Source organism: Salarias fasciatus, unplaced genomic scaffold, assembly GCF_902148845.1.
Source record: "Salarias fasciatus unplaced genomic scaffold, fSalaFa1.1, whole genome shotgun sequence".
NCBI classification, from domain to species: Eukaryota; Metazoa; Chordata; class Actinopteri; order Blenniiformes; family Blenniidae; genus Salarias; species Salarias fasciatus.
The window spans coordinates 1-120923 of NW_021941403.1; the positions used below are offsets into that span (position 1 = coordinate 1).

Below are 120923 nucleotides of genomic sequence, written 5' to 3' on the forward strand. Positions count from 1 at the left end.
CTCAAAAATGTTTTGAATGTTGTTAAAAACAATGTAATAAAAAAAACTATTTTGTTTATGAATTTGTGTTTTTTGAGAATAAAACATTCCTCTGACTGCACCATACTGAATTACTTCTTTTTAAGTTGGATTTATCTGTTTGCTTTATAGGTTAAAAAAAAAACAAACTCGGTATCAAATCCATCCTTCACAAGGAAAGAAGGCCAAAATAATTGATGTTTGGAAACAAGAAGCAAATAAAAAATGCTGTGAGCCTTTGGGCTTCCGGAGCCTTGATCTGAATTTAAAAGACAAAGTGTGAAAAAGCCACATGTCACTGAACAATGAAGAATAAATATTTGCAAAATATCTGCATCAATATTAATCTGAGCTGGTTTATGGGACTTCTGCTCCTGAACCTCTACAGATCGGGATTCGGGGCTGTAGGAAGTGACTTCCATCTTTAGGCCGGACAGGAAGCTGCTGTCTGTGAGGCCTGAGCACTGTTTGTTTTGAACAGAGTTCATAGTGGAGAACAGCTGCTCACACACGGATGAGGATCTGAAGGTGGACGGACTCCAGATGCAGATTTCTTCATCTTTCTGTGGTGTCGGGGACGGCAGTCCATGTTTCAGACTCTGGTTTGTCCGGTCTGGGAAGGTTCTCAGTATCACTCCATCTGTGGCTCTGAACCAGAGTGGCCTTCTGATGACAACATCTTCTACATCCTCTGTCAAGCTCTGAATCTGGACTCCCTCATGTCTTTGTCAGCGATGTCAGCAGCTCCAGCTCCAGATCAGGACGACTCACACCTGCAGATGCAGCCAGGTTTAACAGGGATGGATGGATGGTCAGGGGGCTGATGGGAAGGACCAGGGGTTTTTTGGAGTCGCTTCCCAAATGATGAAACACTCTGAATTCATCAGCTTGTGAGCTTGTTTGAACTCCCTGAAAGTAGGGAAGTGAGACAGTGAGCCTCTCTGAACATCTCTGGATAAAACTGCAGCAGAGCGTTTCAGCACCTCTCCTCTGGACAGCGACCTCTGCAGGAGCTCACAGGAAGTGCTCTCCACCTCTTCTTCCGGGTCAAAGGGCTCCTGAGTGTGTTTCTAATGAGTTTCCAGTGAGAAGCTCTCCTCCCAGGCTGCTGGTGTGATGGACAGTGGTAACAGGAAGCTGGAGGCCGGTCCAGTCACATGGTGGACGTCAGAGAGCAGATTCTACTGAGAGAGGAGATTACTTTCATTCAGGATCAGTCCCCTCATCACCACTGGCTCCTGCTCTGCTTCTGACTCTAAACCACATTTTAAAAAGGATCTAAATTCTCAGCACAAATCCCTCTTTTCACAAAGCCTTCTGATCAGTCTGGCTCCGTTTCATTCATGTGGAGCTGAACCATCAAGGACTTCCAGGGAGTTTTTCACGTGGAGCAGGTCGACACCCGACTCTTCATCAGTGATGATCAGTCATTTATGACCTGCAAGTCGATGGTTGAACAACACCGGCCTGTGAAAGTAATATATTACTTTCCCAACACTGATCTTCATGATATTCAATAATCTGATGGATCCAGTGATCAGTCCTACCTGCCCACTCTGGACTGCTGCTTGCTGCTGGATCTTGTTCCTGAGGGGCTAAAAAAACAAGGTTTTCCACTTCTGTAGCGTCACATCAAACTGTTACTGAACTGATTTATCAAGTCAGACGACACAACGCCTCACAGTTCACTGACTGCTGGATTAAACTGAACTGTGGTTAAACTTCTGACCCGTTTCATCGTCCTCATCTGTTGTTCTGACCGTAGTTTCAGTGAAAAACTTGTCTCTGTCAGCATCTGTTTCCAGAGACACTCCGAGCTTCTTCTGGGCCGCCGTTGCTTTTTCTGACCTGTTTCACACACGGCAGACCGAGCGGAGGTCCTGTCAGTGGAGGGAGGAGGCCCGGGACAACCCGGTCCAAGTATCAGACCGGCCCACCGGGAAGAGTCCCAGTCCTCCTGAGGAGCACTCTGGACCTGGCTGAGGGTGTGTGTGTGTGTGTGTGTGTGTGTACTGGTACATGCACACAGGCACAGAGCGTGACAAAGAAAATGCGAATGTTAAAAAAAAAAGAGTAAAGACTGAGGGATTGTGGAGAACTTTATTCAGAGGCTGAAAAATCAGAATAAATATGACTGAAAGAGCAAAAGCTGAGATGAAAGCAGCTCTAAAAGTCCTCTGAGGAACTGACACCATAAAGGAAAAAGCTCCTGGTTTCTGCTGTCAATATGAAGCAAAGTCCAAAACATTTCACCATCTGAGATCAAATGAAACCAAGAAAAGATCAGAAGGAAGTGATGAGAAGCAACAAGTGAATGAAGCAGATCAATAGTTTAGTCAGGAGGAAATCAGTGGAGGAGAGAAACTCGCTCAACACATCAGTTCTAATCCAGACTGTCTTCATGTCCATTGAAGCCCAAAGAGGATTTTCACTGAGTTGTCAGTGTGAGAACTGCTGCAGGAGCCTCCTCCTCCAAAACATCTGATCCAAACACTCAAAGAGCCACAAGCTGCAGCAAGATTCCACCAAAGCAAAGTCAATCCACAGGGAGGAAGGAGCCCCGTCATGTTAACATGCTCTGCATGGCTTCTTCTCCTGATGAAGAGGAAGTGTCAGATTCTAGAAAACAAAGAGCAAAACTTGTTGGAAACACATGAAACATGTTCCAAAGCAAGAAGTCAGCTTGAAGGCAGAAACAACAGAAAGGAACATCAAACAACACTGAAACATCCTGATGAAAGGAAATAGGAAAGTACTCACTGCTGGTACTACTGGACCCTGAAAAACAGCAGGAGAAAGAGGGAGGAGGTTACCATGACGACCACTCTTTTCCACTCCAAACCCTCCTTCAGGTTCAACACACACATCAATGATCCTGATGAGGAAAGGAGAGTTTCTACTTTACCTTGAGGTCGGTTCTTCTTGTAGACAATGAGTCCAATGATGCAGCCTGTCAGGAGGAGCAGAGCAGCAACAACTCCTCCAGCAGCAGCTCCAGTGGGAAACCCTGCAGAGAAACAGCTGGTCAGTGAGGAGTGTCTCTGTTTCCATCATCGAGATTCCAGATGGATTGTCAGAGGTCGTCTCCCCTGATCAATAATCCTCTCCTGCCTCATAGAAACAGCAGAAGCAGTGGATTGTGTTATCAGAGCAGATTCTTCCTTCTTCAGATGAGCTCCTCAGACACAGAGTCACGGAATGATGTGAGCAGAAAACAGGAATTCAGAGAATCAAAACCAAAACAAGCAGAAAAACTGGACGGTGGTGAGAAAAACTTTTCAAGAGAAACTCAGAAAAAGCAGGAAGTTATTGAGCTTCTTGAACTGTTGAGCAGATAAAAACACACTGATAGGAGTGAAGCTGCTGTCAACAAAGAGAAACATCAGAACGGAACAAAAGACACAGGAGAGAATGAAGTGAAATGAAGAGTCTCTGACCTCCATCATTTGTCTTCCAGTTGGTCCTGATGTCCCGTTTGTCCAGTCTCTTGGAGACTTCCTGTCCTCCAGCCAGATGAAACACACAGCTGTACCTCCCCAGTCTTCATCTTTGAGCCCTGAAAGATCCAGATCAACGCTCATCTGGAAGCTCCCGTCATGGTTGGGGAGGATCTCTCCTTTGACCACGTCCTCATGGAGCTCCTCCTCGTCTTTCTTCCAGAACAAGTCTGTCTGTCGGGGTAGAAACCTGTAGCGTGGCAGGTGAGCGGAGAGGAGGGAGTCTTCTGGAGGAGAGACACTGAGGGAAGATCTGGAGAACAAGCAGGAAGACACCTCACACTTTACTGGATCTTCTCTACACTCTTTCTCTCATGTCAGCCACTGCAGCCAGGAAGAGACGGGCCATGGAAAGAGGGATGAAGGAAGGCCAGATGGAGAGAGGAGAGGAGATGCTGAGAGCAGCATGAAAGAAGAGAAGCTGAGAGACAAACTCCAAACATTTTACCTTTTCTCATCAGTGAGCTCCGACCAAACTCCACATACTTCTTCAGCCAATCAACACATTCTTTGTTGTAGTAGTGTTTGTACCGAGCCAACATAGCTTTGTCATTTTCCCACTGCTGTTTGGTGGGAACAGCCTGTTGAACTGGAGCGATCCATGTTTCTGTCTTCAGGTCCAGAACGAGGAAATCTTCTCCATCAAAGCCGTCTTGCCAATATCCGTTCACCACTTCATCAGTTTCATCCTCCCATTCACAACCGTACATCCACTGATAAACGTGAACACCTGAGAGAGACGAACACACAACACACCACACACACACACACACACACACACACACACACACACACACACACACACACAAACACGCACAGTCTTGTATTTCTATCCTTGTGGGGACCGTCCATTGACTCCCATTCATGTCTAGCCCCTAACCCTGACCCTTACCCTAACCCTAACCAACACCACAACAAAGCCTAACCCTAAAGAAATGTTTTTGCACTTTTACTTTTTTCAGTAACAACAACATGGTCAAGAAAACACTGTTTCTCCTCATTAGGACCGGAAAAAAGGTCCCCACAAGACACGTCGTGCCAGGTTTTCCTTGTGGGGACATTGGTCCCCACAAGGATAGGAAAATGCACGCACGCACACACACACACACACACACACACACACACACACACACACACACACACAACACACACACCACACACACACACACACACACAGTGAGTGAGTGTTGGTGTGTGATCAGGACTCTGACTTGATGGATTTCTTCTGGATTCAGCTCCATGTTGACGCGTCGCAGCTTTTTCATCATCAATCAGTGGTTTGGATTCATTCAGCAACTTTGTTCAGTGGAACTGAAGACAAAGGCAATGAAGTGAGGTTCTGAATGGCTGCAGTCACATGTTTGGACACTTTGTTGAAAAGTCTTGAAGTGAGATTCACATTGATGTGAGGAAGCAACAGAAACTTTGGATTTCCTTCAGTCTGAGCCCGACTTCACAACGCTCTCATGTGACTGGAATGTGTCGTCCTCATTCTTCTCCTCAGTGTCTCATTGGGACTGGAGGAAACTTTTCACTTGGTCAACCTGTTATATAGTTATATACTATGTTTTTGGGCTTCTGTGACCTATATGACGTGACTGAAGAATAGCATAATGTGACTCCTTTCATCACTCTTCACATTCTTCCTGTGTACTTAGTTACCTTGTTTTCCTGTGGTGGGTTAGACTAATGGTGATCTATAGTAGGCCTCTCCTGATGCTCCGGGGTAATTTCATTCTCGATTTCTCAGTTTGCACGCCCACAGTTCACTACTAGTTATATTCTCCGAACAAAAAAAAAAGTCTTTGTGTTACCTATTGATTTTGGTTCTGTCAGTCTCTCTGTTACTTATTGGTGCTGTGGTGTCGGATTGTTCTCTGTTACATGTGATATGTCGTATTGTGAATTTACAGGTCCTTCTCAAAAAAATAGAATATCGTGACAAAGTGCATTAATTAAAACTTAGGTCAGAAATACCACAGGGCAAGCTGGACTTTCAGCTCTGGCTTTATGGAACTGAAACGCACGGATAATCTATATGACAGAGCAGTTGAACTCTTTTTGAGGAAGGAAAGGAGGATGGATTTTGTTTACAAATAATGGGGATTTTGGTGAATAAAATGTTCCTCTTTTCCTAAATAATATTGCTGTTTTATTAAGTTGTTGATGCTTATGTATGTGCACAGATGTAGTAGGAGAATTGTGCACTTCAGCAAAGGCATTTATTCTGGCTGCACAAGTATCTATCTGCTGTGCAAAAACTCTTTATGTGCATATCTGCACAATAAGAGTTTTTTTTTTACAGACATAAAATAGTGTTGAGAGAGAGATGGATTGGTTCAGGCGGATCTGTTCTGAAGGCCTTAGTGTGAAATGCACAGTCCCCACTGATGTGTAATGTACGGAGATTCAGTCTCTCCTGCTGCTAAGATTAAAATCTGTTCATACAGTAAAAGGCTTCAATCATACAACATTGCATGCCCCAGCTGCCCAACAGGACAAGGGAAAAATAAATAAATAAATAATAAGAAGATCTTGGGACGGTAGAAAAAAACCCGTACAAGCACGACGACTGGACAAAAGATGTCAGAGTACTGCTGAAGTTTCAGCACGCACACATCTAAACTCTTAATTAGGGATGTGCGAGTAGAGTAGAGGAGACATGGCATGGCACTAAGCATCATGGGAAAACACCACCAGTGGGGCCGTCCACACCAGGAGAAGGCGAAGGTCATTAATACTGGGGCCCCAGCGCTCGACCCCCGACCCCATCAGACCAAGGGGATCCCGCACACCGAGGTGTGGAGCCCCCCAGGCCAGCCAGGACCAGAGGACCCGAGCACAGTGACCCCAGCAGAGGACCAGGACCAACTCCCGGTGTGAAGAACCCCCCTGAAGGAAACACTGGAGTTAAAACAGCTGAAAACATAAAAAGACATGATACAAAGCTAATAGTAAGAAAGATTATAAGTAAAAATTAAATAAGTTAGAAGTACATAATAGAATAGAACGAATAAATAGGATAAATAGATTAAAATAAAAATACTAGTAGAAATAAAAAACAAAAGAATAAAAAAAAAAAAAAAAAAAAAGATGGAGATAAGAACTATAAATTAATTAAAAGCCAGATTAAAAGGTGTGTTTTTAACCTCCCTTTAAAATGTTGAAATAAGTTAATTTAAAAAAGAATAAAGAATCTTATGAAGTTATTTTGATGAGACAAGCAACAGAAGATACATGAAATGTAACATGAACATGAAAACCCTGAGCAGCTTTAAAGTGTTTAACACATAATTTTAGACATTGTTCAAGTTTTTATTTATGTCTGGGTCATAAGATTCAAAATGAACAGAGTAAGAACGTTAAACTAAGAGTTTTCAGAAAAACAATCAGCTGTTGCACAGGAAACGTCACACCGAAGACAACAAACACTGAAACACGTGGTTTTTGGCGCTATCTCGTGGTGCGTTCAGGAACAACATGTCAAAAAAAGTTTTCTGCGAGAAGCAACAGTTTGTATAAAAGAGAAAATAGAGGCGAGACCACTAAAGTTCTTCATGAATAATGTATGAAAATTATGGAACAAAAGGAAAAAATACATTGAATTCATACTTTAAGTTCATTACACAAACTTAGAATCAGTGGATTCAAACCTGCTGGTTATATGATCACTTCTTTAATAATTTAGAGTTGTTTGTTTACATCTTGTACTTCAGTTCATTTAAAAAAAACCAAAAACTCAGAGAAATTGTTTTATCTTGCATTTAAAAAAGTGTACAACTCAAAGAATTGTTTGTTTATTTGTCAAGACTATTATTTGGACTTAAACATTGTGGCTGTGCTGCGTTATTTTAGAATTAAAAGTCATTTTTCAAAAATGATCTGTCGTTGCATTTGTAACCCAGGTGTCAAATCCTGACAGCCTGTCATTATACTGTTCACTCTCGTCTACATCCAGTCATGTATAGATCTGCTGCACTCACTCTCTCTCAAATCCCGCGGCATTTCACATGTTCCCGTTGGCTTGGCGATTAGCCAATCAGATCGCTTCATTCATGATGACGTCACACAGTCACGTGACTTAGCGCCGGCTATTATTAGCAGGGTCATGCCGGGGAGTAGGGAGACACGGAGAGGCAGTGGGGATGCCAAGAGAAGGCTGTGCTCAGGTCGGTTTCGGTCAAATCTTTGCGGTTAAACTGTCTTTGTGCTGCTCTATACTTAACCATGCACTTATATCATAGGAGTCGTCGGCTACCGCGTCCGAGATCGTGCGATTAGAGCACACACGTGTAATCCAGACCGTGGAATCGGTGAGTGCTCAGTCCGATTGTTAGCCTAGCGTCTCCATTCATTCTAGAGGCAGGTGTTAGCATGCATGGGTTATTCAAAGTTGTGCCTTGTTTTCAAAAATATCAACTTACCCTGAACTGTGATGATAAGCCAAATACTCCATCGTTGGTGTCAGAAAAGTGTGATGATGTATTTTAAGTGCCTTTATTTTTGAATGTGATCTTGTAAGTTTGTGGCTTATAAACTTCACTGATGCACTGAATGAGCACTTTATCTGTCAACAGTGGACTAATTAATTAATTTCCACAGTTTGCATGAAGCACTTTACTTAATGATATGACTATTTATTGAACTTTGACACTGAAAGATTGTATTTTATTACTATTTAAGACTCTTTGAATCTCTTTTGGGATTACTTTCACTGCAGTGTAACTTACTGTGCAGGTAGTGCTATAAATTGGTCAGTGCGCACAATTACTTCAATCCAATTATTAGTACAAGGATTTATATTTATTGATATGTACATGTATTTGATATTCGTTATTTGGTGCTTTGTACAGGCCAGGTTTTTTTTTCCTGCGGTCCTGCAAAGAATGATGGCGAGCTAGAGACCAGGCCGAGAGCCTAACCGGAGCTCCGGTTTTCCAGCCGGAGACCAAGTGCTACCTCTGCCGGGCCGGTAGGGGCTCCTGAAGCCAGCAACCTCTCACCCCCACAACTTGACCTACACCCACACAACCCACACATGCTCGGACTCTTCCGCAGAGTCACCAGCTGTTAAGACCCAGACGTGGGTCATGTGAACTTTGGGTGGGATGAATGGACAATTGGGTTGATTTCTTCTGTCCAAGGGGTGTGAAGCTGGACTCCACCTCTTACCACTGTGAAAAATCAATTGCTGTTATCATCATCGTTCCTTTGTGTTGCACTTCTAATACCTGTCACCTTCGAATATTCAACACAATTGTAACTTGTTGAGAGTATCTCGAATGGCCATTCGCGCAGGTTAAAGTTTTGCAAATCTGTTATGTTTGTTAGTCCTGTTTGTTTTCCTTTTGTTTCGAAGAGCTAAATATATGGTACCTTTTTACTTGCAAACTCAACTCCAAGTCTCTGCCTCTTCTCTCTCCGTGAGCGAACCCAGAATCTTCTGATCAGCTAGCCTGTTGCTATCATTGGAATTATCATCATCTAGTCCTGGGCTTGACTAGCCCTTAGCGTGTAACATAAGTGCTACACATTATTTTAAATTTTATGTATCAAATGTATCGGTATGAGTATCGGTATCGGTGAGTACTGAAGATGAAGTACTTGTACTTGGTATCAGTCTGAAAACATGTGGTATCCAACATCCCTACTCTTAAAGGTGAAATACAGGATGTTCCATTTGCTTTGAGTTCCGGGTGGATCGTCAAAATAACTGGTGGGTCTCTTTGTCAATCATTCTGACGAGCTGCTTTCGTCAAGCCGTTGTGTGCTCGCTCCCAATCAGGTTACGTATTGCGCATTCAGAGTGTTTATGTAGCCGTTCCAGCTAGTACTTACCGATGGCAAATCTGACATAATGAAACTGTAACTGTTTTGGAAAATAAGCTTTATGAGCGAGGCCGATCGCAGAAACTGTAAACAGAGCCGTGCACGCCCGGAGAAGATGAGCCACTGATAGGCGTTTCCTCTGGAGAAGCCGTCGAGCAGGTAGGATGGTCTGGCGCATGCGCGTTTTTCAAAAAGCGAGTAGTAACAGCGTTTGGCTTCGTCTTTTCGAGGAAGTCCCTGTTAGCACCTTTAAGTCTCAGTGGACTCCTTTGACAAGGACCGTTGAGTTGTTGAGGTTTTCCTTTTGAATAATCTCTGCACTGCAAAATATTGGCTATGAACATTTATTCAAGGCTTCCCAGCCGAGTGGCAGGCCTCCTCATTGTCATGGTAGCAAAGACACAGGCACACCAAAGAGCTTCTCTACTTATGTATCTTTTCAGATTGGTCAGTCTGTAACAACTCACCTGTCTTTTCCAAAGCAATGCTGCCACTACGTTCTATAAGGTCACGGGCGGACAAACACCTAACAGCAGGAGTGACAGACCAAAAACATAAAAGTGAGTCCAAAACCCAGCATTTATTTTACCAAGAAACCCCTTAACAGAAAACCAGACACTGGTCGCTCGAGCAAACCTCCTAATAACTTAAAAAAATGCTGCACAATGCGGAAAGTCATGAAATAAACCTCAAATGTTCCTCAACGTCCAAACTTTCCCAAAGTTCAAAGTGCACGTTCCTGCAGGAGACCTACTGAGTGGGCCGATGGCAGATAATTACTCACGGCCCGTAAACATCCCCAGTCCTCTGATCACCGCTGCGTCTCCTCTCCAGCCCGGCAGCTTTGTGGAAAAGTAATCCAGTCATTCCAAAAGCGCAACAAAGTTATAATCCCTGAGGCACAGATCCCACTGGCAAACATTCCACGGCTGTTACCTGGTAGTAGCCTGCAAACAGCCCGTGCGACTGACTTTGAAACCCAAGATTATTTGCGGCAGTGACGTCACATTTCCCATCTCTGTAAGGATCCATTTTCACATTCAGAGGGTTGAATGGAGCTGCTGGCTGCTCAACAAGGGAGCTAACGGGCTGCTGACGCTGACTCAGGATCAGTGGGACATATTGATCTGCTTCCTGTCAACAATCAGCAGCCTGAATGGAGTGTGTGAGCATCACACTGAGCTGGGAGAAAGTCTGAGGAGAGAAAGGAATCCAACCCAGGTCCTCCTGCTGTGAGGGGACAGTGCTAACCACTTCACCCCTGCTGCTGCTGCTGCTGCTGCTGACTCAAAGCTCAAAGAACAAGAGACAAACTGGGAGTTTTCATTCAAACTCTGTTTGGAAAAAGTTTGCGAACCCCGGTGATCAAGTGAGTTAGACCAGTCGTGGCCGCTCTGAGCTGATATCCGTGAAGAGGAGCGATCCTGTCAAACTCGCTCTGATATGTTGCTTTACTCACACATTTCAACCGAGAATGTAACCACCTAGACTGCCGATATGTATTTCGCTCATACTATTCTATACATCCTATGTGCCTCAAAATGCGGTGCGCCCCACATATGACATTTTTTTTAATAAAAGTCATTCATTGACTGTGGCCTATTAATTTAGTGAGCCTTATAGTGCGGAAATTGCGGTATTTAATCGGTATTATGCAAGCATTTGTTAGCCCCCCCAACAAATTTCACCACCAGCCGTGTGTGTGTGTGTGTGTGTGTGTGTGTGTGTGTGTGTGTGTGTGTGTGTGTGTGTGTGTGTGTGTGTGTGTGTGTGTGTGTGTGTGTGTGTGTGTGTGTGTGTGTGTGTGTGTGTGTGTGTGTGTGTGTGTGTGTGTGTGTGTGTGTGTGTGTTATTTTTAAATAACTTACAACAGATTGTTTTAAGTTTAGATAAAACCAAAGGTAGCAACAGCACCAATCAGGCAAAAGGAAAAACACAGAATATCTCTAAACGGGCTGGTTTTTTACAGCCCAGCAGATACATTCATTTGGTTCCTGTAAGTGATTGACAGGTGTCATGTCCCGCCCCCGTGGTTTACTGAGCATTTTGGGCTAGCTTCAGTCAGCCCACAGCTGCTGCCTTTTGACCAACAGCAGCGAGTTAACTCAGCGGGGCTGCTATTGGTGCCAGAGTTCAGAAGGAGGGAGAAAAAGTTCAGCAATGGCGGCATCAGCATGAACCAGGTGGATTATTTGCTTTGATTAAATGCACTTCATGCTGTCGATTGAGACTGACTTCATCCAAAAGTTACCTGACTTCAACGACATGGTGATTAACCTGTTTGCATCCCAGAAAGGCGTCGATGTGAGCTTCTTTTCAAATAAGGTAGGCCCATGTGGACCTGTTAAAGGACTGTGACGCCTTGTTTTTGCTGAGTGAAGGCGTGTTTGGCTACATGTCACCAAACTGTTGTAATAAGACAGTTGCAGCAGGCATCTGTGGGCTGTCGTTGAAGTTGGATTAGAACACGTTTGTAGTGCGTAAATGTATATGTGTGTGCGTGCGTGCCCGTGTGTGCGTGAGAGAGAGAGAGAGAGACCGCACTAAAAAAATATAGTGTACCTGTAACTGATGTAACTGTGTATCATAGGTGATGTTTCTTTTGCAGCTCTGTTAACTACCGTATTTTCCGCACTACAAGACGCACGTAAAAGCCTGTAATTTTCTCAAAACCCAACAGAGCGCCTTATAATCTGATGCACTTTTTTTTTGCGGAAATTACGGTAATCAACCTGATCACATGAGCAAACAAGCCCTGCTTGCTTTTAGCTAAGCTAGCCAGTTCAAACAGAACGGCAAACATGAAGCTTCAGGCACATTCTCCACCTCCAACCTGTCAGTCACCATAATCACACAGTTTGTCCTCCACTCTCCCAACCGGGGAGCACGGCGCGCGGCTGCACAGCCGGCCGACGTCGGGAGCGGCTGGACGCCGGGCAGCAGCCTGCATGTTTCGACGCTGAGAGCGGCCGGCCCCGCCCGGCAGCCCACCCGCCGGGACGCCGAGAGCAAGCTGGCTGAACCCCGGTGATCAAGTGAGTTAGACCAGTCGTGGCCGCTCTGAGCTGATATCCGTGAAGAGGAGCGATCCTGTCAAACTCGCTTTGATATGTTGCTTTACTCACACATTTCAACCGAGAATGTAACCACCAAGACTGCCAATATGTATTTCGCTCATGCTATTCTATACATCCTATGTGCCTCAAAATGCGGTGCGCCCCACATATATGACATTTTTTTTAATAAAAATCATTCATTGACTGTGCGCCTATTAATCCAGGGAGCCTTATAGTGCGGAAATTGCGGTATTTAATCGGTATTATGCAAGCATTTGTTAGCCCCCCCAACAAATTTCACCACCAGCCGTGTGTGTGTGTGTGTGTGTGTGTGTGTGTGTGTGTGTGTTCTCGTATTTCTATCCTTGTTGGGGCCAAATGTCCCCACAAGGATAGCAAAACGTGGAACGACGTGCCTTGTGGGGACCTTTTTCCGGTCCTAAGTAGGAGAAACAGTGTTTTCTTGACCATGTTGTTGTTACTGAAAAAAGTAAAAGTGCAAAAACATTTCTTTAGGGTTAGGCTTTGTTTTAGTGTGGGTTAGGGTTAGGGTAAGGGTCAGGGTTAGGGGTTAGACATGAATGGGAGTCAATGGACGGTCCCCACGAGGATAGAAATACGAGACTGTGTGTGTGTGTGTGTGTGTGTGTGTGTGTGTGTGTGTGTGTGTGTGTGTGTGTGTGTGTGTGTGTGTGTGTGTGTGTGTGTGTGTGTACTCAGTGAAGACAGGATCAGGAAAAAAGACAAAATTCAATCAAACCTCCAGTTTGGTTCAAACGCTGCTTCAAGATCTCGATGTTTCCTTTGAACCACTGCTGAGTTCCACGAGCGATCTGAGTGTATCTGTCCCAGTATGTTTGATCATCTTCTGTCATTCTGTTCGCCCAGTCCTGTTTGGGGACATATCTCCTGGTGTTGCTGTCGTAGTGCTCAACCTGAAGTTCATCCATTAAACCAACGATCACAAACTCTGGAAAGTTTGGAACTTGAGAGACTCCAGTGTAGAAATGCTTGAGAGAGTGAATTTCTGGAAGAAAGAGAAGAGAGTAAATCAATCAATAACACTGACAGTCCAGCCTGATTGGACATTTGCTGTTTCCCTCTGATCTGGCAGCTTCTTCCTTTTCTTGTGTAAAGTGTTGAGCTGCTTTAAAGCCTGAATCCATGAGATTCAAAGAGCATCTCTTCACTCTTGTCTTCACTTCATCTGATTGGAAACACTTGATGAGACCAATCAAAGCTCACTTTCTTCTCATTGATCAACTAATGATTGAAAAGCTCTTTGGAGGACTTCCGATATGACGGAGAAGCGAGTAACAGCATAATTTGTAAGCTACCAGGCGGTCTTATTCCCCCTGAAAAATTATACATCTTTTTGATAAGCTGGCCGTGAAAGATATCATGAAAGGGGGGAATAAACAGAAAGCAAAAGGAAAATCTCGGCAAAAAGTGGAGACGGGTGATTTTTCACCGAGTGACAGTGTGGAATTTGGTTGCGGCGCTAACGAAGCTAATGTGCACATCGACATGGAGGCTATTCAAGCTAACATCATTGCTGAAATACAGGCGGGCCGAGTGGATGTGAAGAAAGAACTGACAGAAAACATTGGACAACTGAAGAGTGAACTGAGCGATTTCAGAGGAGAGTTTAGTGTGAAGCTAAACACTCTTGCCACCGACCTAAAAAACATAACGGATCGAGTCAAGCAGGCGGAGCAGAGATTAACCAAGGTGGAAGAGTGGCGCACTGAAGCTAAAGAGATGCTGATCCATGCCTTGGAACACCAAGATTCTCTACAAGCAAAACTGATGTACCTGGAGGCACGTTCGCGCAGAAATAATATACGTATCCATGGCATTCCTGAAGACGCCGAGGGTTAAAATATCCAGGATTTTATCACAAACTTCCTGAAAACCGAGCTACGCCTTCCTGACGCCTCTCTCGGCATCCAACACTACCACCGGTCCCTTGGAGCCAAACCCCCCGCGGGCTCTAGTCCAAGGTCAATCCTTATCTATTTTTTGGAGTATAAAACTAAAGAGATGATACTCCACGATGCTTGGAAAAAAAGAGAAATCTTTTAGGACGGCAAACGAGTGTTTTTCGAGCAAGATTACCCAACCGGGGTGACAGTAGCTCCGTTGGTCTTATAACCGTAATGTTGGCGGTTCGATCCCTGCTCCCGCAGGCGTAAAACTGCCGTTGTGTCCTTGGGCAAGACACTTCACCCACCTTGCCTGGTATGAAAGTTGTGAGAGTGAATGGTTGGTGGTGGTCAGAGGGGCCGATGGTGCAGATTGGCAGCCTCACTTCCGTCAGTCTGCCCCAAGGCAGCTGTGGCTACAGTTGTAGCTTACCACCACCCAGTAAGGTGTGAAAGGGTTGATGTGATATTGCAGTGTGAAGCGCTTTGGGCTCTGTCAAGCAGGGTAGAAAGCGCTATACAAGTGTAGTCCATTTACCATAACCGAAATAATAATGAAAAGAAAGGTGTACACTACCATTAGAAAAACATTTACACAAAAGACTCTCCGGTTCCAGACTCTCCACTCAGCCCGACTCAGAGTTCTGTGGAGGTGACTGGAATGTTTGCTTGAACCCGTCTTTGGACTACTCAAACCAGACAAAAAAAATGCAGCTGGAATGCATATGTCAGAAAACTATTAAAAGAAAAAGGAATGATTAATATATGGAGAGAGGCACTTCCACATGAAAAGTGTTTTACTTTTTTCTCCTCAAGGTTTACTCACTAATAGACTATTTTTTTATGTTTGATATAGACAGACAGATCATCCTCAGACCCTTTTCCAATCAAGAATGGTGTGAAGCAGGGCTGTGTCCTTGCTCCAACCCTTTTTGGCATCTTTTTCTCCATGCTCCTACGCTACGCATTCAAGGACTCTGAAGACGGTTTCTTTCTACACACCAGGAGCGACGGAGGCCTCTTTAACCTGGCACGCCTCAAAGCAAAGACTAAGGTACGGAGCGTTCTCATCAGGGAGCTGCTCTTTGCTGATGATGCTGGTCTTGCCGCCCACACTGAGGAAGCGCTCCAGCGTCTCATAAATTGCTTTGCTGATGCCTGCTCTGAGTTTGGCCTCACCATCAGCCTCAAAAAGACCAAGGTCATGGGTCAGGATGTCAGTAGTGCTCCCAGCATTAACATCGGCGACCACACCCTTGAGGTAGTGGACAAGTTCACCTACCTCGGTTCGATCATCTCCAGTAACCTTTCCCATGATGCTGAACTGGACACGCGCATTGGCAAGGCATCGACAGTGATGGCCCGCCTGGCGAAGCGTGTCTGGGACAACTCCATGCTAACCACCAACACCAAGATAAGAGTCTACCAGGCCTGCGTACTGAGCACTCTCTTATACGGCAGCGAAACATGGACCCTCTACTCCTGTCAGGAACGTCGGCTGAATGCTTTCCACCAGCGCTGCCTTCGCAGACTACTGGGCATCAGCTGGCAAGACCGTGTCTCCAATATTGACGTCCTGGCCAGAGCAGAAGTTCCCAGTATGTTTGCCATCCTGACCCAGAGACGCTTACGATGGCTTGGCCACGTCACCCGAATGAACAACGGCCGCATCCCAAAAGACCTACTGTACGGGGAACTGGCTACTGGAAACAGGTCAAAGGGACGACCAGCTCTCAGGTTCAAGGATGTCTGCAAGCGTGACCTTAAAGCTGGAGGCTTCAACCCTTCTGACCTGGAGTCAGCCACGTCCGAACGCTCTGATTGGCGGACCACCAGCAAGGATGTCATCAGGAAAGCAGAGGAGAGAAGAGACACCCGCTGGGGAGAGAAGAGACACCGCAGACAGCGGAAACCATTGACACCTCAACCACACCACGAAGAGTTCATCTGCAGTGGCTGCGGCAGGATCTGCGGATCCCATATTGGCCTCTACAGCCACGCCCGGCGCTGCAGCTCCCTGACTGTAAATCCACGGCACAAACCCCTCCATGATCTCTCGAGATCGATGGAGCCAACAGACAGACAGAGTTATAAAATGTGACATTGGAGTAAAAGATATATCTGACCACGCTGGGGTGTATTTGACACTTAATTTCAGCAACAAACCAAAGAGACCTGATGGAGACTGAACACAGGCTGACTTAATGATACCAACTTTCAGACGTTTATGGCGAACGAATTTAAAGAATATATGACCAATCATGATAATGGAGCTGTCGCTCCGAGCCTTCTGTTGGATGCTGCTAAAGCTGTCCTTATGGGCAAGTTCATTATGTGGTCAACCCGCAAGAAAAAAGAAAAGGAGAAACAAATTAAAGACCTGACCATGAGGCTTAAATCTTTGGAGAGAAAGCACATCGAATGTAATGATACTAATACCTTAAATCGAACAGAAAAAAACAAAACAAACGTTAAACGATATCTATGAAAAACAAATAGAGAATGAAGCAAAGTTTATAAAACAGAGCTACTATGAAAATAGCCCAAAATCTAAAAAACTTCTGGCTTGGAGAATTAGAAGACAACAGGCGGACAGACTGGTAGCTAGGAGTCAAGATGGCGCCGCTGTGTCTGACATGCCGCTTCCTCCTCTGTGTCCTGCTGTCTTATGGATTTGTAGTTGTGTCATCAGCTGTTCCATATGACCGAGCTACGCTTCTAGAACTGCGTTTTCCGTTTAATCATCCTGTTAATGGGAAATTCTACAAACCTCCGCCACCACTGCTGTCATCAATTCCTGCCTTCCTCAGTCGCCCTGCCTGCCGGCTTCCAGGCAGTAAGCGCCGCAGAAGATGTGGTCAGAGAGGAGGGCTACATGTCAAGCTTCGGTCCTGCCTGAACTTGCCTTGGATTAGGAGTAGTGATCTGATTGGACCTGCCTGTGCCGGCCCCAGTAGAGCTCGGGAATGCTACCGCTGGCTTTGTCCTGTTGGCCCGGACACCGACATCTCTTCTCCAAGTTGGTGTTGGTGGGAGAAATCCTCATGCAGCCGTGTCCTGGAAAACCTCCGCCCGATTACTCGTGTGACAGCGTTGCCTGCCGCCTCGTCCTCGCTCCGTATGGGATTTTGCAACGCCAGATCGATCAACAAGAAAACGTTTGTCTTCAATGATATCCTCTCCTCCCGCAATCTGGATTTCCTCTTCCTCGTGGAAACGTGGCTGCCACCAGGTGATGTGAGTCTGTTCTCGGAGCTCCTCCCCTCCGGCTACCGGTTCCTAAACTCCCCGAGACAAACGGGAAGGGCTGGGGGGATAGCCACCGCATACAAGCAGTCTTGAACTGCCGCCAACTGTCCACCAGGGGGTTCTCCAGCTTTGAGCTCCAAGTATTTGTATTAACTCTGCCCTGTCCCATTCTGTGTGCTGTCCTCTATCGGCCACCTAAACTGAAAAAGGATTTCCTGAGTGAGTTTTCCGAGTTTCTAGCGGAGTTTATGCCAAAGTTTGATAATATTCTAATCTGTGGGGACTTTAATATCCATGTTTGCTGCTCCTCACATGAGCTGGCCAATAACTTTAAATCTCTCTTAGACTCTCTGGATCTCACACAGTCTATATCTGGTCCCACTCACAGGTTAGGTCATACATTAGACTTAATCATTTCTCGGGGGATCACAGTGTCCATCTGTGAGTAGTCAGCTCTTCCCATCACTGATCACTCTCTTATACAGTTTGGCATCTGCGCTGTTCCACCTGCGCCCATGCCTACTGCCCCCCAACGTCGCCGCATCTTTACCTCATCTGTAGTAAAGGACTTTTCGGCTGCCTTTTCTGCTCCTGGCCTTTGCTCTGCTCCTGAACTGACATCTCCTTTATGTCCAGACCGCTTCCTTTCCGAATTCCACTCCACCTGCTCCCAGATCCTGGACTCTGTAGCACCTTTTAAGACTGTGACTACTAGAACTCCTTCTGTCCCATGGCTCAATGACACAACTCGAGCCCTGAGGCGTCGGTGTAGACAAACGGAACGCAAATGGAAGAAGGACAGGTTACAGGTGTCACTGGACATTTTTAGGGACAGCCTCACCGCCTTTCAGAGGGCAGTAGGGGATGCTAAAGGGCAGTACCTCTCCAATCTCATCAGGAACAATAGCCACCGCCCTGGAGTACAGTTCAAAACCATTAATTCTGTAATTAACCCTTTGTCTGTTTCTTTGAACGATGTTTCTGAACAAACCTGCAATGCTTTTAAGCAATATTTTTTGGACAAAGTTGTGTCTTTCAAGCAAGCTATTACACCTGTTCCTACAGCTTTTACATCCACTCCTGCTGCACAATGTGTGCTTGAGAATTTTGACCTTGTTACTCTTGTGGACCTCAAAATAGCTGTCCAGGGGTTGAAGTCTACAACCTGTGCGTTAGACACTGTTCCCGCTCGTATTAGGAAGGAGGCCGTTGACATCTTAGGCCCATGCCTTGTTTCCTTCATAAACAGCTGTTTTAGTTTGGGCACTGTGCCAGCTGCTCTCAAGCACGCCATTGTTAAACCATTGCTTAAAAAAAAAAAACCCGGTCTGGATCCCTCCCTTTTATCTAATTTCCGTCCTATCTCTCACCTGCCTTTTTTGTCCAAACTGATGGAGAAGCTTGTTTTTTCACAGCTTCTCTCTCACCTTAATTCTAATGGCATTGTGGACAAATTTCAATCAGGCTTCAGGTCGAGACAGAGCACCGAGTCTGCACTGTTGAGGGTCTATAATGATATCTTGGCAGCTCTAGACAACAGAAGTTCTGTTTTCTTGGTTTTACTAGATCTAACAGCGGCCTTTGATACCGTGGATCATACCATCCTCATTTCCCGACTTCAAGACCCAAGTGACAAATTATAGACGGACGAGCAGCAACACCGTCCGTAACTAATTGTCATTTAATTTATTTTATTTTGAAAATTGACCGGATTCTCTTGCCTTTTCTGTTTCCGACTTCCTGTCTGGTCCGATCTGCTTGATCCAGCTTGACATATGGCGCACTCGCGCTCACGGCTCGCGTGAAAAATAGAACGAAGCGGAGCGGGCGCGCTGCAGAGCGCGAGCCGTGGCGCGCATGGTGCGCAGCTGCGCGTTGTGTGCGGCCGGTCAGATAGGTTAACATGGGATGCGATCAGAAGCGCCGTGCGCTGCGCTACCGCGCGCTGCGCTACCGCGTCCAGTGCGTTCGGGCCATTACTGTACTATTTCCAACAAGGCGAATCTGAAGACTTTTCAACAACTGATACACAATTCTAACTTGGAGAAGCAAGACTTCTACAGATATCTACAGTTAAGATCTTACTTTGACAAACATATTAAAAATATTAGTAATAAAAAAGCAATCACAAAAAAATGGCTGAATAAAGAGTCTCCAACAATCACTGAATGGAAAAAAAAAAATAATTCAGGACGTTCATAGTATGGAACAAATGACATGTTCTTTAAGATACGCCACCAAAAAGGGAGAAAAATAATGGAAAACCTGGATGTCATATTGCAACTGGGAGCAATGTTGATGTTCCTCCTCTGGTTTACATCACCTGTGTTTATAAAGACTCGTTCTCTCTCTTTTTTTCCCCCATGTATTTTGATTACTTTATCTATTACTATTTGTTCTCTGGACTTAAATGGTCATTCAGGACTCAAATAAAATGACCTGAAAGAAATATGGTTTTGTATGCCCTGATCTTGATGTAACCCACTTCATTTTCCATTTATATATTGTTTAGTACCTCTGCAAGCTTAGAGGAATATTCCACCCAAAAAACGATTTGGCCTCATTTTCTACTCACCCTCATGCTAAGAAACACTCTGGAGCACTTTTTTGACGTTTCAAATGCAGTTGGAGATGTTTGGGGACTTTCGTTGTCAACAAACAGGGACTGACAGAGCCCGACAGAAAAAAAGGTCCATAAAATCCACAAAACGTGCCCATTTTCCTTCATACTGCTCGTCCGCTGTAATCCAAGTGTCCTGAGCGGGTAACGTCCATAATTAATTCTTAACGAGGTAATTTAGTATATTTTAAGAGCGTAAACAGTGCGCTTTCATACTGCTCCACTGTATGTATGCGCGCGCACCCTGAACTACGGAAGTCGCGGCAGACCAAGCAACACGCTTGCACGCTTTCAGCGACTACTTTTCTAAATTGCAAGTGTAGAAGAAGAAGTTCCGTTGTTTATATTCTGCTGTGAGTGACAGTATATCTGTCTGGTGTTAAATGTTCAATTTCTGTTGTTTTTGTATTGTAAAAGCAAAAATCTAAAAATAAAGTTTAAAAAAAAGAAAAGCTCTTTGGAATTTCTTCAGCTGCTTTCATTCTGACAGGAGGAAACATTTAGATGACTTTGAAGAGACATAAGAGCACAGGAGGTTTACAAAAAAAAAGCAAAAATGTGTCCAGATGTTTAACAGTCTTGAACAATCTGATTATTAGACGGCAAAACTAGTGAATTCTTTCCAGTGAGATTTCTCTAACTCTGGTGGTTAACAGGTATGGGTTGGTCAGAGCCGGGCCTTTCTCCATTGTGTTCCACAGATTGATTCCAGCAGGGACCACATGTGGAGCTGTGAAGACGTCTGTTTGAAACAGGGATCTGATCACTTTATTGTTCTGACCGCTGCTGACAGAGAAACAGAGCCGAGCAGCTGGAGGATCAGTCACAGAGAACAAGGTTAGTTGTTGAGGATCCACTCTTGGTTGAGCTCTAAATAACATGCAAACAGCAGAAGAGAGACTTTAGCATCACCTCCAGGTGACCCAGGGATCCTGGATTCTTCTAGAAACTCCTTCTAGGAGCAGAGATGAGCAGCTTGGTTCAATCACTGATCAACCAGTAGAATCTTACTGTTAAACCAGGATTCAATCAGTACACATTTGTCTTTAAACGGTCTGTCTTTGTTGTTCCAAATATCATATTTATTGGGTGAAAAATGATGTTCAAAAGGAGAGACCATGAAAGGAAGGCCTGACGAGGAAGAGATGAGCTTTTCACCAGGAGACGGATGAAAGAGTTGAGCTCGGTGTTGTTTATTCGCAGCACACAGGTGACAGCAGTCATTCCAGAAAGCAACCACATGACAGATCATTCCTGCCCTTTTAACCCCACCAACAGTGCACCATACCTCCTCATGTGGCTAAACCCCGCCCCTTCTAATGTGAGGAACCACCCTCTCCCAGCAGAACATTCAGAAGGGACCAAACGCCCCAAGGGAGAATGAACAAACAACTCCAACAAAAACATCAGTCAAAGTCTCTTAAGGGAGGCCTAATCACACGGCCATACCGACTGCGCACCTCCACAACGGCAGGAGCAGGACCCGCCAGCAGGGCAACAGGGGCCGGAGCTCCCATGGCAGCAGTCGACTTGGGGGGACGTCCCCGTCTCGGAGGCTGTGCCACCTCCACCGGCTCCTCCGGCAGAACATGCGCAGGCTTCAGGCGATCCACCGAAACCCGGACCACCCTACCACCCATGTACAACGCAAACGTCTTGGGCTCCGTCTCCAGAACGCGGAACGGGCCATCATAAGGAGGCTGCAATGGGGCACAGTGGGCGTCATGGCAAAGAAACACATACCGAGCCACCATCAAAGTCCTCAGAACATAGGAGCAGGGGAGGCAGTGGTGAGCAGGAACCGGGGCCGAACTCCGACCCGGCTCCACGCAACTGGGCCACTGGGGGGCCACCAACAACCAGGGCGCTGAAGGATCCGGGAGGAATTCACCGGGGACCCACAGTGGCTGACCCAGGACCAGCTCAGCAGACCATGCCTGCAGATCCTCCTTCGGGGCTGAACGCAGGCCCAGCATGACCCACGGCAGGCGGTCCACCCAGTTGCAGTCCGTGAGGGCAGCACGGAGGGCAGCCTTCATAGAGCAGTGGAAGTACTCGCGCAGCCCATTAGCCTGGGGCTTGAATGCCGTGGTGCGGTGCAACTTCACCCCGAGGCTCCTCGCTACCGCAGTCCAGAGCTCGGAGGTGAACTGGGGGCCTCTGTCAGATTCGACATCCAGCGGCGTGCCAAAACGGGCCACCCAGGTGGAAATGAAGGCCTGTGCCACCTCTACTGCCGTCGTGGAAACCAGCGAAACCACCTTTGGCCACCTGGTGGTCCGGTCCACCATAGTCAGGAGGTGAGTAAAGCCGTGGGAGGGTGGCAGCGGACCAACCAAGTCCAGGTGGACATAGTCAACCCTCCTCTCAGGCACAGAGAACAGCTCCAGTGGGGCCCTGGTGTGGCGGTGAACCTTGGACCGCCGACATGCCACGCAGGAAGCTGCCCAGCTTCTGACGTCCTTCCTGAGCATTTCCACGGGAAGTAGGGGTGCTGCAGCACCCCCAGTTGCCGATTACCACGGGAAGTAGGGGTGCTGAGGGTGCTGCAGCACCCGGTCTTTTGTCACGCAGTCACGCCATATATTGTATTTCTCACGATGAAAAAAGAATCCCGGTAAACTTGTCTGGTGCGCCATTGGTGCGCTGCTGGTTAACCCCCCCCCCCCCCCCCCCGGGTTGATGAGGGTGCCCGTGCCACGCTCGTCCGTTCCCTTCCACTCCCGCCGTTGGATGAAAGCGCTCATCTCGGGCGCTGAGCCCTTTTTTCTCTCAGCACCCCCTGTTGAGAATATGTTCCCGCGGCGATGTTCCTGAGGCCCGGCCTGACAAACTTCACCCCCACCAGCTTCACTGATGCCCTCACCCCAGGATGTGACCACCAGGATGTCATCCAGGTACACAGACAGGAACGACAACCCCCGTAACACAGAGTTGATCAGCCGCTGGAAGGTCTGCGCTGCACCTTTAAGTCCAAATGGCATCCGCAGGAACTCGAACAGCCCAAACGGAGTGATCACTGCAGTCTTGGGTACGTCCTGGGGGTGGACCGGGACCTGGTGGTAGCCTTTCACCAAATCCACCTTGGAAAAGATAACTTTCCCCGCCAGGTGAACCGAGAAATCCTGCATGTGTGGAATGGAGTACCGATCATGCTTGGTGATGTTATTCAGTTGCCGAAAATCACCACACGGCCTCCAGCTGCCATTCGATTTTGGGACCATGTGCAGGGGTGAGGCCCACAGGCTGTCAGAGTGCCGCACAATACCCAGACGCTCCATAGTGGCAAACACCTCCCTGGCAATCCCCAGTTTAGCCGCATCCAGCTGGCGAGGGCGCACATAAACCGGCGGCCCAGCCGTGGGGATGTAATGTTCCAGTGAGATCCTGTGAGATCCGGGAACTTGGTCAGGAGCTGCTGGTACACATCCCCGGTGGGCAGACTATTAGTCAGAGACAGCAATCCACCCCTCCCCAAGGTGTACGAATAGGAGGAGGAGAGCGCGTCCACCAAGCAGCGGTTTGTAATATCCACTCATAATCCATGTGCACACAGGAAATCAGCCCCAAGGATCGGCACGGCTACATCAGTCATCACAAAGTCCCAGCCGAACTGCCGACCGTCAAAACACACAGTCACATACCTGGTGCCGAATGTGCGGCTAGCGATCCCGTTTGCGGCATCCAGCTGCGGACCGTGTTTACCGCTGGCTATGTCAGTGCTGTAAGCCGGTAGAATGCTCCGTTGTGCACCCGTGTCCACTAGAAAACGCCTCCCAGACACAGTCTTTAATAAACAGCAGTTTGTTGGTATCCTCAGCGCTGACAGCTGCCACCGAGCACTGAGGCAGCCGTTTCCCTGTACCGGGAATGCGCACGGCAGCGTGCAGCGCTTCGGCAGGGACCCGAAATGCCGGTGGAAAAAACACAGCGCGCCGTCGTCCTTAGGCCGCTGCCTCGCTGCAGTGACTGCAGCATGTATGTCCCCCTCCGGCTGGCGTTGCGGCTCCGGCAGGCAGGTAGCATGGACTCCGAGCGGTCGTGACGCGAGCAAGATTCTGTCGGCCTCCTCCGCCAGACCTCGGTAGTCCGTAGTCTGCACCAGCGATGAGGTAGCCAAGGTCGTGCAGACCGGAAGAGGCAGCTGGCGCTGGAACAGCTGTATGAAGAGGAAGGAGGCATCCCCGGATCCAAGCAGCGCCAGCATCTTCTCCATCAGTTCTGTGTGCGTGCTGTCTCCCAAGCCATGAAGGGACAGCAGCCGCTCTGCACGCTCCGCATCTGACAACTGAAAGAGCCGGAGGAGCTGCGCCGGAGGAGCTGCGCCGGAGGAGCTGCGCCCTCAGGGCGGCGTACCTGTCCTGCGCCGGTGGGTCGCGCAGGAAACCCATGACACGGTGGGTGGTCACTGAATCCAGAGCTGCCACCACATGGTAATACCGTGTCTGGTCCGCCATGATGCCCCTCAGCCAAAACTGCGCCTCCACGTGCTGGAACCACGTCTCCGGATCCTTTTGCCAAAAGTCAGGCAGTTTGATCGCCGCGGCATAAACAGTGGTAGCGCCCTGCACTCCTACGCCGTTGCTTGACTCCGCAGACATGTCCAGCGTCAGGGTCACCAATGTGGTGGTCACACAAGGAGGAGACGGACGAGAGAGTTGAGCTGGGTTTTGTTAGTTCGCAGCACACAGGTGACAGCAGTCATTCCAGGAAGCAACATCATGACAGATCATTCCTGCCCTTTTAACCCCACCAACAGTGCACCACACCTCCTCACTTGACTAAACCCCGCCCCTTCTAATGTGAGGAACCACCCTCTCCCAGCAGACACCACAGGATCAATATTATAGTTACAGGTTCAGAAAACGTTGAATCCACCCAGTTTGGACTAAATATGGAAAAGTCTGACATTCCAGAGTTCAGATTTTTAAAGAAGAGTTTCAAGCAGTTTGTTTTAAAGGAGTTATTTAAAGTAGAGAATTCTCCTAAAGTGAGTCCAGCATCTTCATCAGTGAGAACATTCTTCACAGGATGAGTTCTGTCCTTCCACAACTAGCTGACAGCTGGTTAGTCAGTCTCAGGAACTAGTTAGTTGTCCACAAACAGAGAGAGAGCTGCAGACGTGAAGCGTGACGTCATCTGCCGTTCATCACGTGACCACTGACAGCTTCCTCTGTGAGAGTTCCTTTAGGTGGATACTAGATGGCGCTGATGGCCTCTGTTCATGTTTCTCTTCAGGACTGACAGACAGGACTGACTTCTACTAACAGAACAGGAGGAGACGAGTTCCTTTTCCTCTTTCTGGCTGTTTAAACACACCTCACACATTATTAAAGAGCAACACACAGCTGGAACTAGATCCCAGTGATGGGATCAACGGGATCCATCATGTGAATGGATCAGTGAAGCCTCGGTCTCCTCCACACTCCATATGGGATCAATAGTCTGGAGCTCCACTACTGATCCAGGATCAGACTGAGATCAGGATCAACACAGAACCAACTGTTCCACATTCAACATGAACATGAGGCCCACTGATTTCTCCAGTGAGGCTTCAAATGTTTCCAGACAGAAGAAAAGAAGGAAAAAGAGATTTTCCTCAGAAGAAGAGAAGCTTGTCAGTCAGAGGAGATGTGGAGAAAAAGCTGGAATCCTACCTGGAGCCCCGCTGGGGATTCCCAGCAGGAAGAAGAGAGCCAGGAGGAGCTGCATGTTCACCTGTCCTCTCTTTCTTCTCTCACTTCTCTTCCTTGTCACAAAAATAAAAATGAACTTGTCCATAGCCCATCTCCAGTGGAGCAGAGACAAACTACAAAGTTCTGTGCTGCTTGTTTGACAACCTCGGGAACTGACATCTGATTGGCTCTGGAATCAGGAAGTAGTGACCGTCTCGCCCCGCCCACTGAAGTTGTTTTTCCAAACCTCTCAGTTTGGAAGGAATTCGACTTTGGAATTCTGACTCTTTGAAGGGGGTTTCGTGAGGAGCTGTTTGTTTGAAAGAGCCGCTCAAAAGATTGGCTCCTTTTTTGGGGGTGTGGGGCAGGATTTCAAATTTGATTAAGTTTTCATTTGTGTAATAACAAAAAAAAAAAAAAAAACAGAACTAAAAAACAAGAAGACAGAGGTTTTTGAAGGAAAAACGAGAAAAAAAGAAAATGGGCAGGTCAGCAGATGATTAAACATTTTTCTATATATGCACAGACATACTTCTCTATGAAGGGCAGTCCATGGACTAACCCTAACCTAACCCTAACCCTAACCACAACCTCCAAAAAACATGAGCTAAACATTCTTGATTATGCAAATAAATATGTGGTGTTTTATACCATTTTATGCAATAAAATTGCAGACAGTTGTGAAGTGTGCTGTGAAATATGCGAAAACATGCCAGATATGTAAGTTACCCATATATACACACTCTCTCTTGCGTGCGCGCACATGCACACACACCTCTGTCACATTCATTTTTATATTAGTTTATTTATCTTAAATTGTTACTCACCAATACTCACACACACACTGTGTGTGTGTGTGTGTGTGTGTGTGTGTGTGTGTGTGTGTGTGTGTGTGTGTTCCATTGCTAAAACCTGTGATAAACAACACAGTGTTTGGTTTCCTTGCTTACTGGTGACCGATGTTCTTTAGCACTTCCTGCTGCTGCTGCTCGTAGCAGCGGATGTTGAAATCAGACTCATTAAAGGTCTGAACGGCTTTTTGTCTGGTTTTTAACATCTATCAGCAACAAGGGACGTGAAAGAAAACCAGTCGCCAGTTATTGGGGAAACCAGTTCTTCCAAAACACCGGCTCCTCTCCGGTTTCTGGACACTTCTTCTCCACTAGTTAGCTGCTGCATTCAGGTGACTGGAGCTGCTGGGAAAACTGAAACTCCGTCATTCACATGAAGGCAGTGGAGACAGCTGGACTCAGGAGACACTCAGGAGACACTCAGGAGACACTCAGGAGACACGTGAAGGAAACATGGACAATTTGCTCTAAGGAACGGCTCTCAGACAGCTGTGAACCGGCTCTCATCGTTCACTTAAAAGAGCCGTTCAAATGAGCGACTCGTTCATTAAACGTCACAGCACTTCAAGCAAGACCATTTCTCTTTTTTTTTTCCCGGTAAATGTTAGATTATTGCGGGGATTATGCGCCCTTTTGGAAAATATGTGGCCTCCGTATAATCAGCGGCAAAAGGGCGATGTATGCGTGAATTCATGCGATCGCATAATTGCGTTTTTCTGGAGGGTCAACCTAACCCATGATCCCGGGTACAGCACAGGCATTGATGCAGCACATTTCTATCAAATCAGCATTGTCTTTAGGGTTGCACCGATACCGATACTGGTATCGGCAGTGGCCCCGATACTGCACTAAAATGCTGGTATCGGTAGCGGCGAGCACTAACAAATAACACGCCGATGCCATTTACCGATTTTCATATTGCACTTGAACGCACCGCCGTGTGAATTCATTCTTCGGCATTCACGCTAGAGATGCGCGGATGGCTCATTTTTCCATCCGCAACCGCTCCTTAAAATCTCCATCCGCCCGCTATCCGCCCGCACGAAAGATTTTTTTAATCAATTTTCAAAACCGAACCCGCCCACCATCCGCAGAATAGTGTTTTGACTATTAAAATGTTGCTTTTTTTTATTCAAGTGCTTCAACCACAACCCGCCCGAAGGTAATTAAAATCTTAATTTTTCGACACGTCATCCGCCCGATCCGCGGTTATCCGCGGGCTCCGCAGGTGCAACCACAGTCCGCTCATCTCTAATTCACGCTGTGTGATCTGTGTTTTCAGCGAATGGTAGCAATGATTTTACATCCCAGTGAGGATGCAGGTCTTGTTACAGAGCGTGGATCTGAGTCTGAGGAGCAGAAAAGGAGTTTTATTAGTATCATGAGTCTTTGTGAGATGAAGCTGGTCTCCAGCTGCAGGAGCAGACTGAGCCTGGAGTTTAACAGTTCCCCGGTGAAGTCAGTAAAGTTGCCGGGGCTCCAGGAGGAAGTCGGGCGGAGCGGCGGGCGGCTGAGGCGGGTAACAGGAGCTAACTGGAGGTACAGGTCCAGGCTGACTGCCACATTCCACATAATGTGTGTCGCTCCGCTCTGCTGTCCGCAGTAAATACGTTGCTTTTTTAATCAATCAGTATCGTTACACATCCTCCGCGCTGCTTTCTGTATGAACCGTGCAGCCGCGGCAGTCGGGAGCCTGCAGTGTGGTCGATGGTAACATAAAGAGGATTACAGTCAGGTCGGCACCAGTCCAAGTCGGCCCTGGCCATCTCGGCCCCGCCTCCGGGATACAGTCAAGTCAGCATCAAGCCAAGTCGGCCTCGCTGGGGGGCTCTCGAGTGGCCGAGTTGGTCGGTGCCGACTTGACTGTAAGCTGCTTACCAACTCGGCCAAAAGCCTCTTCTTTTTTTTTAATCACGATGCGGCTGCGGCGCAACCATTTGCACAGTTTTTTGACGATGCACTTGGATGTAGGTTTTTTTGTTATTTGTTTTTTGCCGCGGCGAGAGCGCAGATTTGCATTTGCACCTGTGTGTGTGGAGCAGCCACTGTCACTACCCGATGTAACGGTCTCACTGTGTAAAACACTGCGGTCGCGCTATCCGCACTTCTCTGAGAGCCGGTCGCGCTATCTGTACTTAAAAATCTGCTGCGCTTTTGTACTGAGCACTACGGTAGCTTTTGGATGGAGCGTTCAAGTGAGTTGGGAAATTGCAATTGTGGTCTCTATTGTAAAATAGCAGTGTGATCATTTACAAGTTGTTTAAGTGTATGCAGTCATGCTATTAATAAACAACAGACATAATCGAAATACTACACACTCGTTTGTTCGCTTACACTCAAAAATTCAAACAAAACCCAATAAAAATTGTTGCACATATTACATCATCTCCATTCAATATAATATTAATATGGAAAAATCAATAAAAAAAAAATTTAATTGTTTTCACAAACCACCTGAATAGAAATATTCTTTATAAGGCCCTCGACCATCATCAGCATTCCCAAGAGATTTTACTGTACCAATATTTAATAAAAATTCATGGAAAATATTACATCATCTCTCTTCACTATATTGTTAATATTATAATATATATATATATATATATATAATATAATATTATATTGTTAACAAACCACCTAAACAGAAATATTCCTCACATGCTCCTCTGCCTTCATGAATAATCCCAAGACATTTTACTGTACCAATGTTTAATAAAAAATTACCGTATTTGCCCGAATATAAGACGATGTTTTTTTTCCAGAAATTGCATCCTCAAAAGTGGGGTCGTGTTCTAATCGCGGACTTACGGTAGATGGTCAATACGCATCCGCGCCGCTAGATGGAGCCAAAGTATCACTGAGCAGAGAGCGAGTGGAGCGATGAAATGAGATCAAATGATCTGATGAAAAATGGCGGATCATCTGGAACAAAGGGGCTCGAACGCTGGACAACTGAGCAAACAACAGAGGCGAAGTTATGATACCAACTTTAAACTGATGGTGATCAACGCAGCAGAGTCGTCAAACAACTGCCAAGCCACCAGGAGATATGGTGCAGCAGAGCCTCGTTCTTATTGGAGAGCACAGAAAAAACGCCTACAGATGCTAACGCTATGAGAAAAGCTTTCCGTGGTCCCAAGAGTGACGCTTCAGAGAGACTGATAGAAGGGTGAGTGAATACGTCTCTGAAAAACGGACAGACGGAATGCCCACCACCAGAGCCGTGATTCAGCTGAAGGCACTGGAAAGTTATTTACATCATTTATGCAGTTTGGACCCCTTGAGGCTTCTTATTTGTTGCTTATTGTTTCTTATTTTGAGAAAGAGAATATATTTTTTCATTTTATATCTCGTGAAATGTGATCTCAGTTGTGAGTTTTTGAGTTTACAATAATTGTATTTTTTTTTTTTTTTTTTTGGAGTGACCTTACTGTCTTCAGCATTTTTTTTTTTTCACAAAATGATCTTTGAAAAATAGGGGTCGTGTTATAATCGGAGTCGTCTTATATTCGGGCCAATACGGTAACGAAAAAATTACATAATCTCCATTCACTATAATGTTAATATGGAAAAATCAATTTTTAAAAAAAGCCACATTGTTTTCACAAACCACCTCAACAGAAATATTCTACAAAAGGCCCTCTACCTTCATCAACATTCCCAAGAGATTTTACTGTACCATTTTTAATAAAAATTTAAGGAAAAATGACATAATCTCCATTCACTATAATGTTAATCTTAAAAAAAAAAAATCAATTTTTGAAAAAAGTCAAATTGTTTTCACAAACCACCTAAACAGAAATATTCCTCATATGCTCCTCTGCCTTCATGAATAATCCCAAGAGATTTTACTGGACCAATTTTTAATAAAAATTAAAGGAAAATTACATTCACTTTAATGTTAATATGGAAAAAAAATCAATTTAAAAAAAGGCAATTGTTTTCACAAACCACCTAAATAGAAATATTCTGCATAAGGCCCTCTACCTGAAATAATATTCATGAGAGATTTTACTGTACCAATTTTTAATAAAAATTCAAGGAAAAATTACATCATCTCCATTCACTATAATGTTAATATGAAAAAATCAATTAAAAAAAAATTCTAATTGTTTTCACAAACCACCTCAACAGAAATATTCTGCATAAGGCCCTCTACCTGAAATAATATTTATGAGAGATTTTACTCTACCAATTTTTAATAAAAATTCAAGGAAAAATTACATCATCTCCATTCACGATAATGTTAATATGAAAAAATCAATAAAAAAAAAAATTCTAATTGTTTTCACAAATCATCTCAACAGAAATATTCTGCACAAAGCCCTCTACCTTCATTAATACTTCCAAGATGTCTGAATTTAGATATGATCGTGTTTGTGTCCCACGTGTAGTGCAGCCCAATTAATGTCTCATCTCTGTCACGTGACTGTGTTTATACTTACTTTTGCACGATGTTAACCATGTTTACCTGATATTAATGGCCTAAATCCCCTGTATATGAATGTGCTATGTGTTTTCACCATGTGTCCCCCTGCTTGCTAGTAATTATTTGCATTTGCTGTATGTTTCCTGTTTAATTTTATATTATTGTATACGAGACATATTATACTGATTGTTAATGTTTCTGAATCATCCCAATGACACCTTTTCTGTTTTTCTTTATTCCTGACCACACACACACACACACAAACACAAACACACACACACACACACACACACACACACACACACACACACACACACACACACACACACACACGTTCATTTAAATACACACACCAATGACCTGTTCAGTTCCCTGCTTCATGTCAATAAAGCTGATTGAAGATTCTCTGACCGGAGTCTGTCCGTAGTGCTGCCCCCCAATGAAGATCCACCCCCCTCCTTTACAAAGAGATGTTACTGTACCAATATTTAAAAAAAAATCATGGAAATATTACATCATCTCCATTCACTGTCATCACAGTGCAATAATAATAATCCATCATTTTCCTTCCATATCATGTCTCCCTCCCCCAACCCTGTCCCCTTATGCCTCCCTACCTCTTTATATGTGTCTTGTCACACATGCATACAGTGTAGTTTTGCTTTGGCAGCAAAAACTATCGTCCTTTCTTCCCGTATTTTACTTTATCTTTGTTCCTTTGTTCTCTTTGATGATGTCATGGTCCTGATTCTTAACTCGACCCTTCTAAGCCGACCGTTCATGTGCTGGGGTGTGTTCTTTCTTCTCCGTGTGTCTCCGGTGCACTTCAGTCAGTCAAGACGACAACAAATGCCGACATATTTGGACCTCATCTGGGTAAGTGTTTTAAAATGCAGCAGTGCATACGTGTCCATGTTATTAACAGAGAATTTTCTTATATCACTGGATTTTATGTTTGTTGGTTAAAATCTTTCAAAGAAAATTGTGTTTTCAATGAATGAAAAAAATGGAAATATAATAAAGGATGTGAATGACAGTTTCGATCACGTGGTGCAATAATAATCCCAAGAAGAAAACATCTATTTATTCGGAACATTTTATTTACCCACAGAATTTAAATCCACTACAGTCGATATAAAAACTAGAATGAAATTCACATAAACATGTCAAATGGAGCATGATTTGTAACTGATATCTTTCAAAGAACAAGGATGACAACAGCATCATCTCCGGGGATCCTTCATCACTCCACTACATGTTAGTATTTTCATCAAACCTCTGGGTGACGTTGTTTCAAACACAAAGGTGAGGGTTCGAATCCCACCAAGAACTACATCTGAATGAGTTTTTGGCATCAAAAGAGAGCCAGAGTCAATAAAGCAGCTCTGCCAGTATATATGACACCAACATGCTCAACTTTTCCTCTTCTCTCTTTTTCTTTCTTCCTTTTTTCTTCCTCCTCTCTTCTTCCCCATCTTTGCTGGACGAGTGTCCCCCAGCCTCTGCTTTAGCTGTGGTGTGTGTGTCCTTGAATTTCGTCTTCTGGACATAACTGGCTGCCCAAGTCTTGTCCTTTGCGTTGTCTAACGCGTCACCGTCCACTGACACACAGGATCCATGGAAGCTCCTGTCACAGCGATCACACTGTGTCTGTAAAAAATACATACTACATTATTGTAGAACCTCAACATTCATATGTTTTGATTTTGGTGGCTACAACTCGACATGACTTGACCTGCATTACTTTTTTACTCAACCGCTGTATAATGGCCGCCCCTGGTCAAAGACGACAACACAAAACCAAACTTTAAAAAAGAAAATATCTCTGTATAAATGGAGAGAGGGAGATTTACAATGAATCTTGATTGTGATTTTTATGTTGAGGTTTCCTTTACCAGAGGCCTCCAGGATGTGCTGAGCCACATCTTCTCTCTCCTTCTTGCCATTTTGCTTCTGGAGGTGCTGAAATCCCTTTGAGGGACGGCGGGGAAAGCCTTGAGCAGGGCTTCTGCCGTCTGAACAACATTAAATGTAGGTACTTCAAAAAATAGTGGCAGCATAGGAAATGACACTCGCTTTAGTTTCACACTAAATGTAATTGGAATGTTGTCTGACGGCAGTCGGTCTTTAACAACAACCCGTCAGACCTCACTAACATCAGGTTGTTGTCAGCTTACCTGGAGAACAGTCACACCACAGCTGCTTCCATCTTGTTGGACTGGGGGGGACAGAACACCCCCTCTCCACTGCACATCCACCCAGTCTGTCTTTCCAAGACATGTTGGTCTTACTTTGAGGTGCTCCCTGAAAAGAATGTATTGTAACCACACCCTCAGCTGTAGATCCTGGTTCTCCATGTCCAGCATCATCACAAACATTAGTGACAGGATTAAAAGCTGATTTCAGTCATTACAAAAAATACCCATGATGCAAATGACCTGATTCCTTCAGCAGCATCTTCAGACGCCTTCAGTTCTGTCAGGCTTTGCGCTGGATCCACCAGGTCCACTGTGCTTGTTGGTGCATGTGTGTACTGGGACAGAAGTCAGTCAAAGCACCAAATCAATTCCTCCAGATGGTCTCATGAGGTGACAAGACATTTTGTGATTTCACTATCATGAATTTAGGCAGCACTGTGGCGCCGAGTCAGTCCTGTTGTTCAGTGGTTTCTACATTCCTGCCCCTTTGTTTCTTCACAGTTCTGTGCTCTCATGTCTGTGGTTATTTCACTGACAGTCAGTCTCACTACTTGACTTGTGGGACTATCAAAGTGTTTTAGTCTCATTTCATGGGATATAATATGCATTTAAAGACAAAATAAAGAGAGAAGCATCGGAAATTTACTGACCAGCAAGTTCCAGTGGTTATTGTTTCCCAGCACAAAGGACAGAACTGCTTCGTAGTTCCTGAAGTTCACCTACGATGGGAAACAAATGATGTGGATGAAATAATCAACAGGATAAACATTTATGGACCAATTAATGTGTAGTAAAACTAAAAGGTGATTATGCAATAGTCTTGGGTGTTAATCACTACACACACTCACACACACTCAGTGTGCACACTCACCCCCTCCCACCCTCCCCCTTCTTAAACTTTGCTGATGCAGCTTCTCCCCGTCACCAAACAGGACACAGCCTGCGGTGTGGTGGCTCCTTGCTACACTGTGTCCATCACGCTGAATGAGCACAGAAACATGGAGGAGGCCCTCAGTTACCTGATAGACAAAACACTGAATCATCAGTTAAGAAACATAAACAGTCTCAAACGGGGTGAATTCCATCAGCCTGTGTTATACAGTCTGATCTACAAAACACTTTAAAAGGACCATTTGCAAAGTGAACACATCCCTCCCCTGTCAGCCGCTGCTGTGGCCTCAGAGAGCACAGCTCCGAGTGGTGGATGAGGATGTTGTGTCCTTCAGGCTGTGAGGGAATCACTCCGACCACCACCTCACAGTCCCTGTTCCTCCACAGCAGCCTCCCCTGCTGGACAGGATGACCACAAACCAAAACATATGTTCTGAATGTGTTGTGATGGGGTGTGTGACACAGATGGGACAAATGTTATCCCATTACATTCTGCAAAGCTTGTTAGTTTTCTGCAGGCAGGTCCCACAGTCAGACGCAGGCTGCCTCCATGTCTCTGCTGACCTGGGATGTTCCTCACAGGACTGTTGGCTCTTGTCCTTAAAAAGTAAGAGGAAAAAATGATAATAAATAAATACATAAAGATGTGTGTGTGTGTGTGTGTGTGTGTGTGTGTATATATATATATTTATACATATACACACTCATTATCAAAAGTCTCACTTTTAACCTTTTTTTTCCTCTGGGGAGGCAGAGATGAGTTCATGTCATGGGAGTGGACGGCAAATGTGGAGCCAACACCAAACCTCCGGATGTTCAGAACCTGCGGGGCCCCCACAAGGGGTTTGATACATACACAAGGTTCAGGAAAAGAATGATCCAAAAAGGGAATCAGAATAACCTCCCCTTCAAACTGTGTGTAGTTTGGTGATCTTGATTTTGAGCTGCAGTCACATGAGGTGTTGTCTTCTGGAACGATGCGGAGAAAACATTCAAAACTAACACTGTCCTGATAAACTGGTCATAATGCAGCTGCTTGGTGAGGATCTTTATTGTACCGCTTGTTTGGAGCGGAATGGTTTTTTTATGGAAGTCACGTAGATTCCTCTCTTGTTCATTTTCCGCTGCCTCCATCTCTCCATCGGGACGCGGTACTCCTTATAAAATATTTTAGAATATGTGATATTATGTGAGATATTGTGCATTTAAAGTAACATATTTACCACATTGATTTACAATGATATCACTATATTTGAATGTTTAGATTTCACAGTAGATCTATCCTGCTACATGCTGCTGACTGTCTGACTTTTCTTTTTGTGGGACGCTTCGAGTCTTCATGCTCTCTCAGCAGGGCATTGTGGGTAGCTTTGTACAGCCTGATGAAGTCCTCAAGCCTGGTGAGTCTGCGTCCTTGGAATCGGATTTTTTTTCAAGTCCCACTGACTTTTTCCCATGATCCCTTGGGTTTTGTTATCGTGTGTGACATTCTACAAAGATAATGACATGTTACTGTACAGAATGAATACTGTTCATTAATATTTGAGTAGATTTGCATTGTGAATAAATATTGTCAGTACACCACACCTGGCAGCTTTTCTTTGCAATCTTGGCAAACTTTTTAGAATCCTGCCTGTAAGGTCACTGTCACCATGCCGACCAAGGTCACCTGGAAATGTAACGCATTCATTTTATGGGCACATTTCCTCATTACAAATCGGTTCATTTCTGTAATGATTTTCTCTAACATAACTAGAAAAGAGCGCAGACCTCCGCCAAGCAGTTCAGTTTCCCCCCAAAAATAACGCTCCTTTACTTAGTCACAAGTGTCTATGAATATTTATGAGCTTCTAGTTTGAAAACGTCTTGGAAATCGTGGTGACGGTTTTGCTGACAGACAGGACATTTGTGGACCGTTTGTCTCTGCAGCAGGTGTGTTGTTTCAGCCCACCTGTGCTGGAGTGTCACAGAGCTCTGCTGCACTCTGCTGGTCAATGTCGGTATTACACAGAGACAGAGTCAGTGCACTGGAAACTTCAACGCAGTCCAGAATCCATGATCTTTGCCAGATCTCCCCCAAAATGTCATCACTTCTAGTTGAAGTCGTTGTGGATATTCGGTGGAAACTTGGTCACAATCCGCGGCTTAGTTTGGGAGTTTTTTGTGAACAGACAGACCAACAGACGGACAGACAGACAGACAAAGAAACTATGAGGATTACATCACCTCTGCTGGCGGAAGGAACTAGAATGTTATGACGTATTTTAGATTGCTTGAATGTTCTAAAAACATGTGAGACCCATTGAAGCTCCCCTCATGTGTGTTACTGTTACAAGTTGTTGAATGAAGATACTTATGATTATTTTTGTTTTGGATGCAATTTTTAGTTCATGATTATGATGCATGTTACACTGCTGTGTTGACAGCAGCAACATTCTGACCCTGTCTTTTTATTTACTTTTACAGAGCTCTAATATTTAAAGCCACTCACAAAAAAAAGGTAAATAAACAAATAAATAAATCAATAAAGCCACTCCCCCAGCATCATCCCCGACCAAAGAGCTGCATGTGGAAGGAAGTGAGTTGCCAAGGAGACACAAATGTCTCAGAATAGGAGACATTTGTGTCCCCTTCATTTTCCAGTGGTGCACTGTCCATCACTCTCAAGAAATGCTCCTGGAATGGAGTGCAGCTTGTGGTCTCCTGAAATGTAAAATGGTAAATGTAATTTCCAGTATTTTTTTGTTTTAATGTCCATTCATTCTATATTCAGTGATGCAAACCTCCAGGTCCTCTGTCAAAACCTTTTCCTCCTCAACAGAAGGTTCTCTGCGTCTTGTGAGCAGAGCTGCAGGTTTTTGAAATGCCTCTCAACATTTCCAGAGCTGCATGGCTGCTGAACACCACAGTGCAGCTGAGGAGCGTTTCATCCAGCTCAGCGAGGGACCTGGCTGCTGTCAGGAGCCCAAAGATGTGCACGGCCAGCCTGTAGTGTCGGGGCGCACTGAGGGAGGAATACAGATCATATCATCATCATCATGACCACTTCCTTGATGGCAGTTCAATGTATTTGAGTAACTGGATATTGTGTATTTGCTGTGTTTCACTGACTGTTTTTTGCAAAGTGTTTTTGCATTTTTCATCATGTGGCTCAGACAGCGGTGGAGGACGGGCTGGCTGAAGGCCTCTGCAGTGCCGTTCCCAGTGATGATGTTAAAATAACTGTGCATCAAGTCACCTGGACTCTTCTGGCAGAAGAGCATTGCGATGGCCTGCATGAGGACCATGGAGCATCACTAATGACCATCAGGGGAGAGACGTTTCTGTTCCCAAATGGTTTCCGATGATCAGTTTGGAAGGAGCTCAGAAAATAAGTAACAGATGATGTGGTGTGCTCGCAGGTGACACATGTTGCCACAGGAAAGGGAGAGAAAGCCTTTTTTGGGTTCTGCACCACCAGCTCGTACACATAAAAGGGCCGTGAGGTGTGTTCTGACCTTTTTAGAATGCTTCCTGTTGCATCAAGGTACACAACATCCTCTTTGCAGCGATGGTTAAAAATCTGGACGCCTTTCTTCGACCACAGCATCACAGCCACTGGCTCCAGGAGGACCTTCTGCTAAACTTCAGCCGGGTCGGTGCCTTTCCTTTCCTCCAGCATCATCTGGAGACTCAGTACCTCATTGTGATGTTTTCTTTCTTTCTTTCTCTGTCTGGATGTGATGGACTTAAGGACAGCTGCTGATGGAGCCTCCTCCCTGCAGCCAGACTGAAAGACAGAATCTTCAAGGCCTCCAGACTCTGGAGGTACTCTGCTCTTGGTCTGAAGGTTTTCGTGCAGAACCCTTTGTTTTTCAGCTGAACAGGTCTTGTTTGCTGCTCACTCGTGATGGGTCCGGCAACACCGATGCGTCGACGCGTGCGTCGAGCTCATAGAACGAAACCCCGTGTCGGTGCGCGTATCGCTCTCAGAAAGTCACGTGACCGATAAGGGAACTGTTTTGAACGGACACTGACGCGCCAAGTTGTGTTTATAAGGGAAGCACATCTGTCATGTATCGGGACGTACGGGCCATCTCTGAGAGAAGAATTTCTGATTTACTCGGACATGATCATCCTCAAATTCGTCAAGAGTTATGGAGCCTCAAGCAAAGAGAAAGGTTTTCCGCCGTGTGGGACCATTTTGATGTTGTGTCAGAAAATAAGGTAATTGTTTAAATATCCTTGTTGTTTCATCCAGTTCCTCTCAGAGTTTCCACTTGATCTATCTGAATTCAAATTAATTTCGAAGTGGCTCTTAGTTTACTGTTCATATTGTTTTCTGCAGGTCAAATGTCGCATTTGTTCGACAGAACTCTTGTATTTGAACAAAAGCTGAGGCATTATCGGGCCAAGCATGAAAATGAAGTCCCAGATACACCCAGGATAAACTCAGGTATTATTTCACATTATTTTATGCATTTATTTAATTATTATTTTCCATTCCTCTATCTGTCTCTTCTCTATCTTCCTGATATGATGTTGTCAACCTTCAACAGTCTTAAATTAATCTATGTATCTGTACTATTATTTCTTTGTCACTATGCATTTTAAAACCTGTTTCGATCCATCCACTTTATTCTTTTTTCTCTCATTTGTTGCTTTAGTTAAGTCGACCCTCTGTGCCTTTTCCTTCCTACTCTCCTGGTCTCTGGTGAATTGATTTTTTGTTTTTTGTTTTTTTTTTGTTGCTTTTTCTCTGCCCTTGTCCTGTCTGTTAAGGCACTTTGTAAACTTTTGTTTTTAAAGTTGTTACATAAATGAAGTAATTACTATTATTATTATTGTTATTGTTATACAGCCACTCTACAACTTACTCACAGTTGCTTTATTGATACTTAATTCCTGTTCATTTAGTTTTTGCTTTATTTTGAACCTCCAAGCTTCCAGGAAGCAGATGCTTGATGAGGCTCTGCTCAGTTTCATCCTGAAGGACTGCCAGCCCCTCAGCATTGTGGAGAATGAAGGCTTCAGGTACCTGGCAGAGAGCAATATTGCCAGGTCCCAGGATCCTTTACCATACTGGAACAACCACAAGACCATGTACCCAAACCTCTTCAAGCTGTCATTGCAATTTCTCTGCACTCCAGCCTCATCTGTACCGTGCGAGCGGGTCTTCTCTACTGCTGGAGAAGTTGTGTCCAAAAAGCGTAACAGGCTTAACTTCAAAACTTTGGAGAAACTTATTTTTCTGAATAAAAATTTGTAAAAACAAAAAAAATCCCAGTCCACAAGCATCTTTATTCACAACACATTCACTTAGATTTTCCCGTTATGACACTTGTTTACATTATTTATTGACTGTATATAAAAACATCAAAGATATTTTCAACTTAAATGAAGATATGGAATAATACAATATAAAATACCATGACCTAAATTGTATTATTGTATATACTAGGTCATCAAATCAGCATCAGTTGAGTCTATAAACGAGGTGGCCTGTAGGGATTTTTAAGGTCCAGCAGGTGTCAGTATTCAGTGACACAGTATCAACACAGCATCAATACAGTTTTGCGTTGTGTCGAAACGCTTCATGACGCCTCATCGACCCATCACTACTGCTCACTTTTGCTGTGATAGCAAATGTCTCCTCTGAATATGACCTCTGCTTTCAGGGTCTTCTCATTGTGGACAATAACTTGGGCCTCTGCTGGGCAGTTGAGGAACCGGCAGGATGCCTCACATTGAAAACATGTCCAGTTCTTGAGGATCCCTTCACTTTGACTCTGCGCCCTGAAAAACCAAACCTGCACTCGGGATGAACAGAGCGAATCCCTTGAGAAATTCCATTTGTCCATTGTAACCCCTTGAATTGGTTCCTTTTTTGGTTGTTTCTTAGTTGTGTCCAGTCCTCTGTCGCAGTAAAAAAGAAACATGGTTCAGTAGGAAGTGCTTTTGTGAAAAAGTCTTCAACATCATCAGACTGTTTTTCCTCATTCTCGACATTTCTGTTGAGGTCATCAGCGAGGTCACACATTAGTCCAGGGTCTTTGTCCCATGCAGGAACCTCTTCATGCTTTTCCCCGACATGATCAAATTTTCTGTCCTCAACATGATCTGAGTTTAGGTCATCAGTCTGTAAATACATCAGATAGATACATAAGTACTTTAATAATCTGGAAGGAAATTACAGAAACTAACAAATTACAAACTTGAGTGACCTTCTCTAAAGCATCCTCTCCTTCATCGGTTTCCCAATAAACAGATCCTGCTTCAGCAGTGCCTGCTCCTGATTCCTGATCATTTTAAAAGAAACATTGTGAATTGTGAAAGTTTGTGAAAACAATTTCATTTTTTTTAAATTGATTTTTTCATGTTAACATTGTAGTGAATGGAGATTATGTAATTTTTCCTTGAATATTTATTAAAAATTGGTACAGTACAATCTCTTGGGAATATTCATGAAGGCAGAGGAGCATATGCGGAATATTACTGTTTAGGTAGTTTGTGAAAACAATTTGATTTTTTTTTAAATTGATTTTTCCATATTAACATTATAGTGAATGATGATGTAACTCATATTCATTAAATTAAAACAATGTTTCACCTGCAACAACTTAGTTTTCATTTTCATATTTTTCCACTGTGGACTTTTTGATATGTTTCTTAAATGTCATGATTGTTTTAGACTCTTTGATTTCCTGTTCCAGAGCATCCCATAAGTTCACTCCTTTCACCACAATGTTTCTTTCTTTGGTTTTGGTTCTGGATCTGGGTTTTTTGAACACGTCTGTTCCTTTAAGATTGTATCTCCTGGTTCTTATTTCAATATATTCTGAAGCTTTACAGGCAATAAATTCCACTTTGCCTCATACATTATTTTTAGGATGCTTCAATCAACAATATCAGGAAATTTCAAAGCTTTCAGTTTAATAAATAATGGATTAGACGCTCTCGATAATGACTGTTTGTAATTCTCCTTATAGCCTTTTCTGTAGTGTGAATATTGTCTGTAAGTCAGTTTTCCATGCCGTGCCCCACACTTCAACACAACACATGAGATCAGGTCAAATCAGTGTGTTATACAGTGTTAATAAAGCACAACTGTTCAGAAAAAACTTGACTCTGTGTCACAGAAATGTCTTTCCCAAGATTCCCTTTGGTGTCATTAATGTGAGATTTCTTCTTCAGATCCTCATCAGTCATCACTGCCAAGAAGCTGGTTTCTGTTCCACCATGTATGGATGGATATTTAGAGGTTATGCACACACACACACACACACACACACACACACACACACACACACACACACACACACACACATCATACACACCAAATAGCTTACTCATTAGTTTAGTTTCTTTTTGTTTTTTTGTTTTGTTTTGTTTTATGGGTTTTTTGTTTTGCTTCCTCTGTTTTCTGTCCTGCTGCTTGTCTCTGTCTCTCTATTGTTTGTTCGTTTTTGCAATCAAGAAAAAAAAGCAGAGCTGTGTGTCATCAGCTGCAGAGTGAAAGCTGACAGGCTCATCACGTGACTTCCCAGAAACAAGCAGCAGCTCTTCCCTCCCTGTCCACCGGGGGCGCTCTAACACCGCTGCTGCTCAGACGGTCTCCTAACCTGACTGAGTGTCTTCCACCCAGCAACTCTCACTCTGAATTGTCATTGGCTCCAGCAGCTTCCTCCTCCCTCTTGGTTTCCTTCTTCTTCAGCTCAGACGCTCAAAGTGTTTCAGTGAGAGAAGAAAGAGAGGACAGGTGAACATGCAGCTCTTCCTGGCTCTCTGCTTTCTGCTGGGAATCCCCAGCGGGGCTCCAGGTAGGATTCCAGCTTTCTAGAGTCTCTTCAGAGCTTCAGTCAACAATCTGTCTCCTCTGGATCATCAGCTTTTAGTGTCTCGTTGTTTGATTCCTCATCCTTTCTCTCTGGGATGTTGAACTCCTGTCCGCGCTCATTCAGACTGCTTGGTTTGAAAAGAACTGCCAGCTTTGTTGGACATTTTGAATCTTTGTTCACTTCAAAAAAGAAGAAGTGTGTTCAGGTGTGATGAGTTCCTGCGGTAAAGCCATCCCCCTGTGAAAAAAACGAAGTGCCGCGGTGCGCACTTACACTCGGCATTACGGTAACAGCGCAGGCAGGCACATGTCACTGTATAACTGGATTTATAAATATAAAAAGTAAGGGCCAAAGTAAGAGCCCTCCAAAAACACCACTTCTGGGATTGTATTTCCACTAATTCTACAAAAAAAAAAAAAACTGTGAAAAGCAACATCAGATTGCTCTGAAGTTTGGTGAGTGACATCGTGGGAAGGTCTGCTGTGGTCCTGAGGTGAAATGGTTTGTGGATATCAGAGGGATTTTTTTATGTGATTTTTTTAAATCGGTGAGAAAAAATCGCAAAATTTATGTTTTTGGAGGGCTCTTACTTTGAAATGCAACTTCAGATTGATCTGAAGTTTGGTGAGTGACATTGTGGGAAGGTCTGCTGTCATCCTGAGGTGAAATGGTTTGTGGATATCAGAGGGATTTTTTATATTTATAAATCCAGTTATACAGTGACATGTGCTGTTACCGTAATGCCTAGTGTAAGCGCGCACCGCGGCACTTCGTTTTTTTCACAGGGGGATGGCTTTACCGCAGTGATGAGTTCCTGGATGTGGAGAGAATGTTCTCAGCTGGAGGCAGAATCTCCACTGCAGAGAAGTTCTGAGCCTCTTCTGACTGAAACACTAAATGCTGTCTGAGTTTCCAGCAGCAGAAAGAGTTTCTCTCTCTTCTCACCGTCCATCATTCTGGATCTCTGACGGTTTGTTCCAGAAAGTGTCTCCATGTCTGTTCTCCACGGCTCTCTGCTGGAATTCTGGGAAATTGCGTCTGATTTTCCAAAGTAATCCTGCTCAGTAATCCCTGTTTTGATCAGATATCCCTGTAATGAGATTACATTTATGTACTGTAACAGATTCCAGTTCCATTGTTTGTATCCTGATGACGTCACGCCGTTCAGTTCAGTTCAGTTTGATTCGTCCAACATTTCAAAACGGCTCCAGTTGAACCAAAGAGCTTCACAGAAGGTCAAAAGGAAGAAGAAATGAAAAAGGCTGAGCTGAACATATTTCTAACAGATCAGACCAATCAGACTCCAGATGTTCTCCAGTCCAGCTGCTGCTGACAGCCTGAGAGGAGAGGAGGGTTTCAGTCTGGACCTGAACTGTCCTCCAGACTGAGGCTGGAGCTGAATGGAGTTTAGTTTCATGGAGGAACCTGACTGAGTGTCTTCCACCCAGCAACACTCACTCTGAATTCTCATTGGTTCAAACAGCTTCAGCCTCTTCTGGCTCCTTTCATTTCCTGCTTCTTCTTCTCCACATGAAGAACAGTGACTTGTGTTTCTGCTGCTGGTAGAAGTGAGTTTCTAGTGAGCTGGAATCAGTCAGTGAGTTGAAGAGTTGATCAGTGAGAAGAAAGTGAGCTTTGATTGGTCTCATCAAGTGTTTCCAACCAGAGGAAGTGAAGAAAAGAGTGAAGAGATGCTCTTTGAATCTCATGGATTCAGGCTTTAAAGCAGCTCAACACTTTACACAAGAAAAGGAAGAAGCAGCCAGATCAGAGGGAAACAGCAAATGTCCAATCAGGCTGGACTGTCAGTGTTATTGATTGATTTACTCTCTTCTCTTTCTTCCAGAAATTCACTCTCTCAAGTATTTCCTGACTGCTTCAACTCAAGTTCCGAACTTTCCAGAGTATGTTGAAGTTGGTTTGGTGGATGAACATCAGATCACTCACTTCGACAGCAACACCCAAAGATTTGTGCTCAAACAGGACTGGATGAATCAAGTTACAGAAGAACTTTCAACATACTCGGAGAGAGAGACTCAAAGGAATCTGGCAACTCAGCAGTCCTTCAAAGGAAACATCGAGATTGCGAAGGAACGATTCAACCAAACTGGAGGTTTGATTGAACTTTGTCTTTTTTCCTGATCCTGTCTTCACTGAGTCCACACACACACACACACACACACACACACACACACACACACACACACACACACACACACACACACACACACACACACGCACACAGCTTGCTGGTCAGGTCAGATCCAGTCCTCCTCCAGTAGAATCAAAGCAGATCCATAGAGAAATGTGAGAGCTGCTTTGTGAAATTCAAAGTAACTTTTTCCAAACAGAGTTTGAATGAAAACTCCCAGTTTGTCTCTTGTTCTTTGAGCTTTGAGTCAGCAGCAGCAGCAGCAGCAGCAGCAGCAGCAGCAGCAGCAGGGGTGAAGTGGTTAGCACTGTCCCCTCACAGCAGGAGGACCTGGGTTGGATTCCTTTCTCTCCTCAGACTTTCTCCCAGCTCAGTGTGATGCTCACACACTCCATTCAGGCTGCTGATTGTTGACAGGAAGCAGATCAATATGTCCCACTGATCCTGAGTCAGCGTCAGCAGCCCGTTAGCTCCAGCAGCTGCTCAGCAAGGAGCTAACGGGCTGCTGAGCAACCAGGCTAACCTTCAGCTAGCTGCTGAAAGGAGCTAGCTTCAGCTAGCTGGTTAGCTAAACTAGCTTCAATGTCAGCTAGCTGGTTAGCTAAACTAGCTTCAGTGTCAGCTAGCTTGTTAGCTAAACTAGCTTCAATGTCAGCTAGCTTGTTAGCTAAACTAGCTTCAATGTCAGCTAGCTTGTTAGCTAAACTAGCTTCAATGTCAGCTAGCTGGTTAGCTAAACTAGCTTCAATGTCAGCTAGCTTGTTAGCTAAACTAGCTTCAATGTCAGCTAGCTTGTTAGCTAAACTAGCTTCAATGTCAGCTAGCTTGTTAGCTAAACTAGCTTCAATGTCAGCTAGCTTGTTAGCTAAACTAGCTTCAATGTCAGCTAGCTGGTTAGCTAAACTAGCTTCAATGTCAGCTAGCTGGTTAGCTAAACTAGCTTCAATGTCAGCTAGCTTGTTAGCTAAACTAGCTTCAATGTCAGCTAGCTTGTTAGCTAAACTAGCTTCAATGTCAGCTAGCTGGTTAGCTAAACTAGCTTCAATGTCAGCTAGCTGGTTAGCTAAACTAGCTTCAATGTCAGCTAGCTGGTTAGCTAAACTAGCTTCAATGTCAGCTAGCTGGTTAGCTAAACTAGCTTCAATGTCAGCTAGCTTGTTAGCTAAACTAGCTTCAATGTCAGCTAGCTTGTTAAAGAAGCTCAAAGGTCAGAAACTTGTTAAATAACCGAGCTTTAACATCTGCAGCATGTTACATAACCTAGCTTAAACAGCAGTTAGCTTGGTCAGAAAGCTAGCTTAAACATCTGCTAGCTTGTTAAAAAACTAGCTAAACATCTGCTAGCTTGATAAAAATCTAGCTTAAACATCGTTGACCTTGTTAAAAACAAGCTTGAATGTGTGCTAGCTTCATAAATAACTAGCTAACCATCTGTTAGCTTGTTAAAAACCAGCTAAAAAAATCTGTTACCTTGTTAAAAACTAGCTTAAAAATCTGCTAGCTTATTTAAAACTAGCTAAATATCCGCTACATTGATATAAAAAACTAGCTAAACATCTGTCAGCTTGATTAAAAAAACTAGCTTAAACATCTGCTAGCTTGTTAAAAAACTAGCTTAAACGTCTACTGGCTTGATAAAAAAAACTAGCTTCAACGTCTGCTAGCTTGATAAAAAAACTAGCTTAAACATCTGCTAGGTTGATAAAAATTAGCTTAAAGATCAGCTAGCTTGTTAAAAAAAACTAGCTTAAACATCTGTTAGCTTGTTAAAAAAACTAGCTTAAACATCTGTTAGCTTGTTAAAAAACTAGCTTAAACATCTGCTAGCTTGTTAAAAAAACTAGCTTAAACGTCTGCTAGCTTGTTAAAAACTAGCTTAAACGTCTACTAGCTTGATAAAAAAAACTAGCTTGAACGTCTGCGAGCTTGATAAAAAAAACTAGCTTAAACATCTGCTAGGTTGATAAAAATTAGCTTAAAGATCAGCTAGCTTGTTAAAAACTTGCTTGATAAAAAAAACTAGCTTAAACATCTGCTAGGTTGATAAAAATTAGCTTAAAGATCAGCTAGCTTGTTAAAAACTAGCTTAAACATCTGTTAGCTTGTTAAAAAACTAGCTTAAACATCTGCTAGCTTGTTAAAAAACTAGCTTAAACATCTGCTAGCTTGTTAAAAACTAGCTTAAACGTCTGCTAGCTTGATAAAAATTAGCTTAAAGATCAGCTAGCTTGTTAAAAACTAGCTTAAACATCTGCTAGCTTGTTAAAAAAAACTAGCTTAAACATCTTTGACCTTGTTAAAAACTAGCTTGAATGTCTGCTAGCTTCATAAAAAACTAGCTAACCATCTGTTAGCTTGTTAAAAACTAGCTAAAAAAATCTGTTACCTTGTTAAAAAACTAGCTTAAACATCTGCTAGCTTGTTAAAAACTAGCTTAAAAATCTGCAAGCTTATTTAAAACTAGCTAAATATCCGCTACATTGATATAAAAAACTAGCTAAACATCTGTTAGGTTGATTAAAAAAACTAGCTTAAACATCTGCTAGCTTGTTAAAAAACTAGCTTAAACGTCTGCTAGATTGATAAAAATTAGCTTAAAGATCAGCTACCTTGTTAAAAACTAGCTTAAACATCTGTTAGCTTGTTAAAAAACTAGCTTAAACGTCTGCTAGCTTGTTAAAAAAACTAGCTTAAACGTCTGCTAGCTTGTTAAAAAACTAGCTTAAACATCTGCTAGCTTGTTAAAAACTAGCTTAAACGTCTGCTAGCTTGATAAAAATTAGCTTAAAGATCAGGTATCTTGTTGAAAAACTCGCTAACCATCTGCTAGCTTGTTAAAAACTAGCTTAAACATCTGCTAGCTTGATAAAAATTATCTTAAAGATCAGCTAGCTTGTTAAAAACTAGCTTAAACATCTGCTAGCTTGATAAAAAAAAACTAGCTTAAACATCCGCTAGCATGTTAAAAAACTAGCTTAAACATCGACTAGCTTGATAAAAAAAACTAGCTTGAACATCTGCTAGCTTGTTAAAAAAAACTAGCTTAAACATCTTTGACCTTGTTAAAAACTAGCATGAATGTCTGCCAGCTTGTTAAAAACTAGCTGAAACATCTGCTAGCTTGTTAGAAACTAGCTTCAAAATCTGCTGGCTTATTTAAAACTAGCTAAATGTCCGCTACATTGATATAAAAAACTAGCTAAACATCTGTCAGCTTGATTAAAAAAAAACTAGCTTAAACATCTGCTAGCTTGTTAAAAACTAGCTAAACATCTGCTAGCTTGATAAAAAAAACTAGCTAAAAATCTGTTAGCTTGATAAAAAAAACTAGGTTAAACATCTGCTAGCTTGTTAAAAACCTAGCTAAACATCTGTTAGCTTGATAAAAACTAGCTTAAACATCTGTTAGCTTGATAAAAACTAGCTTAAACATCTGCTAGCTTGATAAAAATACTAGCTTGAACATCTGCTAGCTTGTAAAAAAAACTAGCTTAAACATCTGCTAGCTTGTTAAAAACTAGCTAAACATCTGCTAGCTTGATAAAAAAAACTAGCTAAAACTCTGTTAGCTTGATTAAAAAACTAGCTTAAACATCTGCTAGCTTGTTAAAAATTAGCTTAAAGATCAGCTAGCTTGTTAAATACTAGCTTAAACATCTGCTAGCTTGTTAAAAACTAGCTTAAAAAGTTTGCTAACTTGTTAAAAAACTAGCTTAAACATCTGCTAGCTTCTTAAAAATTAGCTTAAAGATCAGCTAGCTTGTTAAAAAACGAGCTGAAACATCTGCTAGCTTGATAAACAACTAGCTAACCATCTGCTAGCTTGATAAAAAAAACTAACTTAAACATCTTTGACCCTGTTAAAAAAAAGCTTGAATGTCTGCTAGCTTCATAAATAACTAGCTAACCATCTGTTAGCTTGTTAAAAACCAGCTAAAAAAATGTTACCTTGTTAAAAACTAGCTTAAAAATCTGCTAGCTTATTTAAAACTAGCTAAATATCTGCTACATTGATATAAAAAACTAGCTAAACATCTGTCAGCTTGATTAAAAAAACTAGCTTAAACATCTGCTAGCTTGTTAAAAAACTAGCTTAAACGTCTACTAGCTTGATAAAAAAAAACTAGCTTGAACGTCTGCTAGCTTGATAAAAAAACTAGCTTAAACATCTGCTAGGTTGATAAAAAATTAGCTTAAAGATCAGCTAGCTTGTTAAAAAAAACTAGCTTAAACATCTGTTAGCTTGTAAAAAAACTAGCTTAAACATCTGTTAGCTTGTTAAAAAAACTAGCTTAAACATCTGCTAGCTTGTTAAAAAAACTAGCTTAAACATCTGCTAGCTTGTTAAAAAAAACTAGCTTAAACATCTTTGACCTTGTTAGAAACTAGCATGAATGTCTGCTAGCTTCATAAAAAACTAGCTAACCATCTGTTACCTTGTTAAAAAACTAGCTAAACATCTGCTAGCTTGATAAAAAAAAAACTAGCTAAAAATCTGTTAGCTTGATAAAAAAAACCAGGTTAAACATCTGCTAGCTTGTTAAAAACCTAGCTAAACAGCTGTTAGCTTGATAAAAACTAGCTTAAACATCTGCTAGCTTGATAAAAATACTAGCTTGAACATCTGCTAGCTTGTAAAAAAAACTAGCTTAAACATCTGCTAGCTTGTTAAAAACTAGCTAAACATCTGCTAGCTTGATAAAAAAAACTAGCTAAAACTCTGTTAGCTTGATTAAAATTAAAACTAGCTAAATGTCCGCTACATTGATATAAAAAACTAGCTAAACATCTGTCAGCTTGATTAAAAAAAACTAGCTTAAACATCTTTGACCCTGTTAAAAAAAAGCTTGAATGTCTGCTAGCTTCATAAATAACTAGCTAACCATCTGTTAGCTTGTTAAAAACCAGCTAAAAAAATGTTACCTTGTTAAAAACTAGCTTAAAAATCTGCTAGCTTATTTAAAACTAGCTAAATATCTGCTACATTGATATAAAAAACTAGCTAAACATCTGTTAGCTTGATTAAAATTAAAACTAGCTAAATGTCCGCTACATTGATATAAAAAACTAGCTTAAACGTCTTCTAGCTTGATAAAAAAAACTAGCTTAAACATCTTTGACCCTGTTAAAAAAAAGCTTGAATGTCTGCTAGCTTCATAAATAACTAGCTAACCATCTGTTAGCTTGTTAAAAACCAGCTAAAAAAATGTTACCTTGTTAAAAACTAGCTTAAAAATCTGCTAGCTTATTTAAAACTAGCTAAATATCTGCTACATTGATATAAAAAACTAGCTAAACATCTGTCAGCTTGATTAAAAAAACTAGCTTAAACATCTGCTAGCTTGTTAAAAAACTAGCTTAAACGTCTACTAGCTTGATAAAAAAAAACTAGCTTGAACGTCTGCTCGCTTGATAAAAAAAACTAGCTTAAACATCTGCTAGGTTGATAAAAAATTAGCTTAAAGATCAGCTAGCTTGTTAAAAAAAACTAGCTTAAACATCTGTTAGCTTGTAAAAAAACTAGCTTAAACATCTGTTAGCTTGTTAAAAAAACTAGCTTAAACATCTGCTAGCTTGTTAAAAAAACTAGCTTAAACATCTGCTAGCTTGTTAAAAAAAACTAGCTTAAACATCTTTGACCTTGTTAAAAACTAGCATGAATGTCTGCTAGCTTCATAAAAAACTAGCTAACCATCTGTTACCTTGTTAAAAAACTAGCTAAACATCTGCTAGCTTGATAAAAAAAAAAACTAGCTAAAAATCTGTTAGCTTGATAAAAAAAACCAGGTTAAACATCTGCTAGCTTGTTAAAAACCTAGCTAAACAGCTGTTAGCTTGATAAAAACTAGCTTAAACATCTGCTAGCTTGATAAAAATACTAGCTTGAACATCTGCTAGCTTGTAAAAAAAAACTAGCTTAAACATCTGCTAGCTTGTTAAAGAAGCTTGCTAAACATCTGCTAGCATGTTAAAGAAGCTAGCTAAACATCTGCTAGCATGCTAAAGAAGCTAGCTAAACATCTGCTAGCATGTTAAAGAAGCTAGCTAAACATCTGCTAGCATGTTAAAGAAGCTAGCTAAACATCTGCTAGCATGCTAAAGAAGCTAGCTAAACATCTGCTAGCATGTTAAAGAAGCTAGCTAAACATCTGCTAGCATGCTAAAGAAGCTAGCTAAACATCTGCTAGCATGTTAAAGAAGCTAGCTAAACATCTGCTAGCATGCTAAAGAAGCTAGCTAAACATCTGCTAGCATGTTAAAGAAGCTAGCTAAACATCTGCTAGCATGTTAAAGAAGCTAGCTAAACATCTGCTAGCATGTTAAAGAAGCTAGCTAAACATCTGCTAGCATGTTAAAGAAGCTAGCTAAACATCTGCTAGCATGTTAAAGAAGCTAGCTAAACATCTGCTAGCATGCTAAAGAAGCTAGCTAAACATCTGCTAGCATGTTAAAGAAGCTAGCTAAACATCTGCTAGCATGTTAAAGAAGCTAGCTAAACATCTGCTAGCATGTTAAAGAAGCTAGCTAAACATCTGCTAGCATGTTAAAGAAGCTAGCTAAACATCTGCTAGCATGTTAAAGAAGCTAGCTAAACATCTGCTAGCATGTTAAAGAAGCTAGCTAAACACCTGCTAGCATGCTAAAGAAGCTAGCTAAACATCTGCTAGCATGCTAAAGAAGCTAGCTAAACATCTGCTAGCATGTTAAAGGAGCTAGCTAAACATCTGCTAGCATGTTAAAGAAGCTAGCTAAACATCTGCTAGCATGTTAAAGAAGCTAGCTAAACATCTGCTAGCATGTTAAAGAAGCTAGCTAAACATCTGCTAGCATGTTAAAGAAGCTAGCTAAACATCTGCTAGCAGGTTAAAGAAGCTAGCTAAACATCTGCTAGCATGTTAAAGAAGCTAGCTAAACATCTGCTAGCATGTTAAAGAAGCTAGCTAAACATCTGCTAGCATGTTAAAGAAGCTAGCTAAACATCTGCTAGCATGTTAAAGAAGCTAGCTAAACATCTGCTAGCAGGTTAAAGAAGCTAGCTAAACATCTGCTAGCATGTTAAAGAAGCTAGCTAAACATCTGCTAGCAGGTTAAAGAAGCTAGCTAAACATCTGCTAGCATGTTAAAGAAGCTAGCTAAACATCTGCTAGCATGTTAAAGAAGCTAGCTAAACATCTGCTAGCATGTTAAAGAAGCTAGCTAAACATCTGCTAGCATGTTAAAGAAGCTAGCTAAACATCTGCTAGCATGTTAAAGAAGCTAGCTAAACATCTGCTAGCATGTTAAAGAAGCTAGCTAAACATCTGCTAGCATGCTAAAGAAGCTAGCTAAACATCTGCTAGCAGGTTAAAGAAGCTAGCTAAACATCTGCTAGCATGTTAAAGAAGCTAGCTAAACATCTGCTAGCATGTTAAAGAAGCTAGCTAAACATCTGCTAGCATGTTAAAGAAGCTAGCTAAACATCTGCTAGCATGTTAAAGAAGCTAGCTAAACATCTGCTAGCATGTTAAAGAAGCTAGCTAAACATCTGCTAGCATGTTAAAGAAGCTAGCTAAACATCTGCTAGCATGTTAAAGAAGCTAGCTAAACACCTGCTAGCATGCTAAAGAAGCTAGCTAAACATCTGCTAGCATGCTAAAGAAGCTAGCTAAACATCTGCTAGCATGTTAAAGGAGCTAGCTAAACATCTGCTAGCATGTTAAAGAAGCTAGCTAAACATCTGCTAGCATGTTAAAGAAGCTAGCTAAACATCTGCTAGCATGTTAAAGAAGCTAGCTAAACATCTGCTAGCATGTTAAAGAAGCTAGCTAAACATCTGCTAGCATGTTAAAGAAGCTAGCTAAACATCTGCTAGCATGTTAAAGAAGCTAGCTAAACATCTGCTAGCAGGTTAAAGAAGCTAGCTAAACATCTGCTAGCATGTTAAAGAAGCTAGCTAAACATCTGCTAGCATGTTAAAGAAGCTAGCTAAACATCTGCTAGCATGTTAAAGAAGCTAGCTAAACATCTGCTAGCAGGTTAAAGAAGCTAGCTAAACATCTGCTAGCATGTTAAAGAAGCTAGCTAAACATCTGCTAGCAGGTTAAAGAAGCTAGCTAAACATCTGCTAGCATGTTAAAGAAGCTAGCTAAACATCTGCTAGCATGTTAAAGAAGCTAGCTAAACATCTGCTAGCATGTTAAAGAAGCTAGCTAAACATCTGCTAGCATGTTAAAGAAGCTAGCTAAACATCTGCTAGCATGTTAAAGAAGCTAGCTAAACATCTGCTAGCATGTTAAAGAAGCTAGCTAAACATCTGCTAGCATGCTAAAGAAGCTAGCTAAACATCTGCTAGCAGGTTAAAGAAGCTAGCTAAACATCTGCTAGCATGTTAAAGAAGCTAGCTAAACATCTGCTAGCATGTTAAAGAAGCTAGCTAAACATCTGCTAGCATGTTAAAGAAGCTAGCTAAACATCTGCTAGCATGTTAAAGAAGCTAGCTAAACATCTGCTAGCATGTTAAAGAAGCTAGCTAAACATCTGCTAGCATGTTAAAGAAGCTAGCTAAACATCTGCTAGCATGTTAAAGAAGCTAGCTAAACATCTGCTAGCATGTTAAAGAAGCTAGCTAAACATCTGCTAGCATGTTAAAGAAGCTAGCTAAACATCTGCTAGCATGTTAAAGAAGCTAGCTAAACATCTGCTAGCATGTTAAAGAAGCTAGCTAAACATCTGCTAGCATGTTAAAGAAGCTAGCTAAACATCTGCTAGCATGCTAAAGAAGCTAGCTAAACATCTGCTAGCAGGTTAAAGAAGCTAGCTAAACATCTGCTAGCATGTTAAAGAAGCTAGCTAAACATCTGCTAGCATGTTAAAGAAGCTAGCTAAACATCTGCTAGCATGTTAAAGAAGCTAGCTAAACATCTGCTAGCATGTTAAAGAAGCTAGCTAAACATCTGCTAGCATGTTAAAGAAGCTAGCTAAACATCTGCTAGCATGTTAAAGAAGCTAGCTAAACATCTGCTAGCATGTTAAAGAAGCTAGCTAAACACCTGCTAGCATGCTAAAGAAGCTAGCTAAACATCTGCTAGCATGCTAAAGAAGCTAGCTAAACATCTGCTAGCATGTTAAAGGAGCTAGCTAAACATCTGCTAGCATGTTAAAGAAGCTAGCTAAACATCTGCTAGCATGTTAAAGAAGCTAGCTAAACATCTGCTAGCATGTTAAAGAAGCTAGCTAAACATCTGCTAGCATGTTAAAGAAGCTAGCTAAACATCTGCTAGCATGTTAAAGAAGCTAGCTAAACATCTGCTAGCATGTTAAAGAAGCTAGCTAAACATCTGCTAGCAGGTTAAAGAAGCTAGCTAAACATCTGCTAGCATGTTAAAGAAGCTAGCTAAACATCTGCTAGCATGTTAAAGAAGCTAGCTAAACATCTGCTAGCATGTTAAAGAAGCTAGCTAAACATCTGCTAGCAGGTTAAAGAAGCTAGCTAAACATCTGCTAGCATGTTAAAGAAGCTAGCTAAACATCTGCTAGCAGGTTAAAGAAGCTAGCTAAACATCTGCTAGCATGTTAAAGAAGCTAGCTAAACATCTGCTAGCATGTTAAAGAAGCTAGCTAAACATCTGCTAGCATGTTAAAGAAGCTAGCTAAACATCTGCTAGCATGTTAAAGAAGCTAGCTAAACATCTGCTAGCATGTTAAAGAAGCTAGCTAAACATCTGCTAGCATGTTAAAGAAGCTAGCTAAACATCTGCTAGCATGCTAAAGAAGCTAGCTAAACATCTGCTAGCAGGTTAAAGAAGCTAGCTAAACATCTGCTAGCATGTTAAAGAAGCTAGCTAAACATCTGCTAGCATGTTAAAGAAGCTAGCTAAACATCTGCTAGCATGTTAAAGAAGCTAGCTAAACATCTGCTAGCATGTTAAAGAAGCTAGCTAAACATCTGCTAGCATGTTAAATGGTTCTGTAGTGATTGAGAAATGTCTCCTGATCTCTCAGGGCTTCTCAACATGGAGATTTTCAATCTAAACGCTCCGTCTTTTCTCTTTTTTTTCCTCTCTATCTATTTAGCTAATTGGTTTGTTGAGCCGCTGTCAGAATCTCAGGATTAAATTCCCGTGACGTCGCTGCTGCAGCACAGAGCCTGTCAACGTTGTTGTTTTTTGTTGTTGTTTGTTTTCACCTGTTGTTGAGACGAGCCGTGGCTCTGCTGGCAGGAGGCGGCGGCAGCTGCAGCTTCACAGCCGGATGTTCCGGCCCGGTCACACCGCCCCAGCTGTGCTGCAGCGTGCCTGGAGCGGGGAGGAAAGAATTCACCGCCGTTTAACAGAAGCCGTCCTCCGTTAAAGCCACGCCGTAAACGCCGGGCCCCCGCCGGCGTTACCGGGGGGGGCCCTCCTGCCGCTCCCAAAGTTTTGAGCTGCGCAAAATATTCCGAGCGGTGAGGAGCGTTGAATTTTCCGCCCCGGCAACGCTCGCCCCCGCTCCGCCGACGCCCGGTCCCAGTTCGGCGCCGCCAGACGCGAGTCGGTGGACGCTGGGGTCCGCCAGGCCGACGCAGTCTGGAACCAAATCTAAATACATAGAAATGAAAAAGTAGAACAGTATTTTTTCACAGTTGTGAACACGAGAACAGCCAAGACGTTCTGACAGACCGTTTGGCTTTTTAGAATTCTAATAAATCTGTTCAAATAATTCCCCCGTCCTCTAATTCTTTGACTTTTCCTAAATATGCGTCTTGCATGTTTTTCTGAAGCAAATCAGGTCCTAACAACGACACACAGAATATTCCAAAGCGTTCATCCCTCCACAAGATAAAGAAGACGCACTTCGCCTTGCTTGTTTCTGCTTTGATTTGCTTTGGTTCATATGCGGCGTCTGAACAGGGAGCGAGCTCTGACAGCAGACAATCAGACAGACGGCCAGAAATATCAACCAAACCCCCCAAAAAAAAGACGATAAAAAGAGGCAGAAGAGAAATAAGGTGGAAGAAGCGGAGACGTGTCGGACATCAGCGATCTGGACTGGAGTGAAGAGGAGGAAAGTTCAGAATCAGAGTCAGAACAGCCGCGGAACAAACAGCCAAACAAAAGTCGTCCTGCTGCCCCGAAAATAGCGACGACCTCCAGCTGCTGTTGGGTCCAGCAGAACCTGCAGTGGAGCATGAAGCGCTCAGCGCCACCTCCAGGTAGAGAGAATCACTGCAGGCTGCTGTCAGTTTACAACGACATCATAACAACATCAAATGCTGTAAAAAAATAAATAAATAAAGGAATGTAATAAAATGAAAGCCAGTAGAACACGGTATTGACAGCAGGAGCACTGCAGCGTCTCCAGAGGGGCCAGTTACAGATTCAGCTCAAATATTCTATCCTCCATCAAAGCTCAGCAAACCAAGTGTTTTTCGTTTCCACAAATGAATTTTAGAAGGAACATATTTTCTGAATGAATCCCTTTGTCCTGTGGAGCCTGCAGTCCCAGAACCCAATGAGCAGGGTGAGGACGGACCGTGTGCAGGTGTCCGTCCTGCTGCAGCCGGGGAGACTGATTTTACTCATTTTAATATGTTCCTGATTATTATTGACGGTTAATGATACAACTATTGTGTGTGTGTTGGTGTGTGTGTGCGTGTTTATCAGGGAAACCAGTGCGCAGAGTGTGAGAGGTGACGCTGCGCTAATGCGCTCTGTAAAAAGTTCAATACATTTTAAAACCTGATTTGAGGCATTAATAAAGCAGATATGCTCAAAACTTTGGGAGCGGCAGGAGGGCCCCCCCGGTAACGCCAGCGGGGGCCCAGCGTTTACGGCGTCGCTTTAACGGAGGACGACTTCTGTTAAACGGTGGAGAGCGGTGATGAATTGTTCTCAGCGCTCCAGGCACGCTGCAGCACAGCTGGGCGGTGTGACCGGGCCTGCAGCGAGCCAGCTGAGCCCTGAGACTCCTTCATGCTCCCAGACGGGAGAAGGAAGGTTGTTTTGTTGCTACCAGTCAGCGCCATTGTTCCTGCTCAACGTGGCTGTGGCAATGCGGTGTTGGCGACGGCCCATCATGCACCGCGGTGGGCTTCCTGACATCGCCATATTTCATTTTTGCGATGACCGCGACAGCCCTAATGCTAAAGAAGCTAGCTAAACATCTGCTAGCATGTTAAAGAAGCTAGCTAAACATCTGCTAGCATGCTAAAGAAGCTAGCTAAACATCTGCTAGCATGCTAAAGAAGCTAGCTAAACATCTGCTAGCATGTTAAAGAAGCTAGCTAAACATCTGCTAGCATGCTAAAGAAGCTAGCTAAACATCTGCTAGCATGTTAAAGAAGCTAGCTAAACATCTGCTAGCATGTTAAAGAAGCTAGCTAAACATCTGCTAGCATGCTAAAGAAGCTAGCTAAACATCTGCTAGCATGTTAAAGAAGCTAGCTAAACATCTGCTAGCATGTTAAAGAAGCTAGCTAAACATCTGCTAGCATGCTAAAGAAGCTAGCTAAACATCTGCTAGCATGTTAAAGAAGCTAGCTAAACATCTGCTAGCATGTTAAAGAAGCTAGCTAAACATCTGCTAGCATGCTAAAGAAGCTAGCTAAACATCTGCTAGCATGCTGAAGAAGCTAGCTAAACATCTGCTAGCATGTTAAAGAAGCTAGCTAAACATCTGCTAGCATGTTAAAGAAGCTAGCTAAGCATCTGCTAGCATGTTAAAGAAGCTAGCTAAACATCTGCTAGCATGCTGAAGAAGCTAGCTAAACATCTGCTAGCATGTTAAAGAAGCTAGCTAAACATCTGCTAGCATGTTAAAGAAGCTAGCTAAACATCTGCTAGCATGTTAAAGAAGCTAGCTAAACACCTGCTAGCATGTTAAAGAAGCTAGCTAAACACCTGCTAGCATGTTAAAGAAGCTAGCTAAACATCTGCTAGCATGTTAAAGAAGCTAGCTAAACATCTGCTAGCATGTTAAAGAAGCTAGCTAAACATCTGCTAGCATGCTAAAGAAGCTAGCTAAACATCTGCTAGCATGTTAAAGAAGCTAGCTAAACACCTGCTAGCATGCTAAAGAAGCTAGCTAAACATCTGCTAGCATGCTAAAGAAGCTAGCTAAACATCTGCTAGCATGTTAAAGAAGCTAGCTAAACATCTGCTAGCATGCTAAAGAAGCTAGCTAAACATCTGCTAGCATGTTAAAGAAGCTAGCTAAACATCTGCTAGCATGCTAAAGAAGCTAGCTAAACATCTGCTAGCATGTTAAAGAAGCTAGCTAAACACCTGCTAGCATGCTAAAGAAGCTAGCTAAACATCTGCTAGCATGCTAAAGAAGCTAGCTAAACATCTGCTAGCATGTTAAAGAAGCTAGCTAAACATCTGCTAGCATGCTAAAGAAGCTAGCTAAACATCTGCTAGCATGTTAAAGAAGCTAGCTAAACATCTGCTAGCATGTTAAAGAAGCTAGCTAAACATCTGCTAGCATGTTAAAGAAGCTAGCTAAACATCTGCTAGCATGTTAAAGAAGCTAGCTAAACATCTGCTAGCATGCTAAAGAAGCTAGCTAAACATCTGCTAGCATGTTAAAGAAGCTAGCTAAACACCTGCTAGCATGCTAAAGAAGCTAGCTAAACATCTGCTAGCATGCTAAAGAAGCTAGCTAAACATCTGCTAGCATGTTAAAGAAGCTAGCTAAACATCTGCTAGCATGCTAAAGAAGCTAGCTAAACATCTGCTAGCATGTTAAAGAAGCTAGCTAAACATCTGCTAGCATGCTAAAGAAGCTAGCTAAACATCTGCTAGCATGTTAAAGAAGCTAGCTAAACACCTGCTAGCATGCTAAAGAAGCTAGCTAAACATCTGCTAGCATGCTAAAGAAGCTAGCTAAACATCTGCTAGCATGTTAAAGAAGCTAGCTAAACATCTGCTAGCATGCTAAAGAAGCTAGCTAAACATCTGCTAGCATGTTAAAGAAGCTAGCTAAACATCTGCTAGCATGTTAAAGAAGCTAGCTAAACATCTGCTAGCATGTTAAAGAAGCTAGCTAAACATCTGCTAGCATGTTAAAGAAGCTAGCTAAACATCTGCTAGCATGTTAAAGAAGCTAGCTAAACATCTGCTAGCATGCTAAAGAAGCTAGCTAAACATCTGCTAGCATGTTAAAGAAGCTAGCTAAACACCTGCTAGCATGCTAAAGAAGCTAGCTAAACATCTGCTAGCATGCTAAAGAAGCTAGCTAAACATCTGCTAGCATGTTAAAGAAGCTAAATGAAATGTGAGGACGACACATTCCAGTCACATGAGAGCGTTGTGAAGTCGGGCTCAGACTGGAGGAAATCCAGAGTTTCTGTTGCTTCCTCACATCAATGTGAATCTCACTTCAAGACTTTTCAACAAAGTGTCCAAACATGTGACTGCAGCCATTCAGAACCTCACTTCATTGCCTTTGTCTTCAGTTCCACTGAACAAAGTTGCTGAATGAATCCAAACCACTGATTGATGATGAAAAAGCTGCGACGCGTCAACATGGAGCTGAATCCAGAAGAAATCCATCAAGTCAGAGTCCTGATCACACACCAACACTCACTCACTGTGTGTGTGTGTGTGTGTGTGTGTGTGTGTGTGTGTGTGTGTGTGTGTGTGTGTGTGTGTGTGTGTGTGTGTGTTTCTCTCTCTCAGGTCTTCATCTTGTCCAGTACATGTATGGTTGTGAATGGGACGATGAAACTGGTGAAGTGAACGGATATGAACAGTTCGGTTTTGATGGAGAAGATTTCCTCATTTATGACCTGAAGACAGAAACCTACATCGCTCCAGTTCAACAGGCTGTTCCCACCAAACACAACTGGGACAATGACAAAGCTCTGATAGCTTATACGAAAAACTACCTGACCACAGACTGTGTTGATTGGCTGAAGAAGTATGTGGAGTTTGGTCGGAGCTCACTGATGAGAAAAGGTAAAATGTTTGGAGTTTGTCTCTCAGCTTCTCTTCTTTCATGCTGCTCTCAGCATCTCCTCTCCTCTCTCCATCTGGCCTTCCTTCATCCCTCTTTCCATGGCCCGTCTCTTCCTGGCTGCAGTGGCTGACATGAGAGAGAAAGAGTGTAGAGAAGAATCCAGTAAAGTGTGAGGTGTCTTCCTGCTTGTTCTCCAGATCTTCCCTCAGTGTCTCTCCTCCAGAAGACTCCCTCCTCTCCGCTCACCTGCCACGCTACAGGTTTCTACCCCGACAGAGCCGACTTGTTCTGGAAGAAAGACGAGGAGGAGCTCCATGAGGACGTGGTCAAAGGAGAGATCCTCCCCAACCATGACGGGAGCTTCCAGATGAGCGTTGATCTGGATCTTTCAGGGCTCAAAGATGAAGACTGGGGGAGGTACAGCTGTGTGTTTCATCTGGCTGGAGGACAGGAAGTCTCCAAGAGACTGGACAAACGGGACATCAGGACCAACTGGAAGACAAATGATGGAGGTCAGAGACTCTTCATTTCACTCTCATTCTCTCCTGTGTCTTTTGTTCCGTTCTGATGTTTCTCTTTGTTGACAGCAGCTTCACTCCTATCAGTGTGTTTTTATCTGCTCAACAGTTCAAGAAGCTCAATAACTTCCTGCTTTTTCTGAGTTTCTCTTGAAAAGTTTTTCTCACCACCGTCCAGTTTTTCTGCTTGTTTTGGTTTTGATTCTCTGAATTCCTGTTTTCTGCTCACATCATTCCGTGACTCTGTGTCTGAGGAGCTCATCTGAAGAAGGAACAATCTGCTGTTTTTTTATTTTTATGTATGATTTATTTATGAAATTTGAACAGAAAAACAAGCAAGTGGATAACATCAGTATCAAGTGTCAAAGGCTTGCAGGAAAAAATATAAACCCACAGATACAAACAGATACATCTTAAATGTGGCGAGTAAATAAACCATCTCCACTGAGAGCAGTGATCAGAGCTGCTCCTGTTCTAACAACAGATCCAAGTGTTTTCTGAGATGGGCTCACAGGGCGTGGATGGAGAACCATGGTCTCAGGTCATGGGGTTGGTTCCAGTGTCAGTGACAAGACGTGGTGTAGAGAGGGGGGCCAGACTTTACCAGATATATCGTCACAGCCTCTGAGAGAATACTTCATTTTTTCCAACTTCATAAATGAAAACGTCTCTGAACTGAATGAAACAGCTGAAAGTGAATCAGAAACTGCATCCAGCATGCAGACAGTCCAGGGCGGGTGAGGAACATGAGGGGGGGTCAGCCGGGCCTGGATTCCATTCAGGACAGTTGGGATCTGCGCCTGGAAACATCCTTGCCAGCCTCCTTTCTGACCAGTGAACCCCAGGGACGACCTTCCATTGGACGATGCAGCGACGGGCGCAGATAGATGAGGAGTGGAGCCGCTTCAGAATACATGGCCTCCGTTCATCAGTAATGTCCACATCCAGCTCCTCCGGCCAGGTCAGACGGAGGAGATCAGGTGTTCCTGAACGTTTAGAAAGAAGATGATGGTTGAACTTTGAGGTTCCTCCCTTCAAAGAAGGCCCGATCTCCAGCATGGCGTCCATTATAGAGGCATCCGGAATGTTGGAAGAGTCAGGGAAGTGCTTGTTGATGAAGTCTGGAGCTTACAAATACCTAAAAAAGTGACAGTTGGACAAATTAAATTTGAATGATAACTGAGCAAATGAGGCCAAAATGCCCTCCACATAGAAATCCTTCACAGAGGCAAGTCTGTGGCTCTGCCACATCGAAATGATCCATCGATGAGTGATGGTGGAAACAGAGGCTTCAGATCCAACGGCGAGTGAAGAGGGATTCTCAGGAAACCAAAATGTTTCTTCACTTCAGCCCAGATTTGAAGGCAGTTTTTAACCATGACGTTGTCAGTATATGATGGAGGAGATCGTTTTGAGGGAAGACACAAAGGTGAGAGTAAAGAAGCTGAATCTCACGATGCCTCCTCCACTGGCAGCCAGGTCGGCCTCCCACCATTGCCACACCAGAGCAGCATTGTGGGAACATTTACAGACCAGTAATAGTACAGACAATCTGCCAATGCAAGACCGCCAGAGTCCTTGCTTTTCTGTAAGAAGGTTTTTCACTTTCTGGGAGGTTTTTTGTTCCACAGAAACTGTGAGATTGAACTGTCAAGAGACTGGAAACATTTTTGGGGGGATAAACATCAGAATGCTTTGAGAAAGATACAAAAATCTGGGTAATCCACTCATTTTGATCCAACTAATCCTGCCAGCCAAGGAGAGAGGTGTCACAGACCAACGGTGTTTATCTTGAGTGAGCAGCTCGAGCCTTGGGATGAAGTTCGCCTTATGGAGGTCAGAAAACTCCTTTGTTCTCTGAATCCCCAAATATTTGAAACTTTGCAGAGCAGGTTTAAAGGTAAACTAGTCAGCGGGTCGGACGTGGCAATGGGACTTACAGGGAAAACTTCACTGCTGTCCAGATTAAGTTTACAGCCAGATATCAGTCCGAAATGCTTCAAAGTATTCAAAATAGGAGGTATAGAGATATCTGGATCTGAAACAAAAAGCAGCAAATCATCTGCGTACAAGGACGCCTTGTGTACAAAACCACTCCTTGAAATGCCACACATGTTGCTCGCCCTGAGAGCTGCTGCCAGAGGCTCTGTGGCTGTGGCAAACAGCAGGGGGGGGGCAGCCAGCCCTGCCTGGTTCCACGACTAAGGGGAAATATTTAGAATGATCATTATTTGTACGTACACGTGCCAGTGGTGAGGAATATAACAACTGCACCCAGGGTATAAATTTACCACCAAAACCAAAACGCTTTAAAGCGTAGAATAGAACGGGCCGCTCCACCCGATCAAAGGCCTTTTCTGGATCCATTGTGACGACAAAGTCCGAGTATTAGATGGAGAGGGCGAATATACGAGTTTAATAAGCATCTAACATTATGGTAGGAATGTCTTGTCTTAATTAAACCTGTCTGATCACAATTAATTACAGTGGCCATGATGGACTCAATTCGTTTTGCCAACATTTTTGCTGCCAGTTTAACAGCAGAAGAATCTGCTCTGATAACACAATCCACTGCTTCTGCTGTTTCTATGAGGCAGGAGAGGATTATTGATCAGGAGAGACGACCTCTGACAATCCATCTGGAATCTAGATGATGGAAACAGAGACTCTCCTCACTGACCAGATGTTTCTCTGCAGGGGTTAACATTGGAGCTGTTGTGGGAGGAGTGTTGGGAGCGATTGCTGTTGTGGTCCTGGCAGGCTTTGGATTCATCATCTACAAGAAGACACAACCTAAAGGTAAAGTAGAAACTCTCCTTTCCTCATCAGGATCATTGATGTGTGTGTGTTGAACCTGAAGGAGGATTTGGAGTGGAAAAGAGTGGTCGTCATGGTAACCTCCTCCCTCTTTCTCCTGCTGTTTTTCAGGTTCCAGAGGTACCAGCAGTGAGTACTTTCCTATTTCTTTTCATCAGGATGTTTCAGTGTTGTTTGATGTTCCTTTCTGTTGTTTCTGCCTTCAAGCTGACTTCTTGCTTTGGAACATGTTTCATGTGTTTCCAACAAGTTTTGCTCTTTGTTTTCTAGAATCTGACACTTCCTCTTCATCAGGAGAAGAAGCCATGCAGAGCATGTTAAAAACCTCTTCATGAAGGAAGAGTCCAGAGAGGCTCCAGTCATTGAGTCTGATGGAGCAAGAGCCAAAAGAAATGATGGAGAAGTTGCTGATTGCTCCACTTTGAGCTGCTCTCCAGGATGAAACATGAAATGAATGAGTTTCCATTTTCTTAATATCAGTGTGAAGTGATGAGGAGGAGGGGATTACGGTAATCCAGGTTGTCTTCACTAGATTAGAACTGATGTGTTGAGCGAGTTTCTCTCCTCCACTGATTTCCTCCTGACTAAACTATTGATCTGCTTCATTCACTTGTTGCTTCTCTTCACTTCCTTCTGATCTTTTCTTGGTTTTATTTGATCTCAGATGGTGAAATGTTTTCTTTGCAGAAACCAGGAGCTTTTTCCTTTAATGTGTCAGTTCCTCAGATTCATTGTTGGTTTCATGAGATGTTGTTTTTCTTTTTCAATCATATTTATGGTGTGTTTGAGCCTCTGAATAAAGTTCTCCATAATCCAGAATCCCTCAGTCTTCTAGTCTTATTTGGATTCATATTTTCTTGTTTTCTATCTTTACTGAGATTTCTAGTATTCTCAGTCAGTTACAAAGTGTTTCCTGAAGTGACTCCATGTAGAACAAAGAGTTTCCTGAAGTGACTCCAGGTTCTTCAGTTGTTGGTTGGTTGAGTGGAAGATGGAACTGGAACCCTCCACTGACCACAGCCAGAGGTTGGACCAGGAGATCTCCACTGTTTCTACTGCAGCAGCTCATCATGTCCACATCTGGAGTTGTGGAGTTTCTTGATGTTCCAGTTTGGTCCTGACAGAAGCTTGGCAGTGCTCGGCCTCTCTCGGCCTTCAGCAGTTGGAGAATCTCTTTTACTGAACCACAGGAAGGAGTTGATCAGCCTGTCAAGAGGAAGATGAAATAATCTGAGGATGAATATTGGAACCTGTTGAAAACCTGAGGAGTCTGAAACATAAAACAGGAAGTCGTCTGCATACAGTGACAGCTTGTGTGTTAATCTCCTGAACTTGATGACCTTAAATCTATTTCCATGATGGAGTCAGATGGCCGACGGTTCCACGGTGACAACAAAGGTCAACACAGGTCAATCCTTGGGTCACTTCATTTTTCTTTTTTCTGCTTCCTCTGGGGTCTGTTCTACAGAGGTTTGGTGTGTCCTTCCATCTTTATGCTGATGACTGTCAAATCTCTGTCCCTCTGAAGTGTGAAGATTCATTCAGTGCTGCTCAACTCTTGGAGAGCATTAATGCCACTAAGGACTGGATGTCAGAAGATGTTTTGTGTCTCAGTGACAGTAAACTGAGGTTCTTCTGGTTGGTCCTAGTGAGGTCAGCAGTAAACCTGTTCACTTGGGGCCTTTGGCTCAGTTTGTTCAGCCCACTGTTACCAACCTTGGTGTTAAAATGGACCATGACCTCAAGCTTGATAAGCAAATTAGTGCTGTTGTGAAATCAAGGTTTTTCCATCTGAGACAACTTGCTAAGGTGAAGTCTTTCCTCTCAAGACACAGTTCTGAAATACTGATTCATGCTTTTGTTCCAACTCGGCTGGACTATTGTAACGCTCTTCACGCCGGCATTGAGGAGAGTTTACTGAAGCGTCTGCAGCTCGTCCAAAATGCTGCAGTTCGCCTTTTAACTGGCACACGAAGATATGATCACGTATCTCCAGTGTTGTTGTCACTTTATTGGCTTCCTGTCCGCTACCGGACTGATTTTAAAACTCTTTTATTTGTCTTCAGATCTTTGAATGGTCTTGCCCACCATATTAGTCTGAACTGTTGGTCCTTATGTGCCGGACGTCGTCTCAGATCAGCAAACAAGGCTCCACTCGCCGTTCCTGACACAAACTTCAAACGTAGGAGTTACTGAGTGTTTTCTACTGTCGGTCCGAAATTGTGGAATGATTCACCTCTGCACATAAAGCAATCGGATTCTCTTCTTGTTTTTAAGTCCCGCCTTAAGACTCACTTCTTTTCTTTGACTTTTAACTGGTGTGAGACTGTATTTTACTGAAAAGTTGCCAGTGTTGTCTTATTAATATGTTTATGTCTATTTCTATTGTTTCACTCTGTGTTTGTGCAGCACTTTGGTCAACATTGTTGTTTGTAGTAGTGCTTTATAAATAAACTGGACTGGACTGGAACAAAGAGCTGCCTTGCCTGTGGGCCCAGGAGAGAGGGAACAGGCTGGATCTAATTCTGCTGATGTTCACTGAACCAACCAGGGATGTGTAGAGTAACCGGATCCAGGAAATCAATCAGTGCTGAAGCTCAACCTGTTCAGAATGTAGAACATGTATCTCCATTCCACCAGCTCAAAGGACTTTACAGCGTCTGAAGAAAGAAGAATCAGGAGAGTTTGTAGTTTTTAGTGTAAACAATATGAAACAACCATCTGGTGTGAAAGAAGGAATGTCTCCCAGGAATGAAGCCGATTGGTCTGGATGTATCGATCAGCTGCTACAAACACAACATGAACTTCAGAGTCAGGAGAGAAGAAACGAGAGCTGAGTTCTGAACACTTTATTCCAGTTTTAAAGCTGGTTAAGTTCCATTGATCTGATCATTAAGAGCTGATGTTCCATTTGAACTTTGTGATAATACAGGCTGTAGTACAGCAACAATATAATAAACAGTATAAACAGTAAATGAATGGGTGACTGTCAAATCTGATTTGAATTTTAATTGTTACATCAGGGTTTTTGCTTCAAGGGTGTTTACGTGTAAGATGGAAGGGCAAAAGAGATTTGAGTTTTTGTGTGACCAATGTGCATAATATGTGTGGATCTACATAGATATGATATGTGAATGTTGTGTATCTCTACTGACCTAGGAGCGGTCTTGTATTGTTTGTTTGTTGTTATGTTATGTATTTGTTTGTGTTTTTGTTTTTGGAATTTGTATATGGATTGTTTTGTAGAAAATGTGGCTGCTTTGACACATTGTGAAGATGTTGTATGGACCCCAGGAAGAATAGCTTTGGCATTGCCATGCTAATGGGGATCCAAATAAATCAAATCAAAATCAAATATAATAATGATAATAATAATCATCACCATCATCCCGAGTCCATAGAAATAAAGCTCTGAGGGATATTTTCTGACAGGATGAAGTTCACCTGTTGTCACATCTCTGAAGGAGGATTTGACTTTTCCACATGATGAAATGATCCAGCAGCTTTTTGAGACGCAGATCAAAAGTTTGTTCTGTCAGATGAATCAAAATGAGTCTGAATATTTCAGGCTCCATCCACAGGTTCTTTTCTGAAGCTTTCTTTTCCAGCTGGTCTTCAACATGTTGCTGCTGCTCTGCTCCTCTTCCAGTGTGGCTTCTTTCTTTTCCTGTGAAGAAAACCTGTTGAAGTGAAATCTGCCCGGCAACTGATGACCAGTCACAGACTGAGCTCTGACTCAGAGCTTCCAGATGGGATTATTTCAACTCTGAACACAGAAAAACTCAATAAAACTTCACTTTGATGTTTTCATGTTGTTCATTTAGTTTTAATAGATCTTTCTTTGATGCTGTAGTGATGAAATTTGGGGAAACTGATGTTTTTTTGGAGCAACTCCAGACGAGAAGTCAGTCCCTTCTCTGAAGCTCTCTGGCGCCCCCGCTGGTGGGGCTCCATGCTGCACTTGGGGCTCCTCCAGGAACAGCCCAGCCAGCAGAAGAAGCCCCATCTCCTCCTGCTCTCTGCTCGGAGTCTTCCTCTGGGGTCCTGGATGCTCGTCCTGCTCCTGCTGCTCACTGAACTGGTTGTGGAAACGTTTCTTTCATTTGGTGCTGACTGAGTTTGGAACGGCGCCGCTTCACCGTGTCGCCACGCTGGAAAGTCCCTTCTCTTCATTCTTTCACTTTCTCTCTCTCTCTCTCTCTCTCTCTCTCTCTCTCTCTCTCTCTCTCTCTCGCTCTCTCTCTCTCTCACACAAACTTCAAATGATGTAATGATGTGAGGAGCCCTGAGTGTGTCGCTGGCAGAGGAGCTCAACAGCTTCTTTGCCCGCTTTGTAACACCGCAGCGACACCCCCCTGCTCCGGCTCCGCCCCCACCACGTCCCGCCATCCCCCCGCTGCCTGAAACCCACCACAATCATCCCCATCCCGAAAAAGTCCCCCGCATCCAGCCTCAGTGACGATCGCCCTGTTGCCCTCACACCGATCATCATGGAGTGCTTCCAGAGACTGGTTCTTCACCACATAAAGGACTGTCTCCCCCCTGCACTCGACCCCCACCAGTTCACATACCGGGCGAACAGATCCACAGAGGACGCCATCACCATAGCCCTGCATGCGGCGCTGAGCCGCCTGGAACAACGGCACGGCGACGCCAGGATGCTCTTTGTGGACTGCAGCTCGGCCTTCAACACAATCATCCTGGACATGTGATGTTTATGCCTCCACTGCGGCTGCTGCTGCTTTTTATGGATTATTTATGCTCTTTTTTAATCTATTACATTTGCACTGAAGGAGAAGCTCTCCACATTTCATTGTACTTTTGCATAATGACAATAAATGCTATTCCTCTGACTCTGCCAGACTCACCGCTGCACCACGCCCTGGGTCAGCGGTCTGATTCCCTCCCAGCGTCTCTGATAGAAGCTCCACATCACTTCTTCCTGTCAGAAAGCGTCCCGCTGTTTTAAAAGTGGAACTTGACGCTCCGCTGGACTAATGAGCTTCACTCCAGCAGCAGGTCTGCGTGGCTTCTCCTCCATCAATCCAGCCTTTAATGAAGGAGCAGACAGCCTGACGAGCACAACCCAAACCACAGCGTGACCACGAGGATTCAGCAGGTCTGAGAGAAGACTGTCACCTCCTGCTGAGGCTCCTTCAGGAGGAACAGACTGCTCTGAAACATGACGTCTGTGTTGCGCTGATCCTTCCAGAGACTCAAACAGAGACGTTTGGCTTCATGGATCCAGTTCTGCTTCCTTTCAGGAGGGTTTGCTGTTTTGTTCACGGCTTCATCTGTTTCTACACATTGAGTGTGAATCAGGCCAGACAGCATGAACAGCTCCTCACTGATGAAGAACTTTGTTCACTGATCAGTCAGTCTTTCCCTCCAGGCCTCTGGTTCAGTCAGTCCCTCAAACTAAACACAGCGGAGTTTGACTCCTGAACAAAAAGCAGGAACTGGATGAGAACAAGCTGCTTTAAAAAGAACCAAGTCCTTCATCAAACAGGAGAATCCAGGAAACTTCAAGTTTAACAAGTGAACTAGTAGAAAGGATCAAATAGTGGAGCGGTGGGGGAAATGACTGTGGAGCTGCAATGCATCATGGGAGTTTGGGATGGGATCTGCAAGATTTTTTGGTTTATTCTGATGCTGTGGTGTTGTTGGTCGTTGTGTTTTGTTGTGTTCTTGTAGTTTAGTTCATTTAAATAATATCATGAATGTTCATGTTGGACCAGGAGGGAGAAGTGTGTGTTTCATCCTGTCCTGCTGAGACTTTATCTGACTTGATTCATCATGTCTTTATGGATAGTGAATAAAACCTGTTATGTAATAACTTTCTTCTCTGATCTATGTGAGTAAACACTATAAAGGTTCAGTGTTGTCAATAGAATTATACAATAAAACTGATGTGCAGCTACAATGTGTATTAATAATGTATGATCAGAACAATGACTGTTAACAGAAGAGTAAACTTGTTCTACACTTAAAGAATGTTTCAATAAACTATAATATCAACTCACAGTAATCCTGCAGTCCTCTAGCAGTAGCAGAGTGAACCTAAACACACTTCAATAAACTAAAATGTGGACTAGAAGAATAAACCCAGAACTCTGGAGCTTTATAGAGGAGTGGACTGGTTTTATCCTTCAATGTGAACTTTTCTAAACTTTTATTGATCCTATAAAGTATATATTTATGAACTTAAAATGTTCCAATTCAGTCAAAGAAGTATTTAATTAGTTCCTTTCTAGTTGCCGACAGGTCCATGATCCACAGTAACTGACTCTACTGTTACTGATCCTCCAGTCTCCTTAATAAAAGCAGCTTCCAGTCTCCTGGCTGCTGCTGAGGGCTGTCAGTCCCCTAACTTCCCCTGGGCTCAACAGGAAGTGACCTCCTGTCAGCTGAAGAACAGTTGACCCTTGACCTGTGAGCAAAGCCTTCCAGCAGAGGAGCGTCTCCACTTTTGGGCCTGTTGGGCTTCCTTCCTGCCAGTCATGTGATCTGCTGGAAGCCACAGTGTGGCAGAGCCTGGTGGAGGAAGATCCAGGTGAATGTGAGAAAGCCTCAGCTCACAGTGGAGCCGCTGCTCTGCACTGACATCTAGTGGGGAGAAGTGGGAAGGGGTGGGGTCACGGTGTTGGGGTTTAACTTGAGAATTTACTTTTTTTTTTTTTTTTTTAGGATTTCGATCTACATTTTTGTCAAATCTATAACTTGTCCTTTTCCTGTATGGATATAAAATACATTCATCACACATTATATGTTTTCTCTTTCTATATTTTTCAATACACTTTATCAGCCTGTTTTTACTTATATCTATTTTTCTACTCTTTGCAGAACGATGACAAGGATGCTTCAAGAGTTGCTGTTAAGGACACAGCCTAGATTTTTTTATTTTTCATAGAGAGTTTCTATTGTTTACAAATGCCCTGAAATTAATGAAGACTAAATGTGCATGTAGGTTGTTAAAGTTGACTGAATTTTGCAATTTACAAAAAAAAGGCAGAGTTCTCCTTTATTTTGTTTTGACTTTCGGCTGTTTGATTTATATTTTTTCATTTCTTTTTGTTTAATTTTCTTGAACTTTAACTGTGAATGTTCAAAATAGCTTGTAATGGTTTTTATGTACAGTAACCTATTATTTTGAACCTTTCAATTAAAAAAAAGTTGCTGTTTCCTGTAGTTCCGCCCGGAGGACATTAACTTCTAGTTCCTAGTCGGACGGGTTTGAGTGACGGAACAGAGCGTGTTGAGATGTTTGTCTGTCAGTAACTCCTCCCTGATGTTGTGCTTTATTCTGCAGAGCATTTGTTTCCCTTGGTGAGACTTTCTGTCTCCTTCGTGGTTTTGTTGTTTCGGACGAGTTCCGTTTTATTTACCGATGTAATGTTTAATCTGTCCAGCAGAGGGCCTCAGCGCTGCGCCGCTGATCAACACAAGAGACAGAGTTCTTTGAGGAATTCACCACAAGGTGGTTCAACTTTAGAAATCTGCTTTGTGGATACATAAAATTACAGTGGAGTTAATTCCCATATCATGAAGGAAAGTCTTAATAATAAAGCCACATAAAACATTTAAATTCTGGAGTTGGTAAATATTTAGAGAACCAGAGATGTAAATCCTCCCAAAAAGCTCCAGAATACATTCATTCCTAGAACATGTGTCCAGTGGTTTCAACATGTTCTTTACTAAAGGAACAGTTATTACTCTGGAATCCAAACCGTTTGCTTCTAAAGTCAGCAGAGGATTTATTCTGTTCAGGACCTGAAAGGCAATCTTTTGGTTTGGGATCAGTGGGGAATTTGAAAAATGTTGATCTTCTGCTTTGAGCGTCTCTTTTTGAGAAAATAATCTCAAATTGAATTTTAGGAAATAACATTGTGAGCATTTCATCATTAAAATAAGTAGAATAGTCCAGCTGTTGGTTCAGAGCCAGTTCAGTTGAGGCCGTTCACCATCAGTGATGGAGATTTGGATTCAGCCCATTTCTATTGACATGTGAAGCTTTTCCCAGGACTGCTGGAGGTAAAGCTTTAACCTCTCCTTTATACTGACGCTCATCCCTGATGTTCCATTTAGCAGGAAAACTTTCCAGAGACTGAATATTACCTGAACAATCCAGTCAGTGCTGCACAGACCAAACTCCACTGTCCATAAAGAAACGGGGAAATGATTCCATTCCTGTCAGAACAGCTCTTCCTCTGATAGAAAAGTCTCTCTGAGACCCAGAGTTCAGTGTGTTTTAGATTCCTCTGAGCAGCTCCTCATGTTCAGCTTGGTTCTTTGCTCACATCTTTAGTAATCTGCTCAGCCAGATATTGAAGTGTGGTTCTGACAGGAATGTTCTGGATGGATGACAGATTCACACACTGATGGATCACTGGCTTGTATTTGACATGATCAACATCAGAATCCATGATGTGTTCAAAGACATGTCTGCTGGTAAAGTCCAGATAGTGAAGCATCTTCTCTACATGTGACCTTCCTGCTGACTCCAGGATGTTGGAGAACTCTCTCCATCCAGCTGGGCTGATCAACGCTTCCTGGGCCGGGCCCGATGTGTGTGTCGCCTCAATGTTTCTGTTTCTTCCATCAGGTGAGCCGCAGGGCAAAGATGGCCGCCAGAAGATTCCAGATGAAAGCAGACAGCAGCTGACAGAGTGAAGAGCTGCAGGCCAGCCTCCAGAATAAAGACATGATCTTCACACTCAAACACACTTTACATTATGGACATCAACACACACACATTGGGTTGAAAGAGATCAAATATGCACACTTCTCAAAACCATTTGTTCTTTCATTGTTCAGGAACCAAACTGCAGCTTTCCTTTTTCTAGAGTCTCTTAAACCTGAGAGATGAAAAGAACAACTGGCTTTGGAGAAAGTAGGGCTGCTTGATTTTGTCAAAAAATAAAATCCTGATTATTTTCTCTCAAACCCGATTTTTCGATTACGATTACAATTTTTTGTAAAAACAAACAAACAAAAAAAGAATACAGTACTTTGAATGTCTTTTATTGAACCTTTGTTTGGATTCAACAAATCCCAAATTCTAAATGTACAATCACATTACTGATTGAATAGTGCAAAACTGTCAAAATCTAAAGTGAACATTGCAGCTTATCTTAAATACACTCCAGGTCTGACTTAAAACAAAAAAATCAGTGAATTCAGTCACTTTTTGTAAAAGAAACTTTGCCTTCATCGTAGAATAAATCTCAGTCAGTCAGTCAGTCATGTTGTCAGTCAGTGAGGGGAGGTCGGGAGGCAGGCTCAGGTTTTGTGCTGCAGTCACAATTTCCTGTGTCTTACTTGAACATCAGTGTATCGTCCAAACTTAACAACATCCAAAAACAAGATGACAATTAGTTGATCTAAACAAACACAGACATGCATGCCTCATGTCACTGAACTTTACTTCTTAAAACTCTTTGCAAATAAACACAGAAAAATTCTTTGAGATTAAGAGAACCTCGTCTTCACAACAGACTTCCTGTCTTTCTGCTCTTCTTTAAACAACAATGAATGAATAAAGAGCAAAGTGTTCACTTTTTGCCAGATAAATATTCTGCAGTGTCGTCAGTCTGTAAACCAAACATTCAGGAAGTCAGTCTGCAGTGGCAGTCAGCGAGCATCCCTCCAGCCTGTCATGCAGCCTCATGCTGATGGGCTGCAATCACATCTTCAAGTTTCTTGAGAGGAACACAAGCCTGTCGACAGAATCGGGGCTGAGCGATGCCCGGTGGCGTGTAATGATGTTCCCGCCCACACTGAAGAGCCTCTCAGATGGGGCACTGGTAGCAGGGACTGAGAGGTGTTTCTTAGCTAGTTTGCTGAGGTTTGGGAAGCTTCCTGCATGTCCCTTCCACCACTGAAGTGGATCTGCGTCCTCGCTAACCTCAGGGATCAACAGGGAGGCTGCCAGCTCCGTTCTGATTCTCTGTTCCTATGATGAGGACGGCGTCAGCTTTTTCTGGAAGAAGCTGGACAAGAGCCTCTTCTTTGGTGCAGGACCAGGCAGAGCTCCAGATGGGCTGAAGTGTTTTCTTCTTGGTAGTTTGTAGCGGGAGTCCAACACGTTGACCAAGTACCAAAACCCCTCCTTTTCCACAGTGAAAATCAGCAGCATGTCTTTTGCAATACGACACACCACTGCATCTGTAATTGCAATCCACCTCGGATCTTTCTCATCATACGGAACACCGTGTGAAAACGAAGCAGCAAGAGTGAGCTGCCTGCTACTTGCAGTAGGTGGTGGGGGAGTAGCTCTATCTTGAGCAGTCCTCTCTGCTGCACACAGTTCATTTTCCCGCTGGCGGTTCTTCTGAGGATGTTGAGATAAGTTGCTCGTGTTTGAATCTCTCACTGCAACTGACTTCATGACCAGCTGACATCGTGGATGTTGTTGGTCTGTGTCCGCCGTGTCGAAACCAAACCATTTCCACGCAACAGATTTAGTTGACCCCGATTTGGGAACCAAAAATTCACTTCCCGGGACAAATGTGACTTCTTTGGCAGTAGCCATGCTTGTTGTTGTTGTTGTTAATGACCAGATACTGAGCAAACGCAGGCACGCACCTCCATCATGACAGGAAATGGAGACTGGCCAGAGAAACTACGGTGGCTTAGAAGCTCCAAAAAGGACGCGTTCGCGTGAAAAGCCGAAATCGTTCATGTACGATTTCAGCGTTTTTAACATCGTCTTAACCCAAAAAGTCGGTTACGATTCAAAATCGATTAACCGAGCAGCCCGAGGAGAAAGACAGGAGAATATGAAATAAAGAGATAAAAACCTCAGATGAAGAGAAGAGGAGGCTTTAAGTCTGTTAGTTGTGACTCAGCTCACAGTAATCAGCTCTGGATTGATTTGCTGGAGAAATTTAAACTCCTCCTAACTTGAACCTTGTCATATGAACCCTGTTAATGCAGCAGGGGCTGATGGGAAGCATCAGACTAGAAATGAGTTTAAATCTGAAGTGTAGTTGATATCAAAGAGTTGTGAAGAGCAGCTCTGGACTGTGACTTTGAGAAGGAGCAGAAACAGGAGCAGGAACATGAAGACAGAAGCAGAGCTGCAGTAAAGAGCAGGTTTCAGACCCGTCAGCAGGAAGCTCCTCTTGTCAAAGTGTCCTCAGACGTTTCTTCTGCAGACTGCAGCCGACACCGATGAAGCCTGGCCGCCCGGCAGACTCTCACATCTCCACCTTTGGTTTGTGCTCGGCCTCCAGGATTCTTCTCAGTGTTTCTCCTGACAGACTGGATGAAGGCCTGGAGGTTTCCTCCATTCTCTGCTCTTCCAGTGGATGAACACCGTCAGCAGTGGTTCCCATGGTGGAGCCCACTGCTGCATCTCTGACAGGAAGTGGAGAGCTTCTGGACCATCTGCTCCCTGGCTTTCTGCTCTATTCCTGGATTTTCAGCCTCCAGCTGCTCTGGTTCCTTTCCAGACAGCTGGGCCGATGGTCCAGAGTCTTCACTGCTCAGAGACTTTCAGCCTCTCTGACATCGAGGAACATCACTGCTGTGACGAGAGACACTGATTTCTGGTTTCTACATTTATTTATTTACATATTATGGATTCATGAAGTCTCACATGGATTTTATGATCTGAAAACATCAGTGGACACAAATTATTTTTTATAATCCTTCATTAATGTAGCTCATACATTAATATGTCTTCTGTTTTGGCTTGATTCCAACATTTTGACATTTTCCAGTAAACATTTCAAGAGAAAATCATCTAGAATCAGACAGTAAAGAGAAGTGAGAGAATCCCGGTCAGGAGGCTGAGGACGAGCCGAGCAGAAGCTCCATCCAGCATCAGGAGCCACGAGAAGAGAAGGACAGTAGGAGCTCTGAAGGAGCTGCTGTCTCATGGTTTACAGCTGTACACAGCTTGGTAGAAAAAATTTGGCCAATACTGACAATTTCAGTTTTTTCATTGATCAATAATTAGTTTGGATCATCAGTTTCATTTTGATCTGTCAAATACCTTCAGAGATGTCAGCAGTGAAGCGAGGCTCACTGGATGAAGCTCCAGATGCTTCCTGAAGCCTCTGATGAGTCTGGATTGTGGATCCAGGAGTTTTGGACCGTTGACCCTGATCAAACTTCTCCACTTCTGTTAGGTTCCTCTAAAGCAAACTGAATTTACTGCAAAAGCAACGTGAAAACCAAGAGATGGAGCCTGATTCCAAGTCTTCATTCACACAACAGAACAGTTGATCAGTTTTCCTCCATCAGCAGCTGGACTGTCCGGCTCCTGCTGGACCACAGAGCCAGAGGAGCTCCTCTCCTCGCTGCTCCTTCAGGCTCCACTGAGGCCTGGCCCCGAGAGCCGGAGTCCCGTCTGGAGCTGCACAGGAGCACTGCCTCATGTTTTCAACCTCAATAACAGAGGGCCACCTGGATTTGAACCAGGGACCTCTGGATGTGCAGTCAGATGCTCTCCCACTGAGGATCGTTGCTGTATCTTCATGTTCTTTCTCCTCTTCACTCTCTTTTGGTTCTCTTTCTAATAAAAGCTGGCCCGGAGGCAGGAAGCAGCGCTGAGAGAAAAGCTCCACTTGAAAAACATGTAAACTTGATTTTAAGACTTTCTGGGTTCAAAGACAGAAGAGCTGAAGCAGCGACAGTCCAGACTCACAAAGCTTTCTCTACAAGACAGAACATGAAAACAATAAATAAGTGGGTTAAAAAAAATCAGGAAATAAAAAGAAAAAATGAGTAAAAAAAACACTGAGCAGTGACAGAAGGGGGATTTACTGAGGAGGAATAAATGAAATAGAAACTGGTTCATCAAGTGATGAATCATTCACTGTTCTGCAGTGAGTCAGTTACTGAGTTTTTACAAAACTCAGCCATACGCATGCTGATGGTGACCAGGGGGCGGGGCCACATTACACCGGTTTTACAGTCGCTGCTTTGGCTCCCTGTCTGCTTCAGAATCAACTTTAAAGTTTTTTTTTAGTCTGTAAATGTCTTCAAAGCCTTGCTCCTTCTTTTAGCTGATCTGGGCATTCCAGAAGCCACGGAGCGGCGGCCTTTAGCCACTCCGGCCCCCGCCTGTGGAACAGCCTGCCAGAGAACCTCAGGACCACAGAGACTGTTGATGTTTTTAAAGGGAGGTTAAAAACACCGTTTTAATCAGGCTTTTAACTGACCTTTATAGTCCTTTAATTTTCATCAGTATTATGTAATTTTAATCTATTTTACCTTTATTTATTGTACCTTTACTTCTTCATCTCATCTTATGTATTTTACATCAAATTTATAGCTTATTGTTGTAATTTATAGCTCAAGGTCAAAGTCAAGGTCAAAGTTTATTTATAAAGCACATTTAAAATACAGTAAACACTGCCCAAAGTGCTGTACGTAATAAAAAGCACTAAAATAAAAAGAACAACAAAAAGTACATTTCAGAAATTAAGGTGCAAAGAATGTCCAGCTCAGCTCCTTTTGAAAGCCAGTGCAAATAAATGAGTTTTTAAAAGTGATTTAAAACACTCAGTGGTTGGAGCTGAACGAATGCTCAGTGGGAGCTCGTTCCAAAGTTTAGGTGCGGCAACTGCAAAAGCTCTGTCACCTCTGGTTTTTAGTCTTGAACGAGGGCAAGCTAACAACAGCTGGTCACATGACCGCAGAGCTCTCACAGGAGCGTACAAACAGAACTTCTGACAAATATTCAGGAGTCAGACCATTCAAACATTTAAACACATACAATAAAATCTTAAAATGGACTCCAGAAGACACAGGGAGCCAATGGAGTGATTTCAGCACAGGAGTGATGTGATCAAAGCGCCTTTTCCCTGTCAGGAGGCGAGCAGCTGCATTTTGGACCAGCTGTAAGCCACGAATGGAAGAAGCGTCTAGACCACAGTACAATAGTCTAGACGTGTCGCGATTAGCGTGTGAAATAATTTTTCCAGCTGGTCCGAGGGTATGTAAGATTTTACTTTTGCAATCAGACGCAGCTGAAAGAAACTTGCTTTAACCACCGAACTGATTTGCCTGTCTAAATTAAAAGAGCTGTCAATCATGACACCAAGATTTTTCACCCAAGAGCTATGAGGAACATCAAATGCAGCTGTGGGGTCAGGTTTTCCAAACACAATTACCTCAGTTTTATTCTCATTTAGGGTCAGAAAATTGGATGTCAGCCAAACTTTAACTTAATTTATACAATTTTGTAAGGACTGGAGCGAGGCTTTGGACATGAGTGGTATATATATCTGAATATCATCCGCAAAGCAGTGAAAGGAAACCTGATATTTCCTGAAAAATTGAGCCAAGAGGCAACATATATAAAGAAAACAAAGTGGGCCTAATATGGAGCCCTGGGGCACTCCACATGTAAGGCATGCTTTGGATGATAAAAAGGATTCAATACTCACAGAAAAATGTCTCCCGGAAAGATATGACCTGAACCATTTTAACGCAGTGACTTTGATACCAACTGGAGAATCTAGTCTCAATGTTATGCTTGTGTGACGCTCATTAAATGTCGGTCACATTTTATGAAGTTTTGTTTATTTTGAATGTATTATTTCTGTAGATTTGTGAATGACTGTAATCCGAAATGATTAATTGTTGCTTCCTCTAAGAGCAAAGAAAATTCTTGTCATGTGAGGCAATTACATTTATGAGACACTTATTCAGTGCCACCAGTAGGAGGCAGTGGCGCCTTGCTTCTCTGTGTAAACGGAAGTATCAACTTCCTCATTCTGCTGAAGAAACCAGACTGCACCAGAAGCATCGGTAGTCTGTCTAGTAGAGTGTGAATATATTCATAAACTTACTCAAACTTGTGATTAAATGTTTGAAGAAGATGATCATTTGAGTTTGTTCATGTTTTCAGTAGATTTGACCGTGTTTTTTGAATGAATGGGAAACGTGTTTCCTCCGTGCGTCACATGTGGCAGAATATGGCGCTGTGTTGTAGTTTTTCCTTTGTGACCAGAATTCTGTATTAATTTATGTCTCCAGCACATTTTGTTTTAGGTTAAATATCATTCTTATGGATTTGTATATTGTTGATTGTGTAAATAAGTTATGAGTTACAGTAATATCTTTGCATGATTGTTTGAAATGGTTAAAAATGGATCAATTCTGTCTCAGCTTATGCATTCATCCCAAGATTTAAGAGTAAGAGGCTCGTGTCATTAATTTGAACAAAAAGTAAGATTAAATAAGTTACATTTAATTGATTTAGATTTGATCTGAGTGATAAAACAGTTAATTTGACTGAAAAGGAACATATTAATGCAGTACTATACTGGATACAAGATCATATTTTGTGATAAAATGATAGTGTTGTTTCATTGAGAAAACAGGATTGTGTGGTTACTGTTTGAGATAAATTGTGATTTTGTTTTTGATATTATGTTTCAGAAAATATGGGAATTTTGTGAATAAATTCTGCTGAAGAAGCCAGACAGCACCAGAAGCATCGGTCGTCTGTCTCATCTTTTCATCCTGTTTTACAGGATTTCTTATCTGTCAATGGGTTCTCAATCCGAGACCTGTTACACTTGTTAAACACTTCATGTCTGATCAACACAATGTGATGAGCGAGCCAGATTCCCGTACAAAGATGGCCGACCTCTGCGGACGTCTGACTTCACTGGCCGGCAGCGGTGCCGAGGCATCTAGTGTTCTATAACATAGATATATATAGAAACACTAGATGACTCATGCGGGCTGTAACCCAATGGGGACTAACGTCGTCGCATGGCGGCCATCTTGGTACAGGGCCGCTCACTCAGTCATCACATTAATGTCAATGGAGTGTCAACTTTGAAATAGCTATAGATCGCTCAATTTTCAATCGATTTTCAAACGACTTGGTTTGTTATAAAAGTCAGACATGTACATATTTAACCGCATGCAAAAAGAAAAGTTGTGATTTTAACATTTAGTCTGCATCATAGCAACGTGACGTTAGTAACAAATCAAACCGTCTGAAAATCCATCAAGAATTCAATGAGCTGAGTATTTCAGTGAGTGTGAATCACTCACCTTCCCTTAGATGACACAGAGCGCCCCAGAGGGGTCCACTGCCCTAAGATGGCCGCCAGTGAACGACGTTGACTCCGCCTGAAGGCATAGTTCTTATATGATGTCTACGAGGGCATACCCAAAAGTTCCCGGAATTTGACTGTAACTTTTTATTTCTGACATTTCAAAATAAAACACCACCGTCGCCTTCAAAATAATCTCCATCCGCATTAATGCAGCGCTCCAGCCGTGTCTCCCACTTCACCAATGTGTCGTGACACCCGGGTGTATTTGTGCCATTTTTTGCCGGGTGCAATTTTTCTGTCACCTCCTCCACATCTGCAAACCGCTGTCCCTTCAGCTCCTTCTTCAACTTGGGGAACAAGAAAAAGTCACTCAAAGCTACATCTGGCGGATTAGGCAGATTGGAGAGGAGATTCATCTCATTCTTCGCCAGAAACTGCGTGAGGCGCAGCGCCGTGTCCGCTGGCGCTCTGTGGTGGTGGATCAACCGGGCTCCACTCCGCCACTACGCGGGCCACTTCCTCCTCACATCCTCACGGAGCCGTCTGAGGACTTCCATGTAGTAGTCCTGGTTTACAGTCTGACCTGGAGGGACAGACTCGCTGTGGACGATACCCTGGACAGCCAAGAAGCAGCTCAGCATTGTTTTCACGGCTGAGCAGACCTGACGCGCCGATATCTGGCCCTTCTCAAACCGACTGGACCACTCATGGACCTGAGTCTTCCCCAGAGCATCATCCTTGTAGGCTTGCTGCAACAAGGTGAGTGTTTCTGCTGCTGTTTATTCCCAGAAAAAAGCAGAATTGAATGTTTGCGCGCTGCTCTGGCTTCCCAGGCAATGTCGCTATTTTGGAAAAAATCGCAGAGCGGAGCTGCACTCTGTTGCTATAAATAGCGCCTGACAGACATCCGTGTAACTCTGGGAGCTCAGCTTTTTCACAGATATGCACGAGGCTCACCTGTAGCACATCTGACGGCCAGAAGTCGAAACTCATTATTATTAGTATTTTATGACCTAATTCCGGTTTCTTTTGGGTACGCCCTCGTATGTTCTATAATACCCTTTTCCCACTGCAACTAGCGCGTCGACCCGTGTTTTCGACCCGCTAAATACCGACTTTTTAGACTCCTTTCCTACTGCCTGCAGATGCAGGTCTAGCCCCCTGCTGGCGAGCCGCGCCGCTGCGTTTTCCCGCGCTGATGGTGTCCCACATTGATGACATCATCTGCGCGACGGAGCAAAATGAAAGTAAACAATGCAGCAGAACACAGTCCCTGTTACCTGCAGACGAATCTCCTCTTCCCCACGGATCAGGAGAAGCTCTCTGGTCTCACTCTCTTGCCATTGCTGGGTCATGTTGACGAAGGAAATCTCATGCTGTGTCCAGAAACAACAACTAGTGCGCTAACGTAGCCGCGCTGCGTCGAAGTCATCATGTAAGTTCCCGGATGTATCCCTCCCACTAAAAGCCAGTAGACTCTGACCCGGTAAATTAGGCTACAGAAACACTCTGTTCCTCTCTGGCGTCCTCTTTGGACAAACTCTGCCCCCAGGTGTCGAAACCAGCCAAGAAAAAACAACCAAGTCCATGGCTCTCAGAAGTTCTGAGAGAACAAAGAGCTGGACTCAGGGCAGCAGAAAGAAAGTGGCGTAAATCCCAAGAGCCCGCTGATTTGTCCTCATACAAACAGAAACTTGCTTCCTTTACCTCCTGCTTGCAGTCCGCAAAGAAAGCTTTTTTTCAGAACAAGATCTGTGCAGCTTCTGATTCCAGAAAAATGTTTATGGCGTTCAACTCCCTGCTTTCTCCTCCAGCTGCTCAGCCGTCCATTGAGCTGACTCCTGATATGTTTGCCTCCTTTTTCACTGAAAAGGTGGCTGCAATCAGCAACCAGTTCTCTGAGCCTGACCAGCCCAGTCAACTCAAACCCACTACTGCGCCTTCTCTCTGCTCTTTTGCTCCTCTGAGTGAGGATGAGGTCTCCAGACTTCTTCTGAGCTCAAAACCTACAACATGTCCTCTCGATCCAATACCCACCAGCATTCTGCAGACCATCTTGCCCATAATCAAACCTGCAGTCACACACATTGTCAATTCCTCCCTGGAAACTGGCATTTTTCCTGTTACTTTTAAACAAGCCCGCGTCACCCCACTACTAAAAAAGCCTCATCTCAACCCAGCCCAGGTTGAAAACTACAGGCCGGCCAGTCTCACTTCTACCATCCTGTCAAATACTGGAGCGCTCAGTGTTTAACCAAGTCTCTGAACACCTGCGGAACAACAACCTACTTGACCCTTTTCAGTCAGGCTTCAGATGCGACCACTCCACCGAGACTGCACTCCTTTCAGTCACAGAATCTCTGCGGCTGGCAAGAGCTGCTGGTTAGTCCTCTGTCCTACTGCTGGACTTGTCTGTTGCCTTTGATACCGTGAACCATCAAATCCTCCTCTCCTCACTCTCTGACCTTGGCATCTCAGGTTCCGTCCTGTTGTGGTTCAACTCCTACCTCACAGGCAGATCTTTGAGTGTCATGGCGAGGGGAGGTGTCAAGGTCACATGGCCTATCAACAGGAGTCCCTCAGGGGTTAGTGCTTGGCCCCTTACTCTTCTCTCTGTACACCACTTCACTTGGTGCAGTGATTCGCTCCCATGGCTTCTCCTACCACTGTTATGCTGACGACACTCAGCTCTTCCTCTCTTTTCCACCTGACGACATGACAGTCTCAGCTCGGATATCAGCATGTCTGGCTGATATCTCCACCTGGATGAAGGAACGCCACCTTCAGCTAAATTTGTCTAAGACTGAACTCATGGTCTTTCCAGCTTGTCCATCTGTCCAGCCTCAGATCCACAAACTCAACCAGAAACCTGGGTGTCATGATTGATGACCAGCTGACCTTTAAGGTTCATGTGGCCTCAGTTTCTCGGTCTTGTCGTTATGCCCTCTACAACATCAGGAAGATCAGACCCTTCCTGACCCAACAGGCCACACAGCTTCTGGTTCAGGCTCTCGTGATATCATGCATTGACTACTGCAACTCTCTTCTGGCGGGTCTCCCTGCATGTACAGTTAAACCTCTACAGATGAATGAATGAATGAATGATCCAGAATGCAGCAGCACGTCTGGTCTTCAACCAGCCCAAAAGAGCTCATGTCACTCCTCTGTTCATCTCCCTTCATTGGCTTCCAGTTGCAGCCAGGATCAAATTCAAATCTCTCCTCCTGGCTTACAAATCGCTTACAAGAACGGCTCCGGCCTACCTGGATTCCCTGATCCAGGTCTACTCTCCTTCACGCCCTCTTCGCTCTGCATGTGAGAGACGTCTGGTGCTTCCAGCCCAGCACGGCTCTAAACCTCCAGCCAGACTCTTCTCCTCTGTTGTTCCCAAATGGTGGAACGAACTTCCTAACTCGGTGCGTTCTGCCGAGTCTCTTTCTACTTTCAAGAGACAGTTGAAGACTCAATTGTTCAGAGAACACCTAGGGACTTAATCCGACCCCATGTTTGGGGAAGAATAGGTCAGGTGTTCTAAAATCCAGCACTTGTGTACCACTGACTAAAGGCTTCAGTATACTCCCCCGTCGCCGCCACGGCGTTCCTACGCCGGCAACCCTACGCCGCTACTGAACATATCTTGCTCCTGCGTCAACGGAACGCCCTCCTCTGCCAAGCTGCTAGCAGTCACAACAACAATGCGGCTTCCGTAGCTCCGGCTTTACCTAGACATAGATTTATAGACATAGATTTCTAGACGTACGTATCTAGACACGCGTGCATTTACCGAACATATATCTGCATATATGACATATCTGGTGACACCGGGCTGTGGTGGAGGAGAGGCTGAGCGGACCGTGATGAAATATTGGTGAAACTAATGAGCTTTTGGACGATTAAAGCCGTTTGAGGAGCGGCTATACACATAGCCCCGTCTGCTAACAGTGCTAACACTGCTAACGGTATAGGGATGTGTGCCGCTCAATTTTGGATCTCAATTTCTCCCGAAGCACTGTTCGGATCAGAAAAGCATTCCGGGTGAGTTCTACTTTATTCTATAAACAACGCGAAAGCGGACCAATCACAGCCCTCGACGTTCACGTCACCACGCGTCGAAACGACGCGAAGTCACAATTTTCGGGAGGCGCACGTCAAGCCCCGACGTAGCCCGTCGTAGGGCTACGACGTCTACGTCGTAGGAACGATGTAGCGGCGACGGGGGAGTATACTGAGGCCTTAAGTTGACACACACGTACAAAAAAAGGGGGGGTAGTGGCTTCTCTTCTGCAACTTGATGGCAACTCCCTTGACCAATAGCACTTGAAGCAATTGAAGCATTTACTAATGGTTTCTTTCTTTCTTATGTCTGTATTCTTGCTTGTGTTGTACGACGCTTTGGACAAAAGCGTCTGCTAAATGAAATTGTAGAACTGTAGAATTGTAGAGTAAATAATAAATATATATAGAATAAATGAAAAGAAGAAACTGAAGCTGAATGGAGTTTAGTTTCATGTAGGAACCTGACGGAGTGTCTTCCACCCACCAACACTCACACTGAATTCTCATTGGTTCAAACAGCTTCAGCCTCTTCTGGCTCCTTTCATTTCCTGCTTCTTCTTCTCCACATGAAGAACAGTGACTTGTGTTTCTGCTGCTGGTAGAAGTGAGTTTCTAGTGAGCTGGAATCAGTCAGTGAGTTGAAGAGTTGATCAGTGAGAAGAAAGTGAGCTTTGATTGGTCTCATCAAGTGTTTCCAATCAGATGAAGTGAAGAAAAGAGTGAAGAGATGCTCTTTGAATCTCATGGATTCAGGCTGTAAAGTATGGAAGTAAATCTGTGCCATCTGATTTTGAATTTGAATTTTTAGACTTGAATTATTTTTGCATCAAAATCAGACTTTGAATTTTAAAAGCATTTGAATTTCCAGCACTGATTTCTTTTAACTGTGTAAAAAATTTCATTGCAAAAAAATTCAATGTCTAAAAAAATTTAGTGCAAATAATTTCGATGTCTTGAAAAATTCTGTGTAAAAAATTCAACGTCTCAAATTCAGTATCCAAAATGGGGTATTTTCACAGCTTCACTACTTCCTGAAAATAGCTGTGCACATTCATTTCCTGTCTTGCATTATTGGCCAAACTGATTAATCCAGGTGTGTCTGGTTTAGACTGCTGCGACAAGACACACCTGGATTAATCATTTTGGCCAATAATGCAAGACAGGAAATGAATGGGCACAGTTAATTTCAGGAAGTAGTGGAGCTGTGAAAATGGCCCATTCAGTGTCAGAAATTCGCAGGCAACATCCGGGTAACTACTACCTACAGAAGCCCTAATAGGACATGATTGAGCTTTTTTTTTTTTTTTTTAAATTTCCTCCGTTTTCCCGTGATGACGACTTAATTTCAGTGGTTTTCTCGAGATTTCGAGTTATTTTCCTCGTTATCTCGAGAAAACAATCGTATGGCGAACTGGAAATCCCAGGCTTTCGCCAGACAGCGACACTCCGCTGCCCCGGACCACAGACAGAGGTGAGTTCAGCCTGTTAATGAGTTATTTTGTGCTGTTGCCCATTTCTGAATAACTTATATGATGCACTCAAATCAAAAACTATCTGTCCAGAATCTGCACAGTACAGTAGCCATATTTTGTCTCCTAATACACGGACCTGTGTCTTCTCTTGCTGCTGTCTGTGTTTTAGAGCAGGACGAGCTGCAGCCTTCCAAAGAACGGCAACAACCTCACCAAATTCACCCGGTAGCTTCATGTACTTATGTAATATTCAATTACTGCTGTTTCCCTGCTTGCTATCCTGACAACCTTGCACTCTGGTGTTTTTGCAGTTACATACATACAGCTGTATAGCCACAGCCTTATGCTCATTACAGAAAAAGATATATAAGTCACTGTTTCAAACAATTCTATGTTGACAGAATCATCAATCACAGGCAATGTTAACTTACAAGAGCAAGGTGACTGAAACCTGCTTGAGAAACTTTAGATGTATTTGGAAGTCTGAAACATCCAAATAAAATAAAATACATTCACTAAATGTTTTGTCTGAATTCATAGTGAAACAAAAAAGGCAGACTCTTTTTTTTCTTTAAAAATTTAAGTTAAAATGAATCAATTATGACAGTAAATGAGAAATTTGGACTTGAAATGAACCACAGTGAATTTTAAGGTCTTCCTGAATTGAAAAAAATGTATTGCTTGATGCTGACTGCAAGAAGGTTCTGCTTTGTTACAGCTTTAACAGCCATTATCCTATTGATGACAAGTAAAACAGCCAAGACTGCTTCCTGATTATATAGTATATTAATATAGTATTTTAGGGCTTGTTCAGTGGTGTTTTCTTTTATAATTTCAGTTTTTGTTTTTACTGTGGCAGGTGGACAAAGATGCTGGTGGGATGAAGGATGAAGAAACCCTGTCAAAGTCTCTTCCTCATTCTGGAGACCGTGTGGAGGCCGGCTTTACACTTTCTGTTGTGTTTTCTCTTGTTCAGTTTCATACAGTTCTATTTCATCCCTACTGACCACCAGAGGTGGTGTTTAAAGCACTGGAATGTTCCCTTCGCGCATGCGCAGTTCGAGTATGTATACCAACAAACGTCACTCATGACTACCCGGGTAACCCCGGAACCGTATAAATACAGGTTCCCTGACCCGGAATCGGCTCCTTTTTTCTTCTTGCGTTCAGTTTGTGTACACCTGACGGGACGAGCCTGTACGGCGTCGTGATGCACCGTCGCTGGGAGCCTTGTGACCTTCGAGGTCCGAGCTGCTTTATGCCCTCCAAAGGCTGTGACGTGTTGCGGTCCCGTTCATCTGATTCTGCGGCGCTGTGCGTCGCCTGTGGTGAGAGATTCATTCATACCTCCGGTAGGCGGTAAGGCTGATGAATCTACTATTCTTCATGGTGAGTGATGGGGGGAGCGGCTGCTCCCCCCGGGCTTGTTTACATGATGACCGCGGCCGTGCGTCGTCGTCGGTAGTAGCTTGGGGCGCAGGGACGCTGCTCGCGTTCCTGGCCCGGCTTCAGGAAGCGATTTGGCTGGTGTGATGCTGTGCTTCTGACTGTTGTTGAGCCGCTTTGAGCCCCCGCTGTGCGGGGCTCGCCGAGGCCGCTGGCTCGGCTTCTGAGTGCGCCGATGAGCATCGCTACAGCGTGCGGGGTGTCCCCGCCCCGCCGCCGCGGAGCACGGCGCTAGCTCGGCTAGGCGGCTAGTCAGTGAGGTGTGTTGTGTGTCGGGGGATCGGCCTCCTCTTCCACCGGCCGCTGCGTTCTTTCTGATTGTTACTTATCAGCTGCTCAGGTGGCGCAGCTGCTAGCAGGCGGGCGGGGCCCTCCGTTCCCGCTGCCACTGCGGTGGCCTCGTGATGCGAGCCGCTAGCATGCGCCCGCTAGCGTGTGTCTTGGCTGAGCGGCCAGTCAGTGATGTGTGTTGCGGGCAGAAGGCAGCCCCCACATACCCCAGCTACTACATGCTCTGGGTATCACGTGCACCCCCGCTCCGACGGGGGATGCCTCCGCTAGCAGGCGGAGGGTGCTCCGCGCTCCTTCTCCGCTCATGGCTTTCTCTGGCGTCTTCATTGTAGTGTGCAGGCCAGGGGTGTATAGGCCCCTACATACTCCACAAGAACAAGAGAAAAGTTCGGCAGGATGACGTCAACAAGCTGCCGAAGAAAGTTCGGCAGCTGGCTGACATTTCATACTCCAGCCGAAGCGAGAACTCAAAGGCCACGCCCCTCTGAGGCCACGCCCCCTCAGTGCTGGCTCTGCTTCTCCAGCAACTTTTTCCAGCAACTCTACATGGCTGATAGTGTAACAACAGTGTTTTTATGGAAGAATTGGTGAAGGATTTCTTATTGAAGCTTGCCTTCCATGAGCAGATGAAGAAAAGAGGACTCCAGTCTCCTGGTTCAACAGAATTCACCACTTCATCGTCCTCATTCAGGTATTGTTGATCGTTAATCTCTTGTCTGGACATAAAATAAATAGAAATAAGTCCATTTTGTTCTGCAATAGCTGTAAAAGTTTATTTATTTTTTTGGCTGGAAGCAAGGCAGGTTGGATGGCAAACAGATCAGAGAGCTGCAGAGTTGATCGTGAGAGCTTCATCAGTTTCTCTATTGTTCTTTCATTATTATATTTCAATGTTCATCTATTTAGCCAGTAATATCTCCCCCCCTCCCAAAAAAAAACTTAATATAAGTAAGTGTCTAAATTATTATTCAGAGTATTTCGAGGAGTCACATTTGTTTATATATATATATATATATATATATATATATATATATATATATATATATATATATATATATATATATATATAATTTTTACATCATTTTATTTATACATCATTATAAAAATAATTCCGAATATATTTCAATTTCTACATGATTTTTTGCTCCTGCTTTGACCATCAAATCATCAGGTATTAAGACACCTTGTGTGTTATTGATCCGTCTCTAGATCCAGTGGCACGCTGAAGAAAAAGCTCTTTAACAGGCAAGGCATTGAAAATGATTTTTATCATGATCTGTATTTTTTATCATGATGCAGCTGATGCACCACCCATGAGATACATCCACCAACTCCACCTGCACTGCTGCTCCTGCTTAGTGGCAGTGTACAAGGTGTGGGAACCAGAGGGTGGAGGAACCAGCAACCTCCAGGACCAGAGAGAAACCGTCAGGACTCTGATCATCCCAAGAAATGACTTTCTGGAATTTTCCAGACTCCTCCAGGACTAGAGCCTGGCAGGAGGGAATTATAGGGGCTGTTATTAATTCATTTTAAAATCAAGAATCCAACAAAAATATTTTAAATAAATGTAACTAGTGTAAAATCAGGCGAAAAAGATGATGGTGTTTGTAAATATTGGGAATGATGAAAGAAGGGGCAGACATTACAAGTTATTGTTCTTTCTGCTCCTTTTTCATTCATTCTTGTATTATTTTCTTTTATGTATTTTTTTTGTGATATCTTTTGAATGAAAATAAACACACACAAAAAATACAGCAATCAATGTGAATAATTTCTGCCATGTCTTTTAAAAACATTTCATTCAGAAATATATCGTTTTTTTAAATTCTGGTTCAATTTTTTTGGGAGAGATGTGAGGACTATGCAAGTTGTATTTATTTATTTTTTTTTTTTTTTCGGGGAAATATGTTTGTGATATCTTGGCAATAAAGCCATTATGGTTGAAGATTATCAGAGTGGTGAAATCCAACTTTTGGAAATGTGTTCACTTCAGTCATTAAATAAAATCAGTTTAAAAATGATCTGAGTCCAGAATAATTTTCAATGTAGTTCTCCGTTGAACAGTGGTAACATTTTGTTAAACAGAAAGAGGTACAAGTAATGTAATCATATAGCCTACCTGGACAGTTAATTAATTCTAAAGATGAATTCAGCTGACTTTATGAGGGATTGTTGCAAAACTTGGAGCTTTCTGCTCCATTCAATAAACCACCGTCTCTTGAGTCGCTCCGCTTTGACAATAAGTGGGAGTGTCAATGTGAAGCAGGAAAATCTGACCAATCAGAGAAGACTTCTCGATCACCCAGCCGAACAAAGTTCTTACACGAGGAGGGCGCGAGGCTGCCGAAATTTGTTCGGCAAGGAGGCGGTGCGAGAACAAAATGACGTCACTTTGTTCTCGCACTGAACTTTGTTCTTGTTCTTGTGGAGTATGAATAGGCCTTTTCTCTGTTATTTGAGGCCCGCATGCCCCCCCCAACCCCCCCCCGGACCGTGGGCATACGTGCTACTGGGTGGGGCCGCGCACACACCCTGCCCCCCACACTGGCCTGCTGTGATTCTACACTAGCCTGCTGTGTTTCTACACACATACATGTGTTGATGTATGGTGGTGTCGCCATTTCTGCGGGACTAAGTGCGATGACACTGGTTGCGGTGTTTCTGGTGTAGCGGCGCTTACGCTGGTTGCGATGTTTCCGCTGTTGCGGCGCTTACGCTGGTTGCGGTGTTTTCGCTGTTGCGGCGCTTACGCTGGTTGCGGTGTTTTCGCTGTTGCGGCGCTTACGCTGGTTGCGGTGTTTCCGCTGTTGCGGCGCTTATGCTAGTTACGGTGTTTCCGCTGTTACGGCGCATATGCAATGCCAGGTTATGGCGTTTCCGCCAGGTTGCGGTGTTTCTGCAACACCAGGTTACGGCGTTTTCCACCAGGTTGCATGTTCCGCAACGCCAGGGTTACAGCATTTCCACCAGGTTGCGGCGTTTCCGCCGTGCCAGGTTGCGGCGTTTCCGCCGTGCCAGGTTGCGGCGTTTCCGCCGGATTGCGGTGTCTCTGACAGCTGCAGCGTCCCCGCTGGTGCGGTGTTACGTTATTGCACTGTCTGCACTCTTTGTGCAGTGGACCGCTCCGTGTACTGCGCGAGCGGCGGCATAGCCTTCTGTTCTTGGTGCTAAGTAGCGGACGTTCGGCATTCCGGCCTGCCACCCTGTTCTTTTCCCCACATCTGTTGCTCGGTGTGTGGAGCCGCTCCTGCGGGAGCAGCGGGGCGATCGTTTTCCCCCCCGCACCCACTTGGTTTGCCGTGCAGGCTGCGTAGACGCCCCTTCCCTTGGCTTGCTGCACCACCGTCCCGGGCACCTGATACTCTGACTGATGGCACCACTGCGGAGCAGTGAGGAGCAGGTATCCCTGGTCGACTGTCTTTTTCCATTGTGGTGCTGCCTGACTGCTAGCTTCACACTCTGCGTTTGCCGTGCAGGCGGCGTATGCCCCCTTCCCTCGGCTTACCACGCTAGCATCTCCTACTCCGGGCGCCCGGTCCTCCGACGGGCTCAGCTGCAGTTGCTGTGCAGGCAGCGTATGCCCCCTTCCCTCAGCTTCTGCGCTGCCATTATTCTGACCGGCTGCGTGCGCGCAGCAGTGCGGTCAGGCAGGAGGAGAGAGAGAGCAGTCGCCTGGTGGCCGCTCTCTCTGCTGGTTGTGGATGGTGTCTGGTTTGGTTGTGCAGGCGGCGTGCGCCCCCTTCCCTCAACCTCCATGGACAGGATGTGATATGAGGTGGGAGAGCTGCCTGTGGAAGGCTCTCACCGCAGTGTTGCCTGGGGAGCCCCGTACAGGCGGATGATGGCCGCGACCACTGTCCCAGTTGTCTTGTCCTGTTCACATCAGGGAGGCGCTGTTGTACAACCTGTGCATGGCCAGTGGCTACATGCCCTGGCACAGCGGCTGGCTGCTGGCTGGTGCGGTCTCTTCTGCTGCTGGGGGTGCCCCCCACCCTCCCCCCCTTCTGAGAGCCGGGAGGTTACTCTGGCTGCTGTGCCTGGCATGGCTGCGGCTGGCCTGAGCATATGCCAGATGTGGGGTCGGCTATAGCGTCCCTCAGCTGCTCACGCTACCATTGTGCTGGCCTATTGCACGCACCCGCCCTGGCTGTCGGGTGGCGGGGTGGCAGACGGTGGGAGGAGCTGTCGAGCTTCCCTTCCTGGATGGCCTGGTGTTCTGCGTTGCTTTGCAGGCGGCATACGCCCCCTTCCCCACAGTTTCCCCCCTTCACTATTTGTGGTGGGGTGTGCAATACATGCCCCCGCTGCTGTTGGGTGGTGCCACTTTGGAGGCTGTTGAAGGAGGGAGCTGCTGGGCAACCGTTCCCTCTCCTCGACGTGGCCTTTGCTGGGACCCTGGAAAGTGGTTAGCGTTTGCTGTGCAGGCGGCGTGGGCTGCCTTCCCTTAGCTTTCTGCATCGTTGTTATCCTACTGCCTTCTGGGTGCTATTTGCACACACACACACACACACACACACACACACACACCCCTCCCCCCCGCCCCTGGCGGTGGACCTAGTGGCAGCTGATGGAGGGGGGCTGCCAGGGGCAGCCGTCCCTCTCCGGGATGTGATGTTGCATCGGCTGTGCGGGTGGCGTGCGCTCCCTTCCCGCAGCTTATCGCCCTGGCCCCGTCTTGTCCTGCCAAGCCACACTCCTGGTGTCGGCCTGGAGCCTCTAGCAGGTGATGGCCCTGCGTCGCCTTTTCCTGGGCTTGTACGGACCCTGCTTGTGGTGTTACGTGGCCAGCTTAGGGCGGTGACCACAGTGCCCGCCGGAGGGTTCATTCCCCTACTGGGCGTAGCATCAGCCGGGCTTCGTGGGCAGGCCCATCTGGTGATGGCAGGCCTCCCGGTGGCGTTGTGAACGTTGGCATTCTGTCTGGCCGGCCTTTAGGCCGTGTGTCCTGCAGGGGCTTCAACGCACTGACGGACTCCCTCTCCTGTTGGAATCCTCCACCAGGGGGGGTGGTGCCTCCATGGGGAGATATGTGCACTGGGGGGTGCTTAGGAGGTGGCCACGTTCCTCTTAACCCCCTGAGAGCCGCTGGCCTCTGGGCCACGAGGCGCTCGTGCACTCTTGGCCGCAAGCCCTTCGGTGGACGTTCCCGCCGGCCCCTCTCCTTGGTCGACGCCCATCAGGGTGCTTCAGAGGGGCACACGCACACAGTGCTGCGGGTGGCCCCCTACTGGCCGGCGCGGACTTGGTTTCCTCTGCTCCGCCGGTTGTTCTGCGCAGCCTATGGCGCCTTCTCAGCAGGAGGGTTCTGCTGTCTCAGCGCGGTGGCCGGGTGGGACACCCCCATCCTCCACCGCCTCACCTGGCGACTGAGGGGCCCGACTCGCTGCTGAGCAGCTGTTCGGAGGCCTGTTGGGCGAGCCGCCTCGGATGCTAGGGTGCCCTCTACCAGCGGCTGTCTGATAGTGGTGGAGGTTGGCTGCACAGTGGTGCAACAGCCATGAGGAGGACCCGGTGCGCCTGCCCAGTCCCCGTGGTCCTGGACTTGGCAGTCTTTGGACGTAGCCCGGTCCCCGTTCACCCTGGGGGGTATGTGGCGGCGGGCCAGCCCACCATGCATGGTTTGCAGGCGATGCGATTGGGGACCACACTCTGTGTGGGGCTTTCCTCAGGGGGGCTCTGAGGCTTACCCCCCCTGGAGGCCGCGGGCACCCACCTCGGATATATGTCTGGTGCAGGAGAGCTTGTCGGCCTCCCTTTTCATCCCCTGGCAGCAGCAGGGCTGCAGTATGTGTTGCGTAAGACGGCGTTTATGCTGGCCGTTACCACGGAGTAGCGTGTGGCTGCGCGCTCTGTCTATTCGCCTGGCATGCCTCCAGTCGCGCCGGATGGGGCATGTGGCGCGCCGGCCAGGGCTCTTGGTGTCCAGTCGGAGCTCTGAGAGGCTACATGGATGCTGTGGCAGATGTGCGGACATCTGACCAGTTTGTTGCCCACTACGGTGGCCCTAGTCGGGGCTCTGCTCTTTCCGGGCAGTGCCTGTCCCGCTGGGTTGTGGAGGCCATTTGCCGTTCTATCGGGCCGCAGGGCGGCCTCTGTCCGAGGGTGTGCATTGCCACTCCACCAGGGCGGTGTCCACGCCAGGGTCGCCCTGATGGGGTGCCCCTGGGCGGGCTATGGGCTGTCGCCGTTGGGACGATGCCTGACAACTTTTCCAGGTCCTACAGGTTGGCCGTTGTGCCTCCGCATCCACCGCGGTTGGTACTGGGCCCTGCAGAGGCTTTTCAGTCTCTGGGATTCCTCGTGACCAAGTTGGCATATGTCATTCCAGTGCTTTAAGCACCACCTCTGGCGGTCAGTAGGGATGAAATAGAACGAAAGTTACGAATGTAAGTGCGGTTCTATGAATCCTGGATGACCGCCAGAGCACTCTGTCACTCGGAATCCTCGTGGTTACGCGAGAAGATTCCGTAGGAGCCGATTCCGGGTCAGGGAACCGGTATTTATACGGTTCCGGGGTTACCCGGGTAGTCACGAGTGACGCTTGTTGGTATACATACTCGAACTGCGCATGCGCGAAGGGAACATTCCAGTGCTTTAAGCACCGCCTCTGGCGGTCATCCGGGATTCATAGAACCGTAGTTACATTCGTAATTTTCGTTTTATTTTCATTACAAACTCCTGTCTGTTCCTGAATGAATTCATTGCAGAATATCATTGTCAACAAAGATTCTGTTTTTGTATTAAACTGTTTCAAACTCAAGTCAGTCTTTTGTAATATCTTCCAGTCTAATTATATTGATGATTCCATCAATACTGGTTTCTGCTGCTCTTCAAGCATTGAAGAGACCAGAGAGACTGTTGTACCTACCTGTACAGAGCCCGGCCTTACCTCACAGTGCAACCCTGTCAAACCAGGAGCTCAAAGTCTGCAACAAAGACCGGAGAGGAGGCCAGGATGCAGGGCTCAACACTGTTTATTTACAAAATGTAAAAAAAAAAAAAAAACTTCAGATATTGTCAGTTATCAGTGTGTGCATGGATGTGGTTGTGTGTTAAACTATAACAAAAAGCTGTGCTACTGAGCCCATGAGTGGCGTGCACGGGGGCATCAGCCAGCCGTCAATGTGTGCCTTAGAGAGATAAGGACGAATTTAAATACTGATGTATCCTACAGAGAGTGACCCAGTATGCAGCCACTGACATATAGAGGTTGTCACAAATATTTTAGTCCATTCAGCCTCCATGTGAGGGTATAAATATCAGAACAATTCAATAATCCTTTCTGGACAGTTATCTTTCTAAAGAGATACTCTTAAATCCCTGTTAAAAAAGGACGGACTCAACAAATCAGTCAAAACAAGAGATTCCATTCATACGAGGGGGTACCCAAAAATTCCCAGAATTTGATTGTAACTTTTTATTTCTGACATTTCAAACTAAAACACCACCGTCGCCTTCAAAATAATCTCCATCTGCATTAATGCAGCGCTCCAGCCGTGTCTCCCACTTCACCAATGCGTCGTCAGACCCGCGCGTAATTGTGCCATTTTTTGCCGGCTGCGATTTTTCTGTCACCTCCTCCACATCTGCAAACGGCTGTCCCTTCAGCTCCTTCTTCAACTTGGGGAACAAGAAAAAGTCACTCGAGGCTTCATCTGGCGAATAAGGCGGATGGGAGAGGAGATTCATCCCAGTCTTCACCAGAAACTGCGTGACGCGCAGCGCCGTGTCCGCTGGCGCTCTGTGGTGGTGGATCAACCGGGCTCCACTCCGCCACTCCGCGGGCCACTTCCTCCTCACATCCTCACGGAGCGTCTGAGGACTTCCATGTAGTAGTCCTGGTTTACAGTTTGACCTGGAGGGACAAACTCGCTGTGGACGATACCCTGGACAGCGGAAAAGCAGCTCAGCATTGTTTTCACGGCTGAGTGGACCTGACGCGCGGACATCTGGCTCTTTCTAAACCGCCCGAACCACTCATGGACCTGATTCTTCCCCAGAGCATCATCCTTGTACGCTTGCTGCAACAAGGTGAGTGTTTCTGCTGCTGTTTTTTCCCAGCAAAAAGCAGAATTGAATGTTTGCGCGCTGCTCTGGCTTCCCAGTCAATGTCGCCATTTTGGAAAAAATCGCAGAGCGGAGCTGCACTCTGTTGCTCTAAATAGCTCCTGACAGGCGTCAGTGTAACTCTCGGAGCTCAAATTTCTCACAGATGTGCATGAGGCTTACCTGCAGCACATCTGATGGCCAGAAGTCGAAACTCATTATTATTATTGTTTTCTGACCAAATTCCGGGAATTTTTGGGTACCCCCTCGTACAAATGTATGGATCTTAACTGAAATGTAGTCGTGGTGTAGATTTGGCTGTACCATAAACTGAAATGCCTGGTTTTAGTTTTCAAATTAACCATTTGTTCCGTCACACAGGTGTAAGATTCAGATAAACCAGCTGACATCAACCTTGATTAGGCTGTGTCTGACATCTTTGAGGTGAAAATCAAAATATCTACAAAAATGATTTACATTAAGGCATTTGTCTGAGACTGTCCTATAAAAATAAATTATTACTTAACATTACCTGATGATGGTTTGACCTTTTCCTAAAAAGCTTAGCACACATGGATCTTGAGTGTTACTTCAGTATTAAAGAATGCCACAGCTGAGCACAGCAGTGTAAGTTAAGCATATACAATGGAATAATGGAATGTTTCTTTAAGAAACTGTGGATATTTGTGAAGCTGCTGGACTTCCGGTTCCGCTTCCGGTGTGAGGCGCAGCTCGGCGTTCTAGCTCGGTGTAAACAAGGCAGCATTTTGACCAAATCTGTTCCAGTTTCTGCCCAAAAGTTTGGATGTGAATTGGTAGGAGTATCGGTTCACATACGCTACGAAGTAGGCGGATTTGGGACTCCAGAGACTATCCAGTTGTCGGCTGGTCCAAGCTGCGGGGCTGTATGCTAACAGTCTTAGCCACATACGGGCTAACCGGCTTAGCACCGATTAGCTCATACTGCTCGGAGCCAAAGCGCCACAAAAGTCGGAAGAGTGGATATTTTACAAGAACAACAAAGAAAGAACAACAAAGAACATGCCAAAGACGGACGACATGGAGGAGATCAAACGATCATTGAACTTTATGTCTGGAGAACTGTCAAAGATAACATCACAACAGGAGCAGCTGCTCAAACTCGTGGATGAAGTAGCAACCCTGAAACTCTGTTTAAATGAGAAGGAGAAAAGGATTTCTTTCTTGAACTACGAGTCGATGAACTTGAGCAGTACACACGGAGGGAGGATTAATCATTTCTGGGCTGGAGACCCGACACCGGACCTACGCCAGAGTGACAGCCAACGCAGAGACCACGGAGGACGCACCGCGGGGAGAAGCTGTTGTCGCTGGAGCAAGAGGTGGTGGATTTCTTGAACAGTAAAAAACATCAACATCCGTAAGGAAGCGATTTCTGTTTGTCACACTTTACCCAGAAAGTCAGAAAACACCAGACCTGCTATTGTAATACGTTTCATTAGCAGGAACATGAAAAACGATGTCTTAATGCAAGCAAGAAATCTGAGAGGCACAAATGTATTTATGAACGAACATCTTACAAAAAAGAACGGAAGCATCGCGAGAGAAGCAAGACTTTTGAGAAAGCAGAGTAGGATTACTGGACATGGACAAGGAATGGAAATGTATGGATAAGAGAAACGATGGAGCAGCAAGGGATGATTAGAGACATGAAGGAACTTGGGAGATACAAGACTGGACATTGATGGAAGACTGGACAATGACGGAGGAAGGCTACGTCTGAGAAGATCTGAAAACGCTGAAAGCAAACAGGTTGGGTACACATCATCATGGACCTACACACTGATGTGGTTATGGACACAACGTTGACACAAACAGTGATAAAATTTATGAATTGGAAACTGAGTTAGCACATAAGATTATAACACTTGAAGATTGTGATTATTATACAGCAAAACAGTTAATACTAGAACGGATGATGTTTCTGATAAAGCATTTTCGATCAGACATCTAATAGTCAAAGTCTGACATGTAAATTTGAAAAAATTAGGGAGTTTTTCAGTGATCTTAAACGCACCTTCAAAGTAATAGCCATTACAGAAACATGGTTAAAGGACATACATATTAACAAGGTACACATTGACGGTTACAACATGTTTTATTTAAATAGGTTAAAGAAGAAAGGAGGAGGTGTTGCCCTCTATGTTGATGCAAATCTAAAATGTAAGATTGTGGAGCAGAAAACAACTGTGAGTGACTTAATGGAAATATTAACTATAGAAATCATTAATGACAAGGGTAAAAATATATTAGTAAGTTGTGTGTATAGACCGCCGGGGGCAGGTATTGACTCATTCACAGATGAAATCATTGAATTGTTTGAAAATGTTAATAAATCTGTAATCGTGTGTGGGGATTTCAATATAGATATTGGAAACCCTGCAGTAACCAACAAATTAAAAAATTATATGGAAATGGCTGGCCTATGCCCTATGATAACTAAACCAACCAGGATCACTAGTCACAGCGCTTCTATCATAGACAACATATATACAAATATATACGGTGAAATAATTAGTGGCATCTTCATAGTAGATGTAAGTGATCATCTCCCTGTGTTTCTAATCTATGAAAAATTGTGTTTTGATTTTGTGCAAGACAATACTCCAATTGTTATAAGAGATAAATCAAGTAAGGCTTTAGAGGCCTTTAAAGAAGACCTCAAAAAGCAAAATTGGGATCATGTATATGTAAGTAATTTAAATGATGCCTATAATTCATTTATGACTACATTCATAACCTTATATAATAAAAATTGCAAATGATTAAATTCGTGGTCAGGATAAGAGAAATACTCATTGTCCATGGATGACAAACGGATTGAAGAATGCATGTAAGAAAAAAAATTACTTATACAAGTTGTTTCTTAAATTGAGAACAAAAGATGCAGAGGTTAAGTATAAAAAATATAAAAATAAACTTGTATCAATTATAAGAATACAAAAAAAGGACTATTATACCAAATTATTGGACAAAAATAAAAATAGCATTAGAAATACATGGAGTATAATAAACACAGTCTTGCATAAAAACAAAGCTAAATCATATATCCCAAACTATTTCACAAAGAATAATGTAGATATCTTTGGTAAAGAGGAAATAGTGAATGAATTTAATGACTTCTTTGTGAATACTGGACCAACTTTATCACAGCATATTCCTAAGGTAAACACAGACAATGATTGTAAAATAGCAGAAAATGTAAACAGTATTTTTCTGGAGAGAGTGCATGGGAACGAAATTTTGTCAATTGTGAATAAATTAGCGAACAAAAAAATCCAACGATTATACAGACATGAATATGCTGCTGATAAAGAACATTACAGATGCTGTTATTGAACCTTTTACGTATATATGTAATCTGTCATTCACCACCGGACTGTTTCCTGACCATATGAAAGTAGCTAAAATAATACCACTATTTAAAAAAGGTAATAAAAATGATTTTTCAAATTACAGACCCGTGGCTTTGCTATCACAATTTTCAAAAGGTATTAGAGAAATTGTTTGTGATTAGACTGAATAAATTTATTGAAACAATACAAAATTTAAGTCCCAGCCAGTATGGTTTTCGTGCAAATCATTCAACTGCAACAGCATTAATGGAGCTGACTGAAGAAATCACCAATGCTATGGACATAAGCAATTTTAGTAAGCATCTTTGTCGAGCTTCAGAAAGCATTTGATACATTAGACCATGAGATACTTCTGCAAAATTATACAAATATGGTATCAGAGGAGTCGCACATCAATGGGTCGCAGTTACCTAAAAGATCGAAGTCAGTTTGTGGAAGTTAATGACACAAAATCCAACTTTTGCAATATAACTTGTGGGGTACCCCAGGGCTCAGTCCTTGGACCAATTCTTTTCTCCTCTATGTGAATGATATTGTGTCTGCTTCAAATGTACTAAAATGTATTTATTTGCAGATGATAACCACATTGTTTTACACGGGAAAAAACATAAATGAGGTGTTACAAACAGTGGAAAATGAGTTTCAGAAAGTATTACATTGGTTTAATGCTAACAAACTATCTATAAACATTAACAAGACAAAATTTATGGTCTTTACTTGTAAAGAAAAAGATATTGGTGCAAGACTTTCCATTCAAGGGTTAGAGATCGAACGAGTGCACGAAGTAAAGTTCTTGGGTGTTTTAATTGATGAACATTTAACATGGAAATCACACACAGAACGTGTTAAAACAAAATTATCCCAAACTATTGCTGTGTTACACAAGGTTAAAGAGTCTCTCAATAAGAATGCTTTATTACTGTTGTATAATTCCTTAATTATTCCACATTTGACTTACTGTATAGAAGTGTGGGGAAATGCATGTAAAACCTACCTTGATCCAATTTGCATTTTACAGAAACGTGCTCTTCGTGTTGTAAATGGCAGTGGATACAGAGCTCACACAAATCCAATTTCTTTACAATTAGGAACATTAAAATTTAATGAATTGGTTGAACTTAACGTTCTCAAATGTATGTATAAAGCTCACCAGAAAACATTACCAGAAAACCTGCAAAATAGATTCAAAAAGAAAGAAAGTAAGTATAATTTAAGAGGATCAGATTTTTTTTGTAAACCTAAGTTTAGAACTAAACCAAGGAAAGGTGTATCTCAGTCCACGGTGTAAATCTATGGAACAGCCTTGAGTGTGAAATCAAAACCTCAAAATCCATCCATTGTTTCAAAAGAGTGTGAAACTAATTCTGATGGATAGATACAAAGACGCCATGTAGGACATCTTTGAAATTTGTGTTGTATGATGACAACTTGTTTTTTTGTTATGTATTGTTTTCTTTGTATGTATTGAATGTAGCGCGCACATCGGAAGTTTAAAGGATTTCTGAATTGACAAGGGGGCAGATATTATAAGCTTTTGCTTCTTTCTGTACCTTTTCATTCATATCTGTGCTGAAGTATGCAGATGCAAGTATGTTGCATTCACTTTTGTTTTATTTAAATGAATGAAATAAATAATAAAAGAAAAAAGATAAAAAAAAAGAAGCATAGTTAGACCTAGATGACATGCAAACATCCAACATTAAAATTGAACACAAATATTTGTTCCAAAACATCCATGCATACATACAAACATACATCCATTCATACAAACTAACACCGTAAAAAGAGACAATCAGAAAACAGGTGTGTATAAAACACTGGAAATTGAAGTGTGCTCAACATGGTAAGCTTAAGTTTTTAACAATGGCTGTTGTGAGAACAGATTTGGTAGGTGGGGGTTAATCTGACTCCGACAGCTGTTCTCATTAAGGCCTCGGCTGTCTGTACAGTCTGGTTGCCTCAGCAGCATTATGACCTGCCTCAAGATTCAGTTTGTTCAGGACCACAAGGCAGAGCTGGTGAAGATCTGGATCACAGACAAAGTCAGTTTTCCAAAGACAGAAGTTAAGACAATGTTCCCTCTGTCCACTGGCTGGAGGTCGTCCTGTGCTTGGTGAAGTTCTGGTACATGATACAGAGAAAAGGTTTTCCATGGAAGGGATCGTATCTTTTAGTGCCTGGCTAGATCCCAGTGTTCCACATTGTCAGCACGACGTCCAGCTCCTTCTGTAAAATGAAAAGACACCAGACATCGGTCAGTAAACATGAATGTGCGAGTAAATGAAAGTGAGTGAGCATGTGAGTGAGTGAGTTAATGCAATTAGATGACACCTTTATGACATCAACAAAGCAGAACTGGACATGACATTCAAACTATTACTATTTTCTTTCTTGTCATTATTAGTGTTCTGTGCAAGTTGTGTGTACATGTATGTGCATGTGTCTTTTGGTACAGGTCTACCAGGTGTGAATGGGTGTGTTTGTGTTTTGAGCTATGTTCTTATGCTATTATTTGTTTTGTTTACCTTTCATTATAAAACCTGAAAATCAAAAGTATCGGAAAAAAAACCCAAAAGAAAGAAGATCTGAAGGAGACCCTTTTCAACCATGTCCCCACTGAAGTTTTACACTGATTAGAACTCCTGGAACAAGTTTCTCCAGCAGTTTGCTTGTTGTCCTTGATATAGTCAACATCAGCTTTTAAATCACTGCTCCACTATTTTTCTCGCATGGCCCACGTCTGTCTGTATGTATCAAGCAGCACAGAAACAGTAGTATTTACATGAAGCTACCTGGTGAATTTGGTGAGGTTGTTGCCGTTCTTTGGAAGGCTGCAGCTCGTCCTGCTCTAAAACACAGACAGCAGCAAGAGAAGACACAGGTCCGTGTATTAGGAGGCAAAATATGGCTACTGTACTGTGCAGATTCTGGACAGATAGTTTTTGATTTGAGTGCATCATATAAGTTATTCAGAAATGGGCAACAGCACAAAATAACTCATTAACAGGCTGAACTCACCTCTGTCTGTGGTCCGGGGCAGCGGAGTGTCGCTGTCTGGCGAAGCCTGGGATTTCCAGTTCGCCATAAGATTGTTTTCTCGAGATAACGAGGAAATAACTTGAAATCTCGAGAAAACCACTGAAATTAGAGATGCTGTAGCAGGATTTTGCTAGTCAATGCAAATTTTTCTGTGTTTTCTTTGGATGAATGTTAGAGTATCCATTGATAATCCTTAGGAGTGTAGCATAATAGCACTACCGCGAGGGTGCAGTGTTTCCATCTGTCTCTGTTCTGAGCTGAAAATCAATCTCAACAGCTCCAGGTATCTTTGACCAATCAGAAGAGCCCCTGAGGCTCTAACCGTGATTGGTCGAGCGGCGTTCGTTGCACGTTCTTGTGAGAGGGGCTTAACTTGCATAAGGGCGTGATGTCAGAGAAAACAGGACAGGATTGGCTGTGCTGGGTTTCAAATCACTATCTTTGATGGGTCAAATCGGAGATGCAGAATCCTGTCTACAGCACCTTTAAGTCGTCATCACGGGAAAACGGAGGAAATTTAAAAAAAAAAAAAAAAAAGCTCAATCATGTCCTATGAGGGCTTCCGTAGGTAGGTAGTTACCCGGATGTTGCCTGCGAATTTCTGACACTGAATTTTGGACACTGAATTTGAGACGTCGAATTTTTTTACACAGAATTTTTCGAGACATCGAATTTATTTGCACTGAATTTTTTTAGACATTGAATTTTAATTTCAATGATTTTTTTTAGCCATTGAATGTTTTTCCAATGAAATTTTTTACACAGTTAAAAGAAATCAGTGCTGGAAATTCAAATGCTTTTAAAATTCAAAGTCTGATTTCGATGCAAAAATAATTCAAGTCTAAAAATTCAAATTCAAAATGAGATGGCACAGATTTACTTCCATATATCGGTGCAACCCTAACTCTTACTTAACAAACGGGAAATTGAAAAACAAACCAATTTTCATTTATTTGTTTTTATTTTAAAAACAAAAAGGAAAAATGACTAATTTTTCAATATTTTGTTTTTTGATTCTTAATTGAATATCAATTGAACAAATGATACACGGATTTACTACCAATACAATTTCCTTTTCTGATATTGTTCATCTATGAAAACAAATGTACATTGGTCGATGTATCTTTATTTCTCTTAAAACAATAAACACGTTTTGAAATAAAAGACGGAAAGTGTTCACTAAGTTGAAGAAAGAGAATATTCAAGTCAGGTTTCTGCAAGAAACACACATATCACAAAAAGAACAGGTTGAGTTAAAAAAATTTGGGTATAAAAACACATTTTACAGCTCATATAAAGAAGGGGGGTGGCTATATTACAGTTTTTCACAATTGTTAACACACAAAAATCTAAACTTTGGCACAATTTGCACAACCTTAACTTCACATACCTTTCGTTTGACCCGAGTTGTCCCTACTTCACACTCCCTTATGACTCCGCAGACTTTGACTTTCCTTCTTTACACTCTGACACCAATCTCACATCACCTTGTGGTCTAAACACTACACACTATTTTCAGTTGTTGGACACACCTCTCATGTAAAAGCTCAAAGCTTCAACCGACAATACATTCTGCAGTCAACTGCACATTAACTTGTTGTCAAAACACTACACACAATGTTCTGTTGCTACACACACTTCTCATGTCACATCTCAGTGGTATCAACCTACAACACACAAGTGTTCAAAACTCAACAAATTCAGGTCAGTACACTGTATACCAGGGGTCAGCAACTGGCGGCCTTTGGGCCAAATCCAGCCCACAACTGGATTCCAACACACTCACCCCCCTGGGCCCACGAGCGGACGCACGCCCCCCGAATGGACGGCCCCCGCCCCCCCGTGCCTTGGATGTATGCCTCCTTAGCTCCCGCCGCTATCCCAACCCACCCCCTTGGACCTTGGTCTACACTGGACCATGTCCTCAAGAGGAATTCATCAGCTATCAAACAGGTCTACAGGGTCCCATTCAAAAGAAACACAGACCACATGATGGAGCCAAGGCACCAGTTTGTGATAAATATGACTGAAAAAGAAAAAGAACATCTCATTAAACCAACAATGAATGTGAGGAACTGACACATTAAAGGAAAAAGCTCCTGGTTTCTGCAAAGAAAACATTTCACCATCTGAGATCAAATAAAACCCAGAAAAGATCAGAAGGAAGTGATGAGAAGCAACAAGTGAATGAAGCAGATCAATAGTTTAGTCAGGAGGAAATCAGTGGAGGAGAGAAACTCGCTCAACACATCAGTTCTAATCTAGTGAAGACAACCTGGATTACCGTAATCCCCTCATCCTCATCACTTCACTCTGATATTCAAGAAGATGGAAACTGATTCATTTCATGTAGAGGTTTTTAACATATTCATCCCGGCTGGATCTTCTAGTGATGAAGAGGAAATTTCAGAGGCTGGAAAACAAAGAGCAAAACTTGTTCTCAGTCATTTGTGTCTGAAAGGAAGAGGAGAAATCACTGAAGAGGAACATCCAAAGGAAGAAACTTGGACACCACAGAGACACAATCTACAACCTCCTAAAAACAATGAAACACATGAAACATGTTCCAAAGCAAGAAGTCAGCTTGAAGGCAGAAACAACAGAAAGGAACATCAAACAACACTGAAACATCCTGATGAAAGGAAATAGGAAAGTACTCACTGTTAGTGGCTCTGAACCCTGAAAAACAGCAGGAGAAAAAGGGAGGAGGTTACCATGACGACCACTCTTTTCCACTCCAAACCCTCCTTCAGGTTCAACACACACACATCAATGATCCTGATGAGGAAAGGAGAGTTTCTACTTTACCTTGAGGTCGTTTCTTCAAGTAGAAGATTAATCCACAGATGTAACATGCCAGAAGGAACAGAGCAGCATAAACTCCCCCAACAACAGCTCCAGTGGGAAACTCTGCAGAGAAACAGCTGCTCAGCTCTCTGAGGAGTTTGGACTAGTGTTGTAGTCGAGACCACCTAAACCGAGACCAAGACATGGCCGAGACCACAGTGTGTCGAGACCGAGACAAGACCAAGACTTTGAGGGGTCGAGACCGAGTGAAGACCGAGACCAGACAGATCGAGACCGAGACCGAGACAATACTAAATTTTACTTAGCCATTTTATTCAGTGCTTTTCATTAGTTTTCAGGTAAGTGTAAGATTGCTTGTAATAAACTTGTCCACAACTAAAAAACAATTCAACATGTCTCTTCAACATAGCATTGTCGTGTTATATATGTTAAATTAGCAGCTGGGGAAACCTGTCTCTGTTACCCCAATTCAGAGACCTACTAGAAGACAACAGAAGACAGATCGCAGCAGATCTTCCTATTCTAATCTTCTAGTGTGTGATGTTGCTCTGGAGCAGAACACACACTACAAGATTCTGTCAGAGAATCGCTCCTCACTCTTCTAAATCTCGCATCGTCAAACGTTGCGCAGTTTTCCTTCATTCCCGTGTTTACGTTCATCTCCACTTATAATAATAAGCAAAGAGATCTTTCCGTCTGTACATTCATTCATATTCTTTTTCACTGTCATATAATGAATATATTTCACTGATAGATATTCATGTCTCCAGCTCTGACAGCTGAAACAGGAATTTTTTTTTTTTTTCAAAGCAGCCATTAACACCTGGTGAGGCGGAGCTGTTCACCCAATCAGGGAGCTCTATTCCAAGGGTGTGGACAGGTCGGCTTTCAGCTGATTGGCTCCGTTCAGAGTGCACCACACACCACAGGATTTGTAATCGGAAATATTAAAACCTTTTATAGCCTTTTATAGACAATTTCTGCCTGAAATTTCTACTGAAGATTTACAGAAAGTAAACTGAATGCTGTTCTTGTACTGTTTGGAGTATATGAATGGTTGGGATCTCATTTGAAAGCTGACAACCTGTATTTTCACCCAGTGCAGTCAGAATTACTCTAGGTGCTACTGGCACAGATTTATTTATGTTGCAGCACACTGAATTAGGATGAATTTCATTCTCGCCTGAATTTTTTTCCCTCAGAAAACACCTGGAAATAAGTGTGGAAGCACTGTATTAGCTTGAAAACACAATATTGCTAAAGCCTGGGGTCTTACATAGTTCAGGTCAAAATGTCAGGGCAGTACTACAAGAAATGAGTGTTTCACACATGTATTTGTACTGCTATGCCCCAGCGGGGTCAATTTTGAACATCCTCTGTACACCCTCTGCATGCCCCTGTGTTAGCAGCTGGGGTTTTTATCCCGTGTTGGTTTTTAGCCCGTTTTTACATTATTTTTACTCCAAAAACTCATAAAGTACTCAAAAAATCACTTCAGATAGGCTTCAGTGTGGGATAAGGCACTCAGATTGAGAGGAACAGAGAAAGGCTTTCAAAAGTTTTCAGCCCTCAATACTGTCTGAAGTCCCAAAAAACCCCGCTTTCGGGTTATCCAGCAAGCTCACTGGCTACCAGCCCTGTCAGTCAAACGTTTCTACCGACGTGATTGGCTCAGAATTTATTGATGACGAGTGATGACGCCCGATGACGTGTGTCTATCAGTCTCGGCAGCGGTTGGCTGGTTAGCCATCGGAGGCAGGGATGAGTCACTTGATTGGTTGAAATGTGATGAATAAACATCAGAAACCGCTCAGTCGCCATATTGGATATCCTCAGCACAAGTGAAATTTTATTTCTGATAAAAGTATGGATTATTATAGGACGCACACGCAGAGAGATGCGCCGCGTGCGCGCGTGGTGGCGCGTCTAATTCTGGATCATTTGCTTATTTCAAGACATGTTTTGGACAAAAGGCTATACTTTCTAGCTTTTCCTGGATGCATACGTTTGGACTGTGGCAGTTTTTGCTGGATTATCTGGATTATGGATCATCTGTGATCAGTTATGAGCCTCCAAAGGTGAGTTGCGCTGTTTACTTAATTTGCTGTTTGTTGGACAAATGTGTTTATATTACCCGCTGTGGTAATCACATCTGAAAGTGGTTTATACCAGCGGATTTATGAGAATGTCAGCTTTCTAACGATACATAATGTGTCCCACGGGCAGGCCGGCGTATTTTAATTAAACATGTTCATTATCTACGATCTCCCCTTCTGATGCCTCCGATCGGAAAAAATCTGTCTGAACACGCTGCACCCAAGCTCGGACCCGAACTCATTTGCATACTCCCAACAATCAGACCTTGTCGGCTTCAGTCGGGAGGAGAAGATTGCAGCAAAATTCAGCCCGATCATCCTGTAGTGCAGGGGTCGGTTACTGGATTTGGCATCGGGCCATTTTTTGGGGGGCACATGAATCGCGGGCCGGAGGAATGGAGCTCGCGCGCGTCCATCCACGGAGTATAATCGCTGAACAGGCGAACAGCCAGTTGACAGGCAGTTCAGCGCGTTTGCAGCTGTGGTCTCGGCTGGTCTCCCGTAAAATCCCGAGTCCTCTGTGCCCGAGACCGAGACGAGACCGAGTAAAAATGTGGCCGAGTGCAAGACGAGACCGAGATCTTCAAAAAGTGGTCTCGAGACCGGTCTCGAGACCGAGACCGATCTCGAGTATTACAACACTAGTTTGGACATTTGATGTCAGAGTGTGAGAAGTGTGGGACGTCTCCAAAGAGCCTCAGCAGCTCCTCCAGCTGCAGCATGGAGAGCATCCTGATCAGCTGCATCAGCACTGCTGCCTGCAGAGAGCGGCAAAGACTGCTGACAAGATGACTGTGGCTGCATTGAGGCTGCATTGACACTGTCAGTGGAACGTCTCCACATTCTGATCTGCTGCTCTCATGAGGCTCACATCCCATCTGCTTTTGGACAGTGGAAGCAGGAAGAAGACGCTGCATTCACAGACTGACAGATGGGATCCAGGCCTCAGTCACATGTGGAAATCAATCCAGATGAACTCTGGAGGTTTGGATCTCTGGGAAATGAGGGGAAAGTTCTGGACTGAAGTCAACTTCACATTCTATGATGCTGGACTTGATTTCCTGAAGTGACAAATGAGAGAATGAGAGTGAAATGAAGAGTCTCTGACCTCCATCATTTGTCTTCCAGTTGGTCCTGATGTCCCGTTTGTCCAGTCTCTTGGAGACTTCCTGTCCTCCAGCCAGATGAAACACACAGCTGTACCTCCCCCAGTCTTCATCTTTGAGCCCTGAAAGATCCAGATCAACGCTCATCTGGAAGCTCCCGTCATGGTTGGGGAGGATCTCTCCTTTGACCACGTCCTCATGGAGCTCCTCCTCGTCTTTCTTCCAGAACAAGTTGGCTCTGTCGGGGTAGAAACCTGTAGCGTGGCAGGTGAGCGGAGAGGAGGGAGTCTTCTGGAGGAGAGACACTGAGGGAAGATCTGGAGAACAAGCAGGAAGACACCTCACACTTTACTGGATTCTTCTCTACACTCTTTCTCTCTCATGTCAGCCACTGCAGCCAGGAAGAGACGGGCCATGGAAAGAGGGATGAAGGAAGGCCAGATGGAGAGAGGAGAGGAGATGCTGAGAGCAGCATGAAAGAAGAGAAGCTGAGAGACAAACTCCAAACATTTTACCTTTTCTCATCAGTGAGCTCCGACCAAACTCCACATACTTCTTCAGGTAATCAGGACAAATCTGGGTGTAGTAGTACTTCCAATAAGCTAAATCTGCTTTGTCGTTGTCCCACTTGTGTTTGGTGGGAACAGCTTGTTGAACTGGAGCGATCCATGTTTCTGTCTTCAGGTCCAGAACGAGGAAATCTTCTCCATCGAAACCTTGTTGATCATATCCGATGACTTCATCAGTTTCATCGTCCCATTCACAACCGTACATCCTTTCGATGACGTGAACACCTGAGAGACAGAAAGACACACACACACACACACACACACACGCTCAGTCTTGTATTTCTATCCTTGTGGGGACCGTCCATTGACTCCCATTCATGTCCAGCCCCTAACCCTGACCCTTACCCTAACCCTAACCCACACCACAACAAAGCCTAACCCTAAAGAAATGTTTTTGCACTTTTACTTTTTTCAGTAACAACAACATGGTCAAGAAAACACTGTTTCTCCTACTTAGGACCGGAAAAAGGTCCCCACAAGGCACGTCGTTCCACGTTTTGCTATCCTTGTGGGGACATTTGGCCCCAACAAGGATAGAAATACGAGAACGCGCGCGCACACACACACACACACACACACACACACACACACACACACACACACACACACACACACAGTGAGTGAGTGTTGGTGTGTGATCAGGACTCTGACTTGATGGATTTCTTCTGGATTCAGCTCCATGTTGACGCATCGCAGCTTTTTCATCATCAATCAGTGGTTTGGATTCATTCAGCTACTTTGTTCAGTGGAACTGAAGACAAAGGCAATGAAGTGAGGTTCTGAATGGCTGCAGTCAAATGTTTGGACACTTTGTTGAAAAGTCTTGAAGTGAGATTCACATTGATGTGAGGAACAGTGTTGTCACTAACGCACTACTAATTAACGCGTTACTTTAATCTGATTACTTTCTTTCAGTAACGAGCAATCTAAAGCGTTCATCTTTCCAAACCAGTAATCTGATTAAAGTTAGTTTCCTAAGTGACTGTGCGTTCCTGCCTCATAATAAGTGAATTTCTAAGAGAAAATGTTTCTCTTGCATTTGGGAGTGACTCCGCATGTCACGTTTCCCCAGGGGAGGACAAAACGCCGGGTCACGCATCACGACTATGATTTAATTTATTTCATTTATTTAACCCGTTCAGCCCAACAGACCGACAGCTGTGCGCAACTTCACCAGGTGTAAAAAGAGACTAAAGTGCTGCGTGGAGTCTTTCTTTCAATTGTGTCTCAAACAAGAAGCCTTCATCTCACTGACTGAATGCTGTAGCTGCATTTTAACCACCCAGTGTTTGTTTTAGAACAACTTTAACATCCAGATGTAACGATTCGACACGCCCCCCTCATCGCACCTCCAGACACAAAACGCAACAGAATGCAAGATCCGTCTGCTCCACTGCAACATATTGGATATCAAATGAAACTAGAAAATCTACACTTTAAGAGACACCAGGCAGAATCTTCTCTGAGCTGACCAGCTCCCGTCAGCAGCAAAACAAACCCAAAACCGATCTTCACATTTCACAGCCAGCACCTCAGGTCGCATGTTTCTCACACACTTCTTCAACTAATCTCAAAGCTGTTCACACCAAACACAACATGTTTTATTTTCTTACCGTTTTGTGGTCATTTTCCACCTATCCAGGCTCCTCTGGCCAAAACTAACGTCATAATCCTCTGGAGCGGTGAAAGAGCGTCATGCGCCAGAATTAGATGTGCTGCCCCTTGTGGCCATCTTGTGGGCCTGTCGTTAATTTTAGGAGTTTAAATAAAGTTTGTTGATGTTCTGTGTCTTGCAAGCTTTCGAATGATATGTTACACGTGACAGGCATCATCCAGCTGGGAGACATCTTTGAGCGTAACCGCACAGTGCTGCTAGAATGAGGCACTCAATTGGCAAATAGTTACTATTTCTGTGATATTTGGCAATTTTTTTTATTCTGAAACATGCACATGTATCTTCATTGTGCATTTCTACAGCACATTGCACATTGTTTTTTGTTTTTTTATTGATGTGAATTTTGCAGATATTATTGTTTACATATTGCAAAGGGCATTCTTTGTTTTCCTGTGATATAATTGGCTGTTTTTGTATTGATATGCATGTGGTGTTATGCATCAGTATGCATTTCATACATCAGCTGTTATACACCGATTTCTGAATTGTAAAGCCAATGAAACAGAAACAAAAAACCATGTTCATGTTTCAAGTTCGTGCACTCAAAGTATTATTTAAACAACCAGTTGTCATTCTTATGTTGAGGCAGCAAAGGGAGGAAATCGGTAAAAAGTACCTAAGTTACTTTTAAAGTAACTTAGTTACTTTGATATTGAAGTAATCAGTAAAGTAACTAGATTACCTTTTTGATGAGGAATCAGTAATCAGTAATTGGATTACTTTTTCAAGTAATCTGTGACAACACTGGTGAGGAAGCAACAGAAACTTTGGATTTCCTCCACTCTGAGCCTGACTTCAAAATGCTCTCATGTGACTGGAATGTGTCGTCCTCATTCTTCTCCTCATCGTCTCATTGGGACTGGAGGAATCTTTTCACTTGATCAACCTGTGAGCAGAGCAGCAGCTCATGGCCGCTGATCTGGACCATCTGGAACTCTGTTTTGACATGAAGACTATCTGGTTAAATACAGCAAATTAAACCAGATTAACTCATTAGAACAATTCACTAAATTAAACTGGATTAATTCACTAAATGAATCTATTTTTTGTAAAGCTAGCTCAAGTTTAATCTAATTTCTTTAAGCAACTAGCTGAAAGTTTCTTTTTTTTAGATAAATATATTTATTTATTTAGATAAAAAATTGGGAGCAGTACATTGAGAACAAATAGGCACATAAGGCAAAACAGACATTGTCAATTACTAAGTTAAAGATAAATGTAAACAGTCACTCCCCACTTTATGACCAACAGTTTCTATTGAGTTTTATGTATCTATAAATATAAACTTGGGACATTTTCCCCCTTTTTTTTGAAAAGCAAAATGGAAAGAAGACAAAAAAAAATTCTAAATGATCCATTGTTCAAGTGGAAACAGGTCATATATTCATGCAGATTTACTACTTCCTAATTGTTTTAGTGGATGAGAGAAGTTATTCAAACAAAATTATTCTGAAATCTCAAATATGCTGGGTCCATTTGAGCCATAGCATGTAAAATTTGTCCTTCTGAAGTCACAAACACATTGTAAGTTTCTCTGTTACAAATATTTGATAAACAGCAGTGTGCCATTCTTGATTTCCTGGTATGTCTGCTAGAAGCCAATTTTTCATCAAAGTTTTCTTAGCTGACATTCATAAAATTTTCATTAAGTATTTCTCAGCATGAGTAACTATGTTTGGAATTTTTAAGCTCAGGTATAAGTACAAGAAATCAAAGGGGATTTGATCACTGAAAATATTTTTCCAAGCATCTGTGGATGTCCTGTACTTTTGGGCAGGCCCAGAATAAGTCACAGTGTTCAGGTTCCAACCTGCCATGTCATCTCCACCAACCCGTATTATTCATTCACACCATACTGGGTGGTGGTAAGCTACTACTGTAGCCACAGCTGCCCTGGGGCAGACTGATGGAAGCGAGGCTGCCAATCTGTGCCATCGGCCCCTCCAACCACCACCAAGCATTCACTCTCACAACTTTCATACTAGGCAAGGTGGGTGAAGTGTCTTGCCCAAGGACACACAGCGAAAAAAAGGGCTGTATTCAGGAGTACCCAGGAAGAGGATACGGCTGGTATACAGGTCCTGTGCCAGCAAAAGGCTGCAGACAGCCACTTTCAGGAGTCTGCCTTGCTAGGTGTGACTTGGTCTTTCTTATGCTGATCAATGTCAGCAGGGGGCTGCGTGATGGATCCTTCCTCTCTTTGTCTCATCAACAGGTCCATTTCATTCACAAAAACAAGCACCAAAAGCAGAGATAGTTTAATTCACTGGAGGACATGTAGTTTTTTTTTTTGTTTGTTTGTTTGTTTGTTTTTTTTGGAAGGTCTCTAAGACTTACAAGAATTTTAACATTTTAAATATCCTTAAAAATTTATATCAATTTTTTTATTTATTTATTTTTTTAATTCTACAAAATTAAAATTGCCATTGGGTCCAGTTTCTCACTCTGTGTTGATCACTGAGTTCAATACTTCATACACTCTCCCAAAACTTTAAAAGAACAATATCACTTAATTTTATTGGACTGGGTTCATCAAATCGGAGTAAAATGGTTTAAAGTTGGTATGTTTCATGATCATTACACTGTCTAGAATCCGTACATACTTAGGTGTATTTGAAGATGTCTTCTAAAATTGAATTTGAACTTGTATGGTTTTATGTAAGGGTTACAGCCAGTTATAGCCCTGCTGTAGCCCTGTTTGAGTTCTGTTCCAAGGGAGTATTGCAGAGAAATCTGACAATGTTTTCCTATTGTAACTTTAAATTCACATGCTCTACACATACTAGCCTAGCCAACTTAGATATAAATATCTATATTAAAACTAAAGTGGGCTATCAGTAAATTGACCTAGCAATTGAAAGTCAGTTGTGGAAGGGGGGCTTGGAGATGCAGGGGCACACTTTGTTTTGCAAATGCTCTGGAATGGGAGGTGTGGTGGGGGAGTCACACAAATTTCTCTGAAAGAGGTCAATGGAGAGTACAAGAGGCTGCCAGACAGAATCATTTTCCCCAAAAGCCCATTATTTATTGCAGGCCATCTGCAATCTGTTGATCATATATGATCATTTTGCAGTAAAGATAATGATGACAAGAAGGTGCTGCAGACAGTGCAGTTAAGGATGCACAAACATGTAGTGCAAAAAGTTTGATGTTGGTCTTAGATTTTGTGAGAACAATAATTGTTTGCAGGAACATCGCTTGAAAAGGACAACAATTTTTTTGTTTTTGAAATAATTAACTTATAAGCAATATGGATGGCTGATAGGCGAATATTATGAAGCTAGATTGTTCCAAGGATAAATAATATGCAAGAACCCTGCAAATAACCCCATGGACCTTAACCTAGAGCCTAACGCTGTATTTCAAAACATGATTTTTTTTAAAAAGCACCTAATTTTCATCCCAAAATATGAAACATTTTTTAAGGTTCTACTATGCTTGTGTCTCAAGCGTTAAACATTTCTCTGGCTCTTCGTACAAGAGAGACAACATAAATAAAGTGCAAATCACCTTATTGAACTGAACAGATTAAAAAAAAACATAAAGTAGCAATGTACTAGAAAAAAAGATCTACAATTTTTTATTGTCCAACTAATGTAAACCAATGTGAAACACTTGACTTATATTTCAACCATTGAGCACAATGGTATGACCACAGACACTCGTTCTTTACCAGACAGGAATGGAACAGTTGCAAAACTTTGAGCACATCTGCATGTAATGCACTCAGCTGTGTCAGTCCCGGTCCCCTTTGTATCCCAAACCTCCACAGGTTTTCCAAAGAACCCTCATCTTTTTTGGACAGGAGATTCATAAACTCAACAGCATAGATATTTCCAAATGGCATCTGGAGTTGATGACTTTGTTCAAAATGCCTCATTATTTGAACCTCAATATCTCATATCAGTTGATATGGTACTGTCCCAACAATCCATTGAGCCGATCAAATGAAAAACACCAAAATGCATAAACAGGGCCAAAATCTAGCATGCAGTGTCTCAAATGTAAATGTAAGTGCACTGAAGTGGTCCATACAGGTCAACAAACTTTGTCAAAAATGTTCTATAGTAGTTGTCTGCAACTTCCAACCTGTCAACAGAAAAGGCCCTTGAACAGATAACAATGCAAGTGTAACCCAGGTTTAATAAGTGCAGGAAGATTTTAAAGGAAAAGAAGAGTAATAGTCTTATTTATTCTATATGTGCATGTGAAAGTGAGAGCTGGCATTCATGGGGTTAACTCCACCACAGAGCAGTGCGTGATGACGTCACGGGCTGCAGCTGCATGCAGGCGCACCCTGCAGCGACAACAGAGAGGAGACCACACCGGCTTCACGGAGAGTTCCTCCTGAAATCATCTTCAAAAGAGCAGGAAACAGAGTGAAATACTCGGAAAACACTGCAGACCGACTCCCCAGAGTCTTGAGCTGAAGCGACCCGCTCGACGGTCAATTTATTCATTTTGAGCCATAGTGCGTCGAGTTAACACGTGCTGGCCACAGAGGAAACTTAGCTGTGTAATGTAATGCTGTGTGTGTTCGTATGCAGTTGCTACGCTAATTTGCTGCTAAATGCTAACGGAGCTCCCCGTGCCTGAGAGTAAACTGTTCACATGGTGGTTTAATCCTGCTAAAATGCTGAGCTAGTGTGTGCTGTATGTGTGTGTGAAAGAAAGAAAAAAGAAGCTCACTTATTCATCATTCTATCTAAGGAATTGATGCTTACAGGCTGAATTTCAGTTAATTATTGTTTGATTAAGGTCATCAGGTTCCTGATGTCCCTCTACAACATCAGGAAGATCAGACCCTTCCTGACCCAACAGGCCACACAGCTTCTGGTTCAGGCTCTCGTGATATTATGCATTGACTACTGCAACTCTCTTCTATCGGGTCTCCCTGCGTGTACAGTCAAACCTCTACAGATGATCCAGAATGCAGCAGCACGTCTGGTCTTCAACTAGCCCAAAAGAGTTCATGTCACTCCTCTGTTCATCTCCCTTCATTGGCTTCCAGTTGCAGCCAGGATCAAATTCAAATCTCTCCTCCTGGCTTACAAAACACTCACAAGAACGGCTCCGGCCTACCTGGACTCCCTGATCCAGGTCTGTTTTCCTTCACGCCCACTTCGCTCTGCATGTGAGAGACAACTGGAGCTTCCAGCCCAGCACGGCTCTAAATCTCTTGCCAGACTCTTCTCCTCTGTTGTTCCCAAATGGTGGAACAAACGACCTAAAGCTAGGTTTACACTTGAACGATTCTGTGGCATCTATTGCCACGAATCGAGTCGCAAACTACTTGTACAGTGGCGTGACGTGGCGTGAAGTGTGCGTAAACCCGTCATGACTGCGTGCCATGTCGGGACGAGAATTTTGAAATGTTTAAAATTTTGGTCACGACAAAATGTCACAAACTCCTCTTCTGCAACTTGATGGCAACTCCCTTGACCAATCACACTTGAAGCAATTGAAGCACTTACTAATGGTTTCTTTCTTATGTCTGAGTTCTTGCTTGCGTTGTACGTCGCTTTGGACAAAGGCGTCTGCTAAATGAAATTGTAGAATTGTAGAACTCTCTCCCACCAGACATCCGCAACATCGACTCTTTATCTCAGTTCAAATCCAGACTCAAAATTCATCTGTTTCAATCGGCCTATCATTTGTAACCTTACTCTTTCTTTTAATTCACTGTGTTATGTTTTCTGTTGTTTTATTTGTAATGTGTTTTAATCTTTTTTAAAGCAAGCACGGGTGTCTAGAAAGGCGCTGTGAAATAAAATGTATTATTATTATTATTATTATTATTATTATTATTATTATTATTAGTGTTAAATGCTATTTGAAATATATTTAAGATACTATTGTCATTTTTCCCATCATATAGCCAGCTGAAGGTTAACTAGTTCCTTTCCCAGTCTCTTTGTGGTTGGAGCGCTAACAGGATAAAAAATGTCTTTTCTTTGGAGATCTGCTCCATCAGTTGAGTTTTCTCTTTGTGTTCTCAGACCACTAAATGAGCAGGAAGTGATGTGACGCTGGCTAACGGATGCTAACGTCACATGCTAAGCAGATGATGGTAAAGAGTTTCTATTTAATGATGAGGAAGTGAATCCAGCTTCATAGCAGCAGCTGCACTGTGTGAGAACACTGCTGCTGGACTGAACACAGCTCTGCTCATCTGGAGGATGTGTGTGAAAAAGTTGGATTTGATTTCCACTGGATCTACTGTTTGAAGCTGACTGAAGCTGATCAGTCTTTTCCACATGTTTTCATGTCTTGGTGTCTCCTGAGAGCAGCTGCAGATGATCCACACATGAAGGAGAAGCAAACTATTAGTTCTCCAATCAGCTCCAAGAAGAAGAACATCTGGCTTCTCAATCAGTCTCCTCAATAAGGATCCATTTTCACATTCAGAGTGTTGAATGGAGCTGCTGGCTGCTCAACAAGGGAGCTAACGGGCTGCTGACGCTGACTCAGGATCAGTGGGACATATTGATCTGCTTCCTGTCAACAATCAGTGTGGACTCAGTGAAAAAAGAAAGTTCTAACGAACCTCCAGTTTGGTTGAAGCGCTGCTTCATGATTTCCATGTTCCTTCTGAACCACTGCTGATGAGCCATCAAGGTCTGAGTGTTTCTTTTCCAGTACTCTGGATCTTCTTCTGTGACCTCATTCATCCAGTCCTGTGTGGGAACTTTTCTCCTGGTGCTGCTGTCGTAGTGAGAAATCTGAATGTCATCCACCAGACTTACAGTCAAAAACTCTGGAAAGTTTGTAACTTGAGAGGCTCCAAAGTAGAAATGCTTCAGAGAGTGAATGTCTGGAAGAAAGAGAAGAGAGTAAATCAATCAATAACACTGACAGTCCAGCCTGATTGGACATTTGCTGTTTCCCTCTGATCTGGCTGCTTCTTCCTTTTCTTGCGTAAAGTGTTGAGCTGCTTTAAAGCCTGAATCCATGAGATTACCGGAAAACCAGTCGGTCATCATTGCCTTTGTGGGCTGGTGTGAGCACAACCACCTGTGCTTGAACACCAGTAAGATGAAGGAGATGGTGATGGACGTCAGGAGGAGGCTACAAAATTACTCATTTGTGGCCACGAATTAGTATTTCATGTGCACAAAATACTAATTCGTTCCCACGAAATAATAATTTGCGCACATGAAATACTAATTCATAGCCACGAATTAGGTACATCATTCATATACTGAACAGTCCAGTAAAGTTGGCAGCATATTGACAGACACGGACTTTCGGTCTCAATAACTCTTCAACATAGAAAGGGCGCCTCCATCCCATCTTTGTGAGGTGGATGATATGCTACAAGTTCATTTTTATTAAAAGTATCTGTCTATCAAGAAGCAGAAACTACATTGATTTCTCCAAGCAGCCGGTCTGCTGTGAGGATCAGGGACCGTCTACAATTTACAAGACACTGCAACAGTGAAGACAAATACCACAACAACAACAACAAAAAGTAATACCACCACTGGGATTCACTGCAGTGCCACCATAATCACTACAACCTTCATTTGTCTCCTATCAAATTGAAAAGCACTGATATTAAAAAAGCAGTTTGAATGGATTTTGTGAATAATGAAATTCAAATAACTTCACTGTAGCGAATGAAACTTGTCTGAACCCATCAAAGGAGTTCTGTCGTTCTTACTACAGCAATCATTTTGCCGAAATAAGCAATTAAAAAAAAATTATGTATTTTAACAAGTAATACTTTTCAATAACTTCACTATAACATACAACAGAGAAATTAAACTCTGCCCAGGTATCAAAGGAGCTCCTGCTGATCATATAAAAGCAATTAGTTTACTCAAAAAAGACATTTACATAATTTTTATGAATTTCTGAGTCTTTTTTTTTTCAATAACTTCGCTGTAGTGTACAGTAGATGAATGGAATCTGCCTCACCAATCAAACTATGAAAAAAATATATATATCTAACAAAGTGTTTTTCTACTATGACAGGAGACAAGTGAAGGTTGGAGTGATTATGTTGACACTGCAATGAATTCCTGTCCTTTTTTTTTTTTTTTTTGTGGTATTTGTCTCCACTGTTGCAACGAGGTGCCCCTTGTATGTTACTGCCGTTTTGTTAAAGGTTTATTGAGACCGAAAGTCCGTTTCTGTCAATATGCTGCCAACTTTGCTGGACTGTTCAGTATATGAATGATATACCTAATTCTTGGCCACGAATTAGTATTTCATGAGCACGATTTATTATTTCGTGGCCACAATTTAACATTTTTTTACCATGTCATGTCTGGGGCTCGTATATATTATAGTTCCTGTTTTATTTTAATATTTATGTTGTACATAGTTAGATCACCCTTCAGTTTTCTATTATTATCCTGACTACGATTTGCACTATGACTTATTGTTTATTTGCACATTTCATTGCTTTTTTCAAACCTCTGTGTATTAAATGAGCCTCTCACACCTGTAAATGTCTCCACTGTGAGATTAATAAAGTCTTTTCTATTCTATTCTATTCTATTCTATTCAAAGAGCATCTCTTCACTCTTTTCTTCACTTCATCTGATTGGAAACACTTTAGACCAATCAAAGCTCACTTTCTTTTCATTGATCAACTGTTGATTGAAATCACCACCACATAGTTGTGGCATATTGTGATTTGACTTGATGCTTCTTGTCTTGTTCCTGATGTGCACAGATGTGAACTGTGTTTATCTTCAGGAGAAAGTTTGCTGAAGCCTGAGACTCCTCAGGTCCGTTTTCATTTAAACTCCCGGCTTGATGCTGAAGCTACTTTCTGAGCTGGAAGGCAGCAGCTGTCACTGCATCACTACTCATCCTCTTTCACTTAATTACTGCTGCAGAGTACTTAAAGTTGTCTTTATTTTTCCCTTAACAACCAAACAAAGTTCCCCTAAACCCTGGCTCAAATATGTGCATGAAAATAACCATAAATTAGAGAGACTATACATACTATTCAGCTCCTCATTTGGTACATTCAAGAATAGATTACTTTGTAATCAGACAAGAAGACCTTCTCAGAATATATGATTGTCAAATTAGGGTTGCAGATCTCTCAGATCACAATGCAATTTATCTAACTATAAATCTAGAGTATTATCCTAAAAATACAGTATGGAGACTGAATGTTGGCTTGCTTAGTAACCAATCTGTAGTTGAAAATATCAAGCAGGAAATAAAGACATTTATACATGAAAATGATAATGGTGAGGTGGACCCTTCTATTTTGTGGGATTCAATGAAAGCAGTCATGCGGGGAAAATTCATAGCCAAGGCAACGCATATTAAGACAGTTTGAAACTGCAACTTGAAAGACATTTAGATGATGAAATCGAGAAAAAAGCCAGGTACACTAAACAGTCATTTTATGAACTAGGCCCAAAGACTGATATTTTACTTGAATAAAAATTTACGTAAACAACAAGCTGATCAACAATTGTTAAAATCAGAGACCCCGTCACTCAAAAACTTCTGACTGAACCAAAAGAAATAGAACAAACCTTTTAACAGTATTATAGCAACCTGTACTCAACAGAGGGCACCACTTACAGGGACTCCATTGGGGCATTTTTGAACAGATTAGATCTTCCTTGTATAGGAGAAACCCAAAACAAAAGGACATTAGCAGAAATAACGCTAAAAGAGTTGGATAAAGCAATAAGTAGATTAACAGCAAACAAAGCTCCCTGCAGTTATAGTTTCCCTGGTGAGTGATATAGAACATCTAAAGAAGAACTGAAGCCCCTTCTTCTCAGAGCATTCAATTTTATTCATGAAGAGGGAAAGACCGCGCCATCATGGAAAGAAGCAATAATTTCATTAAACCCCAAAGAAAATAAGAATAGAGAAATTTGTAATAATTATAGGCCAGTATCAATACTAAACATGGATTACAAGTTATATACATCAGTTATTTCAAAAATATTTAAAACATTCATATCATATATAATTGATGAAGACCAGACTGGTTTCATAATTGGAAGACAAACACAAGATAACACCAGGCGAAGCCTCCAAATAATTCAAACCATAAGAAACTCGAAGCAGCCTTGATCAGCCTGGATGTAGAAAAGGCCTTCGATCGAGTAAATTGGGACTTTTTATATCAAACATTAGAGAAATTCGGCTTTGCGAAGGAGTCCATACAGTGCATAAGGGCAATTTACGACAAACCTACAGCAAGAATAAAAGTTAACAGTTCTTTGACAGAACGGTTCGAACTTTATAGAGGTTGTAGGCAAGGCTGCATCTTAAGCCCTACCCTCTTTGCTTTATACATCGAGCCGTTGGCTCAAGCGGTTTGACAGGAAGAAGACCTACGGGGTATTATGATCGATGGAAGGGAACAAAAGATTGGCCTATTTGCAGATGACATATTATTATATTTGGAAAATGTCAACTCCTCCTTACCCAAAGTAGTAGACCTCTTGGAAATATATAATGTACATGCAGGATATAAATTAAACATAAATAAAACTTAAATATTACTCTTCAATAAAGAGATTGCAATCAAGTATGCTCTAACGTGGAATGCCACTAAAATTAAATATCTTGGAGTATTTTTTCCTCAGAATCTATCATTATTGTATAACTCCAACTGTAATTCAATTAATGAAAGCATTAAAACTGATATTTAGAGATGGTCAACTTATCCACTTTCCCTGAGTGATCGAATTAATGTTGTAAAAATGAATGTCTTCCCAGGACTGCTTTATTTATTCCAATTGCTTCCTGCCACCTAAACCAGGGCCGGCTCTAGGCATAGGCGAACTAGACGGCCGACTAGGGCGCCGCGGTCGTACAAGGGGCGCCACGTGCCCCGGTCTGCAGCGGTCTGACGCACCGTGCTCCTCGGCACTGATTGGTATTAGTTCGGCATCGCTCCTCAGCAACCCCCCCTCAGCTCATGACAAAGATTTCAAACCAGGACTGCATGACTCAACTTTCAAGCAATGGGCCCAAAAAAGCATTACAGCCTTCTGCAATTTAACAAACAATGGTGACATGATAGGTTTCCAATATCTGAAAGAGAGATTTGGACTTGAGAATCAAGATTTTTTTTCGATATTTGCAACTAAGAGAATAATACAATAAAGAAATAAAGGTAACACATAGTGCAGTAAATGCAGTCCTAGATACGCTATGTAATGCATATAAACAGAAAACACGCAAAATAATATCAAAGTTATATTCAAGTTTAATGTCTGGTCAAAAGTCTACATCTCTCTATTTAAAAGCAAAGTGAGAAAAAGAAATGGCAATTACAATATCGAATGAAGAGTGGTGCCAAATCTGTGAACTGTGTCAGACCTCAACAAATTCACTCACATGGTGAGAATTCCATTGGAAAAACATTGTAAGTTTTTTTTATTACACGAAAGATCAAAAGCAAACAATTGTCTACCCAAGAAGTTTGTTGGAGGCAATGTGGCACGTTTGACGCCAAACACACCCATATTTTTTGGGACTGTTCACAGATTAAACCCTTCTGGTCATCTATCCACACCACTCGATGCAAGATTTTGAAATACCCAGTTCCACTAAATGGCAAGATGCTGTACTTAGGGCTTCTTTGTGACTTGGTGAAAAAACAGGATCAATATTTGGCTAAAATTTTAAAGGGGCTGTATCATGCTTTTTTAGCTAGTCCAAACCCTAGAAATGGCATTAACATGGTAATAGTTTATTTTTGGGGCTAAGGAAAAGTCATTGTGTGTGAAATAAAAGATTTTCTGGGGCTAATTCTGAAACCCGGAAGAGAAAACGCTGTTTCACTGAAAATCCCGCCTCTCCCCCTGTGGACTTTGACTGACAGCTACTTCAACCAATCAGCGCTTCAAAACAAAACGCTTCAAAACGCTGATTGCCAAGGGCCTGCGGGAGGGGGGCTCAGAGGAGCCATCTTCTCCGTGTGACGTGAACATGGGAAACAGAGCGTTTTCACGGTGCGGGAGGGGCTGCCTGTCTGAGCAGCACAACAAGGAGGAAAGCTCAAGCGCACAGGCACGAAGGAAAAAAAACGCTTTGGGGGTGTTTTTGGTGAGCACATAACTATATAACAAGGTTAAAACATACAAAAAGTGAATTTTGCATGATACAGCCCCTTTAATGTCGGCAGAGAGAAAAGAGGTCACAAGGAAATGGCTTAAAACCCGAGCCTCCCAACCACACTCAGTGGATGGACATTGTGCAGGAAGCTTGGTTAATGGAAAAGATGACCTACACCCTTGTAAGAACTTGAACTTTAAAACAAGTGGGATAAATGGATTACTTATCGAAGGGCTATTACATCTGGACTCTGATCCTCATCCTTGTGACTGATATGATGCTGTGGTCTCTTTCTTTCTCTCCTTTTTTTTTTTGTTTGTTTTGTTTTAAGTCTGTGTGTTTGTTTTGTTCTTATGTTTGTATGTTTATTTTATTTAACTG

General features: G+C 43.4%; 2 protein-coding genes, 2 long non-coding RNA genes and 1 pseudogene across 4 annotated transcripts in view; 2 read left to right on the forward strand and 3 right to left on the reverse strand.

The window, feature by feature from the left end:
- Window positions 1-2104: 2104 nt before the first annotated feature.
- LOC115385753 (class I histocompatibility antigen, F10 alpha chain-like) lies at window positions 2105-26033 on the reverse strand (annotated as a pseudogene).
- A 7357-nt stretch (window positions 26034-33390) lies between these two features.
- On the reverse strand, window positions 33391-34059 carry LOC115385760 (uncharacterized). The gene is made up of 3 exons (XR_003931167.1): window positions 33998-34059; window positions 33588-33682; window positions 33391-33453 (listed from the first exon to the last, which is right to left on the reverse strand). It is a non-coding gene; the product is annotated as an uncharacterized LOC115385760 (long non-coding RNA).
- A 7821-nt stretch (window positions 34060-41880) lies between these two features.
- On the forward strand, window positions 41881-63277 carry LOC115385754 (class I histocompatibility antigen, F10 alpha chain-like). Its single transcript, XM_030087829.1, has 7 exons — window positions 41881-42037; window positions 43902-44168; window positions 58844-59122; window positions 59321-59635; window positions 62339-62440; window positions 62570-62587; window positions 62729-63277. Exons 1-7 carry the CDS (start codon window positions 41983-41985, stop codon window positions 62791-62793), a joined length of 1101 nt encoding a protein of 366 aa, XP_029943689.1. The 5' UTR covers window positions 41881-41982; the 3' UTR covers window positions 62794-63277.
- A 6418-nt stretch (window positions 63278-69695) lies between these two features.
- On the forward strand, window positions 69696-71061 carry LOC115385761 (uncharacterized). The gene is made up of 3 exons (XR_003931168.1): window positions 69696-69784; window positions 69868-69935; window positions 70963-71061. It is a non-coding gene; the product is annotated as an uncharacterized LOC115385761 (long non-coding RNA).
- Window positions 71062-105779: 34718 nt separating this feature from the next.
- The window catches only part of LOC115385763 (class I histocompatibility antigen, F10 alpha chain-like), a 16454-nt gene continuing 1310 nt past the window's right edge, over window positions 105780-120923 (reverse strand). The window contains exons 2-5 of the mRNA XM_030087838.1: window positions 115036-115302; window positions 106760-107038; window positions 106263-106561; window positions 105780-105896 (exon numbers count right to left, since the gene is read on the reverse strand). Of these exons, the coding sequence (XP_029943698.1) occupies window positions 105780-105896; window positions 106263-106561; window positions 106760-107038; window positions 115036-115302 (962 nt within the window). The remainder of the gene's footprint in view (window positions 105897-106262; window positions 106562-106759; window positions 107039-115035; window positions 115303-120923) is intronic.

Coding starts and splice junctions, on each gene's coding strand:
- LOC115385754 (XM_030087829.1), top strand. CDS start 41,983: ATGCAGCTCTTCCTGGCTCTCTGCTTTCTGCTGGGAATCCCCAGCGGG. Junction 42,038..43,901: donor AATCCCCAGCGGGGCTCCAG/GTAGGATTCCAG, acceptor TCTTTCTTCCAG/AAATTCACTCTCTCAAGTAT. Junction 59,123..59,320: donor GAGCTCACTGATGAGAAAAG/GTAAAATGTTTG, acceptor CTTGTTCTCCAG/ATCTTCCCTCAGTGTCTCTC.